Here is a 143226-nt window from a genome sequence, read left to right as displayed (position 1 = left end):
CGCCCCGGGGTCGCTGATTTTTTATGTTGTCATGGAGAGAGTAGCTACAATGCTAGATCTTTCTCAGATACTAATGTTGCAGCTGTTCTTTCCCAAGGGCATGGGTCAACGTGTTTCAAGCCCCTAATTGTTCCAGGGGTTCTCCTCAGGACCTGGAGTCGGTCATATCTCTAGTCGTGTCAGAATGGAATCCTCCATTGTTGAATCTCGTCACAGAGGATAATTGTGCGAAAGCAAATTCCTTTAGATTAACAAGCATTTACAATGCAACGGTTTCGCCCTTGGAAAAGTTTGAGCTATTGGCATTGTGAATGACAAACTTTTTATTTATGTGTTGGTTTTGAAAACGGATAAATAATTGGCATTGTCATTTACAAGGGCAATAGCTTAATCTCTCGCGAATGCGATTTGTATTGCAACTATTTCAGTTAGCATTTTGCACTACGATAAAAACTGGCTTGTGCATTTACTCCTGCAGAAGAGTATCAAGAGGAGAGTCAGCAGGCGTCCCTGTAGGAGGTAGTGTATTCAAGACTGTGCAATACAATACATGCTCCCTTCCCAACTCACTTGGTCTCGAACGCCCAGTCATACACTGCACCACCATACATTGCGACACAAATCTGGACATACATTAAAACGCAGAATGACCAAACGAAACGGACTAAAAAAAAAAAAACCCCGCCCACGGCCTTAATGACGATCGGAGAGGGAAGAAATAGCGGGAACGCCCACGAATCTGGTCCGGCCATGACGGACAGATCCGGCTCCCAATGGCTAGCCTCCATTTATGGAGCTAGCCAATGGGAGCCGGGGGACGTTCCTAAAGCCAATATTGTAAACAATAGCTTTCGCCTGCGCGAACTGCTTGCGCAGATCGCCATGTCGAAACCTAAAAAGGAAGCACCTTCACTAAGGAAGGACAAAAAGAAACAACAAACACATTTTTCAAAGGGCTATGACAATTCGTGTAGCTACCGAATTATCACTGGCTTGTTGCAGGTCAGAAAAGCTAACAGCGAAGCACAAAGCTATAAGAGCACAACACAGACCTGGATAATCTGGTCGGGTATTTAAGGGGATCAATATCAATTTTCCTTCTTAACAGCTTCATCATGGGGCAGTTAAAGGCAGGATTTCACTGGAGGCACTGATAACTTCAATTCTAATACGAAGGGGAAGGAACAAATGCCTGCAGGCAACACAATATACAAGTCGATCTTACCGCTGATACACACAAGACCATATATGAATGTATGAATTCTTTGAAACATAAATGTTACCTTTGTGTACTTGTCTGCGCTAGGAGAAAAACGACCTGAAGCACACTTGGAGAGCACCAGCCATGGAATAAGCTTCACATGGCTCTCGTGTTCCTCCAACAGGAAAGCGGGCTGGGGGGGCTGAAGGGGTTGAGAAGCCAAGGAAAGTGAGAGGGTGGTTTAAGGAGAGGGGGAGGTTAGGGGAGTGTGTTTTAAATGAACGGCAAGCGGATGGGTTTTAAAAATACCAGGGTAGGAGGGGGAACGAAGGAGAGGGCCCCCAAAAAAGCAAGATGCGAAACTAAGTCAACTCATAACACCGACTATGAACTGGGTGCCATATTCAGGTTGGTTTTATTTCAAATCAGATGTTTGTTCACTTGCACACAAGTCCTGCACCTCTTGCACTAACTTTTATACCTGTGTCATTATTTAGCTATTTGAATGCAATCACGCTTGTCCAAGTCTTTAAAATGAGGCAAGCCACAGGTTTGATTAGACAGTCCTATCACAGACGTAAAAGTACAGATATATTTTTCAATTTTGTAAAAGGTTGAAGTGAAGCCCATGCGCAGTTCAAGCCCAACTCTGCGAGAGATGCCTTTGTCCTATTGCAGTGCTTTTCAGCAGTTTCACTGCACTCTCTTATCTAAAATAAGCCATGTTCCTCATCCAAGGCTGCTATTTCCCCATCCTGTATCTTTGAATTTCAGTCTGAAATAGCGCCAGTCACCCGGCAGAGGGCGCAGGGTTGCAAGCAGGCCTCGGATCACTGGGCTGTAGTAGTACCAGCTCTGGCAGGCGTCATCCCTTACTAGGCCATGCAACCACGGACACAGCTGTAGGCGGGCACACTGACAGCGGGGGGGGGTGCGGGCAGGCACACGGACAGCGGGGGGGTCGGGCAGGCACACGGACAGCGGGGGGGGTCGGGCAGGCACACTGATAGCGGGGGGGTCGGGCAGGCACACGGACAGCGGGAGGGGGTGAGGACGTGCATACGGACAGCGGGAGGGGGCGGGCAGGCAACATAACACGGGATACACAATACGAGCTGGAAAAGGCACGGACAGCGGGAGGGGGAGGCAGGCAGGCAACATAAGACGGGAAACATACAAAGTGAAAACACATTTATAAACAAAATGCTCCTTACCTGATCGCTTCGTGGGAACTCAAATCTTGCAGCCAACTCCAACAACAAACACTTGTAAAAAGAAGAAAACAGGCCGACTCGAAAAAAAAAAATACCACACACCCACCGCCGCGATGACGATCAGAAGTGGGTGGAGAGGGAAAAAATCGCGGGAACGCCCCGAATCTCGTCCGGCCTTGACGGACAGATCCGGCTCCCAATGGCTAGCCTCCATTTATGGAGCTAGCCAATGGGAGCCGGGGGACGTTCCTGAAGCCAATATTGTAAACAATAGATTTCGCATGCGCGAACTGCTTGCGCAGATCGCCAGGTCGAAACCTAAAAAGCACTGCTCATCTGCCTTTGCTTTTATCCTTCCAATCTTGTGGATTGAAGCCAACTTGCAGATGGAATGAAAGGAACTTCAAGGACTATTGAAGGCAAAACTTTGAAAGCAGGAAGGCTAAAGGCAAAGGCAGACGAACAGTGCTTTTTAATATAATAATAAAAAGCAAATATAAAAATATCCAGCAACCACGACGACGCTGCTTGCACCGCGACCTGCGAGCACTGCGACAAGCACCGCATTCACTTCGCACCGCGACCCTGGTCTCACCGACGACACCATCTGATGACGCCACTGAGCCGCTGCTGACACCGCGACCTGAGGGCACCGCACGCTGCACCGCTGCACTGCGCACCGCAGCACCCGATGCCTGCCGACGGTAGCGCCCCTGACTTCAACAGAGAGGAGTTTGATCGGCAACCTGTGTGACTTCGAGGACCCCGACGACTCCTGCACCGACCTCTGGAACCGACGCCTGCGGACTCCGTGCATTCAGAAGCTCAACAAGAGGTTGCCGACGCCCTGCATTTCTAAAAGGTGCTGTTTGCGGGTCTTCCCGACACTGTAGCTGGCCCGCGACTCCGCAGTCAGCTAGAACTGTTTGGATTTGTTTGTTCACTACGCCGTGATAGCCCCGGATGGAGCTATTGACTTCAAGGAACTGTTTTTCAAGGTTATTTTGATAACTAAAGATTTCGAAGTACTGTATTGTGGATTTTTTATCGTTTTTGGTCTTGCCTTAATAAAACTATTGGATAGTTTTTCTAAACTGGTGTGGTGTCCTTTTGTAGTGCTTACACTGTATTACTGTTGGTTATGTGCAAATGCTTTACACACTGCCTCTAAGATAAGCCTGACTGCTCATGCCGAGCTACCAAGGGGGTGATCAGGGGTTATTTTAGGAGTGTAACTCCCTTATCCTGACTGGAGGGTCGTTTCTGCCTGGCTTTGGCACATGCCCTAGCCTACCAAAAATCCAATTTCTAATAGGGTACAATATAGAATTCATAGGTACACCAATAAAAAGGAAAGTTCCTTTGGAAATGATCTTCTCACAGGAAGATTCAACCCTAGTTTAACAAGAGGTAAAGGACCTGTTGACCAAAGGGGCAATTTGAGAGCCGACAGAGCTAGGCTTCATCAGCAACATATTTTTTGTGGAAAAGAAAGACAAAGGGATGAGACCACTAATAAATCTAAAGAGCTGAACAAATGGGTGGCCTACCACCATTTCAAAATAGAATGAGTACATCTCCTAAGAGATATATTACGAATGGGGACTGGCTAACACAACTATATCTAAAGGACACATACTTGACTATACCAATTTGGAAACCCATCAAAAATACCTCATATTTACCTGGAAGGACAAACTGTGGCAATTTTGCATCCTCCCCTTCGGACTCTCCTCGGCCCCTCTGGTGCTTCACCAAGGTACTTCGCCCTGTAGCGGGTTGGCTCAGAGCAAGAGGTGTGAGACTAATCCTATATCTAGATAATATTCTAATTATGCCCCAAACAAGGAAGATGGTTTCATGTCACACAGAATTTATCACAAACATCTTAGAACACCTGGGTTTTGTCATAAACAAGAAAACATCTTGAGTAATACCATGTCAGGAAATGCAATGCTTGGTATTTATGGTAAACACTATATAGACAGGATTGAAATTACCAGGGGAGAAGCAATGAAAAATTGCAAGGATTTGAAAAAAAATCCTAGGGAGAAAGGAATTCCGTCTGAGGGCTTTAGCATGGATCCTAGGTCTGCTGTCTTCAACAACTCAAGCAATCTACCCAGGTCTCCTACACTACCGAGCACTACTGAGTGCTACAGAGACTCAAAGCAAAAGCTTTGAGAACAAACCAATCCTATTCTCAAACAGTGTGTCTAGAACCAGACTGCAAGAGGGAACTAGTATGGTGGCTGAAGAATGCAGAAGCATGGAATGGGAGAACCATTTTTGGAGAAGAACCAGAAATAGTGATAAAATGGAATGCGAGTTTAGAAGGATGGGCTGTGAGATGTGGCGACTCATCAAACGGAGGGCGCTGGACAGATCAGGAGAAGGAATTGCACATCAACTGTTTAGAATTACTAGCAGGTTCTTTTGCAATTTGTTGCTTCACCAAGAACACAGTGAAATGTTCTGTGATGTTATGCATGGACGTCTTTGCGGTCCGATATGTCAACAAGATCGGGGGACCTCACTCCAAGGGACTCGAAGACTTGACCAAGACCTTTCGGGGGTACTGCCTAAGCAAGGGGATTTCAGTAATGGCAAAACATATCCCGGGGTTAAACAATGGTGTTTTTCCTGAAACTTCAAGAACTCCAGTAATTGGAGATTGAACAGGGGAATCTTCCTCGAGATCTAAATGAGATGGTGGCCCTTTGGGGTGGACCTCTTCGCAGAAAGATTCTACATCCAACTACCAAACTTTTTCAGCTGGAGGCCAGACCCTCAATCCCAAGGAGTGGATGCCTTCCTTCAGGATTGGAAGGGGTTAGCACCCTATACCTTCCCTCCATTTGTCATGCTACCAAGACTCCTTCACGCACACAGGAGCAAGGAAAACCTGGTAATGATAACTCCTCTCTGGATGTCACAAGCCTGGTTCCCAATCCTTTTGGAAGTGAGCATAGATCTAACAATCCTAATCTTAACCTTCAGGCAGGGAGATAATTATAGAGACCCAGAAGGAGAACCATACCCTCTTGTAGAGCAGGGCCTTCTAACAATGATGGCCTGGAGGATTTCAGGCGACAGTGGCAAATCCCAGGCCTTTCGGCAGACGCTTTCAGACTTGTATTGGAGTCATGGCCCCTGACACAAGGAAAGCATATACACTGGCCTGGGAGAAATGGGTTCGCTGGTGTCTTCAACAAGATTACAATTCTGTTTCAACTGATCTAGTACATGTAATGAATTACTTATCCAAACTATTCACATCAGGACTCTCTTTTAGAACAGTTAATGTCTATAGATCGGCTATTGCAGCAGGCCACGACCTTATAGACGGAATTTCCGAAGGACAAAATCTATTGACTAAAAAAACTTATGAGAAGTATGCAGGTACTAAACCGACCTTGTGCAAAATACACAGCCTTCTGGGACGTTAGAGATGTTCTACAGGTCATATTGAGTTGGGCAGAGAATTCTGGCTTACCCCTAAAACGTATTTCCTCTAAATTAACTGTCCTAATGTGTCTAGTATCACTTAGATGGACCTCAAATGTGAAAGCCCTAGACATCACCAATGGAGCATACCAACCCCAAGGGGTTTGCTTCTATCTAAAAAGACGCACAAAGACCATGCTAACTTCCATTTTCTACCCTTTCTTTGCACAGAATTAAATAGTGAAGTGCCTGATGGAGTATGAGAGGAGGACTGTGAATTTGAGAGGAAATACGGAGCAACTGCTAATATCTCATAGAACACCTCATTAAGCAGTCTTTACTCCCACCTTAGCACAGTGGGTGATAGAATTAATGAAAGAAGCAGGTGTACATATTTCTATGTTTGAGGCACACTCCCTTAGGGGTTCTTCAGCCTCTAAAGCTTTCTTCCTGGGAGAAGGTTTACAGGCTATGCATAGGGATAGGACCAGTAAAAGTATGTTTAAATCTTGCTATTTTAGACCTGTTACATGTGCAATTGACAATGTATTAAATGCACCTAGCGAGGCAGGTATAGGCGCGGAAACAATGCCGCTGATGCCACTTAATCAGGTGAACGTTATCCCAACTTCAGAGGCTGTGGTCACGCAAAGCATACAGCCATTTCTGCATTTGTTCTGGAGTTGATCATAGAAGTGGATGCCAGCTGATGGGGTTGGAGGGCCTGGTGTGGCCCAGTGGAGATGCGGGGCAGATGGTGCCTGGACGAGCTTTATCTCCACATCAATTTCCTTGAGCTGTTAGCAGGGTGCTTTGCAGTTCACACTCTATCCCCGCGCAAAACAAGTTATTGCATCCTTCTTAGAATGGACAATGTATCAGCTGTAGGATACATCAACCGTCTGGGCAGGACAAGATCCCATCTTTTGGTGGAGATTGCCAAGGATTTCTGGCATTATTGTCTTCAGCATCAAATCTCTGCGACAGCAGAGTATATTCTGGGTCAGTCCAATGTGATAGCGGACTGGAACTCTCACGTCCTACGTGACTCCAGTGATTGGAGACTCCATCCCCAAGTTTTTCATGAGTTGAATCTGCTTTGGGGTCCGTGCATGATCGATCTATTTGCATCCTGCCTGAATGCCCATCTCCCGATCTTTTACAGTTGGAAGCTGGATCCTCTGGTGGCCACTCAGATGCTTTTCTTCAGTCCAGGTCGACGAGTCTTCTATACATGTTTCCCGATTCTCTATGATCCAGGGGGTAGTCTCGCAGTTGAGTCGGCAGACAGCAGAGGTGGTTTTAGTGACTGTCAGGACTGTCAGCAGCGCCAAGTATGATATGCCACTAACCTTTAGTACGGCCAGCGGGAACGATGCCGTGAAGAGTAGTTCCTAACCTCCCTTAAACACTGGTCTTGCCACAATGAAATAACACACTATGGGAAGAGCAGTATCCTGGGGAAAAGGGAAGGGGAGAAAATAACAAAAGATGTCCTGTTTCTGCACAGGATTGGTGAAAATCTCCTTGCACCCTCATGGACCCCTGCAGATGATAGAAAGCAAGAATAGTATGAGAAGCACCACATACACTCAGTACACAGATATTACTGATAGCACTTGCAAAGTACACTTACAGGAGTTATGACTGGAAATTATCTCTTTTCCAAACTAAGCGTTCCCTGGACTAGGATGCGAAGGTAAGTAATTCTCAGCTGGTAATGGATCACGCACACCATATGAAAGCACAACTCAAAAGTATATGAAGCTGTTTACAATATGGCGTGGTTTCCTTTTGAAACAAAGTAAAGAAAAAGTAAAACCGTGCTACGAGAGGAGAGCGCCTTGATGTGCAGTCTCCGACTCTCATGCGTGATATGTCATACCTGAGTATCTCTTCTGCCTGGATCTCTGGATGGTGAAGGAGGCGTGTTGGGGGATAGATGGTATCTTTCGTTAGAGAGGAGAGTGCCGTTATGCGCAGTCTCCGACTCTCTAACTTGCCTCTCCTATTTATTTGTAGATATTTCCCCCAAAGTATGCTCAGGCTCCTCGGCAGTATGGAAGTGAAGAGGTTTGAAGAAACGCGCTTCATGCGCTAGCTCCAATCGTGCAAATGACGTATACGTTTCCAGCGTGTGCTTTTTACCAGCTGCACACGCCGCCGTTGGAATCACAAAAAGCGTTTCACAGACTTTGCTGTGGAAATGAGCCTCCTTGCTCTTTCCTTCCTTCTCACGCTGGTAATGGTGCTCTATCCCCACGGCCAGGCTGCCGTGTATAATTGTTCAAACCAAGTGCCCTGAAGCATCGGGATGGCACACGACGGTGCTCTGCCTTGCAGCTTTTCAATGCAGCTCGCCTTCCTGCTTAATTTTCATGTTCTGACTGCCAACGCGTTTCAGGGTATTCAACCCCTTCTTCCTGGGCTAAGAGTTGATGTTTTTAAACAACACTAAAAAAAAATTTTAAACTCCCGACTGGGAGTTTTTACAAACTGTTTTGCACATATGCACTTTATTTAGGCACAATTAGATTTTTTTTGCACATTAACATGGTAGCCAACCACTAAATAGTAAATAAGCAGCGAGCTGTGCATTTTAAAAAGGACACACTGTCACAGCCAATGTCAACTTTGTCTGATGGAGTTAAATGTATAGAAAATCATTGTCAATATCAATTTTATAGGCTATTTGATATTGTCGTTTCGTTTAAAGCACTGATTTATATGTATTTATATTTTGTATTTTGCTATGTATATACATATTTTATAAGATGTGTTTTCTAAACATGAAAGTACAGCATGTGATGTTTTGCAAGACAAGTTGCGAATAAAGGAGTCTGCCTTTCATACTGTGTACTCCAAGTGTTTATGCCTGCTGTAGTCTGTTGACAGTGTTTATGAAATGGATGGCGACCAGGGATTGGTAGTACTGAGTTTAAAACATAGAGGGGGTGTGAGCACTAACTGACCAGCGAGCAAGGCGACCGGGATCGCCGAAACGCGTTTGGTGGAGGGCACAGCAATGCAATTAAAATGAAATGAAAAATTGCACTTGTATAGTGACTGATTGCTTAACGCGAGCTCAGGGTAGTTCAGCAGGTTTTGGCAAACAGGTGCTATTTCAGAGCTTTTCTAAAAGACATATGGTTGCTGTTTTCTCGAAGAGAGAGAGGGAGGGAATTCCAGAGTCTGGCCGCAGTATGGGAAAAGGAGCGGCCTCCCCAGCGGACTTTATTGACTTTGATGGAAGTAGCCAGCTGAAGGGTGCAAGAGCGAAGGGGGCGGGACGAAACATAAGGCGTGACCATAGGATGTAGAATTGCGGGACCTGTTCGGTGAAAGGATTTGTGTAAAATACACATAGCCTTAAATTGCACTCTTGCCACTGGGAGCAAGTGAAGTTAAAAGAAAGAAAAAACAAATAAAGTTACAGCGGCTGCTGTTAAATTCAAGAGTCCGTCTCTCCATCTTCTTTGGCATGGATATCTATCACATAGAGAGTGGTTATCGGATATATATATATATTACCTACTGGCGGTCGCCAGTAGGTATATATAGTTAGGATTTTTTCTCTATGGGACTTTTGAAAATTTTATGTCTAATAACTTTGGCGTTTGTGGACGGAATCGGCTGAAATTTTCAGGAAAATGGCACATTTTGTTTCTGAGCAGCCCCTGAAAATTTGGGGGGGTTTCGTCAAGGGGGGCCGAGAAAAAAGGGGGGTCCCAAAACGCGTTTTTAACATTGAGTTTTCCGTAGGGCGTTTGGCCTCACTTTTAGCTCGAACGGCTGAATGGATTTGCACGAAACTTGGCAAAATTGTAGGGACTGTTAGCCCGATGTGCCTTTGCTGGGTCTCAATATATGTGCTCCAGTGGATTTTGAGAAATTAACGTTTTAAAAAACAGATATATCTGTGACAGCGTCCCGGGTAGCGCTCCGGTTCGCGAACTTTTCGTGTAACGGAGCTTTGCGAAGCGAAGCTGATTGGCTCTCCGGTGTCTGTCAACATTCTAAACAGTCCGGTGCGGCCGCCATCTTGTCTCTCGGTAGGATCGAGAGACAAGAAGAGGAGAAAAACAAAAGGGGAATTTAATGAAAGGGGGCAAGGTAGACCCTTCTTGACCCCCTAGGAATGATGTTGGGGTTATTGAAGGGTCCCTTGGGGCAAATAAAAAAAATTTGATTTTTTGCGGAAGAAGCGCTTTCCGGTTCGCGAACCGGGTAGCGAATCGGGACGCGAAACGGGAATTCGCCATTTTGTGTTTCGTTTTAATTAAATTACAAGATGGAGGAAAAACAATGTGAGAAATGGGTATAAGGGGGTACGGGAGACGTATCCTGACCCCCTATGTTTTCTGAGGGTGGCTGAGGATGCTCATATATGTTGATACTTGTCTTCCAGCGGCTGCGCGTGAGCGTTTTTTTTTTTTGCTGCGTGACGTCTGTTAACGTTTGATTCGAAGGAAATCAGGAAGTGTTGACCGCCATTTTGACACTGCGAGTAAATATATTGTTAAAAATAATTGTTATAAATTAATCCGTATTGATAAACATTGTCTGCGCCATCTTGCTTTTTTTCCAATGCCACAGTTTTGTCGTGCACGGCAGCCATTTTAGATGCCTTGACCAGACCCACTCTCTGCACGCCGCCGATCCTCAGCATGGCTCCCCACCCTCGCAAGCATCTCCCCCACGCATTGGTCACCCCGCTCTCTCTCTTATGCATGGGCCATAAACCTCCCCCCATCTGCGCTGCTCTTCCCTGAGAATCACACCCTGTGTCCGCCCGACACCTCCCTTTCACCCTATTCACTACCGCACCCTCTGACACTCCTCTTCCTTTGTGTCTGATTGTCCAGGCCGGTCTCAGGCTATCACCTAGCCCTGCGGATGTAGTTTATGGCCTCAACTGTAAAGAATCACCCCTCTTCAAAGGAGTTACAGTAGATCAAGGCCCCCACCCCATGAGATCCGTCACACCACACGCATTCCTACTATCTGATAACGATCCTGTATTGTGATTGGGGAGAGGATTCTCACTGTGAGGGTGTGTGGGACCGAGACTGAAAAGGAAGATTCCAGGGATGCCTTTTTGTACATCAAAGTCTTCATAATTATGTGTCACAATAAAAATATATAGCACTCCAACAAAGTAGTAGGATTATAACACTTTAATAACTTATAAATATATACAAAGCACCAAAAACAGTAAACACGTTAAAAAAAAAAATTAAACACAGCAACAATGGTCAGTAGCGGTCTGTTGTGCGAATAGTCCGAAGGCAGCACAACGCGCCGAGATCTGGACGGCACCCCCTTGCCATTCAGCGGTTTTCCGCTCGCTTTTCCTGCACTGTGTCTTGTCAGTAGCGGTCTGTTGTGCGAATAGTCCGAAGGCAGCACAACGCGCCGAGATCTGGACGGCACCCAGGTGATGTCCTTTACTTGCCGCACTGGTTTTGGCATCCTACAATGCTGCACCGAAAAATGGAGTGGGGCGCCCGGGGGGGTGGGGGGGGGGGAGGCGGCGTGTACGGGCCTCCCCAGGTGGAGGCTCGTCTGCTGTAGTGGGGCGCCCTTTTACCGTTTCAGTCACCAATCAGCAGTTTTCCGCCCGCTTTTGCTGCACTGTGCCTCATCCGCCATTTAGCTGTTTACCGCCCGCTCTTGTGGCTACAGCGTCTCGCTCACCATGTAGTTGGATTGCGTCCACTCTTGCGGTGCAGCGATAGGCGGCTGCCACAGGACTCTTAAAATGGCGGCCGGCTCTTCGGATTTGGGCCTGGTCCACTAAAATGGCCCTGGGACACCTTGGAACTCGGACGCTTGTCTGCTAGGGCTTGGGCCCCATTCTCGAAAGCGTCCCCTCAGCCTTGAAGATTCTACAAAAGTCTTGGGGGCCCCCGACTCCCGCAGGCTTCCGGTGGGGAGCGGCTGCCATGATTGCCTGCGGAATGGCCACGACGGAGCTACGGGATGGTGGTGCTCTCATGCTGACGCCAGCTTCAGTCTGAAACATCCAGAAACACTGTAGACTATCAATTCGATGACTTCCGGTGGAGCCTCAACGTGACCCGGTAGGGAATATATTGCCCTCCCCTTTTTTGAGTGATGGTTCTTGTTGCCTGTCCCTTCTGTTGTCATCTAACAGAACCTTTTTGGATTGCCGAGTGAGAAAAAAAAAGGTGGGGCTTTCATCGTTTGGGAAAAAAAAATGTTTCAATCCAATGAAAAGTGTTATTTTTAGGACATATGACCAAGCCTTTCAACATTAGAATAACAAAAGTAAAATGAACCAATGAAAAGTTTTATTAACAAGTCACATGACCTGTTATGCTTACGTTACGTGCTGCGCGCCGCGCTCTGGATCGTTTCCGGGATGCTGCACCTTGCGCACCAGAGCACTTCCGGGTGCGCTAACGCGGCGCGTCATATGACGCATTACGCGACAACGCAGGTCCAGAATATAGTCAAAATGTCTCCACCAACCAGCGGTCGGAATACAACCCCTTTCAGCAGTCCAAAAAGTTCTGTTAAATGACAAGAGAAGGGACAGGCAACAAGAACAATCAGTCAAAGAGGGGAGGGCAAGTTCTTCTCTACCGGGTCACGTTGGGGCTCCACCGGAACTGATCGAATTGGTAGTCTACAGCAGTGTTTCCCAAACTGTGGTCCGCGGACCCCCAGGGGTCCGTGACACATTACCAGGGGGTCCGTAGGCAACAGTTTTAAAAGCACAAACGGCAGCTTTCCAGCAACAATAAAAGTGTCAAGAGAATGCCAGTGATTAATGCACCTGCTGGAGCTGAGGAGAGTTTTGCTCAGTTGCAGCTTTGATTGAACTAATGTAGCACAGAGGGTTAATGTGCCTACTGCAAAGAACGTGTATCATGCATCTCAAAAAGCAGTATTTTATGTGCATAGGTTCGTGGTTACATCTAGCAGAGGGACCTATAAACTGTCATCAAAGAGCTGCTTGCAAACTGCATGGTACCAGTTAGTAACATATTTTTTCCCAGTTATTCATTATCCTGATGCTGCTAAAAAGATTTATTTGGGTGGAAATACATTTTTAATGTTAAAGTCAGTGCTAGCAACTGTGTTATGTTCTGAATCCTGAGTTTGTGCTTTTCCAGACCGAGCACTCTTTAAACATTTTATATACACACTGATTTACATGTATGATTCAATGTCTCTATGTGTGTGATGTAAAGTGCTCTGACATCCCATAATGGTATGAGAGATGCTATAAAACAAATGAAATACATGTGACAGAGGGGCTACTACTTCAATATAAAATACTAAGCGCCAGAAGTACGAGCTGTTTTTTATATGCGCGAACAGGTTCGCGAACCCGTTTATGCATGCAAAAACCTATTGAGCAATGTACATAGCCTATTTCGCAAGTCACAATTTGTTTGTGATTCACTAAATAGGTTTTGCAACTTGCTATTTGGAAGGGGCATTCCTTTCCAAATAGGGAGTCTCAAAACCATGTACAAATGTTTTGCGGTCGCAAAACAGTCGCAATTACCACCTACTTCAAGTAGATGGTAATGCATTCGCAAATGGGAAGGGGTACCCAGGGGACCCCTTCCCCTTAGAAAATGAAACAAAAACGTTTCATTTTCCTTTTTTTTTTTAAATGCATGGTAAACAGGCTGCATTATTTTTTTTTTAAACTGCTTTATTTAAAATTAGTTTGAGACATGGTGGCCTGCAGAGCCCAGCAGGCCACCATCCCTGGGAGGGCTCACAAATTGCAAGAGGCTCATTAATATTAATGAACCTCACAATTTGCGACCCCAACGGGAATCTCAAACAGTGTTAAACACACTGTTGTACACTTCATATAGCGACTCGCAATTTGCCACTCGCAATGTGTTGCTAATTGACACTTAACTCATACAAATTGCTTGGGGGTCCCCGGCTTCCAGTGGGGACTCAATGGGGGTCCTCAGGAGTCAAAAGTTTGGGAACCACTGGTCTACAGTGTTTCTGGATGTTTCAGATTGAAGCTGGCGTCAGCATGAGAGCACCCCGTGGCTACGTTGTGGCCATTCCGCGAGCAATCATGGCAGTCGCTCGCCACCGGAAGTCTGCGGGAGTCGGGGGCCCCGGTGACTTTTGTAAAATCTTCAAGGCTGAGGGGACGCTTTTGGGAATGGGGTCCATGCCCTAGCAGTCAAGCGTCCGAGTTCCAAGGTGTCCCAGGGCCATTTTAGTGGACTAGGCCTAAATCCGAAGAGCCGGCCGCCATTTTGAGAGTCCTGTTGCAGCCGCCTATCGCTGCACCGCAAGAGTGGGCGCAATTCAAGTGGATGGTGGGCGAGACGCTGTAGCCGCAAGAGCGGGCGCAACTCAGCTGGTTGCGTGAAGCGCTGGGGTGTACCTGAGAAACCTCCACCTGGGGAGGTGGGGGAGGCTCGTTCGCGCCGCCTCTCCCTTCTAGTGTATCCCACGCCGTCTCCTGGCGCAGGAATATGTGATGGTCGGACTAGGGCGCCGCAGGACGTGTCTTCAGGTCAAACGGATTGTGGGACAATGTTCAGAATGGAAGAGTCACCAAAAGGCAAAAAGTTCCGCTTGACCCCGGGAGCCGGCCGCCTATGTCGGGGGCGATCTCAGGCCACACCAGGGCAACAAGACTTGGGGAGGGGGTCGGCGCCATCACACCGCTCCTTGGGGGCCTCCGTCAAGCGGTTCAGGGAGGCACCGCATCACATTGATTTCCAATGCAGTCAGGTCCACAAACAGCCCCCACTTACTTTGAGAATAGTGAAGCTGCAGCAGGTGCAAATAAACTTCAGACAGTGTTACAAGCGCTGCTCGGAACCCTCAACTATGGCACCCAACATCCAGGACTTATGCCATTTGTGCAAGGCCGTGACATCGAAGTAACTCAGGGACCAAGGAACATACCATATCCAGAGTCCTTCCCACAGCGTCTGCCTTCCTTGTTACCTAGTTATGGTTCTTTCACTCCCACTCCAGGCTTTTAGTCTGTGGATGGAAAACCATGAACCTACACTCACGTATGAAAATGTTACTATTGATGCTTGACTGAGGCCAAGGAGATCAGAGTGCATGAGTCTCATGCTCAATCGATTGAGCTAGCCGGATCAGGCAACAAAAAGGTGGTGGTGGGGGTGACGGCATCAGCAAGGCATCCTCACACACAACTTGTCGGACATTAGCATTGGATGTACTGGGGGCGAGTCTTGGCGCATGGTGTCGTACCCGGCAATTTGCACAACGGTTCTCCACCCCTAGGCCGCCAGCTATGCTACCTCGACAGGAATAGTGATGGATGTTGCAGCAGGCTGCCATGTAAATAGTTATTTAATAAAACGTTTTACCCTGTTACTTTGCTGGTGTGTTGTACATATTTATAATATTTGCATAGGGTTTGTCGTTATTTTGGGCAGGGTGGGTGGCGGAGCCGAGCTGTCTTGCCGCCATCATGGTGTCGAGCTCAGTTCATGTCACTAGTTTCGTATTTCTCATGAGGGGTTGTTCCTAATGTTTCTATTTTAGCGAGGTCAAAAAGAGATCCTATTAGTGGCCTACTGATTTTGCTTGATTCCTTTTGTTTTTTTAAACTATTTTTCACTATCTGCAAAGACTAAACAGAGTATTGCGACTCTGTGCTTGTTTGTAAATAGAGAATGAACAAAGAGAACCAATTCTAAAACAGTAAATGCTTGGATAATAATCAATGAAATGGAGAGAGAAGCAGGCACGACGGATTACAACGGGGGCAAAGGCCTGCGTTACCTACCCTTCACTATCTGCAAAGAGAGAATACTCCTTAAAGAAAAGAGGAGGGGGGGGCAGCGTTCAAAGCACATCAGCGTGCATAAACACAAAAATGTTTTTATCTTTCACGAACTTGACATTTTAAAGCTTTTCATATTTGCTATTAAAAAAACATTGAAATTCACTGAAAAAACCATAGGTTATAGACCATATATAGTTAGGAATTAGCATTTACAAAACCTTGAAAATTCACTGAAAAAACCATAGGTTATAGACCATATATAGTTAGGGATTAGCATTTACAAAACCTTAATTTACTCGCACAAAACCATTGAAATTCGCATATATAGTTAGTTGCACTAACTATATATCGCGCACCCGCAATCCACTGCTGATGATGTCACATATTACATCATTCATGACATGGTCAGTGACATCACTGATGACATCACTGATGACAACACCCAGTGACTGTATGTTTCTGTAAAGTTAAAATATGTCTTACATATTGAAGAATGAGTGGATGTATAAGTGTCTGGATGAAGGATTTAGTAGGTGCGTGACTGACTGTATGAGTGAGTGATTAAATGTGTCTCACTGAGTGCATGGGTTAGTGACTAAACTGTCTGAATGTGTGCATCAGTATGTCTGTTGTTGTGTAAGCTGTTGCATGTGTTGATCAGTAGCTATATGAGTGGCTATATGGGTTATTGATTGGTTGCCCAAGTATTTGAATGGGAGGCTGAGTGTGTGTGGGTGGCTGGGAGGTGTGTGACTCTGTGCATAGATGTGTAAGCAGTTGATTCACTAGGTGTATGAGTTCAAGAGTGCATGTGGAAACAGCTATATGGACGGTTGACTGTCTGCCTGGGTGTGTTGGTGAGTGAATGGATATCTCAGTGCTACATGTGCAAGTAAGTACATATGTAAAACACAGTACATGTGAGAGTTGACATATATAAATAACTGTGCATAAGAGCCAGTGAATGTGTGAGTGGCTGTATGGATCATTGTGAGCTTGTATCAGGGATTGTATAAGAGAGTAAATAAGTGTTAGTATATGTTTGAATAAGTAAGGTGTGTATAACTGTATAGTTGAGGAAATGGAGGTGTGATTGATTCTTTGCATGACTGACTAGGTGTGTGAGTAACTCCATGGATGAGTGATAGTCTGTGAGTGTCTGTTTACACTGATTGTATCTAAGGTTATATTAGAGTCTGAAGAGGTTCATCGTATTATCACATGAATGATATCATCAGTGATGTGATCAGTAATGTCACATGAGATGTCATCAGTGATGTCATCAGTGATATCATTTGAGATGTCATCAGGGATGTCATTTGAGATGTCATAAGTGATGTCATCAGTGATGTCACTGACCATGTCATGAATGATGTAATATGTGACATCATCAACAGTGGATTGCGGGTGCGCGACATATAGTTAGTGCAACTAACTATATATGCGAATTTCAATGGTTTTGTGCGAGTAAATTAAGGTTTTGTAAATGCTAATCCCTAACTATATATGGTCTATAACCTATGGTTTTTTCAGTGAAAATATATATACACACATCCTTTGTGTGATGCTCCTACTGGAGCCCATGGACCCGTTGGGAGTGGCGCGTATGCTGGCAGAGCATACCAGCTGTAACTTCTTAAAGAAAAGTTCCAAAGACAACACATGTGTGCTGATCCCTGAGAGCACGTTGACTTTGAAAGTTTGCTTTAAGAATATATATATATATATATTCACTGAAAAAACCATAGGTTTCAGGAACGTTATAGTTAGTTGGACATTTCACTCGTACAAAACCAGAGAAATTCCGCCATTATAATTATTTCAGCTAACTATAACTCGCGCCCCCGCAATGCACTGCTGATGACGTCACATATTATATCATTCATGACGTGGTCAGTGACATCACTGATGACATCACTGATAACATCATCCAGTGACTGTAGGTTTCTATAAAGTTTAAATATGTTTATATATATATGCCAAATTGTATTGAAGAATGAGTGTGTGTATAAGTTGCTGGATGAAGGATTTAGTAGGTGCGTGACTGACTCTATAAGTGAGTAATTAAATGTGTCTTACTGAATGCATGGATTAGTGACTAAACTGTGTGAATGTCTGTATCAGTCTGCCAGTTTGTGTGTAAGCGGCTGCATGGGTTGGTGAGTAGCTACATGAGTGTCTGTATGGCTTATTCATTGGTTGCCTGAGTATTTGTATGGGTGCCTGAGTGAGTGAGTGTGTGTTTGTGTGTGTGTGTGTGTGTGTGTGTGTGTGTATGGGAGGTGTGTGACTCTGTGCATAGATGTGTGAGTGGTTGATTCACTGGGTGTATGGGTTCAAGAGTGCATGTGGAAACAGCTGTATGGGTGGGTAAGTATGTGCATGGGTATGGGTGTGTTGGTGAGTGAATGGATGTCTCAGTGGTACATGTGCGAGTAACTACATATGTAAAAGGCAGTATATGTGAGTGATGGTGTATATAAATAACTATATATAAGAGTGAGTGATTGTGAGAGTGGCTGTATGGATGAGTGTGTACTTGTATCAGTGACTGTAAAAGAGAGTAAGTATGCATTAGCAACTGTATAAATAAGTGAGGTGGTGCGTGTATAACTGTATAGGTGAGTAAATGGAAGTGTGATTGATTCTTTGCATGACTGACTAGGTGTGTGAGTGTCTGTATAGGTGTATGAGTGCATATAATAGTATTTTATTGATGAGAGACTGCATGTATGAGTGACTCTATGGGTGAATGAATGGATGTGTGTGTAGACCTAGGAATCAGTGAGTGCATATGTAGTAACTGGTACTGGTGTGTCTATGGTTTCAAAAATGGCAGTGTGTATTTTAGAGTGGGTATGTCAAACGTTATATTAGGATGTGAGGAGGTGCATCAGATTTTCACATGGATGATCCCATCAGTGATATCATTTGAGATGTCATCAGTTATGTCACTGACCATGTCATGAATGCTGTAATATGTGACACATTTTTTGCTTCATTAGAAAGCTCAAATTAAAGAAGTTCTTCACCATCAAAGCCGGAAACTCCATCAGTGATGAGACTGTAAACCAACCACATAGTGATGATAATTCATTACAAGCAGTGCAAGCAGCGGATGCTAGATTACTTGTAACCCTCAATGTATTCGGATCAAATCCAGTGTTGTTCCCAGAAACAAATGTGAGAGATGACATCAGCACTCAGAACAATTTGGCAAGACTTGATATATCCCAAAGAGGAGCAGGTGAGAGTCCTTTCAAAGCTAAAAGTACTTTCGTCCCCATGATGCCAAAAGACGCATTGGACATTTTTCAGGAATGCGTAGTAGAGGATTTAAAGAAACTCAATCGGAAAACAAAGAATCAAAGAATGAAAAAATTGTACAATGAAATACAGTATGCAAACTGCGAAAACCATGAAGTAATAATCAATAAATCCGACAAGGGAGGTAATGTTGTTTTATGGCGAAAAAAAGATTACATAACAGAAGCAATGAAACAATTGGAGAATGTTGATTGCTATACGAAATCGAATGGGATTGAATATAAGAAAGCTAAAGAAGATTTAAACAAGCATTTTCATTGCAATAGGTCTCGCATTCGCGAGAGTTTGAGCTATTGGCATTGTAAATGACAATGTCTTTTATTTATGCTTTAAAAACAAACATAAATAAAAGGCATAATGCCTTTTATTTTTGTTTGTTTTTAAAGCATAAATAAAAGACATTGTCATTTACAATGCCAATAGCTCAAACTCGCGCAAATGCAAGACCTATTGCATTAGAATTGGTTGCAAATTTGTTTGGGCTACAGAGATCGGTATTGTTTCTGTGTTTTCTATTTACGGGATTCCACTGTCCTAGTACTAGCAGCCTTCCCTTTAAATGGAACTGACACAGGCTCGATTTTCTGAACAAATGTGATTAGTCACGAAGCATTTTAAGACTGCATTGTTCATGTGAGGTTTGTTCTTGAGTAAGAAACTGAACAGCATTTATATCCAACTTATATTTACAGGGTACCAAAGTTATGGTAGTAAATGCCTTGCCTGTAAGTGAAAAGTTTTTTAAGTTATAACAAGGGAACCCAATGGATACCTTCGGACCATGGGCGGACAATCTATTATAGGACTGTGACTATTGATTTGAGTGCCTAAACTTGCTTTACTAATTACCCAAGTGCAAGTGACAGGTGCCTCCTACGTCTTTCTTGCCTGATATTGTGTGTTTTCTCTACTTCTATCTTTCTCCTAAACTGTTTGTTTGCTTACTCTTGGATAGGTACAGGCCTGTACCCTATCAAATGTTTGTACTCGACCCTCCTCATGGTCATCTAACTTTTGTTGAATATATTGAATATAATTTCCTGACCCGGCTGGGTACTGGAATAACAGATATAGCACTGATTCAAGTCTATAACTTCATTGTATGTGTAATCAAATTAGCCTTAGGACCTTTGTTTCCTATAATATAATATGTAAGTGAAAAGTGGCACCGTTTCTGAATGTTCTAAAAACGGGATTAACTCCATAGCGTTTAAAGAATGCAAAATAAAAAATGTTGTTTAGAAATTACGCGTATTAGCGGCCCCAGCAGTTTTTTGGGTATACTTTAAGCACTAAGAAGGCGTCTTAAGCCACTTAGCTATTGAATTTATGTGTTATCCCAAAAAATGACAATATGCAGTATGCTATAAAAGTTGTTAAAAATACGCAGTTCTTAGGATGACTGATGTAGCTGAGTTCATAAATACGACAACATTGTCCTTTGTTTTGTAGAAAGTAAGGGAGCCTAAAAGCCTGCAGTCGTGGTAAAAATCTCCATATCCCCTACAGTTGTGAAAGGAATCCAAGATGAGTTAATTGTCTGAGAACAAGCCTCCTGGTTGTAAAGTTCCAAATATTTTCGTTTGCACCATGTGCAAAATGCAGATCAGTAACTTGAGACAAAGAAACAACAGGATGCACAAGTAACGAAACCAAGTGTATGTTACAAGTAAAAGCAAACGGTAAGAAACAGAACACACAGTTACAACTGTTTTAAAGTTTACAAAACAACTTGCCAATGCCACACATGCTGTGAAGTATTCCAGTTTAATATTTCCACACAAAAGCGTGCCTAAATGTTCTTAAAAGCGAGTCTTGATTCGTTGTGGTTTGTGCGCACGTACACTTGGAGTTGGGGAACTATGAAACCAGTTTGCAGCGGCTTGGATCTTACCACTGGGTGCAGTTCTACGCTTGTGGTGGAGTGCGAGCACTGCCTCTGGGGCCACCCAGTCCTGGACGTTTGTATTGATGGATTTCATGACATTTATCGCACTGGGGGCGAGTGGACCAGAAATCGGAGTGGACCTGCTTGGGCACTTTTATTTATTTATTTATGTATACGTTTTTATATAGCGTGGACTTTACCCAAAGGTGTCAGAGCGCTTCACAATAGGAACGTGATACTTTGTGTTGTGCCACAGACTGGGACAGCTTGTTTTCACTCTCCTCCTCGTTTGCCACAGTGGTTTTCGTGGCGCTGCAAGACAGGGGTGTAGATCAGCTGGAATTCTAGGAGACTGCTCTGGAAAACGAGCCCCAGGGTCAATAAAATGCATGGTGGCATGCCGGGGATTCACAGTGAAGGGGAGGGTAGGGGGGTAGAGGGGGAGGATTGCACGGAATGGTCATGGGCGAGGGAACTGATGTGTTGGGTGGGCGTCGCGAACACCGGTCAGGTAGGGGCAAGTGCTGGTTGTGGCGTGGCGGCAATTTGGTCGACATACGGAGAAGATGAATGTTTTGCCTTGCCGGGCTCCGCCCACTAGCATCGGGTTATTTGTGAAGATTTCAGTGGGCTACAGAGGGTGTAATGAGCTAGGTTAGCGGGAGATTCTTTCCCAGACTGCGGAGGTTGTGGATTGCAAGGGGGGGAGGGAGGTGGGGAGGATTGGGAGGGCGATGTTAAGCTGGTGTTGGTGGGCGGTGTAGGAGTCCCTGGGAGTTGTGCGGGCGTTGTGGGCAAGGCGGTCGAATTTGGGGCACCAAGATGGGGTTCCGGTTTCTGGGAGGCTCCGCAGGGCCCTGCAGGGAAGACAAGGGAAACATTGGTTTCTGAAATTACACACATTCCAGGAACACAACTCTAACACAATCTTACAACTGCTTCAAAGTGCCAGAACCCGAGTCCACCAGGTGCCTTCTTTTGCACCACTGGATATTCGGTCTGACCAGGCCAAGCCAGGGTTACCGCTCGCCCATCGGCTGCCGCCGAGCCTTGCACAGTGAGAGGCGGTTCTCCTGACGGGCTGGGAGCCGCAGGGGCATGTGGCTGACCACTCAGTACACTGGGGGCTTACAGAGCAAGATTGCCGAGGGGTACTGGGGCAGCCCATGCCAGTGTGGGCGTAGGAATCCCATTGCGGAGTGTGAATAGAAGGCACCTATTGCTCTTGTGCGAGCACAGGTCTGTCAGTAATAACATTTTGTATTCCGGGACAGTCCCCGCCTCCCATAGGCCTGGCAAATGGTCCTCCATCGGGCTGAATCTCACGCCCAAGCAACCCGACTCTCTAAACCCCTGGGCCGATCCATGCCATATAGTAAGCATGGACTTGAATCACTTGGGGGTAGGGGCATCTACCCCAAAAGACTGTGTAGGGAGGGGCTTGCTGTGGAGGTTGTGGATTGTAGTGGGGGGTCGGTAGGGGGTCGCGCGTTGTTGTGAAGCGGGTGTTGGTGTGCGGTGCAAGGCATCATTGCTCAACTGGAGGCCGCTGTCCGGTTCCTGCCGCTGTCCTCAAGACCTCCATTGCCCAGACTCCCCCCTCACTGTTCTGCAATCGGACCAGGGATGTGATGTCAGCGGGAGAGGCACTCACTGTGCCTCACTAAACAAGAGGCTTCCTTTCAAGTCGGGTGGGGGGCAGGAGAGTGAGCAGTTAGGAGGGAACGAGGGGCGAGCGCTGGAAGGGGGGCTGGGCAAGCATACCAGCATTCACGAGCAGATGGTCCTGTTTATGACCTGCGGAGCGCATGAAGTGGCTGCTGGCAAATGGACTTAAAGCGGCCGGTGGCTTTGATGTTCTTGACTTGTCTTGCTTGGTGGGGGAGCGGATTTCTGTGCACGCGCATTTCTCATGAACTGCATGGAATCCGGGCTTGTTCAAGAGAGTTTGGTCACATGTAATAGGTTCAGAGCAATAAATTGCTCGACCTAAAAAGCTACTATTTAGATACAAGAGGGAAGGTTTGATATCGCTGATGGAATTTTCCTTCCTACATGCAGAACATCCAGTCATCCCAACTCTGTATCTAATCCCAAAAGTACACAAGAGAACGACGCCGGTTCCGGGGAGACCAATCATTTCAGCGATCAACAGTATGAGTGAGCACATCTCCCAATATATTGAATATTTTCTACAAGATTTGGTAAAAAACCTTCCTAGTTACATTAACCCCATCGCTGCGGCGGCTATTCCGCCGCAGCGCTAAGGAGGAGGCGGGGCTGCGCGGCGCTCCCGTGCTCGTGACAGAACCACTCCGTCACAGCCGGCGGGTGAGCTGTGCTTGTGACGGAACGGTTCTGTCACGGCCCTGCCCGATCTTTAGAACATCAGCGCAGGCGCGGCGAGCGGGCCGTGACAGAACCGTTCCGTCACCAGCACAGCCCACCCGAGGCTTGTGACGGAACGGTTCCGTCACAAGCATGGGAGAGGTTAAAGACACTGGTGACTTTTTGAACAAATTAAATAGTGTACAGTGGCAGGAAGGGTGGTGTTTAATAACATTGGACATTGAATCACTGTACACTAGTATTGATCATAAAACAGGGATTAATGCTATCCAGTACTTTCTAGGTAGAAAATGTTGTGAGTATTATAGCCACAATCAAATGCAATGTGACTTGGTGAGCTGGTGCCTTAACAATAACTTTTTCATGTTTGGGAAGGGCATTTGGAGACAAATGAGAGATGTGGCTAAGGGATCCTGTTTCTCCCCCAGCTACGCATGTTTACATGTTGGCTGATAGGAGGAACAGGTCCTGAAAGCAGCTCTAAACTTTAATCACATACGTCATTGGTTACGATTTATTGATGATGTTTTTTGTGTGTGGGAAGGGGATGTAACCAGTGTAAAGGAGTTTGTGAAAGCCCTTAATGTTAACAACTGCAATTTATTTTTTACATCCAATATCAGCCAAGCAAAAGTAGAATTTTTGGATGTTCAGATCACTGTGCAGAACCACACACTAGAGACTACTCTGTTCCGAAAAGCCACTGCTGGTAACAGCATTTTACATGCCAGCAGTCGGCATCCGAAACATTTGATTGAGAGCCTTCCATACATGGAACTACTACGATGAAAGAGAATTTGTAGTTCCTCAATTGAATTTGAAAATTGTGCCAAAGGTATTAATTAATTAATTGCAGGTTTATATAGCGCTAGGATCGACTCCCGGAGGAGTATCTTCGCGCTTCGACCGCTGCGAAACCCTTCCTGGCTTCCCTGAGAGATGGTCCCTTAGTGGGTATCTCCAGGGTGAGACCAGGCATCCCCGGCGGTCTGGTGGGGCCGTTAGTGAAGATGAGGCAAGCTAATGCCCAGAGTTGCCGAGTGTGATCGCTGATCAGAGTGGGCACCGAGGCGAGAGAATTATCGAGTCCGCTGACCCTGGTCCAGAAACCTGCCGCGTCGGGAATCGAACCCTGGTCCCGGGCCGTCCTCTGCTCTCGGGTCTGCTGCCTCTAACCAGTGAGCCACACTACTTCACTATGGTGGGGCGACTGAAATCGAGAGGATATAGTCAGAGAACTTTATCTAGGGCCCTCACCAGGGCACAGGAAAGACCTAGAGCAACCCTGCTCATACCAAAAGACCCCAATGCGATAGATGAGTACAGTACTCCTAGACTCATCACAACATTCAGCAGACAGGAAAGGCAGATTAAGTCAATAATCAAGAAAAATTGGCAAATTGTCCTGACTGATGGGGTTTTGGGCAGCAGATCACCAGTAATGCTCACCATTACATATAGGAAAGCAAGGTCCATGCGCAGTCAACTGGTAAAAGCTAGCCCGGAATTAGGCATAAGCAACTCTTGGTTAAGACCTCTTCAAATGCTCATCCTGTCGAGCGTGTGAGTTCGGAAATAACACAACCCATTTCAGCACTCCATTTTCCACAAATCAGATAGCCATTAAGGGGAACTATGGCTGCAGAACTGAGTTAGCGGCATATGTTCTGACCTGCACCTGTGGCTTACGTTATGTGGGCAGCACGAAGCTGCAGGTGCATGTCAGAATATTGCAGCATCTCATTAGCGATCGTCAATAACCACAATTCATATCCGGTCGCCAGGCATTTTAAAGCAATTCATGATAATGATTTGGGATGCCTTAGACGAGGTGGTAATCGAGAAAAACTGCTTAGGAAACTGGAGACACAATATATTCTGGAATTGGACAGTAAAAGTCCAAATGGGTTGAACACGACAGAAGACTTACATAATTTTTTGTAAATAGTGCTGATGATTAACATATCAGATAAAATGAGGCAAACAGCTTTTATAAATATTTAATCAGAGAAAATGAGCAGCTTCCCCAACGCACTCACTGTCTTTTTAAATTCTTTTTATATTTTACACACACCGTGGGTTTTAGAAATAAGTTTTTATTTTTTAGGGTTTTATATGAGTATAACACAGATTGTTTTTAACAGTCTTACAACATATAGAGGACTGGTAAGCACTTAAAGGACTTTTTCTAGTACAGATCGCATGATTTGCCCATAGATGATGATAGCTGTACTAATGACTGGAAGATAGAGAGAATGGAAAATGGATATCTGCCTATTTTTGCATTTATGCAGTTTGAATATTGTGTTTTTATCTAGAAGCCTAAATCAATATGGCTATTTTATGCCCTTGTACGGCTATAATCAATAATATCCCTATAATGGCATAAGAATCAGATCCATATTTTGTAAATAGCCCTTGCAGTCCAAAGCAAAGCTACTTCCTTAGATTCCTAGAGAGCACAACGAGTTCTTTCGACACACCAAACCTCCAGCAACCTGGGAAATCCCCATTTGCTTTTGTTTTGATTTGACATTGAACTCCTGCGAACACTAAAGGAAGTCAGTTCTTAGTGACATCTTTATTGACGTCTTATGTCCAAACCTTACCTCAAACTCGGCACCTTTCAGGTATAAACATACCAACGTTGCCTTAAGCAAACACACGGTGGTGGTTTTGGAGCCGAGCAGCTATCTACTTGCCCGAGAGCCCAGCTGATGCGAGAGCCCACGGGTGCTGCCCCTCCTCTTTGACGCACTGAGAGAGACGCTGTCTTTTCTCCTGCCGAGAAATCCAGCTCCGGTGTTCTCAGCCGCCTTCGCGGGCTGCTGGGATATCGAGTTCTGAAAGAGAGATACCAGACCACCTGCATTCTATTACCCAGGTATGGAGCTGACTAAACCCTTAAAGAGAATTCTTGAGTCAGATTCTTGGCAAAACCAACTTAACTTAAACTGCTACTTACTTACTCCTTCCCACGTATTAGGCTTAGGTCAGGTACACCGGGGTAGGCGTATTAGAAGCACCAGTTGAGTACGTTAGTCAATGTATATATGTGTGACGGGGCACGGGAGCCGGAACCTCAGACTACTGCAGAATGGTGGACAGCCACACCTCTTTTACCCTGCCCCTTATCCCCACAGAATACCGCGGCCTCATGGAGTGAAGAGGATGACTCAGGCTGGATTCCGATTAATGCTTCGGAAGGTCCCTTTAAAACTTTTGAGCCAGGTAACGAGACTCCACCCCCTATGGGCGTAGCGGGGTCAAAAGACGGAGAAGCAGAAACCTCGTCGGAAGGCGTTTCCCGAGGAGCGGAAGCCCATGTGGAGGACGACAGGAGATCCCAAGACGCGGAACCAACGGAGAACGACAAGCCAGGAGGCCAACGGTTTCACGCGTCGCCCCGCCACGTTCCCACGGGAGGAGCGTGGCTTCAAGAGGTACGGGGTCGGGTAGCGGGTTGGGTCGGGCGTAAGAAACAGTAGTGAACGTTTCTGTAACGAAGCCCTCTATCCTCTGCCTCTGCAACTCCCCTACCTTTGCACGAGCACATCTTTCTTTCCTCCGCAGTTAGGGGTAACAAAGTTTTGCACGGATACACGACGGTTACTCCCTCACTCCCTGACCCTTGAGAACGTGTTACATTATTATTTGGTCCTGATCCTTGTTTCCTTTCCTTTACCGGTACCGGAGCGGAACCAACCGACAAATCCTCGGCGAGGAACGCGACCACCTGACGCCCCGAAGACGACGAGTTTAAAACCGGAGGATTCCTTTCCTTGTTTCTATCCTACAGACTGAGTTTAATGAAAAAGACTTACGTTCCAATAAAGCCTTCTTTGAAACCGTTATTGAAGGCGCCTGTGTTCCTCTTTTCCTCACCCCCATCAGTAGAACCGATAACCCAGAGTGCAAACCCCAACGTCCCAGCACCCTCGGGACAATATGTATGTATATATTTTATCCATTTTAAAGTATCTTATGGCTAAGAAACCATATCAATGCTTTTACAGTATTATTTCATAATACTCCTGTTACTGTACGCACTTTACTTTACATTAAGTATTGCAATTATGGCCATTCATTTCTCTTGCATGAGAAAGAAGACTGCTCAATAAATTACACCTTTTTATTGAAAAACGCCTGTCTTTCTTTTCTCTGCACTCTGGTGAAACTAAGTACGCACAATTGACTGAGTGAAATAGCTGTCTATTGTTTTCACACGACTCTAGAGATACACTCTTATTCTGAGGGAGCAAAGTTGTCATGTTATATGGTTGTCAGAAGCTAATCCCTTCTTGTCTATCCAGGAAGGTTAAACTCCTCCTCGTTTATTCGAGAAAGTTTCTAGTGACCTCTGAGCTAGCTGGCAAACCTTAAGTCTAATATAGTCAGTAGAGACCTAGTCGACCTCAGTCCTACGTCTACACTACTGAATATTTTATTCCAATGCGCAGAGCCTATTGGGAATATAGGAACTACACTACATGGCGCCCAACGTTTGGTAAGGCGATAAATCTAATGCAAGTAACTCAGTCGTGCTTTTTCACACAGACCCTTTTTCCCGTAAATACTCCAAAAGACGTCTGGAGTGGGTAAAAGGTTAAAATCCGCCGGAACTTAGTAGGAAGAGATTCCTATGTATAGCTTTTGGTTTAGTCAACGTTGAAGGATCCAAAATATTGTGCACCTAATCTTTGTTTCCTTGAAACTTGATCTGCAACAAAAACCTGTCTACCAGTAAAATGGGGGAAAGTGAAGACGAGAGGGAGGCAGCTAGAATAGCAGCCCGACTCCTAGAGGAGAACACGAGTCTCCTACAGAATGACCCGAATGTTATACTCATTCCGGTCAACATAAGAAAAACTATAACTATTAAACTTATAGAAAACGGACTGACGTCACGAGGTGGTACAGTCATATTCGTGGTAGAGGCCCATGAATATCGGCAAACAGAGGTATTCTATTCATGGATAAACTTTCCAGCAGCAAACGCTGTAACACACAAATTCCACTATTACAAAACAGAGGAACCTCCGGATGAATACACTCCTTTCGAGGATGTTGAAATCCCAATAAATTACCAAGAGCACCTGCTCTGGTTTAAAGGCGCCCTAAAACTTAATAATCACATAACCAGGCTCAGTCCACTAGGTAGACCAGGAGCAACGTGGCCGGTTCTAGCCAGCTACACACCACATCCAGACATCGAAAAAATGTCAGACTGGGAACTTTTAGCCCAGCTAAAAGTACTAATTAAAATACATAGACAATTAGTCCAATATGTAATGCCGACTTCAACAGTCCAACCAGCTATTAACATTCCACAGCTGACCCCTCATCAGGGAAACACAAACAAAATTACACCACAGAACATACAATCATGTCTTGGTAAAACACCCGCAAAACGTGAACAAATTCCATTCTTGCTAGCACAAAAGATAACTCAAATAGAGGCAGTATTTCCGCATACTACCCCTAGTGAGAAACACAGAATTCTGACTATCTGCCTTCCAATGGGGATCGCACCACATGTGGAGGATTGTGACACTTGGGGCACAGTCTTTGCTTCCATTTACACAAAAACACATGGTGTTCCGTTCTTGGCGGTAATACCAGATGTACTAAGACAGATTCAAAATTAATACGGTCCAGAACCTGCTTTAACTCTGGGTATGAAATTACTGAAAGACTTCAAGCAGGTCTCGGCTATATTATTAGCCAACATAAAAGGAGAAGCAGCATCTGTGGCGATCCGCCAGAAATTGAAAGAAACAGATATAACAACACAACCAATTGAACTTGCCAGAATCATAGAAAAATCCTAGGAAGAACTAGGTAGAGATAGTTTAGGTGGGAAACCGGTAAAACCCCAACTAACTGAAAATCCTGAAAAGATATTTATTAAAAATAATCTAAACACTCCAAAAAAGAGCTGGGATGGAAATAAACAATCCACTCCCAAAGAAAAAAGATTCCAGTCCAGAGGAAGGTCTCCTCGGCGGAGAGAAAGATCGCCGGACCAAGGACACAAGTCTCCCCAGAGGGAGCCTTCTGAGAAATAGGGATAATTTGAAAATGCCTGATAGATATCAAGATATTGATACACGTCCCTCTCAAACTTTTCAGACTTCCTCGCAGAAATCAGAAAGAAGAGGACGTCAGAACACAGGGAAGAGCACGCCAAGTCCAAAGACAAGGAACCTGCTCAAAGTAAAAAATTACAATTTCCAAGAAAGAAGGTAGCCAGTATTAAAATAATCAAACATGCCGAGGATACTGAGGACACAGCTGAAAAACGGAGAGTGGGCCCAGACAATGCTAGACAGCGCAGCAGAAGTGACAATAGCTCGCAAGATCCTGATGAATCATCTGGAGACAGTGGACACGAATGAATACATTCAGGTGGAAACTGCAGATACCAGAGTTGGCAAACCTCATAAAATCTACAAAATAACATTGCGTATAGAGGGAGATAAGACTAGGAAAGTAAGGGGTCTGTTTTGGGATAACCTTTCAAAAGGCTATGACATCCTATTAGCTGCGAAAGACTGGCCACCAGAGTTTGTCAGGGAGTGCCCTCATGGCGAAGAAATGACTATGCCTGCCTTCTCAAATCATATTGCAATTCATAGAAAATACACATATGCAAGAAAATGGGCAGTAGCTCAAGCTCCGCATTATATAAAAATCTTTTAGGATGGGATGAGGACTCCCCTCCTCACAAAATCCATTTAAAATGTCAACCAATTGCACAAAGGCAGTACCCAATTAATCAAGAAGCTAAAAAACAAGTCAGGGAGATCTTAGATCAACTTGAATACCAAGGGGTGATCGAAACATGCACCTCTCAAATGAACAATCCTTTGTTTCCTGTCTCCAAGCCAGACGATTCATATCGTCTAGTCTTGGACTACAGACACCTTAACTCATGTTGCAAGACATTTGCTGTACAAAACTCACACAGTGCAGCACTAATGAATGACATTGTTCGCAAAAAATACAAAACAACATTAGACATCTCTAACGGATTCTTTTGTCAAAACATTGCACCTGAAAGCAGGTATTTAACCGCTTTCTCAATAATGAGGTCACAGAAAAATTTCTGTCGACTCCCACAGGGATTCAAGAATAGCCCAGGATTATTCTCAGCAAGGGTAACAGAGTTACTACAAATATATGATGATGAGGCATTATCTTATGTCGATGACATCTATCTCACAGACGATGACCTGGATACTCACTTGAAAAGAGTAAACACCATAATACTTGGGTTCGCAGCAGAGGGTTACAAATTCAACTTTAAAAAGTCACGAATTGCCCACTTAACTCTCCTGTTTTTAGGATATGAAATATCAAATGAAGGCAAAAGCCTAGCAGACAACTTCTTAGAGAAGTGAGCTGTACTCCAAGCACCAAAAACGCTGAAGAACTTACAATCAATACTAGGTTTCCTGAATTTCGGAAGAACTTACAGTCAAAATTATGCAGAGATTAATTGGACTCAGAAACACAAAGAAATTTTGAGATCATTGCAAACAGACATGTTAGCTAAAACAAAATCACAAACTCGCGACAACACACGCAACCTTGTAATCCGAGTCATCCCAGGAAGATGCAGATTCACGTACCTGACCTCTAATGAGGGAGAAACGGTACCAATAGCTTACAAATCACATTTATACACAAAAGCTGAAATGAAATTCAGTTCAACTGAAAAAATTCTAACTGCGGTTCAGACTGCTGTAGCAAAAGAAAGAGCACAAGGTAAATGAATAATAATCGTTACACCGGTACCAGCCCTAGAAGCGGTAACAAAAGCAAGCATTCCAAATGCTAAAACACTACATCCGAGATGGATCCAATGGGTTAATTCTCTTGCTGCAACAGACGTAGTATACGAATTTGATCCTAATTTAAAAACACAAGAATTTCTACAATATGAATATGAATGTCCTCTTCCAACCGAAATCCTGCCTCTAGAACACTACGGCTGTATAATATATACAGACGGATCAGCACAACCCGCAGTTGGGGGTAAACAAGCTTACAGTGCTGCGTGCGCGATTGTTAAAGGTCGTTGGCACAAAGGAAAATTTAGACCACTGGTCACTAAAACGCAATCTCTAGGAGATTGTACAGCTCAGCGAGCTGAACTACTAGCATTTAAGATGGCGCTTGAAAATACCGATCGCGAATTCCCCACACTAATAGTGTGCGATTCATATTACTGCGTTCAGTCTTATAATGAATACTTGCAGAACTGGGTTCAAAACGGTTTCAAAGATGCAAAAGGTGGCACAATCAAGCATAAAACGCTTTGGGAACAAGTAGTTCTTTTACAGAAAGAACTACAAAAGACTCACGTGATACATACACTGGGTTATCAACGTGATGGCGTTCACATTGCGGGGAATTCATTGGGTGATGAAGCCGCGAAGGCAGCTGTGCAAACGGCTTCCGTAGCTGCTATCACCCGGTCAAAAACAAAAATAGACAGCGATATAATGCAAGCTCTCAGTGCGTCAGTAAAACAGGACAGAAAAACACTCCTGAAAGGCTTTCCAGTAAAGTACTCATACATAAACTGATGCGAATAATGTTCCATTCGCTCGAATCCCTGGAGTGGGGGATAGGGCAATTTCAAACATGGAACACAGGTTAGGACTAATTACAGCGGCACACGAAGGGCTCGCTTCTGCACATGCTGGTGTTTCCGCCACAATATCATTATTAAAACAGAGATATTGGTGGCCGCGCATGAGAATACAAACTAAGAAATATGTTCTAGAATGCGAAATATGCCAAAGAATGAAAGTATCAACAGTGAAGCGACCAGCTCAGACGCCCCTTCTCATTTCAGATAGACCTTTAGCTTGTGTTTACCTGGACCACTGTGGTCCCTTACAAAGGAATGGTAACTATAAATATATCATGGTTGCAGTGGATTCCTGCACGAGATTCATTTGGATGTGGCCCCAGCGCTCGGCTGACGCCAGAACTGTTATAAAAGATTTGCGAGTCTTTATCGGCACATACGCAATTGGCATGCTACATTCTGACCAAGGTCCTGCTTTTAGCTCTTGAGCTTATAAGAAGGCCATGACCAGCATGGGCATTGCATTGTGGTACTCTTGTCCCTTTCATCCTGAGGGAAATGGGATTGTGGAAAGAAAAAACCGGGACATAAAGCAATCTATAACGGCGAGGTATTAGGTTCGGGTGATGGGTGGGTCCATCATTTAACAAGTGTCCAACGTAGACTTAATAATCTGCCAAGAAATTCACTAAAAGGTTTCAGCCCGTACGAACTATTGTTCAATACTAAAATGCATATTCAGGACTTAGATAGTCAGACTTCAGTGGTAGAAAGAAAATGCTTTGATATCAAAGATCGTTTGGCTGTTTTACAGGGCTTAAATGAAACAAGAAAAGCCCTGAGCAACATAAAGTTAAAACAGCAGCCAACAGCCACTGAAGATAAACCACCTGTCCCAGCAAGGCCTGTCTGGATTCCAAAGATTGGGGATCGGGTCAGAGAGAAGATCGCGGTGAAGAAGGAATTTGGGCCTTCTTACAGAAAAGCAGTACCTGTCTTAGCTGTCAGGGGAACAAGATCAGTTGTACTACCACCCCTTGCTGGTAAAAAGGAGAACCGAGTTGTATCCATCGACCTGGTAAAACCACAATCATGTGGCCAATAATAAGTAGTAGGTCCAGTGGACTCCCAAGAAATAGCAGAATACCAAAATTTGCAACAATCCAAGAGGTTCAAACTGAGAGACTAAACACATTTGATACATTTGTGGAGAAGTGTGACTCAGGGGTTAGAGGCGGCAGACGTGGAGCTTGAGTTCGGCCCTGGACCAGGGTTCAGTTCAGTTCAGTTTCAATCTTTATTTCGACCATTTGGTCATAAAAGATACACAATACAGAGAAGAAAAAACACATATTCAAACAACTTTACATTTAAAATGTGACTACGCAGGAAGAGTTCATTACAGGGATAAACATATTTATAGTGAATTTAAAAAAGTTCAGTCACTACCCAACATTCTTTAAAACACGGTTTCGTGTAAACCACACATTGGTTAAAAATTTAGAAAGTGCAAAAACAGTTGGGCCAGTAACATCAGTTTTTAAAACCCTGTACATTGGTGCGTATTCCCTGCCACCCATGTTCCTTATCAACGGAAGCAACCAATACTTTCTAGCTGCCCTATAGGCTGGGCAGAAAAAGACCACATGCAGGTCGTTCTCCTCCCTATTCTCACACACAGGGCAATACTTGCTGGGGGTAGCCGGCGACCATCGACTAGTAAAAGACCGGAGGGGTAGCGTGCCATACCGCCACTGGAGATACAGTTTTCTTGCCAGTAAGGGAAAAATAGGGTCCAGAACCTTTTCAAACTTATAAGTGTCCTTGCTTTGCAGGAACACGGCTGACAAAGACCCGTCTGGTTGGGCAGCTATAGCCCCTGCCAATTTATGTTGGTAGTATAAATTCGACAGAGACTTCTTAGAAATATTGGGTGCTGCCGTGGCCGGGTCTGCCCATAAATCAGGAAGCCCCAAATCCATGCAGATGGCTTGGATATTTTTAACCCAGGGGACACTAAGCACCTTGGGGTGTTTCAGTATTTCTACCAATTCAGCCCTGTAATCTGTGAGGTCGTTACTACTCCATAGCCTGCGCCAGAAGGCTATGGGTCTCAGGCCTATCTCATCCGCTAGAGGCCTTAATCCTAAATCAAGCCTCAGTGGAAGAAGCGGAGTGCTCGGGGGGAGAGCAGCCACCCTTCTTACAAACTTGTTTTCCGTTACAGAAAGGCTATGACAAGGCATATGCCCCCACAGTTCAGCCCCATACATAATTGCTCCCCTCGCCTGAGCCTTATATATCTGCACTAGGGCGCCCAACGGCCGGTACGTCGAGCCGGTCATAATTCGTGCAATGCCCCCAGTAGTTTGCACGAGTTTGAGATTCGCCCTGCTCTGGTGGGATCCCCAGGTCATAGTTTCATTGAGGGTTACACCCAGGTATTCAAAGGTGGCCACTCTCTCGAGCCGCGCAGTTCCCAGTAACGGACTCTGGCGCAATTTGTGACTCGGGTTTAAAACCATAAATTTGGTTTTAGTGGCGTTAATTTCTAACCCTCTATCCAGGCAGAATGCGGAAAAGGAGTCGAGTATCCTTTGAATACCCATAGGGGTTTTGGAAAGCAGCAGGGTGTCGTCCGCAAACATAATTGCGGGCACCCTGCGGCCATTAAGTTTAGGGGCGTCGGTATGCTCAGTGGCGTTGAGATGGGCGATTACCCCGTTGACAAAGAGGCAAAACAGGGTCGGCGCCAGCACACAGCCCTGTCTTACCCCTCGGTCAACGGGGAACCTATCAGTAAGCTCCCCAGACCTCCCGCACCTCACTCGGGCATAGTTCCCATGATGCAGCCTCTGTAAGATTGACAGGATGTCCGGGGGAACGCCCATCTCAGCCAAGACGCTCCATAATTTCCCCCTGGGGACCAGGTCGAAAGCGGCCCGTAAGTCCACAAAAATTGTGTACAAACTGCCGCCATCGAACTTTGCTGTCTTCCAGTATATCAGATTTAGTCTAAAAACCTGGTCCACTGTGGATACCCCCTTCCTAAACCCCGCCTGATAGGGACTAAGGGCATCCACCTCCTCTACCCAGTCCTGGAGCCTATTCAGCAAGACCCTGCCGAACAGCTTCTGCGGTACAGCGATCAGGCTGATTGGCCTGCAGTTGGCTGGGAGAAGAGGGGAACCCTTTTTGAAGATAGGGACCACCTCTGCCCCCAGCCAAGTACCAGGGATTTCCATCCCACCAAGAACGCTGTTAAAAAGGGCCGTGAGATAGGGTGCCCAGACAGTGGGCTCCTGTTTAAACAAGTCCCCCGGTAGGCTATCCAGACCTGGCGCCTTTGCGGAAGCCAGGCCCGAGATAGCGGCAGTGACCTCCCCCAACGTTATTGCCTCCCCTTGGTGGCCCAGCTCCTCCACCTCGATAGATTCAGGGGCTTCACCTGGTTCAGAGCTATAGAGCGATTGGAAATGGTCCTTCCAAACCCCAGGTGCTATATTTGGCTCCAATGCCGATTGTAGATTCCCTGACCCCCCATTCACTATCCTCCAAAATAACCGTTGATTTTGGAGTGCTAGGGCCTTAGTGAGATCTTCCCACTGCTTTTCTTCCCATTCTATTTTGGCCTGCTCCAAAATTCTTATATGGACTTGCCTGCTATGTTTCAGGTGTTCTCCTCCCACCCCCTCCTTTACTACTTTGAGCAGTTCTGATTTAGCCCGTCTACAAGTTTGATTATACCAGCGTGCTTTACCTCGGGGCCTATCTCTGGACTTGCGTGCGCTACTAGTGAAATGTAGTGCAGCAATTTTTGTGAGAGCCTCGTGGGCATTGAATACTCTGGTCTGGGAATCTATGTTATTATTCCTCATGTCTTCTCTCCCCACAGCTTCCAAAATGGGGACAATCTCAGCATACAGCAGGGGAAGTTTTTCCTTGGTTGCAACCATATTTTCCCACCTAATTCTTCTCCTGCTGTTATCTAGGAGGAACGCGGGTTTATTCCCTTCCACTATAGTCTCCAAAACTGTGGGGCCTGGATGCACCAGATCAAGCTCCAGGGCATTGTGATCGCTCTCACTCCTTACCATCACCCTAAAGTCCCGGATTGTGGCCCACCTCGTTAATTGGACCATAACATAGTCCAACCGAGACTCTCTCCCCTGCCTGTTGTAGGTAGTTTTGCTTGGAATATCGGATCCCCACCGCCCATTACATGCTCTAATTCCAAACCTTAGGGTAAGGGCAGTGATTTGTAATGCTAGAGGGGACCAAGCTTTCGCAGGCGGTGCTTCCACCGCGGGGACTGACCACCTTGCGTCTTCTTCCACTGTAAGCCCTTCCAGAAGGCCGGGTAATGGCTCAAATTGAGAGTTGAAATCCCCGCCCACCACATAATATGAATCATTCGACAGTTCAAGTAAAAGGTTCGAAAGTTCATTAATGGTTGGTGATTCCTTTGCCCTTCCCATCGGCCTGGAATACAGGTTAACCAGCACAAGTTTCACATTATTTGGCCAGAGTAATGAGACCACAAGTATGTCTTTAGAATTAAATGGTAGACGGGTGGCCACACAGCCCAAATGAGAAGCTACCCAGGTCGTGAGCCCGCCAGACGGACGACCCTTGCCTCCCCACTGTGCTGGAATGTAGAATGACGCAAAGCCTTGGTGACCATAGTCCTCACGTGCCCATGTTTCCTGAAACATACAAATGTCCCCCGTATTAATGTAATTTTCCCAGTCTGGCTCCCCCAGTTTGTTGGCCAGTCCCGCAATGTTCCAACAAATTAGCTTCAAATGGTCAGGCGCCACAGTGGGTAGGCCGCAGGGATTGGGGGGATGAGATCCGAGTACCCCTTCAAACTGGGGGACTGGGACAGGGACAGCAATACAAGAAGATGGCTCAGTCTGGCCAAGCAAGCCATTGACCAGTACCAGAGAGTCCCGTACACTTCCCTCTAATATATCCTCGTCAACCCCAGGTCGGTGACAAGGGCTACAGATGTCACTTTCAGGAACCCCTTGATTATCCGAAATACCTGTAACTATACCAGTTGTTACAATAGAGGATGACAGTGGTCTACCAGCCCCCTTATCCCCGGTATCTGGCTTATGAGCAATAAGTCAATCAACCCCATCCAGGGCACTCAAGCAATTGAAACGATTAAAATGAGAATACGGTGTCTCTGGCACTTGGGAGTACTGGTGTTGTCTGTGGTCCTTGCGACTGCGTCTATGGTCCACCCTTGTCCAATCCTCATACAGTTGATCCCTATGCATACGAATAGGGGGGAAGAAAAAGGAAACTGGCAGGGTCTGGATAGTAGAATCCAAGGATCTGTTGACGCCTTCACAAATATGCAGCACCGTACCCTGATCTTTAAAGGTTACCAGGACGCAGTCCCCTGTTATTGATTTCCTGGTCTTCCCTAGCCACGGGACCCTCCTCACCATAATAATCTCATTATTTAAATAGGGAGGTAATGGTCGGTTCCAATTGAGCCATTTAATAACCTTTTTCTTGAGGGCTAGGTAATCTTCTTTTTCCCCTGATCGTAGGTAGGGGGCACCTGCTAGGACCACTGTAAGACTATTGGCTTCCGGGGGGAGATCTGGTCTCCTAGGTCTTGGGGGTGGCCCAACCGGGGAGCGTGTGGTACCATTCCCAGATTCCTGGCCTCTATCCTTGCGCTCTATCTGTGGTCTTTGGGGAACATGGTCTAATGCTTGCGATGGCCCATTAGCTTGGTTACTGCGCTGCGGCTGGAATTTAATAGCCATAAGTGGCTGCAAGGGGGGGGCAGAAGGCACACCCTGGGGTAGAACGTTATTAGCTGAGTTTAAGACTCCTGTTTCCAAATGGTCCCCTGCCGGGAGTTGAGGTCCCACTTGCTTACTTACTATGATGTTCAGAGTAGTAAGAGATGCTTCTAGTGAAGTGAGCCTACTCTCCACTTTTTCTAGGCTAGCACTAATGGGCTGCAGGATAGAGCGGAATAGGATTTCAATACTCTCTAAGGATAAAGGTGAGGGATTTTTAGCTGAAGGATTAACCTCTAGGTTCATGCCGGTAGCTTCTAAAGTAGGGCGTGGAACCTTAGCAAATAAGACAGTGGGGACTTTCTCACCCACCTTCCCTGGCAAGAGTGGGTTGGCATGTTTCTTGCCAAAATCGAGATGAGACAACTTAGATTTCCCCCCACCCCCTAATGATTTCCTAGTTCGTTTGCTGGGCGGAGGCCCATGCACCTCAACTGTAACAGTAGGTTTTAACTTCTTCTTAACCATTTGCGGGGGAGAGGGTTGGTCTAGAAGGCTGACTGAAATAACAGGTTGAGTATCAGCTACTAGAACCGGTTGGGTACCAGACGCCGCTCCTGAGGGACAGGGGATTTCCCTTAATAGAAGAGGAAAGTCCTCAAGGGTCAGTGGGTTTGAGGTATCAAGAAGCGTAGCTTCGTCTTGGGAACTTGGGTAGGGGACGATATCTGTCAGGGATCTATTTTTCATAGATTCAATGGAGCGCCTGCGCTCCGCCCTACGTTTCTCTAATGAGATCTCTTTAGCCACCTCTCCCTTAGAAGGTTTAAAATAGTTATCCAGCGTCCCAGTACTTGAAGCCCCCTCCCTTAGTGTGGTTTCGCACGGGGAAGGCGAAGGCATAACCAAAATCAAAGTTTTTACGAAATTTCAGAGCGTTGGCCCAGCCCGGCCTCCTTCGGCCCCTGACGGCCACAGACGGTCCCGCCCTTGTCCCGGGCTTCTCCCGGGCGCTTCCCGCGCGCTCCCGCGCAGCGGGGATGGAGACTCCTTGATGTAGCTATCCAACTAGTTACCGGGAGGGCGGGGCCGGCAGGGAGAGCAGCCCAGCTGGACTAAGGGCGCGCGGGGACTCCTGGTCCTCGGAGTCCTCCGCTATGCTCGCAGCCCTGCCGGTTGCACCACAGCAATGCCCCCTCACGGATCAGCAAAGTGCTTCACGCCGCGAGCGGGACCCGCGCAGCGGGTCCGGCGAGAAGTGGCGGCAGCAGGAGGGTCACAGGCTTCCTCGCTGAGGTGGGAAAGTGCCTTACACAGGGTCAGCGTCCGCAATGGAATCCACGGAGGTCCAGGTGCAGCAGAGTTTTAAGTGGCGATGACAAGGTGAAGGCGGGGCCGGCAGGGAGAGCAGCCCAGCTGGACTAAGGGCGCGCGGGGACTCCTGGTCCTCGGAGTCCTCCGCTATGCTCGCAGCCCTGCCGGTTGCACCACAGCAATGCCCCCTCACGGATCAGCAAAGTGCTTCACGCCGCGAGCGGGACCCGCGCAGCGGGTCCGGCGAGAAGTGGCGGCAGCAGGAGGGTCACAGGCTTCCTCGCTGAGGTGGGAAAGTGCCTTACACAGGGTCAGCGTCCGCAATGGAATCCACGGAGGTCCAGGTGCAGCAGAGTTTTAAGTGGCGATGACAAGGTGAAGGCGGGGCCGGCAGGGAGAGCAGCCCAGCTGGACTAAGGGCGCGCGGGGACTCCTGGTCCTCGGAGTCCTCCGCTATGCTCGCAGCCCTGCCGGTTGCACCACAGCAATGCCCCCTCACGGATCAGCAAAGTGCTTCACGCCGCGAGCGGGACCCGCGCAGCGGGTCCGGCGAGAAGTGGCGGCAGCAGGAGGGTCACAGGCTTCCTCGCTGAGGTGGGAAAGTGCCTTACACAGGGTCAGCGTCCGCAATGGAATCCACGGAGGTCCAGGTGCTGCAGAGTTTTAAGTGGCGATGACAAGGTGAAGGCGGGGCCGGCAGGGAGAGCAGCCCAGCTGGACTAAGGGCGCGCGGGGACTCCTGGTCCTCGGAGTCCTCCGCTATGCTCGCAGCCCTGCCGGTTGCACCACAGCAATGCCCCCTCACGGATCAGCAAAGTGCTTCACGCCGCGAGCGGGACCCGCGCAGCGGGTCCGGCGAGAAGTGGCGGCAGCAGGAGGGTCACAGGCTTCCTCGCTGAGGTGGGAAAGTGCCTTACACAGGGTCAGCGTCCGCAATGGAATCCACGGAGGTCCAGGTGCAGCAGAGTTTTAAGTGGCGATGACAAGGTGAAGGCGGGGCCGGCAGGGAGAGCAGCCCAGCTGGACTAAGGGCGCGCGGGGACTCCTGGTCCTCGGAGTCCTCCGCTATGCTCGCAGCCCTGCCGGTTGCACCACAGCAATGCCCCCTCACGGATCAGCAAAGTGCTTCACGCCGCGAGCGGGACCCGCGCAGCGGGTCCGGCGAGAAGTGGCGGCAGCAGGAGGGTCACAGGCTTCCTCGCTGAGGTGGGAAAGTGCCTTACACAGGGTCAGCGTCCGCAATGGAATCCACGGAGGTCCAGGTGCAGCAGAGTTTTAAGTGGCGATGACAAGGTGAAGGCGGGGCCGGCAGGGAGAGCAGCCCAGCTGGACTAAGGGCGCGCGGGGACTCCTGGTCCTCGGAGTCCTCCGCTATGCTCGCAGCCCTGCCGGTTGCACCACAGCAATGCCCCCTCACGGATCAGCAAAGTGCTTCACGCCGCGAGCGGGACCCGCGCAGCGGGTCCGGCGAGAAGTGGCGGCAGCAGGAGGGTCACAGGCTTCCTCGCTGAGGTGGGAAAGTGCCTTACACAGGGTCAGCGTCCGCAATGGTTCAATTCCCTGCCTCGTGGGTCTTGGGCTCAAAAATTCCACGGACTCGATAATTCTCGCTCCGGTGCCTTCTCGACTCACGGGTTCACACTCTGCGACTCTGGGCAATAGCTTGCTTAATCTCCACAATGGCCCCTCGCGGTGGGATGCCTGGCTTTCACCTTGTGGATACCCTGCCAGGGTTATCTCACAGGGGAATACCAGGACGGGTTCCCTAAGCAAGCGCGGAGATGCCCCAGGGTAAGTCGTGCGCTATATAAGTTTCATTCATTTCATTTCATTTCATAAACCTGCAGTGAATAAAAAAGGACTATGCAACAATGCCATGGAACTTGTGCCTCTTGAAACCCAAATTGAAACAGTTCGTCAAGAAACACCTGTCTACAACGATGTAGCCTCAGACTATGCTAATGAAAGAAAAAATGAAAAGCAAAGGAAAATTCGGAAACAATTCCAACAATTGACAGAACTGCATCTGGCTACTTCATCAATTTCGATAACTTTTCTGAAGATCAAAGCGAACCTGAAGAAATGCCAACAACAAAAACTTTCAAAGACAAAGTAACTAAACTATTTCATCAACTCAAAGAAACCTATCTGATTTCTCCATGGATTGAATTTTGGATTGTGTTAGGTGTACTTTTCCTCCTGCTTTGGCTCATCATGGTACTTTGTTTGGGAAAATTAATTGAGGGAAAATACAGTACAATGGACACAGCAAGTCAGAACATCAACTTGGTCCTAAAGCCACACAAGTCATCTCACATCGAGAAAAGAGAACTATCATCAGTGAATGTCACAGCCACAGCAATGTCTCACGGGGACTTGTTTCTTCTTCCCCCACCATGTGTTCTACTTTAGTCGGCTCCAAGCATCTGAGAAATATCTGGACAGTACGTGGGCTGCCAAAAAAAACGTGCACCTGAATCCAAACCGGATTACAGGTATGTCACAGAGTGCCAATTGATTGTTTCTATCCACTGACAAGAAGCGCTCAATTTTTTCGGCGGCTGTGATCTGACGTGCAGTCGTTTCTGTATCATTTTTCTAAATAGGCTTTCTCATCGAAGCATAGTGCCAGCACCTACAGGATATTTTCTTCACTTTTGAAACATAAAAGAAGGTATGGGATTCATTAAGTTTTGGTTAATACCCGCCTGGTTTGCTATGTTACACGGCTGTGTAACAAGTTCATCATTTTTTCCAAATCAGGTCGATTGATTTAAAGACCACAACCTCCTCTCTTCACAAGGCGTCGGATGATGCGCAGTGAGGTAGGTGGATTAATGGAACTCCTTTTTTTCCCACACTATATCGGCGAAATTAAACGAGTTTAAGCCCTGATACAAATTATGCTTCGTTCTTTTCAGATCGGAAGCTTGCAGCATTGTCCCCCTGATTCATTTAATAAAAACGCAACACTCGATTGATACAGGTATTTTTCAATCGTTTTTACTAATATAGGATGGTACAGATTGAGGCACTCAGTTTTTCAATAACACTTTATTCTTTTTGTGTTTTACACAGACAAACTAACAAAGCCCTGATGAGGGTTCGAAAACTTGCTGTTCGAACCTGAAACGCGTCGGCACATTCACAAGAGCCATTAGTATCATTGAGTGATTTATTGACATCTATATAATTTGTCTTTGCTCTTGGTCGTACTTTGCTTTGTTTTGTCTATAAATATTAATTCACTTTGACAAAATTCATGAACTGTTTGTTTATAATGTGTATGTTCTGTGTTATTGCGGTACTGTTTTAAATTTGTTTTTTTCTTTTTGAAAAGTTTATCAATTGTAGATGAACGTGTTTAATATGCGTGTATCTATTTCTGCCAAAACATAAAAGCTCTTATAAAAATAATCCAAAAATAATGTGAGTAACAGGTATAAATAAAAGTACCTTACCGAGTTTCATAAATTTGCACTTGGTATTCCTTTGATTGGCTCTATACTAATACAAGAGGGTGTGGGCACCTTTTTTCGCTTTTGTCAGTTATATACGGTCCAGCCCCTTCCCTCAGTCCCACCCAAGGACCTAACTCCTTTTCTTTCGCGACATTACTAAATCTGACATCATATTATTTATGCTTTCAAAGTCCCAATCATCAGAGAATGTACTTGGTTTTACAAAGTCACTTAATGAAACATCAGGGAGTCAAGTGGAAACACACAGGGTTTTCTAACTGTAAGACCAAAAACGTTGTATACGTGATAATGTGCCCTTGCCAAAAAATCTATATTGGCAAGACAAACCAACAGGTGAACCTGCGCATTAGCCAGCATAGATCTCGGATCAAGAAGAAAATTCAAACTGAGCCCATGGTAGAGCACTTCATGGAAAAATTCTGAACATGAATTCAAATGGACAGTACTATTTACAATAAATGCAGTACAGCGCCCCACGGATTTTCGACAGGGTGTTACTTCAAAAAGAAGCTTACCTTATTTTGAAATTTAACAGCACATTGACAGGTCTGAATTGGCTAGACTGTGATGGCTGTATTACCTGCTTTGGCATATGGCGGTATAAAGAGATGATTCTTGCTTTCACCACAAAATGATTTCCCCACCTACGCCCCCCTTCTTTTTCAATAATCATAGGTGTATGGCTCCGTTTTTTTCAATGGCACAGCTACACTGATAAACATGGGTTTTCGAGTTATAGAGCCTTTATGTGTCTCGAAATGAGTCAGGACTACGATTCCCATAATGCCAAGAGAGTAGGAATTCTCCACCCCTGCCTTTAATTACCAATTACCAAGATGGTGACCGCCCGCGGTCTTCCATACGAGTGGGAACCTTGAGAAGGAGGATAGCGAGTGACGGCTAAAAAGACACACAGGTCAGTCCTTAGGAACTATGAATTCGGCTCAATGAGCGCTTATATGCACGTAATTCACTCGAAACTCACGGGGACTTTGTAAAACCAAGTACATTCTCTGATGATTGGGACTTTGAAAGCATAAATAATATGATGTCAGATTTAGTAATGTCAGCAAAATTTACAGAACATGGGGGCATATTACCAAGCAATAGCGATAATTATCGCTATTGCTTGGTTAGAGACAAAAATTTACCGCAGCGTTGTGGCGATTTTTACCGCAAATAAACCTTGGTATTACCAAGGTTTAACGCAAATGCGGTAAAAATCGCCGCAAATAATGAATATCGCTGAAAAGTCAGCGATATTCATGCATTAGCGAGCTAATGCTCTTAGCCATGATATCCACCTCCCATTGGATAACATGGCTAAGAACTGCTCAGGGCAGGTGTTAGCTTTTGGAGATATTCCCGCTTAGCGTGAATATCTCCAAAAGTTGGTAGTAGGAGATAGCGATGTTAGCGACTGTTTTCAGTCTCTAACATCTTGGCACGCCCACTTTGCATCTCATTAGTGATAAATATCACTGACATGCAAAGTGGGGCCCAAGATGGTCGCTATCTCCTACTAGCTTTCGGTAACTGGTGTTAGCGGCAGCTAGGTAATAGGGAGATAATTTTATCTCCGTTTTCTTGGCTTTTAAAGCCAAAAAAGCGGAGATAAACCCCCTTGATAATATGCCCCATGATTACTTACAGGGTTCGTCGAATTATGAACAAATGTACTGTTACAATCACTTCGCACATCACTATTTACATAAATCAGCTCAACCTAGAAATGTTTTTATATATAATCAATGGGAACATTGTGCAACTCCACCTAAAAGCAGTTCGAAAACATTTTATGAGAAAGTCCCATACTTCTCAGGGTTTAACACAAGTGATGCAGAAACGTTTTATTTTAAACTGTTAAATAAGACGGGGATAAAAACAATGTTGACAAATACTAAATTGATTTATTCTGAAACATTTTATGAAAAAATGATTACATTTGGTTTTGAATTCTGGAAAAAGAACATTGAAACGAAAACCATCTGGGGTACAAAAAATTGGCAGGTCCAAGGTTTAGAAGCATTATTTAGAGCCTGCATGATCCCAGAACAAATAATATTCTTGAATGACACCATTCAACAGACTACTTGTCTTGGCCTAGCCAAGATTAAAGACTTAAACAAACCGTCTATTCCAAAGCCAATACCTGATAGTAATACCACTACAGATGTTCAGATAGACGTATCCCATATTTTTCACCAAAACAGAACACATCCAGATAGGAAAAAGTGGTTGATCTTGCCAACAGACACAAATAACTGTCAAGATAGATTCCTGAACAAAATACAGGGGTTCAAAATGACCAGACCAGACCCTAGATACTCCCAGAGACAACATCCAGGGATAGTAACAACATACAGTGTAGGGAAACTATGCCTTGAGTGGCTACAAACATCCACACTGGCTGAAATTAAGCAACACTTGACTTTACTTAAAGACGGTGCTGACTTGCGTGATTTCATAATGGGACCACGCAAACAGCGTCAAAAACGTTTCATAGTGGCCGGTATATACGCTGCATACAACGAAGCTTGGAAAGTAACTCAAATTGAGACAGCAGAACAAATACGAGACATTGATCGTATTAATTTGGAAAAATCACTTTCTGTTGTGGACAATGGGTTAATGACTCTGTCCTCCAGAATATATTCACTGGACAGTATTGTATCATCTGCTATCGATATAATAGATCAGGACTTACTAATGTTACAACACAGTCAGTCCCAATTACGTTCTATTGTACAGCTCGGCTGGACGTTGCAAAATCTGCATCGACCAGAATCTCAACCTCATCCCCCACATTAATAATGCCGCCAAAAGTGCCCTTTTCACCCTTCTCCAACTCAAAAAAATCAAACCTTTCATTCCAGCCGATGATTTCAAAATCGTTGTCCAATCGCTAGTCCTCTCCAGGATTGACTATGCTAACGCCACCCTTGTCGGCACCCCTAAAACCCATCTTGCACCGATTAAATCTGTCCTCAATTTAGCTGCCGACTTATCTCTGACTGTAAAAGATTTGACCACATATCGCCCGTCCTCTAAAATCTTAATTGGCTCCCTATTGAAGGAAGATCCTTTTACAAGACTGCATGTATCACCCACAAAGCTCTTCATCAAAACACCCCCGCCTACCTTGCAACCAAACTAAAAAAAGCAGGCTGCACCAGGTCCCTGAGAAGCACCGACTCCCTTCTCCTGATCCCACCCAGATTTAATTGTCAAAAAACCCAATCCCGTGCATTCTCTGGTAATGCTCCTACCATTTGGAACTCACTCCCCAAAAACCTTCGCTGCAACCCCTCCTACTCTCTTTTCAAAAAAGAACTCAAACTACTTCTCCACAACAAATATTGGGGTACCTAACATGTCCACTCTCTCTACTCGTATACCCTCCCCCCACCTTGTCTGAATTCAACATCTTCTCCCCTGTTAACTGTTTCGCCTATTTTTAATTTGTACCTGTCTCTTACTCCCCCCTTATCATATACTTTTTGCAATACTGTTTCCCGTTGCTAAGTCCGCATATATTGCTACTTTATCTTATTGTGTCTAACTCTGTTGTAAAGTGCTCTGATACTCCAGAGTCCAGCAGCGCTATATAAAACCCTTGAAATAAAATAAATGAAAATAATCTGCGTTCAGGCTACGTGCCATGGCGTTTGATAAACACAACGTCATTATTCTCTATCTTTAACCTTACTGATAAACAAATCAGTTTGGCACAAAAAGGAGCAGACTATACGATTCTGAGCATTGAAAAACTTGAGAGATTACCATTGACAATGTCAGAAAGACCTGTCATTGAATGGATAATACACTGAATAATTACAATTCCGATAACGACTTTCCAATGTAAATACTGCCAAGAGTATATACCAGCGGGCCAGTATGAAAGGTTGGGTAAAGGGTACATTAAGTCATCATGGAAATTGCCTTACACACACATGTTATAGTGAAAAGAAACAGAATGTATTTCTTAGTGGTAACAATTGTAAACAATCACTAAGCGGTATACTTCTGTGCCAAGGTATTAATTTGCATGGGGCCTGTGAGGGGACTTCAAATAACCTTTCATGTCACCAGCACGGCACACCTGCAACACAAATAGAGCCATTCTTTAGACGGCTTTCTAACAGGAGCTATATTCTAATAATGGACCACAGCTGTTGTGGCATGGTGCCAGGGAAAGCCTATCTCTTAAGTGTTAGTTCCATGGTCACTTGCTGTATGCAAGTATTGTATCCAAACAGCTCTCCAAATACGGAGGCGACGATTTAGCCTTCTTTGAATATCTTTTCTATTCGAATTGATACTTTAAGCAGAATGAAGTCTGTTCTTTTACAGACAACCGTGCCTTTAAAGTCATCTAAAGAAACGTATGATCTTCTGGTTGCAAGGACAACAGCAGAGATACATGCCCTTTTATCAACAAATTGCCCCGTGCATTTCGTAGAAATGCTAAGCCAAATCCTAAATATGTCTGATATCAGTGGTATCCCACATATATTTAAGACAATTTTTTTCAGGACTGTTAACACCCTTCGAAACTGTTCTGGGCATTTTTCCCAATTTTGTCCATTCTGTCTTTGGCGGCCTACCACTACTTTTGGGACTCGTAGCAGTAATTTTATTTTTGACCCTTCTGCTCCGATATGGCAAGCCAAGTCCCAGACAAGACTCCAGCAACGATGGAAGAAACGATCCTAGCTATACGCTATCGGGACCGCATAACTAAAGTCCTTGGATTAGCCCGGCTAAGAGATCTGAATATGACCTGGTTTCTTTCATTCAGACCAATATGGCAAAATTGCATCCTACCTGTGCTTCGATGTATGCTATGCGGAGAAGAATTCGTGTTGGACGTCTGTCTTACACTACCATCAGTAGTACCATTGGATACAGATACTTTGCTAAGTCCTGTAACAGCTCATGCATCGTGTTGTCCCCAGTGGCTACTCATTCTGATGACGGCATTCGTTGAGACTTCACCACTACGATTAGGTGGCAGTGAAGTACGAGATGAGAGCAGCATCACCCAGGTACGACCTTCTGTGAGCATTGCTGATCCTGACATCGATGATAGCAATCATTCTCACGACTGCACTGTTGCGGCACTTTCAAACTTGGTCGAACTTTCACCTGATGTCGTAGACCAATTTTTTGTGAGTCTGTCTAAAATGCTATTTTCCCCTGAACAGAAAGAATAACTTTTTAAGCAACGAGCACACAGCGTTCCCCTGAACTCTGAATTCGGCCTTCAGCTTTGATAAACAAAAGCTACTAAAAACATTTGGAACTATTTTCTCCCCTGAAAGCGAAATAATTTTTTCAAACTTCCAAAATATTTACCTTTTTCTGGCACATGTCCTCTGCTTAAAGTAGAATTATTCTTAAAGAACAGAGCTTCTATTTTTAGGAACTCTATAGACAATATATTACCTCAGCCTCTAGCACATTTACAGCAACTGTATTTATATGTGATGAAATGGTCTCGCCCTTCTTTTCTGTATTAAGAGCCATTTCATGTGTAATTTTCGCAAATGGTTCAGCTAATATATATAAGCATGTTTAACTGAATGATTACACTGCTTGAAAAGCGTTCAGTACCAATAATCATTTTCGTGTATTTCGCATACACCATTTTGAATGCAAAAAATGTATTTTGGGGTGGGTTGGAATACACATGCACCTTTAAATGTTTACTATTGCTTAGTTTTAGTAATTATGGACATTAGATCGTGGAGTGGGTATTGTGTTTTTATCTAGGAACCTAAATCAATATTGCTATTTTATGCCCTTGTACGGCTATAATCAATAATATCCCTATAATGGCATAAGAATCAGATCCATATTTAGTAAATAGCCCTTACAGTCCAAAGCACGGCAAAGCTACTTCCTTAGATTCCTAGAGAGCACAACGAGTTCTTTCGACACACCAAACCTCCAGCAACCTGGGAAATCCCCATTTGCTTTTGTTTTGATTTGACATTGAACTCCTGCGAGCACTAAAGGAAGTCAGTTCTTAGTGACATCTTTATTGACGTCTTATGTCCAAACCTTACCTCAAACTCGGCACCTTTCAGGTATAAACATACCAACGTTGCCGTAAGCAAACACACGGTGGTGGTTTTGGAGCCGAGCAGCTATCTACTTGCCCGAGAGCCCAGCTGATGCGAGAGCCCACGGACGCTGACCCTCCTCTTTGACGCACTGAGAGAGACGCTGTCTTTTCTCCTGCCGAGAAATCCAGCTCCGGTGTTTTCAGGCGCCTTCGCGGGCTGCTGGGATATCGAGTCCTGAAAGAGAGATACCAGACCTCCTGCATTCTATTACCCAGGTACGGAGCTAACTAAACCCTTAAAGAGAACTCTTGAGTCAGATTCTTGGCAAAACCAACTTAACTTAAACTGCTACTTACTTACTCCTTCCCACGTATTAGGCTTAGGTCAGGTACACCGGGGTAGGCATATTTAGAAACACCAGTTGAGTACGTTAGTCAATGTATATATGTATGTATATATTTTATCCATTTTAAAGTATCTTATGGCTAAGAAACCATATCAATGCTTTTACAGTATTATTTCATAATACTCCTTTTACTGTACGCACTTTACTTTACATTAAGTATTGCAATTATGGCAATTCATTTCTCTTGCATGAGAAAAAAGACTGCTCAATAAATTACACCTTTTTATTGAAAAATGCCTGTCTCTCTTTTCTCTGCACTCTGGTGAAAATAAGTACGCACAATTGACTGAGTGAAATAGCTGTCTATTGTTTTCACACGACTCTAGAGATACACTCTTATTCTGAGGGAGCAAAGTTGTCATGTTATATGGTTGTCAGAAGCTAATCCCTTCTTGTCTATCCAGGGAGGTTAAACTCCTCCTTGTTTATTCGAGAAAGTTTCTAGTGACCTCTGAGCTAGCTGGCAAACCTTAAGTCTAATATAGTTAGTAGAGACCTAGTCGACCTCAGTCCTACGTCTACACTGCTGAATATATTATTCCAATGCGCAGAGCCCATTGGGAATATAGGAACTACACTACAATAAAATCAGTATCATACAGTTTAATTTCCATCTTGCTTCAATGATAGTTTACAGTACTGGTATTTGCACACTGAGCATATTTTTGCACATAATTTGCACAATAGCAGTTTGCACTATAATATTGAATTTTTGTGTATGTTGTCTATGTCTACTCACGCGATCATGTGACCCACAGGGGGGTGTAGCACTAAGCAATTATAAAAAAGAAAGGCTGACGCGTTATCTGCTGTGTGAGCAAGGGCACTTGGTGCTCAAAATGCGTAACAGAGGAAAGGTTCAGTAAAACAACTACCTGCAAAATCCGCTGGGTCTGTGGATTTCATTTTGCTACCTGGGAAGTGATGGGATCATGTTTTCTTGATATATATATATATATATATATATATATATGCAGGCAAAGCACGAAGACTGAAATCTGGAGCCCCAGACCCAGAAAACGACACGAGTCCCAAAGTTAAGGCAAGTTCTTTTTATTTTCTTTAAGGCAGAGGCAGCATACGAGACTATATATATATATATATATATATATATATATCCAAGAGTTCTCCTCAATTACGAAGAAATGTAGGACACCCAAAGCTTCTGTAACGGTATTTTAATCAGGCAGATGAAAAGAGTCTCACGACACGTTTCGCCACTTAAGGCTTGATCACGCTCATCACATTTGTGTTGACAGCCATATTTAAACCCACAACACCCTTGTGCATAGTGAATAATGCGCGAAGCGGCGGACATATTGTAACGGACAAAAACATGCTAAAAATTATCTAAAACACAGTTATTAGCTCAGTATGAAAGTTAAATACATTTCATAACAATTACTTTTGTGATATTCTGTGCAAAAAACATTATCATAATGACTTGGTAAAAACCATACATAATTCATACATATAGTGCTGTAATGTTATTCGAAGCATGATTGTCATAGTAGGATCTATATTTGGCATATTGGTATCCATTACACCCCTGTAAACATTAATTCAATGTCACTCCCGTGGCAAATATTATCTTAATTCCGATTGGCCGCATTTTAGAAAGCGCTGCAGTGATTGGTTATGCAGTCGCTATGGAGAAAATATACATAAACACTGTGGGTTACGTGTCTTTCATTCCCCATATGTTGACACAACCGTCCAAAGAATTGCATAATTGGCGATATTAAAGACGAATGTATGTCGTAATGTCTATGTTGCCCCAATGGGCTAAAACGTAAATAGGCCTCGTAATATGGTCGGCCTTCGTGATAGGACCATCCCCGGCTTAATACACAGTTGCTAAAATACAGTACACAGGGTTACATTATTAAATCTACATAAACCGGTTTCTACAAAAGACATACAGTTTGTAAAGTAACAAGGTTGTCGTGTCAGATTGTCAATTATACCCTAGTTGGCTAGTGCAGCTGTGAAAAATACTTCAAGAAGTGGCATCACTGTCCCGCTCCAGTGGGCGATTGGGACAAGCACCATGTCTGAATTCAAACAGAGTGTCTATCAAGGTGATATGGATTCCGCTGTGTCATCAAAAAGTCTTCCGCTACAACGCATTATGTGAAATCTAAAATAATGAAAAATAATAACATTAAAAACTATAAAGTTGAAGACCACAGACAATATGTACATGGTTCACAATCTCATTCATGTAAATGTATTGCTAATTCTTCACTGTTGTTCAATCCTTTGGGGGATAAACAGTCAAAGTCTACAACATATTTAGACTCCAATTTTAAGAGGGACAGTTCTCGATTGCCACCTCGCACACCAAGATCAACGTTATCAATTACCACCATCTGAACCAACTTTTCATTTTGCATATGTTCTGTAAAAAAGTGTCTTGCTATGGGATATTGTTTGTTGTTATTATGGATTGCACGTAGATGTTCTAATACTCTCTTCTTGGCCTCATGTTTGGTACTGCCAACGTACCATTTGTTACAGGGACAGATTAAAACATAGACACTATATGGTGTGGTGCATGTGAGACGTTTACGTATCACAAATTCTCTATTGGTGTTAGGGACCGTAAGTGATTTACAATCAAAACTATTTTTGCATGCCTTGCATTTACGACAGCATTTAAAGCCTCCCTCTTTGGGGATATTGTCGGTGTCTCCAGAGGTAACATAATTACGGCTCAGTTCATCTCTCAAAGATGGACATCAGTTTGCAAAACATGCCAGTGTTTTTCAAAGATTTTTCGCACCTCATTGGCTTGACCCGAAAAGGTGGTAATGAATCTAACTTTTTCCTGCTCCTGTTCGACTAGTCTCGGATTCAACAGTTCTTTTCTATTCTTTTCTTCAACACGTTTTTTTGCCATAAGGATCATTTTTTTGGTGTATCCCCTGCTCTGAAATCTTTCACACATAACCTTTTCCTCTTCAACATAAGCTTCTTGGGTGCTACAGTTGCGTTTAGCATGAAGAAGTTCTCCATAGGGGATACTATACACCAGATTCCGTGGGTGACAGCTATTGGCATTTAAAATGCTGTTACCCGCCGTTTTTTTATGAAAAAGTCTGGTGTTTAGTTGGCCATTGGAGACTTCTACCATTATATCCAAGAATTCAATTGTCTGTTTGCTGAAATGGTCGGTAAGTGTTAGATTCAGGTTGTTACAGTTCAATTGTACAATAAATGATTTTAGAGATATCTCATCCCCACACCAAATGAAAAAAATATCATCTATGTATCTAAGCCACAGGGCAACGTTGTCAAATTCTGCCATCTCCCAGACGACCTGCTCCTCCCACCATCCCATGTACAGGTTCGCATAACTGGGGGTGAAGCAGGTCCCCATGGCTGTGCCCTGTGACTGTCGATACAAGATGTTGTTAAAGAAAAAGAAATTGTTGTTGAGACAGAAATCGATCATGGAAATGATCATTTTAGAATGTCTCATGCAAGACACAGACCGTGTTCTCAGGAAGTGTTTTACTGCCTGTAGGCCATAATGATGTTGGATACTCGTATACAAGCTACTCACATCTAGTGTAGCCAAGATGTAATTAGTCTCCCAGTGCAATCCATTTATGACAGTGAGGAAATGAGTGGTATCTTTGATATAAGATGGAAGAGCCATCACATAAGGTCTAAGATCGTGATCTATATACTTAGACGTATGCTCTAAAAGAGATCCAATAGAGGATACGATGGGACGGCCAGGGGGTTCAATGGGATTCTTGTGGAGTTTTGGAAGTAGGTATAATATAGATGTTCTAGGATGTGCACAGTATAAATATTGGAATTCTTCACTTTCCAATAGTCCCTTATCACTCCACTCCAACAAAAGATCTCTGAAAGCTATATTCGATCGCGATAGCTCATCACAGTTGACTTTACAATAATATGCAACATCATTTAATTGGCGTTGTCCTTCATTCAAGTATTTGTCCTTATCAAGTACCACAACATTCCCCCCTTTATCACTTTGTCTGAGAACAATACTCTTATCACTTTTTAGATTATCCAAAGCTGTCATTTGTTCAAGAGTGAGGTTTTTCTTAGTCCAGGAGAGTTTATAATTACGTTTTTTCATAAGATCTTTTAAAACGCCTCTCTCAAAAACCTCAATGGCATCACACTGGATCATACGGAGAAAGATTGATTTGGGTCTGAACTTAGAACCTGGATTGACCCCTACATCCGTTCCCCAAGCATCATAGTCTGGGGTATTATTGCAATCACCAGAGTCTGAGTCAATGATTTGTAACAGTTCAAAATCGTTCAAATCAAGATTACTTATGGCTGTTGAGGTACTCACAGTTTTCCCAGACTTCGGCTTGGTCTCGAACCATTTTTTCAATTTAAGTTTTCTTGAGAATAGAAATAGGTCTATTCGGGTGTCTGCAAAATTCATATTCATCGAGGGGCAAAATGAAAGTCCTAACCCCAAGGTGTTCTTCTCTACTTGAGTGAGGGTTCTCTGTGATAGATTTACAACTGTCATATTCATTTTTGGTTCTTGCTCCGTGTTGCCATTCCCATTGGAGCTTTGTTTCCGCCTGGACCTCCTCTTTTTGGCTTGTTTGTTGCGGCGATTCCGCCTCTGTTGCCTCGTCCTCGTCCTCTTTGCGCACTCGCATCCTGATACATCTCTGTGCGGTTCTTGCTGATCATCTGGAATTGTAATAAAAAATGGGGGGTTTTTGTTGGATCTATTGCCACATCTTGGTTGCCTTCTGGATTGGAAGCATCTGAGGCATTCCCATCGGATATGTCACTTTCCACAACTTCTTGTACTGGACTGGATGTTGTTGGTTTTATAGCTTGACCAGTTTTCTTGTCAAATAGATGATCATACTTTTTTGGGAAAGTAAGAGTACGCCCAGATTGATAGTCTTTGTAATTGCGTATGAACTTGCGTTGTTTTTTCGCAGTTATTTCTTCCTCAAGCTTTTCCATTTTCGTGGTCAGTTTCTTTAAAAACTCATCCAAAGCCTCTTTTGTCATCATGGAACTAATTTCTATGGTTAATTGCTCAATTTCAACCAGAAGTTTCGCTCTGTCTTTGAGAGCATATTTAACCAGTATGCGCATCATGGTGATTGAACAGGATGCAGAGTTGTCAGACCATTCCTGAAGCATATCGGTGTCAGGGTCTTCGTAGGTGGGAATGGTGAATATTCGGAGTCCCCTCGGGACTCTTTTCACCTCGATACAACGTTGTAGGGACTCCGCTTACCACCATTTACCAAGTTCTTTCTTATATAATCTTTCAAGTGTATTTAATTTCGTTTGTAAATTCAACTCAGTCCCAATGGTGGAATTGGTAGGTCTTTCATCATTGCTGATACTGGGATTTGTAAAGAATAATTTGTATGCGGTCTTCTTCCGACGAGCATCTAATTCATCTGCCATCCTTAATTACTGAAAATATCCGATAGAAGCTCTGTGCACTTCTCTGATTAGTTTTAATTTACAATTGCAACCAGAAAAATGCTCCCAGCCCCTCTCCAGCGAACTGTGCCGGCAGATTTACTTTCCAGAACACTCAGGTAATCTAGAGTCCCGAGCACCATCCGAAACTAGGGTGCTGCTCCTGGGCTCCTTTTCCCGTTGTTGTGTGCTGTTCGGCAGTCGGCACCAGCAATGCTCGTAGAACATCCGTTTGTTGTTGGAATCGTATCGCAGTGTTTGAATAAACAGTGCGTGCTTCGTTAGATTCCTTTCCCGGTGTTCGCGCCAGTAAGGGGGTCAGCCAGCTCGTTTCACAGTAAATTCTCCACTAATGCCGGTAGACGAGTTCAGCTGTCTATGGGCGGTCCCACTTAGCCACCGGCAGGCTAACGTATTATATCCAAGAGTTCTCCTCAATTACGAAGAAATGTAGGACACCCAAAGCTTCTGTAACGGTATTTTAATCAGGCAGATTAAAAAAGTCTCACAACGCGTTTCGCCACTTAAGGCTTGATCACGCTCGTCACATTTGTGTTGACAGCCATATTTAAACCCACAACACCCTTGTGCATAGTGAATAATGCACGAAGCGGCGGACATATTGTAACAGACAAAAACATGCTAAAAATTATCTAAAACACAGTTATTAGCTCAGTATGAAAGTTAAATACATTTCATAACAATTACTTTCGTGATATTCTGTGCAAAAAACATTATCATAATGACTTGGTAAAAACCATACATAATTCATACATTTAGGGGGTCATTATGATTGCGGATTTTCCGCATCCTCGGGGCCGGCGGAAGCCACCGCCGGCCCCGAGGATGCGGAAAATCCGCAGCGGACTGACCAAAGACCCACCGCCAGATTAGGATGGCTGGTGGGTCCTGGTTTCCGTCCGCAGCTTTTCCGCCGCGGTCGGATTACAACCGCGGCGGAAAAGCTCTAATATGGTGATGTTGTCATCCAGACACCGTCCACCAGATTAGGATGGCCAGTAAATTATGCTTTTCCGCTGCGGGTTTTCCGCCGCGAAAAAGCATACGGGACTTCACTGCGTGGGCCCGTTGCGGGCCCCCTAGGTGAAGGGGGGGTGGGGGGTGCACATGGGGGGTACCTATGGTACCCCCCTGCATTTGCATGCAGAAAGCGGCAGGCACCGCGCGGTGCCTGCCTCTTTCTGCATGCAAATGCAATGCGTGCATTTTTGACATTGCTGCGGGTGCAGCTTGAAGCTGCACCCGCGGCAATGTTAAAAATAGAGGATGTGACCGCCAGGGTGGCGGTCACATCCTAATTGCACAGGAGGGAACTCCGCATGGCATGCGGAGGTTCCCTCCTGCTCTGGGGTCGCGGAAGGACGCAAGTCCGTCCGCGATCCTAATCGACCCCATAGTGCTGTAATGTTACTCGAAGCATGATTGTCGAAGTAGGATCTATATTTGGCATATTGGTATCCATTACACCCCAGTAAACATTAATTCAATGTCACTCCCGTGGCAAATATTATCTTAATTCCGATTGCCCGCATTTTAGAAAGCGCTGCAGTGATTGGTTATGCAGTCGCTATGGAGAAAATATACATAAACACTATATGTGAGTAGCTTGTATACGAGTATCCAACATCATTATGGCCTAGAGGCAGTAAAACACTTCCTGAGAACACGGTCTGTGTCTTACATGAGACATTCTGAAATGATCATTTCCATGATCGATTTCTGTCTCAACAACAATTTCTTTTTCTTTAACGACATCTTGTATCGAAAGTCACAGGGCACAGCCATGGGGACCTGCTTCGCCCCCAGTTATGCGAACCTGTACATGGGATGGTGGGAGGAGCAGGCCGTCCGGGAGATGGCGGAATTTGACAACGTTGCCCTGTGGCTTAGATACATAGATGATATTTTTTTCATTTGGTGTGGGGATGAGATATCTCTAAAATCATTTATTGTACAATTGAACTGTAACAACCTGAATCTAACACTTACCGACCATTTCAGCAAACAGACAATTGAATTCTTGGATATAATGGTAGAAGTCTCCAATGGCCAACTAAACACCAGACTTTTTTGTAAAAAAACGGCGGGTAACAGCATTTTAAATGCCAATAGCTGTCACCCACGGAATCTGGTGTATAGTATCCCCTATGGAGAACTTCTCCGTGCTAAACGCAACTGTAGCACCCAAGAAGCTTATGTTGAAGAGGAAAAGGTTATGTGTGAAAGATTTCAGAGCAGGGGATACACCAAAAAAATGATCCTTATGGCAAAAAAACGTGTGGAAGAAAAGGAATAGAGAAGAACTGTTGAATCCGAGACTAGTCGAACAGGAGCAGGAAAAAGTTAGATTCATTACCACCTTTTCGGGCCAAGCCAATGAGGTACGAAAAATCTTTTAAAAATACTGGCATGTTTTGCAAACCGATGTCCATCTCAAAAAATATTTGAATGACAATCCTCAAATCACTTTCCGCAAAGGAAGATCTTTGAGAGATGAACTGAGCCGTAATTTCGTTACCTCTGGAGACACCGACAATATCCCTAAAGAGGGAGGCTTTAAATGCTGTCGTAGATGCAAGGTGTTCGAACTGGCTATTTCTGGTAGGCTAAGGCTGACGCCAAAGCCAGGCAGAAACCACCATTCTAGTCAGGGCAAGGAAGTCACACGCCAAGATAAACTCTGCTCACCCCCTTGGTAGCTTGGCACAAGCAGTAAGGCTAAACTCTGAGGCAATGTGTAAAGCATTTGCGCCAGCGCACAACAGCAACAACATACTAGGCACATCACAAAAGAGACTCCACACAAGGTTATTATAAAAATAACTTTTGTATTGTAAAAACACATCAGATAAAATCACACATATACATGGTGCAAACTGGCACGGGCAATATTCACAGGGATTATGTACACAAGACAGGGCCACATGGGCGCCTGTCAGAATCAGATATAGCACTTCTAGATAAAATGTAGAATATAAAATCACTTCAAGAATAAATGTAACATAAAATAATAATCAAAGATAACAACCAGTAACCACTGGTAACAGGAACCAGGACCTTACTAGGACCACCTGTACTAAAAAAGAAGAACCACCTAAGTATCACACAGCATTTAGGGGTCTAAGAAAGAATACATTACTCATGATGCAATAAACCTACATTCAGAGGAGTAGAAAAGACAACCACCTAAGTATCACTCAGCGTTTAGGGGTCTAGGAAAAGAACACATTACCCATGATGCAATAACCTACATTCAGAGGAGTAATAAGGGAAAGAAAATACACATGATGCAATAACACATTCAGAGGTGCATAATAAATCAATAGCGCAAAAACTCATATTAGCAATAACTATTAAAAAGCATAGAAATCACATTGCGCCAACACTACATAAGCCACTACCTGTGGCAGTCCCTAGGCCAACTGGCCTTGTGGGGCAAAGATGCCCTGAGTCCAATGTCAGGGCGCGCTGCCATGCAGCGCCAGTCCAAAAGTACCAAAAGCCTAAACGTGGCAGCTGCCCACAAAGTGCTGGGCAGCTGGGATCAAAAAGCGGTGGCAGGGCTCTCAGTAGCCCCTAGAACAAATCTGCGCCACCTGAGCCACACAGGCTCCACAGCAAAACATGCCCCCCAAAGCGTTGGAGCTCTCCGGGCTCTGGAAAGAAGTAGGGGGGGGCGCTGGAGCCATCTGGCTCAGGAATTCACTGTGCCCCCTAGAGCCCTCGTGGCTCTTAACTAAAATAGGCCCCCAAGAGCCTCTCATGGGCTCTCTATCGCGTTGGGGCGGCCCACTGGCAAACGGGGCCGCCCTGACTCTCCATTCACGGTGGAGTCCCCTACGGGGGACTCTAACTTATCAAAATGCCCCCAGAGCCTCCCAGGGCTTTAAATACAAAATGAGGCGGGGAGCTCCGGGCTCCGTGCACGTTGGGGCGACCCACTGCCAACCGGGCGCCCTTGAAGCCTTCATGGCTTCACATTGCCAAGAAGCGCGGGCTCGCGCTACTGGGGGGGGGGGGCGGACACCAACAATGTGTCCCGGCGCCCCTCCCCTTTGTCTGCCCCACTCACCGGCAATCTTCCTCTGGTGTCGGCAGGCTCTTCTTGAGGCAGCACGGGGCTCTCCACGACACCGGAGCCCCGCCTGCCCCTGAAGCTGCCCTCCTCCTCGCACCGCCAGGCTCCTCTCCGGTCTCCCTCCTGCAGCAGGGCTCCCTTGCACAGCCCCTTCTTATACACAGAAAAGTCTTTGAAGTCCTTTGAAGCAGGCAGTGTGAGAACCAGCCAGAACTGGTTACAGGGAAGTTCCTTCAGTATCAGGGACAGAGGTGACAGTCGCCCAGCGGGAAGTGGAGCCAGCTTTGTAGTTAGGCAGGCACAGCCCTTCACTATCAGGTGCCATCTCCTCCCACTTCCCTGGCAGCAGATGCTGCCTTTCATCCATGGGCTGACTTCAAACAACCTCCTGGGCTCTCCAGGCCCTGTCATCCTCAAACCAGACAGTCAATCCACAAGCAGGCCCAGGCACTCTGGGCCAGGCTCACCAGCCAATCACATGCCAGCAACCACTTACACAAATATGCCAACTTCCAAAAGTAGTACTTCTAGACTAGACACAGTCATGCCGCATACATCATTTTGCAGCATTCATTCTCACGAGTTCATACATACCAAACTCGCCCCTGCACTCCCCACACATCAGGAACTACCATGGGCATACATATTCCCCATTCATTCCTATGGGAGGGCAGGTCACTCACCACTCATTCACAGAGAGCTCAAGCACTTTACACTGTACCACAGTGAAAAAGTGAGCAGAGGCCTAAAATCACCAACACCAGGTTCCATAAACAGGCTAGGAAAGAGCAAAAAGTCTAGGGGTGAACCTGCCCAACGGGCCGGGTCCAACACAAGGTATGCAAAAATAGTTTTGATTGTAAATCACTTACGGTCCCTAACACCAATAGAGAATTTGTGATACGTAAACGTCTCACATGCACCACACCATATAGTGTCTATGTTTTAATCTGTCCCTGTAACAAACGGTACGTTGGCAGTACCAAACATGAGGCCAAGAAGAGAGTATTAGAACATCTACATGCAATCCATAATAACAACAAACAATATCCCATAGCAAGACACTTTTTTACAGAACATATGCAAAATGAAAAGTTGGTTCAGATGGTGGTAATTGATACCGTTGATCTTGGTGTGCGAGGTGGCAATCGAGAACTGTCCCTCAGAAAATTGGAGTCTAAATATATTGTGGGCTTTGACTGTTTATCCCCCAAAGGATTGAACAACAGTGAAGAATTAGCAATACATTTACATGAATGAGATTGTGAACCATGTACATATTGTCTGTGGTCTTCAACTTTATAGTTTTTAATGTTATTATTTTTCATTATTTTAGATTTCACATAATGCGTTGTAGCGGAAGACTTTTTGATGACACAGCGGAATCCATATCACCCTGATAGACACTCTGTTTGAATCCAGACATGGTGCTTGTCCCAATCGCCCACTGGGGCGGGACAGTGATGCCACTTCTTGAAGTATTTTTCACAGCTGCACTAGCCTACTAGGGCATAATTGACAATCTGACACGACAACCTTGTTACTTTACAAACTGTATGTCTTTTGTAGAAACCGGTTTATGTAGATTTAATAATGTAACCCTGTGTACTGTATTTTAGCAACTGTGCATTAAGCCGGGGGTGGTCCTATCACGAAGGCTGACCATATTACGAGGCCTATTTACGATTTAGCCCACTGGGGTAACATAGACATTACGACATACATTCGTCTTTAATATCGACAATTATGCGATTCTTTGGAGTGTTGTGTCAACATATGGGGAATGAAAGACACGTAACCCACAGTGTTTATGTATATTTTCTCCATAGCGACTGCATAACCAATCACTGCAGCGCTTTCTAAAATGCGGCCAATCGGAATTAAGATAATATTTGCCACAGGAGTGACATTGAATTAATGTTTACTGGGGTGTAATGGATACCAATATGCCAAATATAGATCCTACTACGACAATCATGCTTCGAATAACATTACAGCACTATATGTATGAATTATGTATGGTTTTTACCAAGTCATTATGATAATGTTTTTTGCACAGAATATCACGAAAGTAATTGTTATGAAATGTATTTAACTTTCATACTGAGCTAATAACTGTGTTTTAGATCATTTTTAGCATGTTTTTGCCGTAACAATATGTCCGCCGCTTCGCGCATTATTCACTATGCACAAGGGTGTTGTGGGTTTAAATATGGCTGTCAACACAAATGTGACAAGCGTGATCAAGCCTTAAGTGGCGAAACGCATCGTGAGACTTTTTTCACCTGCCTGATTAAAATACCGTTACAGAAGCTTTGGGTGTCCTACATTTCTTCGTAATTGAGGAGAACTCTTTGATATAATACGTTAGCCTGCCGGTGGCTAAGTGGGACCGCCCATAGACAGCCGAACTCGTCTACCGGCATTAGTGGAGAATATATATATATATATATATATATATATATATATATTGATATTGAAAAACACCATGCCCTCAGGCGAGACAGCACATGAGCGGCACCGCAGTCCAGCGGGTAGAAGACACATCAGTATGCCGGTGTCACCTCTCAGTCGTTCTTCGCTTGATGCGTTTCTGAGCCGTTTGCTCGTCATCAGAGGCTCGACTGTCCTTGGCGCTCAACACTCCCACTGTTAATTGAAAAAAAACTCAAATGAGTGTGAACACTGCATTGTGGGATTTGTAGTAAGTGTTGATTCCCTAGATGGGGGCGCCACAGCTGAAAAATATACAGCCCTGTATGGGCCCCAGAATACTATGTGTCCATTAATCCCTTGGTACCGCTTCACATCAGGCTTCGGTGATTCAAAGTCCCGTGACCCCCAGCACTTGGGGTGGTGCATGCCTCCGCGGCAGGGCCGCCGCGTATTAATTGAAAAACACCATGCCCTCAGGCGAGACAGCACACGAGCGGCACCGCAATCTAGCGGGTAGAAGACACATCAGTATGCCGGTGTCAGCTCTCAGTCGTTCTTCGCCTGACACGTTTCTGAGCCGTTTGCTCGTCATCAGAGGCTCGACTGTCCTTTGCTGCCTGCCTGCATCCATAAATATCTCCAATGGCTTCCTCGTCCTGTTCTGTCTCGACGTTAACCGGGACAGCAGGGCTGCATCGACTGCAGTGGGGCACCTCCTGCGACCCAGGCAAGGCCGCTAAACATCAACTCACACAGGTTGCCTGCTGTAGGTGGAGCCCACACAAGGAGGTATGTATTGCATCTCTTCGTGCAGTCCTCTGCAGCGCCAAAAGACGTTGGAGAATAAGGAACAGGTTGGTCCATGGAGGATGTTATTAACAGGACAGTCATCTGCCGTCACACCGCAACCCACTGTGGTAATTCGATTTGGGCAGAATCATGCAAAAACACGACTATCCACTGGGAAGAATTGTGGCACTCCAAGATCCAGCAGGCCATGCGAGTGGCCACGCCCACTGGGGCGGGAAAACATACTTTAAGTGAGTGCAATTAGACTGTTGTGTGTTTCATTGCCAAATGCCCGCAGACCCTGAAGAAGTGATTGGCATCACGAAACGCGTAGGCTGGGACATTTTTATTTTGAGCGAGGTATTGCAACTGCCTGAAACTATTTTCCTGCATCCAATAAAGAATGGGAAAATCGAGGCGTCCTTACAGCAGGCAAAACTTGTTGTTATATATATATATATATATATATATATATATATATATATATATATATATATATATATATATATATATATATATCAACAGTCACTCCAAAGAACCACCTCCAATCCAACAGGACCGGCGAAGCAGGAGACAGACCACAGCATTCGGGTGAGTATTTTTATTTTCCAGTTTTTTCCGCTACCAACCAAACATGACGCGTTTCGGGCTATACAGCCCTTGTTCACATATACATACATATATATATATATATATATATATATATATATATATATATATATATATATATATGTATACATACATATATATGCCCTGAAATAAACAATCTCTCCGGTACCTGGTGGTGTGGCTTGTCGTCCTTTTTCCTAATTTGAAGAGGAATCCGTGGATATATATATATATATATATATATATATATATATATATATATATATATATATATATATATATATATATATATATATATATATATATATATATATATATATATATATATATATATATATATATATATATATTGAAAAACACCATGCCCTCAGGCGAGGCAGCACATGAGCGGCACCGCAATCCAGCGGGTAGAAGACACATCAGTATGCCGGTGTCACCTCTCAGTCGTTCTTCGCCTGACCCGTTTCTGAGCCGTTTGCTCGTCATCAGAGGCTCGACTGTCCTTGGTGCTCAACACTCCCACTGTTAATTGAAAAAAACTCAAATGAGTGTGAACGCTGCATTGTGGGATTTGTAGTAAGTGTTGATTCCCTGAATGGGGGCGCCACACCTGAAAAATATACAGCCCTGAATGGGCCCCAGAATACTAAGTGTCCGTTAATCCCTTGGTACCGCTTCACATCAGGCTTCGGTGATTCAAAGTCCTGTGACCCCCAGCACTTGGGGTGGTGCATGCCTCCGCGGCAGGGCCGCCGCGTATTAATTGAAAAACACCATGCCCTCAGGCGAGACAGCACACGAGCGGCACCGCAATCTAGCGGGTAGAAGACACATCAGTATGCCCGTGTCAGCTCTTAGTCGTTCTTCGCCTGACGAGTTTCTGGGCTATTTGCTCGTCATCAGAGGCTCGACTGTCCTTGGTGCTCAACACTCCCACTGTTAATTGAAAATAACTCAAATGAGTGTGAACGCTGCATTGTGGGATTTGTAGTAAGTGTTGATTCCCTGGATGAGGGCGCCACAGCTGAAAAATATGCAGCCTTGTATGGGCCCCAGAATAATATGTGTCCATTAATTCCTTGGTACCGCTTCACATCAGGCTTCGGTGATTCAAAGTCCATGCACCACCCCCAGCACTTGGGGTGGTGCATGCCTCCGCGGCAGGGCCGCTGCCTATTAATTGAAAAACACCATGCCCTCAGGCGAGACAGCACACAAGCGGCACCGCAATCTAGCGGGTAGAAGACAAATCAGTATGCCGGTGTCAGCTCTCAGTCGTTCTTCGCCTGAGGCGTTTCTGAGCCATTTGCTCGTCATCAGAGGCTCGACTGTCCTTGGCGCTCAACACACCCACTGTTAATTGAAAAAAACTCAAATGAGTGTAAACGCTGCATTGTGGAATTTGTAGTAAGTGTTGATTCCCTGGATGGGGGCGCCACAGCTGAAAAATATACAGCCCTGTAAGGGCCCCAGAATACTATGTGTCCATTAATCCCTTGGTACCGCTTCACATCAGGCTTCGGTGATTCAAAGTCCCATGACCCCCAGCAATTGTGGTAGTGCATGCCTCCGCGGCAGGGCCGCCGCGCATTAATTGAAAAACACCATGCCCTCAGGCGAGACAGCACACGAGCGGCACCACAATCCAGCGGGTAGAAGACACATCAGTATGCCGGTGTCAGCTCTCAGTCGTTCTTCGCCTGACGCGTTTCTGAGCCGTTTCCTCATCATCAGAGGCTCGACTGTCCTTGGCGCTCAACATTCCCACTGTTAATTGAAAAAAACTCAAATGAGTGTGAACGCTGCATTGTGGGATTTGTAGTAAGTGTTGATTCCCTGGTTGGGGGCGTCACAGCTGAAAAATATACAGCCCTGTATGGGCCCCAGAATACTATGTGTCCATTAATCCCTTGGTACCGCTTCACATCAGGCTTCGGTGATTCAAAGTCCCGTGACCCCCAGCACTTGGGGTGGTGCATGCCTCCGCAGCAGGGCCGCCGCGTATTATTAGAAAAACACCATACCCTCAAGCGAGACAGCACACGAGCGGCACCGCAATCCAGCGGGTAGAAGACACATCAGTATGCCGGTGTCAGCTCTCAGTCGTTCTTCGCCTGACGCGTTTCTCAGCCGTTTGCTCGTCATCAGAGGCTCGACTGTCATGAATGATGTAATATGTGACGTCATCAGCAGTGCATTGCGGTGGCACGAGTTATAGTTAGCTGAACTAACTATAACGGCGGAATTTCTCTGGTTTTGTATGAGTGAAATGTCCAACTAACTATAACATCCCTGAAACCTATGGTTATTTCAGTGAATTTCAAAGAATTTTTAAATTCTAAATTCTAACTGTAACGTCCCTGAAACCTATGTTTTTTTAGTGAATTTCAAAGGTTTTTTAAATGCTAATTTCTAACTATAACATACTAGTCACTTTTCCAGAGTGGCGGAGAAAGGTGAGCGTGGCCTCCGAAACACCTCTTAACAATCCCACTGTGTGGGATTTACTTGAGGTAACAGAAGGAGTAGTTAGTCCCCAACATCAACTATGGGAGGTAACTACCCCTTTCATTACCACCAGGAAGACCCACACAGCAGAATTGCTAACTTGTTATATAAGGGCGTGCCCCCTCCCTGCAACAGTGTGCAAACACGCCCCCTAGCACGTTGTAATTTGGGGGATTAAGTCCCCTTAAATCCTGTGGGTCCCTGGGGGCCAACTCGCCCACCAGGTACCTCCAGTAAGTGCCACAGAGCTGCTTTGCACAGAGGTGGTCCAAGGCCACGCCCCTTTTTACACCTCTCTGCAACGCAGCTCTTTGGCGCTTTCTGGAGGTACCTGGTGGGCTACTTGGACTGCAGGGATCCTCAGGATTTACGGGGACTTAATCCCCCAACTTACAATGAGCCAGAGGGCCTGTTTGCACAGTGGTGAAGGGAGGGGGTGGAGTCTGATGTGACAGGTGTGCAAACGCGCCCCGTGGCACATTTTAAGTTGGGGGATTAAGTCCCCTTGAATCCTGAGGGTCCCTGGGAGCCAACTAGCCCACCAGGTACCTCCAGTAAGCGCCACAGAGCTGCGTTGCAGAGAGGTGGTCCGAGGCCAATCCTCTTTTTACACCTTGATCAACTGTACCTTCATCAGTAAAAGCCACAAACAATATCTGTGCAATTGTAAAAGGTAAGACTTCGTTCCCACAAATCGGCACAAAGAGTTACCCAAGCCGATAGATCGCGTGTATGAATCCAATGTTAGGCCTACGGATGTGTATACCTTTAGAGAGTGAAAATTTAGTCCGTTCCAACAAATACTTTGTCGCACATGACAGGCTAAAATTCAGAGTTTGCAGAGGATATTCCGCAACTAATGTCCTTTATTTATAATGGATACTTGAAGTTCTGTGTAACGCTCGACGAGCTGGCACACGAAGGGCAGAGTGTGGTAAATGTGAATGCTGCTCAACGATCTTGCCAGAAAATGGATTCAATTATGTAAAGCGGCCTTCAGGCTGGCGTCTCTGGTTAGCGATGTCGATATAATTACGGGATGGTCAAGCTCCAAAGATGTTGAGCTTTTATAACTGGCTCTCGTTTGGAGGACATTATGGCTGCTGCAGATTGGTCTTCTGATTCTACATTTAAAATATTTTATCATAAACAAATTGTTGATGTAGCATCTAATGTGGTTGCAAAACTTTAAACCAGCATAATCAGAAAACTCAGTCTTCTGATATAGAATAAAAAAATTCTAGCTAACGTGTCAAGAATTTTCTATTCTATTCTATTCTATTAAGGACACGGATGCGAGGATTATCCTTCCCTAAGAATCAATGTGTTGTTCTATTGACTGTTATCTTTGATATATGGGTTACTGGTTATTATATTAACACATAACGGTGATTTGTTATGCATTCTCTCCCAGTGCTGTTAACATCTTTCCTAGACATGAGATATTATGGCTTCTGTTTTCTTTTCAGGAACTGGGACCAAGATGACCTGAAGGGTCTTGAAGGACAATGACCGCTGTTTTGGTGCACGACGGGGGAGTTCCTTTTGTTTGTGGAACTAACTGGTGATCAGATGGTTTCGGAGGACCAACGAAGTTCTAGTTCTTTGGGCCCAATGTTCATGGATTTAATTTGACTGTTTGCAAGGAAAGAGGAAGGACTTTCATTACGATTTAATATACCCAGATGGAAGAATGCTGATTGGTGGAGAGAAGGTGGGCTATGCCTTCTGGGTTATGTATTTTAAAGTTGTATTGGCTGCTGTAATTGCTTCAGTAAAGAAAGAGAAGCATAATCCTTGCCTCCCTCTACTTAAAAGAATTGAAAACTCTTGGTGCGTCAGCTAGAACCTTTTTAGGGCTCGCCTATCCCATTCCGCAAGGAATGGATAGGGGAGAATTTTAGTGGGCAAAATAAGTTCGCAAACCATCGGGCGGATTTCTGACAGTTCATGTGAACACAAGCATGCGCTTTTCCCCCACATTGGCTTTCATGCTGGTTTATTTACACTTACTTCAAAGGCATCCGCTCCCCCGCCAATTGCTTCACACTTCACGGCCGCCAGGCCGTGTCTCCCATTTCTCCTCCCCCACCCCCTGCTTCACACTTTTCACAGCGGCCAGGCCGTGTCTCGCATTTCTCCTCCCCCCCCCAACAGCAATGTCAGGAGCTTGTTTATATATTTTATTTGTGAAGGTGGAATAAGATCATCTTTTCTCCTTTCGAACGTCTGACAGAATTAATCTTCTTGAGTGAGTAGGTAAGAAAACGCATTCTTGGGAGTCTGAATTGCCTTCCCCTTGCTTGCAGAGAGAGCTGCATTAAGTGAGCTCACAGCCTGTCTTCCAGATGTTACATTTTCACAGGCCAGTGCTTCCTGCAGCGACCGGACAGCCCTGCGGGCGTCAGGCCCGGACTGGCCGTTGAGGGCACCGGGCAATCCCCCGGTGGGCCGCATGGTTGGGGGCCGGTTTTGGGCCCCTGGGGCCGTTTTTGTTACACGGCCGTTATGCTGCAAAAACGGCCCTGTAACAAAAACTGCCGAAAACCGGCCCTGTCACAGAGCGCGGTCGCACCTCTCCCCCCTCCCCTCTCCTCCCGGAGGGGGGAGAGGGCCGGCCGAGCACTTTGCCAGGGCCGGTTCTGGTTCCCAGTCCGGCCCTGGCGGGCGTCTGCGAGAAATTCATTTTTTCCATCTTAAACGCTGTCCGCTTAACTCTTTAAATGTGTGGTATTTATTTTGAACACAGTGCTAGAAAAGAACGTATTTTCGGGCATAAGCATTAGAGAAAATATGTGTTTCTGAGCTATTCATGGAAGGGGGTCTTTCCCACCCCACCCAGCTCTCAGTGCCCTAGCGCCGCAGCTGGCTTTGATTCCGGGGATGTGGACTCTTGCACCGCTCCTGATGCCGCTACACTCCTGCAGAGGGAAGGGTTAAAAGGCAAGGCTATCAATGACGTTGCTTAACTGCAGCCCTTCCCGCACGTTCATCGAAAGTTTAGTTTTCCAGCGTGGCTTTCTCTGTGAGTGACACGTTTCTGCACCTCAGGTAAGGCCCATGCTCTGTGGTCCTCCTGCCTGCTGTCATTGACGATTCAGGTTTTTTTAGGCCATTTAATCCGTTTCTTTTTGGTGATGCGCTCTGAAGGGCTCCTTTGCTTGTGCAGTGACACATCACACGTTTTTGTTTCAGGTGGTTCTCGGGTAAGCATCACTTTAGGAGGAGAAATATACGCTGTGTTTGAGAGTACAAATGTCAAGTGTCCATTGTGAAGCAAATTTGAGCAATTTCCACCCATGATTGTGTATTCGTCCCAGAAGTATTGAGGCTGCGACCACACAGAGATCTTAATTAAGCATTAGTACAGAGAAACCTGGTGTGTTGGTACCCCCTGCCTATTGTAACAGTGGTTCTCAATGCGCAATTTTCTTAACATAGGCACGTCGTGGAAGGGATCCGTCAGATAGGTAGGGCTTTAAGTGTGCCGGGTCCGTCCGGGTCGTAACTGAAACTGCACATTGGAACGGGTCTCTATCGGACTGCCTATATTCAAGACCTTAACTCTGCTAGTAAAAGCACTGACCGATTTCTGATTAATTAATTACAAATTTTTTGAAGATAATCTATATCAGTGATTTAGTTATGTTTATATTTCACGTTTTTCTTGAATTCCCCAAGAGTCTTATATTGTGTTTTTTTTTTTTTTATTTGTACAGCATATTGTCAGTGCTTTGAAAGGAAATATAGGAGTGCAGGTACTCACTATTTAGAGTACCTGTTTACTGTAGAGAAGTTACCTGTTCACTCCCATTAAATCTACTGCAGGAGTGCTGAGAAGGGTAGGCTCTCTCTCAAGTGATAGAAGTGTGGGTACTTGGTACTGGTCTGTTTCTGCCCATTTAAAGCACTACATATTGCTCTTGTATAGTGCATACGTTGAACAGAGTCACCACCAGGGATTTGTTCTTGAGAGCACTGGACTTGAGGTTGCAGGCAGCGCGGGTTCATCAAAGTGCCTTTCAGGGAGTAAAAAAAAAAAAGATGGTCAGAACACCTGGTCATCCAATCCTTGGCCTCTGCAGAGAACAGAGTAATGATCTCCTACTACAGTTGCATTCGTCATTCTGTGCAAATCTGTATGAAGGAGGTACACAGTTGCCTAAATCTTGTTGTGCCCTTCTGCCCTCTGTTAGACTCGTTTTCCCCTTATTTTTCTGCCCTTATGTCCTCTGTTAGACTCGTTTTTTTGTGCTGTTCTGCCCCCTTTGTTATGCATTCTCTGCCAGTGCTGTTAACATCTTTCCTAGACATGAGATATTATGGCTTCTGTTTTCTTTTCAGGAACTGGGACCAAGATGACCTGAAGGGTCTTGAAGGACAATGACCGCTGTTTTGGTGCACGACGAAGGGAGTTCCTTTTGTTTGTGGAACTAACTGGTGATCAGATGGTGTCGGAGGACCAACGAAGTTCTAGTTCTTTGGGTCCAATGTTCATGGATTTAATTTGACTGTTTGCAAGGAAAGAGGAAGGACTTTCATTACGATTTAATATACCCAGATGGAAGAATGCTGATTGGTGGAGAGAAGGTGGGCTATGCCTTCTGGGTTATGTATTTTAAAGTTGTATTGGCTGCTGTAATTGCTTCAGTAAAGAAAGAGAAGCATAATCCTTGCCTCCCTCTACTTAAAAGAATTGAAAACTCTTGGTGCGTCAGCTAGAACCTTTTTAGGGCTCGCCTATCCCATTCCGCAAGGAATGGATAGGGGAGAATTTTAGTGGGCAAAATAAGTTCTCAAACCATCGGGCGGATTTCTGACAGTTCATGTGAACACAAGCATGCGCTTTTCCCCCACATTGGCTTTCATGCTGGTTTATTTACACTTACTTCAAAGGCATCTGCTCCCCCGCCAACTGCTTCACACTTCACGGCCGCCAGGCCGTGTCTCCCATTTCTCCTCCCCAACCCCCTGCTTCACACTTTTCACGGCGGCCAGGCCGTGTCTCGCATTTCTCCTCCCCCCTCCCCACAGCAATGTCAGGAGCTTGTTTATATATTTTATTTGTGAAGGTGCAATAAGATCATCTTTTCTCCTTTCGAACGTCTGACAGAATTAATCTTCTTGAGTGAGTAGGTAACAAAACGCATTCTTGGGAGTCTGAATTGCCTTCCCCTTGCTTGCAGAGAGAGCTGCATTAAGTGAGCTCACAGCCTGTCTTCCAGATGTTACATTTTCACAGGCCAGTGCTTCCTGCAGCGACCGGACAGCCCTGCGGGCGTCAGGCCCGGACTGGCCGTTGAGGGCACCGGGCAATCCCCCGGTGGGCCGCATGGTTGGGGCCGGTTTTGGGCCCCTGGGGCCGGTTTTGTTACAGGGCCGTTATGCTGCAAAAACGGCCCTGTAACAAAAACGGCCGAAAACCGGCCCTGTCACAGAGCGCGGTCGCACCTCTCCCCCCTCCCCTCTCCTCCCGGAGGGGGGAGGGGGCCGGCCGAGCACTTTGCCAGGGCCGGTTCTGGTTCCCAGTCCGGCCCTGGCGGGCGTCTGCGAGAAATTCATTTTTTCCATCTTTAACGCTGTCCTCTTAACTCTTTAAATGTGTGGTATTTATTTTGAACACAGTGCTAGAAAAGAACGTATTTTCGGGCATAAGCATTAGAGAAAATATGTGTTTCTGAGCTATTCATGGAAGGGGGTCTTTCCCACCCCACCCAGCTCTCAGTGCCCTAGCGCCGCAGCTGGCTTTGATTCCGGGGATGTGGACTCTTGCACCGCTCCTGATGCCGCTACACTCCTGCAGAGGGAAGGGTTAAAAGGCAAGGCTATCAATGACGTTGCTTAACTGCAGCCCTTTCCGCACGTTCATCGAAAGTTTAGTTTTCCAGCGTGGCTTTCTCTGTGAGTGACACGTTTCTGCACCTCAGGTAAGGCCCATGCTCTGTGGTCCTCCTGCCTGTTGTCATTGACGATTCAGGTTTTTTTAGGCCATTTAATCCGTTTCTTTTTGGTGATGCGCTCTGAAGGGCTCCTTTGCTTGTGCAGTGACACATCACACGTTTTTGTTTCAGGTGGTTCTCGGGTAAGCATCACTTTAGGAGGAGAAATATACGCTGTGTTTGAGAGTACAAATGTCAAGTGTCCATTGTGAAGCAGATTTGAGCAATTTCCACCCATGATTGTGTATTCGTCCCAGAAGTATTGAGGCTGCGACCACACAGAGATCTTAATTAAGCATTAGTACAGAAAAACCTGGTGTGTTGGTACCCCCTGCCTATTGTAACAGTGGTTCTCGATGCGCAATTTTCTTAACATAGGCACGTCGTGGAAGGGATCTGTCAGATAGGTAGGGCTTTAAGTGTGCCGGGTCCGTCCGGGTCGTAACTGAAACTGCACATTGGAACGGCTCTCTATCGGTCTGCCTATATTCAAGACCTTAACTCTGCTAGTAAAAGCACTGACCGATTTCTGATTAATTAATTAAAAATTTTTTGAAGATAATCTATATCACTGATTTAGTTATGTTTATATTTCACGTTTTTCTTGAATTCCCCAAGAGACTTATATTGTGTTTTTTTCATTTTATTTGTACAGCATATTGTCAGTGCTTTGAAAGGAAATATAGGAGTGCAGGTACTCACTATTTAGAGTACCTGTTTACTGCAGAGAAGTTATCTGTTCACTCCCATTAAATCTACTGCAGGAGTGCTGAGAAGGGTAGGCTCTCTCTCAAGTGATAGAAGTGTGGGTACTTGGTACTGGTCTGTTTCTGCCCATTTAAAGCACTACATATTGCTCTTTTATAGTGCATACGTTGAACAGAGTCACCACCAGGGATTTGTTCTTGAGAGCACTGGACTTGAGGTTGCAGGCAGCGCGAGTTCCTCAAAGTGCCTTTCAGGGAGTAAAAAAAAAAAAGATGTTCAGAACACCTGGTCATCCAATCCTTGGCCTCTGCAGAGAACAGAGTAATGATCTCCTACTACAGTTGCATTCGTCATTCTGTGCAAATGTGTATGAAGGAGGTACACAGTTGCCTAAATCTTGTTGTGCCCTTCTGCCCTCTGTTAGACTCGTTTTCCCCTTATTTTTCTGCCCTTATGCCCTCTGTTAGACTCGTTTTTTTGTGCTGTTCTGCCCTCTGTTAGACTCATTTTTTGTGCCCTTCTGCCCTCTGTTAGATTCGTTTTCCCCTTGTTTTTCTGCCCTTCTGCCCTCTGTTAGACTCGTTTTTTGTGCCTTTCTGCCCTCTGCATCACCACATCATCACTCAGCGCTACCCCAGCATCACTCAGCACCATCCATTATCACTCAGCACCACATAATTATCACTCAGCACCACATTATCACTCAGCACCACCACAGCACCACCCAGCACTACCACAGCACCACTTAGCACCACCACAACATCACTCAGCAGCACCACCACATTATCACTCAGCACCACCACATTATCACTCAGCACCACCACAGCATCATTCAGCAGCACCACAGCACCACTCAGCACCACCACAGCACCACCACAGCACCACTCAGCACCACCACAGCACCACTCAGGACCACCACATTATCTCTCAGCACTACCACATTATCACTCAGCACCACCACAGCACCACTCAGCACTACCACAGCACCACTCAGCATCACTCAGCACCACCACAGCATCACTCAGCAGCACCACTCAGCACCACCACAGCATCACTCAGCGCAACCACAGAATCACTCTGCGCAACAACAGCATCACTCAGCGCAACCACAGCATCATTCAGCGCAACCACAGCATCACTCAGCGCAACCACAGCATCACTGGTTCAAATATGTTCTCTCAATGTTTCAAGCTTTATTGCAAATGTCACAAAAAGATGTTAATATTTCACTTCTGTTCTTGGATTTTCGTCACAATAAAATACACTGAACATAATCTTCACAAAAGTTATTTACAAAAGTTTAAGCTATTGCCATTATAAATTACAATCACTTTTATTTAATTATTAATTATTAAAAAAATTAAAAGCCATTGTTATTTGTAATATCAATACATCTAAGTCACGTAAATACAAAACATGTTGCATTACAAATGCTATAGGTGTCACATTTGCGAAAGTTATAACTATTGGCATTGTAAATGACAAAGCTATTAATTTAGCTATTTTCAAAAACAACACATAAATAAAAAAATTGTCATTTACAAGACCAATAGCTCAAACTTTCCTTTTGTTGACTCACTATTGTCTTTTTTGCTTCCTTTAATGTAACGTTTGCTTTTGTATTTTGTTCACTTGTAATGTTCTCCTGTATCAGTTCTGCTCCTATTGTGAAGCGCTCTGACACCTTCGGGTAAAGTCCACGCTATATAAAAACGCACAAATAAATAAATAAATAGCTAAATAAATAAATAAATAAATAAATTGCAAATGCTTGTTCAGTCTCCTGCCCGATTAGGGTCTACGGGCATGTATTCTGGTCAGACATGCCAATCGTTATTTATTTGTGTTTATATTTTTTATTGACACTCATGTTGGCCCCTGCTAAATAACTAGCATGAAGGATAAAACATAATGCTCTTTTACTTGTCCTTAATACAATAGGAAATTCTTGTTAAAATGTTTCGATTACCCGAGCAGTCATATTGTCGTGATTGTGGTGTTTTTTTCAATATCTGCTGTTATCACTGCAGAATATATGATCATGTTGCAACCTCAATACAACTATTTACATTGCCAAAAATGTATATCTTTATTACAGTCAAAATGGCCATACTCCCCATGCTAGTTTTCAAATCATCCGTTGTTACCATGGTAGCTTCCACAATTTTTTTTAGTACAAATGATCGTCTTTTGTCTCTCTTCACTGTTTTTCCACTCCCCTTTCTCTGTGACGTAACAGTCGCCTTCCCAGAGTTCGCAGCGGCTTCTTCTTTGTGCCTCGCGCGTTCTTTCCTCCATTTTACCTTCTGATCTCTAAACGGAACAGGCTGGAAATGGCGTCCGACGGCAAAGGCGAGAGCAAAGGGGCCAAGGATGGCATGAAGAGGTGAGGCGACTGAAATGCGGCCAGAGGCTAGGTGGCGGAGGGTAGCGGGGTAAATTTAAAGGCCGGGGTCGTGCGGCGCAGCTGGCCTTATGGTGACGAGGCTTTAACATTTGATGGAGACAGCCGCCTCACAAATATTTATAAGGGAGCGTAGCCGGAGGGACTGTCTGGATCATAGACCGGGTCAAAGGGTGGATCAGGTCTGCGGGATAAATAGTGCCAACGAAGACGGCAGGTCGGGTACAGCTGCAACCAAAATGGTTATGGGGGGCCCTCTACCCGATAAAGGTGTTTCCCGGTTCGAGGGCCGGGACGGGTAGAATAAACGGCGGTATGTTCGGTGTGGCTAAATTCCCGGTGCCGCAGAAGGAACGTTAAGGAGATAATTTATATCCGAATTTGTGTCTGGGCGTCGGCCAGAAGTCCAGACACGGTAGTGTCTGCGGGCCAGCAGAGGTGGGATCCAGTTGAGGGGATTGCATTGAAACGGGTCTTCTTGGTCGAAGCCTTTGGGGAGGAAATTATGAGGCTGTAGGAAAAATCTACCCATTTTCTGGTGTCTGTGTACATGCGTTTTGAATGCGCGTGGATTCGGTGATGTGACCCCGTTGATCGGGGTGGTCCTTTTGAGGTCAGAGTGCGGAAACTTGTACATCTTCAGGTCGATTAGAGCGTGTAATATGATGTGCATCTGCTACCACAACTGATGCGCAGCGTTCACAAACTATCCCAACCACCAACGGCCCTTGAAGGATGTTCTCCCCACACCCTTCATCCAGGAGTAGTTCGGAAATGGCTTACTCTATGTTTAAAGCTATTAAATTGCCCCTGGTTAATGTTTGTAACGGAGTATATTTATTTTAAATCTCCCACTTGTTAAATATTGGCATTTATGTACACGGGCGGCTTGCAAAACGCTCTTGTGACTATCTTTGTCCAGCATTTGGTGACAATTGTCTTTGCTGTTGTAATTTCTGATTTCGCTTCAATTCAGTTGGAAAGTGACATGCTACAGGTCTGTGACTAGCAGATTTTTATTTTTAACCTTAGTTATTTTGTATGCGTTTATGTGAAACAAAGGCATAGTGTAGTAAGCCATTTCGGAGGCTACATTGTAATGTACGGTAATTTTGATCGCCATAACATTAATTTTTGATTGGCTGCTCAATATCATTGGTCTTGTTGGCATTTTTTTCTTATGTTGACCACTTATTTGTATTTTTTGCAGTGAAAATGACCGCTCAAACCAAAATGATAGAAGAAAAGAGAGAAGTGTCAAGAAATTCAACCGCTTTGAACCGTACGGCCAGCCTCGCCAGAGAAACAAGATTTTCATTTCAAACATCCCATTTGACGTAAAATGGCAAGCGCTGAAGGACTTGATAAAAGAACTAGGTAAGGCATCAAGTAGGTTTTACTTTTACCTTTTCAATAGGACACCCATCGGATCTTAACGTCCCACCACCGACGAACTGGTCTGGAATCCCGGTGGATGTCTCAGCTAACGTGGTCGTGGATATCTGCTGCCTGCTCGTCCTGATGGCCTATTAAAGGTCTTTCATAGATTGGTGGTTTTTATGTACATTTTTTTTGTGGGAATTAGGTTTCCTTAACTTTTGTCAAATTACGCCAGTCACACTTGGTGTGCGCGCGTTTTGTTGTCAACGTTTGGCTTATGTATGTGATGGAGTACAGTTTTGTAGTCCTTGTAGATTGTCTTAAAATCACGTTTTTCAATTTCGGGTGGCCCTTATGACAAAATTTTTGAGGAAAAATATAATTTATTTCGTCATCTGAATTGCAACCAATAAGCATCATGCATCACAATTTTGAGATGTTGACCAATCATGGTCTCCAATAAATATAATTTTTTTGTCCCCATTTTTTGTAAAAACGGATTTTGTGGGTAGTAGCCTCTTGTATTACAATAGCAAAACCGTTTGTTTGGGATGGATTTTTCTAAGGTACTTCCTAAAATAGTCTGCCGAGTAGTACTCTTGTACTGGAATGCAAACAAATATAAGTTATCAATTTATTCACGTTTGTTACCAGTTTTTTGTGGTTTCTCTTTAGTGCACATGGATGAACATTTCCAACAAAGGGTTGTTTCCTGACTTCGATAATACCTGCCTTTCTGCAAATGGGCACAATGGAATCTGACTACTCTTCAGTTTGGTTGCAGGGCTCCTTCATATTCAGATTGTTTAGTGGTTGTTTCAAAATCAAAATATTAGTTATGTTTTCTATTTTGAGGGGAAGAGTTCTTTGCATCCAATGTACACATTGCTTTAGTGTATTGTATACCTTCACACAAGGCGCTATTTTCATAACTGGCAATGAAGCCATGAATGCATTGTGGAGGACTTTCGAAATCGTCTGTTTACTTGCATTGTTTGCTTACTGGCATTGGCACATGAATTGTGGCATATCTGACTACATCACAGTTAACCTCTTACATGTGTTAACTGGTTCCTGTGCCATCATACAGCTTGCAGAATATTGATACACACCATCAACGCTTGCTGGCTCTTAGCTGTGGTAACTGTTGCTCATGTAATATGTGATCCATAGTCAGACGTTTGTCATAAAATCTGCAATGGGCTAAAGGTCAATTTAATGGTTTGCAAAAGGTCACGTTAATGGGGCAAGTCAATCCCATTTGTACAGCAAGGGGGCTTGTTTTTAATATATCTCCGCACACTGAGGCTTTGTCAGTATCTAAATCAGTTGACATGTTTTGTATTGACATGGTTTTTGATGGCTAATTTCTGTAAACCTTTAGCTGAATCATTGTTCTAATCAAATTACCATTGTCCACTCATAAAACACCTAGCTTACTTTAAAATAGTCGCACACAAGCTATTGTGCCAAGATTGGCTTCAAACGTTGGTGTCACAGTAGTCCTTAAAGAGGGATGAACAGGGATGATTCACAATTACATGTATCTATACGTAAAATACATTGCTAGTATTTTACGTACTAGCACACACTTCTGTTGAACAGGCCCAACAATAGTAATATGTGAATATTACATCGATATTCATGTACAATTAGGCTAAACAAGTACTGTGATCTTACTGATGGACGTTTTGGGCCAATTCACAAACACAGGTGTGCTGAGGTGGATGTGCCCAAATAACTGGTAATGAACACTGACAACGCTGTCCAAATGTGTGGTTTTGTTGTGAGCTCCAATAGTGAATTATAAAGACCTACATGGTTTTGCATCTGTAGGTAACATACCACGCTACAAGCTAAATAATTATATTTGGAACAGTTGAAATTTCAGTGTCTGGCTGTATGTAGGAACAGACCACCACATCTTACTCTTCCTGGGAACAATCTAGCACATCGCCTAAACCACGCACTGTGCCTTCCATTAAAATTGGCACTGAGGAATCATTTCTATTAAGTGTAAACAGCACAGCATTGTGCTGAAGTTACTCCATATTTTGCAGTGTCCAGAAGAGTGTAATGTAATGTATGTATGCGCGTCTCACGCGTGGAGTTACTTTGGATTAAACTAAATTTACTTATTCAATCAAGCCTCCCGTTCTATTTACAACAAAGAGCCACTAGTCGTAAAAGAATGCTCAGCGGGATTATCAGACCCCTTTGCTAAGATATTTGAGCCCCTGGGGTTTATCTGGCTAGTCGAACGTAAGTTGTCTGTACGCAGAAACGTAAATCGTGCTACTCAATGGTTTCTTTGTCACTGTTTACGTTAAAGGATGCACCTTTAATACTTGTATACTTCTTGTATACCGCCCAAGGTGATTTGAAGAGGCAACAAATGTTGCTTACTCAGTTTATATCTGGTTTATGAGATTTGCCTTCAAAATCCATGTCTCTTATGGTGGTACCCTGTTAGTAGTGGGCTTGTAGATCAGCAGTTTTTTTATCATTCCCTATCATTAGTTTCAATACATGTTCTGTGTAAATGTGAGTGCAATGGATGTAGAGAGAGAGCTCTGAAACAGATTCTATTTCAAATTAAAGTTGGCATGTTGCTCAGAAATGTCTGGTTCACTTATTGTCATTCGGCGTTGATTTTGGATTACAGGTGTGCAGTAGATGACAGCTTTTTTATGTTAACCATGTGAATGCTTACTTTTTAAGATGCTGCCCCCGAATGAGGATGCGCTGTGGGCGGCTTATTTTGGTTGTTTACACTTGGGATGCCAAACCGTATGTGGCAGCACAATTTATAAATTAGTTTTGTAACCAGTGCATATCCTACTGTTGAAAGGTTATATCCATTTGTGTACTCGAGTTCTTGAGGGACAATTCAATTTCCTCATGACTTCATGAGAAGCATCAAGACAATTATCCTGATAATGATGGAAATTCAGGGCTTTCATTGGGCTTAAATCTTAGGTTTTAGCAATGTCGAATTGTAAATTAAGTGCTTTCTTGTCTGCTTGTAGGTAGACATTAGTTTATTCGGCCCAAAGAGTTTTTTTTCTTTTCTAAATGGGACCCCCACATGGTGAAGAAAGAGGCTGGTGTTTACTAAGGCTGGCAGCGAATGCCAACTTAAAGTGGGCTTTGTTGGAATGTTCAGTGGATTACTTTATTGAAGTAAGAATCCCGTTTTTGATATTGTTTTTTTATTTTTTTTATACCGAATGTTTTCACAAGTGCAGGCCAGTGGTTTTTTTTTTTTTTTTTTTTTTTTTTACCCCTTCTGGGGGTTTGGTACTTCCGTGAAGTCACAAGGATTCTGAATTCTTTCTTCGCTGAACTAGTGTGCTTCGTACAATCAGTGGAAGGAAGCACATGGTATGATTATGGCCTTGGGCACTATGGGGGACATGTGGGAATCTGGTATCTTGATTTTTCTCAATGATTGTTGTCCTTGCAGGTTGTGGAAAATTAGCTTGTTGTGCCGACCTATCAAAAGAACTGCAGTTCATTCAACAGATTGTTTTTCTTTTTGCGAATAATGGCTGCTGCTGTTGTCTTGCTTATCTTAAAGATGAACACCGCGTCACTTTTTGTACTATTCGCCTTTAAAATCAGCCTGTGGAGAAGCAGTCATTCAAGAAAAAGGTATCTTTTTGTTGAAAAATTGTTCTCATCCAGAAGCGCACGTCTCCTTTACAGCGCAATTGCAAGGTCATCAAGTGGTCAGATGCCCCTAAAATGAGTTTACCAAAGTCTGGATTCTTCTTTATCAAATACTTAAACTGGTTCTCTCAATGATTTCTATGCTTCTGAACCAGTGTCAGTCCATTTTCTCAGATGCTGGGCTTATTTTTGGAAGTTCTCTGCATTTCACTTAAATCCAATTTCAATTCTGTCTACACAATGCCTTATTGCAGGAAAGCATTGGTATTTTTTATTCATTAGTTAGATAATATATGGTGCTTTCATTGTCTTTGATAAGTTGGAATGTTTAAGCTGATAGACCTCTTACCAGTAAAGCACCACATTAATTACATGTCAGTACATTTATAACAACTTAACTATGTGCTCTCCAATTTAAGTGAGCCAACATTGTACATGATTGTACCTTTTCCACATTTTTATAGCATAACACTTAGTGAGTGCTAGTTGGCTATATGAAAACTCTCCATTCTACATAAAGGCACGACGGTGGTTGATCATGTTTTGGAACATAGCATACCAGTTTATGTATCAAAAGATGCCAGCAAGAAGCAACTCGTAGTCATTCGCACTTGACGTGGTAGGACACCCCACTTTTTTTTTTAATTCCAGGATTGAGGGTCTTACTTGGTGTTAATTTTGGTGACCAGGGATCCATCTTCACCTATAACATCTTGCCACCAGCTTGCAACACAGCAGCCATATTTGCTTTTGATTGTACAAACTTTCGCTGGTTCTGATTGATTAACCTATCAATAGTGGATGGTTGTTATGGACTTGCCAGTAGCTTGTTTTTTGTTTTTGAATTTGGAGGACATGTTGCCATGTTCGTGAGTTTACTGCACACCTGTAATGTCCAACGTGGTAGATCAGGGTTCTTGGAGTGTACTAGGCTGTTATTGGCCCAGCCTCCTAACAAGGAAAGTTGTTGATGATTGTTCTAAATTCCCATTATTTTCTTGGCTTTTCTCCCTTGGTATATATCGTCTGGAATCTGATTTGTAGTTGGTGAGGTAACATACGTGGAACTCTTAATGGACGCAGAAGGAAAGTCAAGGGTAAGTGTTTGTGAGACCATTTCTTCTGTGGTTATCTACATGAGCGATGTAAATATGGTGCGCCGAATTTGGGAAGGCAGGTTGCTGGGGTTCTAGATTTGATATATACTTCAATATTTTTTTTGGGGAGGGTATGAGCAGGATTTTATGGGAGATCACGCATGGGACTTGAAACCAGCAGCGTTTGTTTTACTGTTGTGTATTTGTCGTAGACTCCTAGGCTTTTTGAAGGTAGGCCACTTTTGAAACTCTCGGTATGACACTTAAGTTTGAGCCATATTTAAAAAATGTATATTGTTTGACGGGTTGAGGCTTCAGGGCTCAGAACTGCAGTGTTGGAGGGTGTAGATATGTGGGTACAGGCAACTACTGGTATTGCTGCTTTCAATGAGTTTCGATACCAAAGAATAATATGCTTAATTCATAAATACCAGCAAATTCCTCCCTGTAGGTAAAAAGCTAGGTCATTTTTCTTTTTTCTTAAATGAGATTTACATGTGTTAACCTTCTGCTTTCTAACACTGGTTTTTTTTTCTCCCCCTCCCCGAAATCTGGTGACCTATCAATCTGCACATCCAGGGATGCGCGTAAGTCCTTTCTTTTGTACAACAAATGGTACTTCAATTGAAGATCCGGAACAATGGTTTGTGTAATGAATTATATTTCTCATCCATAGGGCCGTTGAATTCAAAACAGAAGAAAACTTGAAGAAAGCTGTAAACCTTTTAAACAAGCATGTGCTTAGTGGGCGGCCCTTAAAAGTGAAAGAAGTGAGTTTTCCCTAATCTTCTGCAGCTACGTTTGTTTTATTGGCATGCTTACAATTTTAATATTTCATATAGAGTATCCTTTTAACAAGCATTTGCACTGCCAAGCTCATGTTAATGAAATTAAGCTTTCATGCGGAGATAGAAATCCGTTAACCTCCTTCAAAAATTATTTTGATTTTAACATATGGTATCTACAATAAATGTCTTACTGGTTTTATCATAACCGTTCATAATAAACAGATAACACCTATGGCAGACATTTTTCGCTGTGAACCAATCACGACAAGCAACTGAGGCCTGGTCTTAGTTTCCCAAAAGGCAACATTGAGGCATACAGTAATAAAATCACAATTCTGTTGGCAGAACATAAGGCAATCTCTACTAAGATAGCCTCACATGATCTTGCAGTGCAGAACAGATTTAAAAACCTATCTTTCATTTTTAATTTCCGTGTGCATGTAGCAGATATACCTCCCTGATCAACCTTATTGGCATTTCCTGTCTATATCAATCGAACAGCATAGACACTAACTTCTCATCCATGCAGTGCAATGCTGCCTCCATAGACATACACGTTTGAGTCAATTACCACATTTATTTAACATTTCGCAATGTTCTGGTGTTTGCTACCGCTTGTGTGCACACCCACTCCCTTAATTTCTTCCAGTTAGTGTTTTTCATAGCCAAATATTGAGGGCGTCGGTGTACTTTGTATGGTGGATTCCACCTTGTAACTCAATATTTGAGGCAATTAATGTTTGTCAAGTTAACAAATGTGTTAATCATTTTAAAAGCCCTCAACCTGGATTGAGGTTCTGCCAAATACAATACAGTACTAGGTTATCTGCCTATAAGGAGATAGCCTCTTCCAAACCTGGGTCCCAGTGCAGGCCTCTCACCAGTGCTACACGTCGCACCCATCCTGCCAGTGTTTATCATTGACCTACACTCTGGTCATTTGGTGAGTATAGCTGCTAGACCCATCCCCCAAATTCACTACCAATTTTTTGTCTTTGGTAGGACAGCCATCCAATATGGCCCTTAAAGTGCCTTTTCGTAATCTATCGACAACTGCATCATATGCTTGCATTTTTTGTTTACCTAGTTTTTATTGCTCCTTCCTTTGTCCACCACACCTTTGTGCCAATTGTGCATTTTATTCACGTCTGACTAAGTCCGCGGGCCAGGGGGCTGGTCAGAGGCGTGCAGCTGGCGCTCTGACTGCAAGCCTGGTTATTGTCTCAGTCTGAACTTTTCGCCCCTAAACATCAACATTTAATTTCCTCTGTGATTACAACTCAGATGCGCTAGTCCTCATTAAGACCTGGTTACATGCATGTTCTCTGAGGACAATATTGTTGCAGTACCTGCTAATTATTCTTTAGTTATATACTGCAGAGGTTACGTCTAAATACAGGAATCAAAGTTATGCTCTCTAACTCTGCTTGTGCTACGAACTATATAGGGAAAATAACCCATGCCCAGAATTGTCAGACATTTAAAGTGGTGAAAGAATTATCGAATGCCAGTAATATCTCGCCTATGCCCCTTCTTTCACAGTGCCATTGTAATAAGTTAGTATTTTTTTCACTCAAAGTGGAAAATATTCACTTATAATTATGCGGATATAGATCCCAACCGTACAAAGCATCTTTAGTGGAGGCTAATCACTTGGCAAACAAGGCAAAGTGCACCCCCGACGCCCCCCCCATTAAGTGAAAGATCTCTTATGGATTTGGCATCCTTCCTGGCTGCCTTGCAGTCTATTAAATCGGGATCTTCGATGAATCCTTTCCCACCAGACCAGCTGATTACTGGATACTACCATCTTAACTGATTTTAAAGGGCCTTAATTCATCTTTGATGGAAGGGTATGTGCCTCAGTAGTGTAAGCCTGCTTTTGTCACCCCTCTTCTGAATAAAGCCAATTTGGATCCTTCTTGCTTGTCAAATTTTCCACCTATAACCCTGTTACCAGTCTTTTCCGAAGTTTTAGGAAAACATATCGCCACCCAGCTTGCTTTATTTGTTGATGCCCACTTCTCCACTCCTCCAGTCTGGCTTTTCGGTCGGACACAGTATGGAGTCCACCCTTCTTGGCGTGACGGGACATCTAAGACAACATCTTGATATGGGAGGTACTGCCGTGCTCATTCTGCTCTTAAGCACAGCATTCAACAGTTTCCCACTCGGTCCCTGCAGATAAACTGGGGTCTCTAAGGGTTGGAATTTCAGCCTTGGGGTGGCTGGTTCCTTTCCTAAAAGACTGTATGATTCGGGTCTTCTCGGCTAACTTAAGATCCAAACCACTAGCTCAGACTTGAGTTCCACATGGTTCTATTCCGAGCCCCTTGTTGTTTAGCATCAATGGCGCACCTATGTAATTCTGGTTCTAGTTGTATCCAGATTGGATACCTGGGTCAAAAAATTGTAAATTCTCTGCCCAATGCTCTTAAGAACTGCAAGTAATTGGTCACCTTTCGCAAAAGTCTGAAGACCCGGCTATTTTAAGTCCTTGTTCGGGGACACCCTTTCTGCGTCTGCAAACCCTTCTCGAGAGCTGTGCGCATTTTAAGTCTAAAATTATTACTATTCTCCGCTAACACTGCAAAGTTCTGTGATTGTGGCGGGTAGATCTGTGTGGCATAAAACCTGATTTATCTTTTGTGATTAGTTTTTAATCACTAGTCAATTGGTCTGGATTTTGCCAATATTTTGGCATACATATTGGGCAGTGCCAAATGGGTCTATATGATGAACACTCTGTGAGAAGGTGGCCTGATATGCAGTGGTCACTATTCTAGTGCACACTATGTATCAGTCCAGCAACCCTTATTGATGATTGGTTGTAAGTCAACCTTATAGACCAGCTATCCTAGTAGCATGGATACGAGCAGTCTAAGGCTAAAGACTCGAGAGGGCGTGTTAAGCCAGCTGTTTACCACACATATACCCCTTGAATACCAAGTGAAAGGACACCACACAAGTGTTATGAAAATAAACAGTTATTTATTAAAGATCACAACAGCCCTGTACTCTTTATGAGGACAGGGTACTAAGCACAAACCAAAACTCTTACAAAAATACTTAAGTTAGCACAGTATATACAAATGCCCGAGGGGCACGGAAAACCATATACTCTGAAAGTGGAATGCGAAATTCCTAGCAGGTAAGTACAGTACTAATAGCTTTTGGAATCGCTAGGACTTGACTAGGGAATCGTTAGATTACGACTAGGAGGCCTAGGGGACTCGGGTGCAGTGTGTGCACTCTCACGCGAGATGCGGACAAAAGTCTATGGTAGCTAGGAAATAGAAAGTTAGTGTTCTCGGGCGAACCCGACCTGGTAGGGAGAAAACGAAGATAGATTCTGACCCTTGGATAGTGAGGCTATGCTGGGGCACCGAAATGCCGAAGTTACCTAGCCCAGGGGCTGCAGCTGCATAGGTCTGAAAAGACGTCGGGAATCCTCGTAGACTGACCAGGAGCCGGAAGAAAAGATGCTGGCCGGTGACCAGTGAAGAAAGTTCAGATGGATCCAAGCCTGGATCTCGAAGATAGATGACACCTGAAAGCAGAGGGGACCAAGTTCGAGACTACTAGCCAGTAGTCAGTGGGCACCAGGAGGGCACCGGATGGTAGCCACCTCGACAAGGTGAGTGGGTGACGCTGTAGCTCGAAGATCTCACGGACCAGGAGGCGTTGTCGGCGACCAGGATGGAGGATCGAGCTGTCCCACGAAGATAGAAGCTGTCGGCGTCGCTGGACCCAGGATTGGGCAACAAAGCCTTGGCAAATTCAAGCCCACGCGGTGGACCTAAAATGGCGTCTGGAGTGGACCAGGAGGGTCCGGGGTGCCTCTCTTGAAAAAGGAAGCAAGGGCCAGCCTGGAGCAACCAGACCAGCAGAAGAGTTGTCGTCGGGCGTCGTTCGGAAGGCCACAAGCCAGCCGGCTAGTAGCCAAACAACGCGGTGCACAGCAAACAGCAGAAGGGCCCCACGCAGATCGTGGAGATGCAGGGAGGCTGACCTTGGGTGCTGGAGCTGCGCAGGGTCGGGGCTTCTCGGACCCCAAAGCACTCACCAGTGGAGGACACGGTGGGCTTGCAGTAAAGATGTCGTGCAGTCTTGGCGATCGTCGGTCCCTCGAGGTCTCGTCGCACTCACGGTTCTCAGCTTGGCTGTAGAGGTGAGTAGAGGTCAGAGGTGCCAGGGAAGCCGGGTCTCGTCGAGCTGGGTCGTCGGATTCGTGATGAAGGACTTGCAGCAGACCGCAGTGTTCTTTAGGATGGTGCCCGCTTGATGCAGGGTGACTACTCCTTAGCCACAAGGGAGAATCTTGAAGAAGAAATCGTGAAGTCCTTTCGAAGAAAGTGGTATCTTGATTCCAAAGATGATCTAATCTGAACAGGGGGCCCGCTCCTATCTTTATACTAAAAAAGGGGGCTGACCCGGTGACTAGGTCCTGCCTATGGGTGGGACCAGGAGGGGGGTGGTTACACCCCTCTCCTCTGCCGGACTTCCCCAGGCCAGGGGCTGGTGTGCCCCTGGAACTGGTTCTGACTGGCCTATGCGTAGTGAGCACCGGGGTGCCACTCAGCAGTCACCTTCCTGAAAAGCCCTGCCTACCCAGGATACACAAAACCATGTCTGGGACGGTGCTAGCACCGCCCCGGACAGGAAACCCTTTGTCCAGGCCTCCCTCGCTGGAAGGACTCCCAGCAGCAGGAGGTCAGACTCGTGTCTGTGGTGGCAGCATCCATTTTGTGGAGCTGAGGCTTCAGTTAACTTTAACCGGGGTTCACAGTTACATACATGTCGTGTCCCTCTAGAAGGGTGGAATGCTAACCCCGTCGCCAGAATTGGCGAGGGGTTAGTATTCCAATTCGTATGACACCTTACTCTACATGTTTTGATAAAGCAATACCAAAGATAGCATTTAACCGCGAGGATTATAATGCACTTAAGAGTATATGGTATGCGATATCATGGAACAGCTATTAGGACTTGATTCCGCAAGCTGCAGACAGGCTCAGCTCATGCCAGAGCACCATCTCACACGATTCCAAGCACTCTGCCTTCAGGATTGTCAAGGCCTGCCATAGGAGTGACTGATAGGAATCTGTGTGTCCATTTTAGGGTTAGGTATAGGTATACTACACCTACAGCAAAGGGTGATTACACGACTTTGCCCCAGCTGTCAGGCAGCCAGTTGTGTCAAATTTAGGAGGCCAGCCAGGGGTGGCATAATACATGCTGCAGCCCCTGGCAGCCCTGGGTACACCTATGCCCTGAGTTACAGGGTCTGATAAGGTGGCCCAGTACCAATTGGTAGATGCACCTAGGGTACATGGAATCCATTTTAAAGAGAGAGCAGTAGGCCTGGGGTCCTGATTGGCAGGGTCCCAGGTCGACTATGTCCAAAACCAGCTAAAACACAGGGCAAAAAAGTTGGGGGCAACCATAGTCAGGATGTACCTTCCTACACACTCTTCTACCACTACACCTTTTTTGTGACCTACAACCGGTTACGCTGTCCAGATGAATGTTCCTTGCCAGACACACTTCTCTGCTATCCTTGTACAACAATGAGTAGTTTGCCTAATTTCTACCTCGTCATTTGAAAAATTCAGGGGTGTAGCGCGTTGGGCTAGCTGTTCTACATCTTTGGCAATCTCTTCAGGCCCTGGAGTTATAGCTCCCTATTTTCACCCTTCAGGCTGGTAGTGGGATTGTCCTGTTCAAATATTAAGCTGTTCTTTAGGGCATCTATTTCTGTGTTAATACAGTTAGTTTCTGGTGCAGATTACACCCTCACACCTCTATTCTGCAACATACTCATGCGGACTATAGTAATCTGAATTGCCATGTAATATACCTACCTAAAAGCTTTAGCATATACAAGAGCACTCCACCTCTGAAAACCAGGACAGCTGGAATAATGCAGTGCAGTTTTTGTCATAATTATGGACTGGTATGTAATTTGCCTCATTGCAGATGCTAACGTCATTTGTTGTTTCTAGGTCAAATGGATCAAGTTATAATAGAATAAAAATGTTGCCAGTTTTGCCACACAATGCAAGCCTGCTGCTGCGTAAACAAGCAATCATCAGGCATACATTTATAAAATCATAAATGTTCAACATTACGGTTGCAAAATGATGTACAGCTCCTCTCAATGGGACCCAAGAAGAATCCATGACAGTCTAGTCCCAGGGATTGTCAGTGGGTGACCGCACCAAAACCATGGTAATCTGAGAGATTACTTATAATTGGATAACTTTTTACGGCCCTTATGCTCAATTTACTGCCTCATATCCTAACTTCTGTAACGGTCAGGCCTATAGCCTTTATTATTGACGTGTCTTCTTAACCAACTCACGCAGCATAATCCTTAAAGTACAGATGTATGAAAAATGTCAGTTACCAAGGGCATGGCTTGGACGGCGGTAGCAATGGCTGCTTAACCCGGAGCTCCGTAGTCCAGGAGAGCGACTACAGCTTTAATCCCGGTGATTCCCCGCACAAATTCGAACTGAAATCGGAGAGCACGATGCCTGAAGCCATGAGGTGTCCTCCGGTTTCCTGATCTGCGGCTCCAGACATCTGCTTGCAGACCTTTCTCCAGTTTTCGTTTGCCTGTGCTCCGACTAGCCTCAAAATGGCGGCGCCCGGTCACGGACTCTGCCTGACACCGTAGGCTGTTTCCTTCACTCACGGCCAGCGTCCACCCTCCACACGGCCCGGTGATGTGGTTGTACACCTGAAAATACATACCGACCCCCACCGAGGTGAGAAGACCCTAAGGAAGTGCCTCTAAAGTCTGAAAATCGGCACGCCGTGCCTGACCTCAAGATGGCGGCGCCCTCGGAGCTTCGACATTTCTTTGACTGCTGTTCCTGCTGAAGTGCCTCACATCACGGTGTGGCTATCTACCGCCACAAGATCCCTCCAAGCAGCCCTATAAGGGGAGAGATGCCCTGTGAGCACCAAGAGCGTATTTAAGCACTACAAAGGTGTTCCCCCTCACCCTTGTGCTCACCACACAGTCCTAGGCGCTGACCACGAAGTCCTTGCTGTCTCCACAATGCGAGGAGTGCTGCCCACACGCCACGCTCCCAGCCATCCATGTGATGAGTATTAGTACTACACTTTATGGTCATCATCAAACAGTCAGATGCCTCTGCCCTTCACAAGTCTGTAGCCAAAGGTGAGAAGTCTCTAACAGACACTTCTAGAGAGCGGCTCGAGGCCCTCGCCTCCACTTCGACGTCCAGTTCTACCTGCTTGAATTAACAGCGATTAGGGCCGACATGAACGCCCTGAACATGGGACTGGGGGTGGCCTAACAGCACATTAGCGACGTGGAAGATCTATCAAGACAATCGACGAAGAAAATCCAACGCCTAGAGGATACAACTGACGCACTTAGACGTCACAATGCTGAGTTGGAAGATCGGAACAGAAGGGGGACAATTTGAATTTTTGGCATACCAGAGAATTCTGAAAAGGACGCAGACTCTTGCGTTGCCTTCCTGGAATCCTGGATAACCATGATCACCAAAATGGACTTCCCTCATGGCCTCGAATTGGACAGGGCACACAGGATTCCCACCTTCGCAAGCAAACACTCCAAAGGCCATAGGCCACTGATCTGTAAGCTGCTTAGGTTCCAACATGTTGAGATCCTCCAATACGCAAGGAAAAACCACTCCATACAATGGAAGGGCCAGAGAATCATCTTCACACAGGACTATTCAAAGGACACGGAAGTGCGCATGGGTTTTCTAGACCTGCGCGACAAGCTCCGATCCAAAAACATCACCTTCTCCTTCGCAGGCACGCTAAATTTAAGATCATGATAGACGGCCACCCTAGATTCTTCACGGATCCCAAGGTCCTTGCACGCCTATTCTAAGACCACACTGCACAAGAAATGGATCAATCAACCGGACTCTCCAGTAAAAGAAAAACGGCAGCTCTAACCCCTCAGGATGCAGCCCTTCTGATTCACTAACTCCCTGCTCTGACAGGGTTAAGGTTTTGCTACCGGCAAGCTCAAGATGTGCTCGACAATATGGACCTATATACAGATGCGACTAACCCTTCAATCAAGAAGTGCGACACCCTGCCTGTGTGTTCTCTTGCTCCGATCTACCCAGCCTTGTAGCTCTTTTCAAGCCAAGTTATCACCTAGACCTGGGCAACCTATATCCTCACTGTTTGTTTAGTTATTAAATATAGCCAATGTGCTCACACAATAGGTTCCCAACCCTAGCCCCTCCTGCCGATCTTAAAAATGGCTTGGATGGTTTAATATTTATTACTCCGGCTCTTACAGCGGGATTGTATTCTCCCAACTTACTCCATTACTGGGAATGTTACTATGTTTAAGATTACTCCTGTTCTACCTATGGGAGGCGGGGGGGGGACTTTGGGTGAAAGTGGTTGGGAGGGAACTACAGAGAGTTAAGATGATCCAGAAGTCAAGAGATTCTGCCTATATTTTGTATTGCTTTTTGCTTATGTATGTTCGCAGGTACAGCACTCACTTTTTCTCGACACCGTCACCTTTGACTACACGCTGTAACCCTTACCCTTTATTTAAAATTGCATCTCCATACACTAAACTTTACAGGCTACCTTTTCTGGACACAACAAGTCAAGGTCTACATCCACCACTCGACTCACGCGGGCAACCACGATACCCCGCCCACCGAACTCTTATTCCACCAGATAAATCCTTAGCGAGTAAGGCCCACAGTGATGTCTAGCGCCAAATCATTAGCAGACAACCTTCACATAATCTCCCTGAATGTCAAAGGACTTAACCACCCGGTAAAAAGACGGAAAGTTTCCGATTACCTCGCTAAAACAAAAGGGGACGTCCTCTTACTCCAGGAGTCCAAGTTGTCAGAGGACTTATGTTTCCTGAACATACACTGGGCATCGCATATACTGAGCTCCCCCGCGACACACAAAAAAGGCGGTGTTATCACTTTACTAGCGAAAAAATCCAACTTAACTAGTCTCACATACACATGACACAATGGGAAGACTATCGGTGACACACTTCCTAAGGGAAGATGACCCTATTCATGTGCTACTGCCCCAACTCTGATGGCCTCGAATTCCGGGACTTAGTCTCTCGCTCGATAGAACACATCCCACAAGACGATCTACTAATAGGAGATGGAGATTTAATGAGGAAACCCTATCTGACCCCTCTAGCAAGCTACTCCTAGCTAACTCCATTGAAGAAAATTTGTTACTCAATGATGTTCAAGACACTGCACCTAATACCTTATGGGACTCACTAAAGGCTACGATCCGTGGGGTCATTATCAATATCAGTGCTAAAACTAATAGAGCATTAAATAAGGATCTAGAATTACTGGAACAGATCAGGCTCCTAGAATCCCACCACAAATCTAACACCCTCGATTCCAAATCTCTAGACCTATTGACCCAAAAGAAGTAGGAGTACAATACCATCACTAGTAAGAGAGCGGGTGTATGGGTCAATCGCTTCAACGCCCTGAAATTGTGAGGGAAACAAAGCGGGCAAGCTCCTCGCTTCATATCTCAAACATAAACAGAGACTAACCACCATATCCTCGATAAAGGACTCCACAAACACATACCAGACAATCCAAAATCCTTGAGACATTCAAAACCTTCTACGAAGATCTATACAAAAACGATAAAACATTGGATGCGACAGCCTGCTCGGGCTACCTTGCGTCCCTACAACTCCCCAAATTATCAGAAGTCGATAAATATCAACTAGGGTCCCTCATCACAAGCGCAGAGATTACAGGGACCATCAAAACATTAAAGAGCAATAAGGCCCCCAGGCCTGACTTCTTTTCCGCGGCCTTCTATAAAGCCTTCACTAACCAACTCTACCCCACGCTCCAATCCCTTTTTAACTCCACAGCGACCAGTGGAAGCGTTTCCCCCTCCATGAGCGAAGCCACAATCATAGTAATCCGCAAGGAGGGTAAAGACCCTCTCCTAACCAAGAACTACCGCCCCATCTCTTTGATAAACCTTGACTGCAAGATTTACGCCAAAATCTTAGCGAATAGATTACATTCTTTCCTCCCACAACTGATTGGCCCAGCACTGGTTGGCTTCCTAAAACATCGGATGTCGAAGCTAAGAACTCTACCTCCCCAATGGTGGCGATAACCTTAGACGCAGAAAAGGCCTTCGATAAGGTCTCATGGTCTTTCTTCCAACAATGTATGCATAATTTCAACTTCTGTCAATCCTTTATCAGAATGGTGATGGCCCTTTACTCCGCCAGTCAGCCAGAATAGCAATCGACGGTACTCTCTCCAACCCGTTTCTACTCTATCAGGGCACCAGGCAAGGCTGCCCGCTCTCCCCAGCAATTTTCCTCCTAGCCCTTGAACCCCTCCTAACTGATATTATGCGCAACAAAGAAATAGCCGGAGTCTTTCGGTGACACTCGGGTGAAACTAGCAGCCTAAGCTGACGACATCTTAATCGCTACAGAAGACCCCTAAATCGATCTCTGGACTCCTGTCCTCAATCGGTAAATACTCAGCCCTATCGGGTTATAAATTAAATAGGGACAAATCCGAAGTCAAGCCTCTAAATGTCCACACCACCAGGGAGGTCCTAGGAGACTCAGGACTAGCATGGCAAACGGATTTTATTAAGTATTTAGGATTGGAATTTACTGACTCCCTTCTGAGCACACTCAGACACAATGAATCCACTACCCTTACCAAAATGAAACGCCTACTTGATGGTTGGTCTCCCTGGTTCATCACCTGGTGGGGTCGGGTGAAGACCATAAAAATGATGGTGTCCCAGTTAGTCAACTATCTCAGCACGATGCTACCCCTCATCCTGTCCAAAGAATTCCATAACTAACTGGACAAACTGATTTCCTCCTTCCTCTGGCAAGGCAATAAAGCCAGGATTAGCCTAAAAAAGCTATGTTTAGATAAAAACCTAGGAGGCATTAATCGGGTAGACTTTAAGCTATACCAAACCGCCTTTCTAGCCAGATAAGGTTCATATTGGTTAACATCAGTCGGACTACACCCCAGTGTGGATGGCTGTGGAAAAATCCCTCCTCCAAGGCCTTGAACCCTCTAATCTTCTCACCATTAAAATTAGACCCAACCTAGGCTCATGCCCCATCTTTAAAAACACCAAAACGGCCTTACTCCAAGTGAGCAAACACCTACCACACCAGTTCCGGAAATCAAGATGGGAATCGCTCTGGCAAAACAATTCCGTAACATATAAGGGGAAACCACTGCACTTCGCCTCATGGATAGCCAAAGGGATACAGTTTCCACATAAACTCTGAGGGCTCGTTACCCCTCCCCTTTAGTGAACTACAAAATGGATATCCGCTCCAACGCATGGACTTCTATAACTTTCTACACATCAAAGTGGCACTCACAAAGGCAGACCGAAGTGATCTCACCCCCTCCCTGACTTTCTCAGTACGCTCAACAGACTTGGCCATCACGTTTCGAGAATCTACAAATTAATCCGCCCACAAAGTTCCACCTTGACTGACTCCCTAAGAGTGTTCTGGAAATCATATTCGTCCACACCAACTTCAGAAATAGAGTGGGTCAGAACTTGGGAATACACCAGAACTTGGGAATCCACCACACGTCACAAAATCAGCCCCACTTTGTCCCAAACTAAGTTCTGGCTTCACAAAGCCTTCTGGACGACTAAGAGGTTATTCCTACACAACATCAGGGAAGACGACACCTGCTGGAATTGCAATGAAGGAAGTGGGGATCCTGAACACCTAATACTTAAATGCCCATGTGTCACCACCTACTGGGACATAATCTTTGATTTCGTCACTAAAGTCTTACATGTCTCGCTTCCGAGAGAATTCTCAACCCTCGTGTTTGATTTACCCAAGCCATCACACTATTTGATAATGACAAAGCCCTTTTTGACCTTTTACTGATGGCGGCGGTTAAGATCATATTAAATAATTGGAAGGACACTACTAAAGCCTTCTTTCCCCACTGGCTTAATTGGGTCTCAAATCTCAGAGGAGCCGATAATTTAGCCCTTGCCTCTACCCCCTGGCGCCCCCCACATAGGAAACTCTGGACCTCCCTGGATGACTACTTTGACTTACACAAACCACCGTGATCGCCTGTTGACCGTATGTTATTATGGCAAGGCTGCTATTACGTTTGTATATATCCTGTAGGCCTGTTGGCTGACTTACCTTCATATCGGTGAACTGTTGCAACGCTGTTGTATCTTATTTCTTTGTATGATTTCTTATATAATTTATGTATGTATAATGTGCACTTTCACCAGTTTCTTTGATTTAACCTCCACCATGTACTCTTTATTATTTCCTTCATGTAATATTTACTTTGCACTTACGATTGTTTTACATTCTGATCATCTCTTAAACTCCCAATAAAAATTTGTGAACTCAAAAAAATCAGTTACCTCGCTAAAAACTGCCTAGCAGGGGTTATTGTAGTGCAAATCTTCTATCCCTGCAGTTTGTTTGGGTGGTTCTTATCTCTGTTTGTGTAATTCCATGTAACAAAATACCTGCCTACACTCTTGGTCTATTGTCTTGAACACATTTGTTTCACAATTGAGTCAGGCCTGCTGGCTTTGTAAAAATGTTAGAATTAACAGATCAAACCTATGAAATCTGGCGTGACTTCCCAAAGAACAAATTAAGCCTTTCTCTACTTGCTTTACACTTTAGGAAATGCCCCATTTAAGTGCACCTAAACTGGCAGCCACTATACATCAAATTACGAATATGTAGAAAAATATAGCTAGCAAAACAAATACCTCCTCTGAACTCAGTCCAACAAGAATAATCGCAGTGGAACACTCAGTTTTCCAGAGTGGTTGGCTAATGCCTAAACCCATCCCTACTACACTCTGACATTGCATGTATCAACTACCTGTCTAAATCCTGTAGCGCAATGTAATTCCATCTGTTAAAAGCTTACTGGCTAAGTAAAGGCTTTTCACAATCAGCCAGACTAACTGCATTTGTTGTTTTTTCAACCAGGCCTGTGGCATAGGACAGAAAGTTTACCGGTACGCGCATCAGAGCCTATAGCTCATAACCATCTCGGGCTTACAGTGTTAACTTCAGCTTTTCCCTAAGGATCTATATCAGTCTAAATTGGAATATGCAAAATTAGTAAGCTAACCAAAATACGAAAAGGGCCTAGCTAAGACTCTCACAAAGCAAGAGTTATGTCCACAATTTGTCACACACTGATAACCAACACCAAAACCATTGCCTCCTACAGTAATGTTGGCTTTCTTTTTCACATGGAATCTCTCTGTAGGCTTTTCTATAGTTAAGAGTAATAACCCAGACGTAAATGCCTATTGACTTTTACCATATACTTTTCATAATAAATGTCGCGTCTAGTAAGGTTAGTATAACATTTCATTATAAACAGATCAGGCCTAATGCCGTGATCATTGGCATGCCACAGCTGTATAGAGTATACACGCAGGTGCAATAAAAGAGGATTTAATGTAAGCACCAACATTTTCCAGGTCAAGTCCTGGGAACAAACATCGGGGCGGAGCTTCAACCACTTTCGTAGTAGTACTGTTGAAGATCTTTTTGTTGGTGGTAGCAACAGCTGTCAAGCCCAGACCTATTGAGCTCTTTTTCCCCGAGATGGAGCTTAACATGGCCTTCATGTTATACTTTTTTAAAATATAGTACCATAGGTAAATATTTGAATGGGTGGCGACAGTAATTAAAACCCTCTACTCTTTTAATGGCACCTTTTTAGTCCTAGCGCCTGGATGCCTGAGGGCAGCTGTAGCGCTTAATAAATTCTATTCACTTCATTTCAAGCAACTTGTTAAATGTAATGTTGCACAGGGCTGACAACAGCGTTTCACTTGCCACAAAGTACAGTTAGAGGTGACTCCTCTTTCTAATTTAGATTATTTAAAAAATATATATATAGAGCATATGTCAAGGTTGTTCATGTGGCAGAAGTATAGGTGACAGTAGTTGGTGCTGCAGTGTTGGTTTCTGAGTGTTGAGGTGTGCTTTCTACTTCTGCATCGAATGGGGAAACAATGTATGGCTTGCTAATAAATGAGTTTCGGAGGCCAGGTGAACTGCTAGCATTGTGGACACGAGCTTTTTGTGAATGTAAAAAATCAATCTTGAGTTTATTTTAGAGTACCGGTTATGTTCTGTTTAATTTTCGAAAATATTTTCTTAAACCGGTACGAGTAGTTATATGTGCAATATATGGTGTTAGTGCAGTAATGCATGGTAATATTTTTCAACTTTTTTTGTGTAGGATCTTGACGGTGAACATGCAAGAAGAGCAATGCAAAAAATGATGGGTGGTCCTGGTGGCATGGGAGGTCCCATGGGCATGGGAGGTCCAATGGGCATGGGCGGCCACATGGGTATGAGTGGGCCAGGGGGCATGTCTGGACATATGGGTATGGCAGGGCCCAATGGTATGGGTGGTCCTTTGGGACCGGGTCCTGCTGGCCCTGGAGTCCACATCCCACCAAGCATACTCAATAACCCAAACATTGCAAATGAAATTATCCATGCATTGCAAGCTGGAAGACTCGGGAGCACAGTGTTTGTGGCAAACGTAAGTCAAATGTTCCTCATTTATTTGGTATAAATGCATAACATTCCCTTGTTTTATTCTATAAATCAAAACCTCGTAAGTAAATCTGTTGTGATATTTTCATATCTTCAATTTGTTTGGCCTAGTTACCATCTAGGTCTCGCCTGCAGAGATTTTTTTAACTGTTTTCAAAGAACAGTCAACAATAAATCAAAGCACTAGTGGGTGCTCTCACCCACTTAATCATAACTGGATGGCTTTTAAGTCTTTCCACTTACTCATAACTGGATGGCTTTTCAGTCTTTCCACTCCCTGTACCGGTTTGTATTACTTCCACTACTAACAAATGGAAATTTTGTGTATCATAATGGCATGAATGTCGTTCCTTGCTCTCACCTTTATCTTCACTTTAATAAAAATTGGCCCCATGCATGGTAGGCAGTGAATGGGTAAAAGCCACTCAAACAAAAGGATATTAATCTGTTTCAGTGAGTGAACAGGCATAAGATGCGGGAGGAATATAGAAAAACATGATCGTGACAGCCAACCAGTGATTAGCAGTGGGCTGACCATAGCCCACTCTGAGCCGAAATGCAGAGCATCACGGATCTGCAGCATGGCGGGAGACTTGGCTGGCCCTATTTTCTCATGTAGTGTCTTAAATAACAAAATTTGTGTGCTGAGCAAGAAGTGGTGGTAGGTGAGGGGCGTAGTGCCAATGGACGAGGGCAGTGTGGAGCGGGTGAGAACTAACTTGGTGGGGAGGAGAAGCACCGGGTGAGAGGGTGAAGTTGTAGGAGGAGAACTACAAAGTGAAGTGCACTGGTGAGAAAGCAATGGGGGTGAAATACACTAGGAAGGGTATAACATGAGGTGGGCATAGGAATATCCGTGACATCTGAGCAACAGGGAGTGGAAAGGGAGAAGTATTCAAGGGAGCTAACAGAAATATGCACTCACGGGGTACATAATCCCAAAAGGGGAAAAAAGCGGTGCTTAAGCAAGTAGTGGAAGCACAGAAGCAAGGCAATCATGATGGTACTGTGTGTTCTGAGACCAACACAATTACTTGAATTGAAAAAAGAATATTGTATGCATTTTACACGTACAAATACAATATTTTGAAGTGGGACACCATCTTTTTATATTCTGATTTGCACCATTTTGGACAGCCTTTCAGTGTTGATGATGAATGCAATTGTTTTCTAGTTGGATTACAGCGTTGGCTGGAAGAAGTTGAAGGAAGTCTTTGGAATGGCTGGCGTTGTGGTTCGAGCCGATATTCTAGAAGACAAGGAAGGAAAAAGCCGCGGCATCGGCACAGTTACTTATGAACAACCTATTGAAGCTGTGCAGGCCATCTGTATCCTTTTCTGGCTCAAAGAATTTAAGAAACCTGAAATGTCTATTTAGAGTTAATACAGCAGCATGACCTGTACTAGACAAACAAGATGTCTTTCTTTTTGCTTTTGTGTGCTGTCTTTTAAAGGTTGTGCAATACTGCAGGGTGTCATTCAAATAAATGTTCATAACTGCTTTGCATTAGTAGGGACCCCCCCCTCCCTCCCCTAGTAATGAAGCAGTTATTAATCGAGGTAGCATGCATATACCACCTGAGACTAAAACACCTATTTCTGTTTCAAAGAGTTGATGAGAATGCTGTGTTCAAGGCATGTGGGCTGCTGAATTCATATCTTGTGCATATATTGAAAGGCCTTCGATTCAACTGTATTCTCGCTCGGTGCCTCTCTACTCGATCCAGCCTTCCATCTTGAAGCGGTCGTCGACGTGGGCCGTTTGGCCTTTTCGACACCACGTGAGTCGACAGTCTATGGATAGAAGCCGGTTTAAAAGGTGCCCACAATGCCACTCCCAAGTTCCCACATACTGATAAGCACTCTGTATGCAACAAGTGCCTTTCCCCAGACCATAAGGAAGAAACCTGTCCAGCCTGCGCCCAGTTTCGATCGAAGGGCCGCTAGGCAAGGAATGCAGCGACAGGCACCGGACCCGGACAACCTTCGATGATGTACATGAAGCTCCGGACTCGGACCTAGAAATTGTTACCGTTGAGGACTACTCGGACTCCGATGACTACATCCCACTGGGGGAAATCGTGAGTACCCTGCCCCCAACACCAACTACCCAGTTACCAAAGGCTTCGGTCAAGGCATCGCCAAAAGGCCTTAGCCAAGATCAGAAAAAAGTTTTGCAAGCTCCGCCATCCGGCTTGGCTCCGAAAAATTCGGAGACGCCGGGGCCCAGTACCATCGTCCCATAGAAGGTTCCAGAGCCAAAGAAGGTGGTCGACCCGAAGGGCGTCAATCCGAAAAAGGCCGTACAGTCAAAAAACGTCGAGCCAAAAAAGACTGTCGACCCCAAGAAGGCCGCCCAGCCCAAAATTGTCGACCCAAGAGGTTGTTGAACCGAACAAAGGCACACAACCAAAGGGCGCCAAACCAAAAAAGCTGAAGTCACCAGTCGATCCGAAAAGAATAGACTCGGAAAAAGACACTCCTCTAAAGAAACCTACGGAGCACAAGAAACTCGTTGAACCGAAAGTTCCGGTCGACCTGAAAAAAGGCCAGAGCCGAAAAAATCTGTTACTAAGCCAAAAGTCGTCAAAAAAATCAATTAACACTCAACCCAGGACTGTAGAGGAAGAACTCTTCCACCCAGATCCCTTTGACGACCAGGCAAAGATATACGTTAACCCAGAGACTGGTAAAGTTACCATCCTGCATAGAAAAAAGTGGCCTTTGGACTTTCAACCTCAGTCCCCTATCCCATTAAAAAAAAAAAGGACTTTGGGACTTCTCCCTCTTGACCCTTCATTCCTTTATAGCCTATCATGCCTACTACACCTTTTATTCCCTACTCTCCTTATTCTCCTCACCACGGGGACCATGAAGGTAACACAGGGGATGAGCCACAGCCTCAATATGACTTCCCACAAGATCCTGAACCACATGAGGAACCATGGGAGGAGCCAACAGACCCTTACCCTCTTATCCTACTAAGCCGTCACCTACTGATGACAGTCTTTAACCAACTTATAGACAGGCTGCACAATTCCACAACGTAGATAATGCATAATGACCCTGTTGAGGAAGACTTCTTGTTTGACACCTTCCCTACATCAGAAAAATGTGTCTAAACACTTCCCAGGTTAAAGGAAGTTCTCAAACATGCACCTGGCATATTTAAGGATACAGCCAGGGCATGGGTAATCCACCTCAGAATAGAAAAAAGTATAGGGCAGCTCCTACAGACCCTACTTACATCAGAGGGCAGTTACCACTAGATTCCCTGGTAGTGGCCAACACGTGGAAAAGAGGCAACTCCCAAACGACTGGGGAAGCACCTCCCCCTGACAAGGAGACAAAAATACTAGAGGCAAAAGGTTAGCAGCACAAGCCTCCATTGCTAATACACAAGCCCTATTGGCTCGTTACGACCGGGCGCATTATGATCAGCCCTACTTGGTCGTCACCTACCCAGTCTGTCTTTAGACAGACTTCTTTTCGTCTCCTCATTCTCGTCCCTAGCTCCTATCCCCTCTTCCCCGAATTCTCTCCCATTTTTTTGTTTTCAAAGGTTTTATATAGCGCTGGCTAGACCCGGAGGTATCGGAGCGCTTTACATGAGCATCAGATAATAGTTACAGGTTACATCATTACAAAGGTTACATAGTTCTTAGAGCATGGCCATATAGTTACTTGTAAGGTAGAGATAAACAACAAGCACATACGTAAGAGGAAAAGCAGGCACAGTGAGAGATTCGGGGGAGGGGGGTTGGAGCAGGGGAAGTAGACAGATAACGAAGGCGGGAAAGAGGAGGGTAGGGTGAGAGACACAGCATGGGAAGAGGAGGGGAAGGGTGACTGGTACACCAACCGGTAGACGAGTGAAGGCAAACGTCTAAAGTCCAGTAAGCTGTGATCCCAGGGGACGTCGTATCACTTCCCTATCTTTGTTGCAAGAGGCTCCCATTTTGCAGTGGACTCTCTGAGGGGTCCTCTGCGCAAAGGGAGCCGCTCGTGTAACAGATAGGGAAGTGATACCACTTTCCCTGGGATCACAGCTTACTAGACTTTAAACATTTGCCATGGCTCTTTACTGGTTTGTGTACCAGTCACCCTTCCCCCCTCCTCTTCCCATGCTGTCTCTCACCCTACCCTCCTCTTTCTCTCCCCTGAAAGGGAGGAGTCGCCTATCTCCTGATACTTCGAAGACTCTTCCAAGACAACCATCACCTGGACCCAACTCTAGGCGGCGATCTATGCAAAAGATATGAATGTCAGCAGCCCTACATGCCAAGAACAGATGCATACTGGTAAGTAGCATATTCCTTATGGGGTTTCCTTATTGGTGGGATGGTGACGCTCCTAGCAATCTGGATGTTGCTATAATCCTGTGCTATGGCAGTGTTGCACAGCGTCATGTCGAATCAGAGACTAAAGTATTCCCCAGAATAAGGGGAATGGTTACCCCAAAGGGGAGTAGTTGAAGGGTTGCTGGCCCAAATCTTTAAGCACCCTCCATTCCTTTCAAGTTGTTGCAGGTTTTTTGTATTTGTATTAAACTTTGGTTAAAGTACTCCTTAAGTGTTGTGAAAATTAACTGAGCATGAGGAGGAGTGGCAAAATCTGGACAACACTTGTAAATGAAACTATATGCATATTGTAAATACAACCCAATTTTTCCTTAATTTAAAATTAGCGATGTTTAACGCTCAGCTGCTTTTCGATAGGCCGATGGTTGTCAAGATGGTAAGTGAAATTGTGTGTATGCTAGCCATGTTGCTGTCAAAATGCAACATAAACTAATGTTTTGTTACATGTGGATACAAGCCATACTGTTTATTTGGTGGGGGTGGTTTATGTATGGTGCTGGGTGCTTATGAAACTGTCTATATATGTTTGATTTTAGTGTTTGCCTGTAGTTCAACGGCTGGATGCTTGCGAAGTCCTGTGAAGCAGGCATAGTTTAAAAATGTTTTATAGGACTGTTGACATGTATTGCTGCCTTGCCTGCAACAGGCTCATCCAGTGTTTTCATCCGTTCATTTTATTGTGCACTTCATATGGGCGAAGTATTGTGAGTTTGTATCCTAGTCCTAGCGGCTATTGCTTACTAGTCTTATAAAGTTTAAAATGAGGGCTTGTCACGACAGTAAATAAGTTTAGTTCAAGGCATGTGAGCTATAGATCACCATCTGGTGTTGAGCCCGGATGTTTGCATTTTGTCTTTGTTCGAAGAAGTCTTTCCAGTCATGAGGTAGGTTCTGCCATTGGGTTCTGACGTAAATTGCTGTGCTCCAGTTTGACGCTGTTCTCGTGTTCCCCTCAGTGGACAATCCACTACCCTCTACAGTATTGTTTCTCGATCGCGTATTCCTGCCTTTGTGTATCTAAGCTATTTCACAACTTAGTTCGGAAAACCTTGTGTGAGGCACTTGGGCCTAGCTGCGTCAACCGAATTTGCAGTAGATGGAACGGACTCATTCCATTTCTGAAGTGCCGCCTCACCGATTTTCACGACTTGTGCAATTTGTGTTTATCGCCTGAACACAAGGAGACCACTGCGAAGCCTGCCGATCAAAGACCGTCTGGCTCGACATCACAAGATATATCAACAGAAGGACTCTGCGTCAGACCTGTACAGAGAAGATGTTGACCAAGAGATCTCGAAGCACATGGAGCTGTGGCGGAGGAGGTACAAGAAATTGGCGTGTCAGAGATACTCCAACGTGGAAGATATCACACCTGGTCAGTGTACCGTGAATAAAGATACCCCTCTCCCCCAAAAAGTACCTTTTAAAATTGCTCCGGGCCTGCATTTGTGCCTAGGTCTGCACCGAGAGAGTTTCTATCGCCCCACAACTAGTAAAGCCATCTGGCTCTGCACAAAGTCTACCTTCGGATCCTGAATCCAAGACTTCGGCACCGAACCATAAGCCAACTGTTCCCTCCAGAACTTCGGCACCCAAACTCGCCATGGAGCCGAAATCCTCTGCACCAAAATCGGCTCAGAAAACGTCGATACCAAAATATTCAACGTCCGATTATAGCCCCAAATGAAGTCAGTTCCACCTTTACTCAAGGAGCTCAGTTTGGATGTTCCACCGGCGCAGCACTCTTGGCAAGATAGGACAGAGCTCGTTAGGATGAGCTAGAGTAACTGATGGCAATATCTGCTTGATGAACATAAATCCAAGGCTCATGACCACATTCAGGAAGAGAAACTTATTTCCAATTTATCAATCTGATGTGCTCTAGATTCAGCAGACACTTTATCACGTGCGATTAACACCAGCATTTTTCTCAGACTCCACGTGTGGCTCGGAGTATCCGGTTTTAAACCAGAAGTTCAAACATTCATTTTAAATGCACCTTTTGATAAAGAGCATTTATTTGGTCCTACAGCGGGCACTTCATTGGAAAAAGAATGGACACTGAAGTAACAATGTATGGTAGCACTGCAGACACCATCCAATCGTGGATCATTTCGCCGATCCCTTTATAAGGGAGATTCAAAGTCCAACTCTACTAAAGGGTCCTCTACCTCATAGAGGCTAGTCAATCACCTACCAGAGGTTATTTTCAAAGTGGATTTTGTGGAGGCAAAGGAAGAGGGAAAGGTAATACACCCTGTACTTCCCCAGCCACGAATATGTAGTGACTTGTTTCCCCTTCCCCATATCATCTCACACCTGTCCGGGGGGCGTCTCCATCTTTCCCAGTCTGGGTAATTTGTAAAACCCATTTGTCCGATGTGATTGAATTCCAATCTGGATACTGCCTGGAGCTTACAAGCAACCCTTCAAACACACTACCTACATAACACTTACACCTACTCTAACAAGAGGTACAGTCTCTTCTGGACAAATGAACTATAAAACCTGTCCCACTACAGTATATGGGAACAGGGGTCTCCTCTTTATTTTCGAACTCCCAAAAAGAACGGTTCTCTGATGCTTATATTAAACCTCCGAGAATTAAACCTCTACATTCAATCAGATAACTTCCATATGGTAGCTCTCCAACAGGCACTTCCTGTTATAACAAGGCGACTTTGTTCACTTATAAAATACCTACAATAGTAGATTTTAGAGCTACACAATCAACTATTGTGTAGATGTGTTAGCCAGACAACAAACTAATGTGGGACAACCCGTATTCTGTAGACTATTTCAAACTAATGCAACAGCTACAGGTTAGCCACCGCTTTGGGAGATTACTGCTATATAGTTGCTGCATCTATAGCTCGCATGCCTCGAACGGAAAATGCTATTCACCCAGTATGCATATGTTCTTGGCATTTAGAACTGAAGTCTCATGCACCCACCCACCTCCCCGGTCACTTGTATCTGTTACAGTACTATCTTAGATAATTATACATGGACATCTCTAGTCTACTCCGAAAAACAATCTAACAATGGAGTCTATGCCCCTGCGTCATCGAAAGGAGGAGTCCCCTACCTTGTGACTGAAAAGACTTCTTCAAACAAAGTTCAAACGTCCGGGCCCAATGCCAAATGGCGATCTATGCTCAGCATCTGACTCTACATGCCAAGAAAAGATGCATACTGGGTAAAGTAGCATTTTCCTTTTGTTAGACACGCCTAGCCTTAATTTCAGTTCTCCCTACAAAATCTGGCACCTTTTTCAGGTCTTCTCACTTTACTGTGAACTGTCCCAGCATAGGGAAAGGGCATGTTGCTATTCCTTCTAGGATCACATCTCATAAGTTCTGCACAGTAGTAAAAAAAAAAAAAAACCCATGCCAGAGAATGAGTATTCTGCCTAAAAACAAACTCCCAGCGAGGTAGTACATGATATGACAAACGGTAATTGATATTGGGTACATGAGGTCAGTGGAAGGTACAATACATGGTTAGGAACCAGATATAAAGACAGTGGGTGCATTGGAAATGTTGTGGTGCATGTTATGGCTATGTGACTGCAGTTAGGCACATCTGAACACTGGAAAGCATCCTTCTGGTTGTTGCTGCTCTTATGCTTTGTGTGGCCGCTTTAAAATGCCTTGTTCAGATCGTGGCGTGGATAGTAATTTTTTTAAACCTTTTTCCTTGGCGCGTCCGGTTGGCCTGTTTTTCCTCAGCCTATTTAAAAATATTTTCTTTTTTAGGATGATAAAGCAATGCCAAAAGGTGACAATTTCCCCCCTGAAAGGCCATCTCAACTCCCACGTAAGTGTTTTGCATAGGAATATTTTCTGGTAGTGTTATTTAGGAATTGGTGTGAAATGAGTAGTCCATTCAGTAGCACAATTGCAAAGGGTAGTCTCCGGCAGTTAATGGCAGAGGCCCCCCTGCCCTCCCAAAAATATGGCAAATGCTGGTCTCCTATGTAACCAACCCATAATAAGACGCCGAGACGTGGTGGTGATGCACGTGCAGTGTATCTTCATATTGATTGTATGTTACTGTGTACCTAATGCGTAAGGCCATTGGTCGATCTGGGTAGTACATATGTGGGGGTGAATGTTTTTCTTGTGTATATTGCTGTTCAGTAGGGTAAATCTAAATATCCAATATTTCATTTTGCAGGTGGACTTGGAGGAATTGGTATGGGCCTAGGACCTGGTGGCCAACCTCTTGATGCTCATTTACTAAATAGAGGTAGTGCTCTAGGCCCTTCAGCAGGAGGTATGTTAATTTTAGCTTGTTCAAAATACTAAATACTATGGCAAATATTTGTATTCTAGTGCCGTAGGTTATTTTAAGACTAAGCACAGTTTCCTTTCCATTTTAGGGATTGATGGCATCGGGTATGGCATTAACAAAATGGCCGGTAAGTTTATATTTTGTTAACCATCTTAAACGCAAGTGTTCCCCGTCTTATTTTTTATTTTTTTGGGGTGGCCTTCAAAGTTCCAGAAACTAGGAAACCTAACTATTGCTATTATGATTGCAATAGTAAAATATGTTAAGGTCTGTGGACAGGTCTTGAAAAACATTGTGTTTTATAGTTGGGTTTGTGTGGTCGGACACATTCGAATTTAACCCGGCTGAGGGTCATATTTTGAGTGGTAATGCGGACTAATTCCCCTGTTTTCACATCCTGGTTCACAACAGGTCTTTAAAAAGAAAGAAGCTCTCTTTACAGGGCCACTGGAATTAAATTGCTAGGGAGGAACCAAGTATTCAGTAGGAAAAAGGAGAATAATGCAGCTTGATGTAATGACTTTCATAAGTAGAAAGCCCCCCCCAGCATTTTGCCCACACCAGTGTGCAGTACCCCCGCGTTGTCAGTTTTGGTGATTCTATCGTATTTTATTTAATGTGTTTTCACCAGTTCTACCTACGTGACCGGAGTGCTTCATTTTAAAGTGGCACATACTCAGTTCAACCACCGCCATCCATTAAGAAAAATGTTAATACCAGTTGGACTCCAGGTTACTGTCCACAACTTTTGATAACTTTTCTATAATCAAAATCTTGGCTTTTGACAGTTATTTGCTGTGCAATGACTTTCCTCAGGCTATTTCAGTCGTGAGAGGCAGTGATTACTTTAAATTTGAGATGCCCAATTCTGGGGTCCTGCCTGGTCACTGCATGCGATAGACAAAATTGTGCTCCCTTACTCCGATCTTATATTTTCTTGGCTGGGTTACTTGAAGTGGTGTGCTCACCAATTACACTGAAAGGGACCTCCTTTACTTTAACATTTCCATTCATAGAAATACAGGGACTGGTGTTCCTGTTATAACTGTTGTATTCTTAGTCTTTGTTTTCATATGGCTCACCTTCTCTTGGTTCTTGCCATAATGTATACTGAAGTGCAAAGACCAGGCTGGCTGACTGAGCCAGTGAGTGGATGAATTCATCCACTCAGTCAGTTTGGCCATTTTAAGCTCTTGTTTGTTTGGGGGTAGATACTTGATTTTTAAATGTACTTGATTTTGGAAGCTGTTGCATTTTATAAGGCAGGGTGGGCCTAGAATACGAGGTGCTTAAAACAATTTATCCATTATTGGATGATACGTATTCGATCATTCTCATATGTTCTTAAATCCTCCTCATACAGCCCTTTCTTTGTGTATCATGACTTCTAGATTGATGTCATTGTTGTAGTTTGTAAATAACAATTGTAACTTATTTCAGGTATGGATGGACCGTATGGTGGTAGCAGTGGGGGTAGCGGCATTGATCGCTTTGCTGCTTCTGGACTTGGTATGGGAAGATTACCTGGTATGAGAATTTACAGAAGCTTTTATAGGGGCATGTAAACCTAAAATGTCACTCTGCAGAAAATCTTCTTTCAGATATTAATTTTGAGTCTTGGTGTAGTTTGCGATTTTTTGCTGTTCTAAAAGTTGTTTTGGTGGAAAGATTGATAGAAGAGAAAGTTATATCAAGCACCCCTTCATCACCCTAGGCCTGTCCGATTTACTTATCGTATTAAAGTTATTGAATTAATCTAAGCTCCAACGTCTGAAATGTAGAACCATAGGAGCCCTGGTAGTTATTGACAGATTTGGATAGGTAGTCTCAGGTGAGCAACCAGTAACCATTCATGGGTAAATTAGGAAATCAATTGAGCTCCATTAACTAAGAGTAATTATCGTAACCATTCAAACTACTGGTTTGTCATGAGATTTACATGATCTTCCTGGAGAAGTCTTGTTTAGATTTTAAAGGCTGGATTTGGTTACTGGATTACATGGATAAAAAACTGTGCGGACTGCAAAAAACAGTAATTAGGGTTGTATTAAGAATTCCTAGTTTTTGTTTGCTTTTTTGGGTAATCGTATGATTTTATAAAAAGCCAATGCTGGAGAGCTGCGATTTCATGCAAAGGCATTAACGGCATTAAGTCCTGATGATCTAGTTCTTAATAAATATCTTCTTGCACACATGTGGCTTCAATGTGAACTTACATGGGGAATTTATGCGGTTACGTGTTCTCTTAGTAGTAAAATGTTAATCTTTTTACATTTTTAGATGTTGAACGTGGAGCTGGTGCAGGATATGAGAGGGAGTTTAGCCGGAGTGGCATGGGAATGTCTGGCGGCTATGGAGACACACTAGACAGAGTGATAAGTAAGTCTATACTACTGAAGTTTCACTTCTCTTTTAATTAAGTGTACAATGTATTCCCTTTATAGCAGAATTATCCCTCGTTCCTGGTCTGCATGTCGATTCATGGTGTGTAGGCTTGCAATACTGGTTTTATCAATTTAAAGTGTATGGTCTTTTAATGCACTGGGCCAGTGGTTCTTTACCTTTTGGCTTCTGTGAACCCACACTTAATCATTACTGGAATCCAGGGATCCCCACTGAGTCATTACTGGAAGCTAAGGGTGATAGGCCTAAGCATTTTTAATGAATTTAACACAGTTGTACAGAAATAAGCATTAATTAAACCTACACAAATTGTGACATTTAGTTAACAATGTACTGGCCTACTCCCATGAATCAAACTAATGATGCAAACTTACATTTTAGCCTCCCTTGTCAAAGTCTCCTGTGCAGAGCATTTAACACTTATCCAAACCTACGTTTTGCTTATTTAGTATTATACTCTTGATCAATCTGTTAATATTTAATTTTCTAAGCATTGGTGAATCCCCGTAGTATAGGTGTCTGGGATCCCCAGACCACAAGCTTAACCTGCTTTAATTGGCATGCGACTGTGCACGGAGTGTTAGCCAGGCAATGAAGAAAATACTTCTTCAGTGATGACTGTTTCCCTCAGATGTGTTAGACAGGCCACTTTCTGCACTCAATCTTTCCTTCCGATTAAGGTCTGCATCAACATGCATAAAAGCAGACCAACCTTCCTGGTCTAGTGCACATTTGCCACCTTTGGGGTAAAAAGGAGGCCTTTGCGTGCAGTACTTTTTGATAATCTTTTACGGTTACAATGCTACTTGCTAATGGATTCTTGTTGGCTTCAGCTTCCATGAGCTACATGCTTAGTGCTAAGACCTAGTGTATGCTTTGAAGCGAAGTTCTGTCCTTAACCCCTTCGAAGCTAATGACGAGCTGGGCTCGTCATGGCGCTTACCTGCCGTGCGCGGATGACAAGGCCAGCTCGTCATGAATAATGGTGATTTTGGAGCTTCAGCGCCGGACGGGAAAACGCCTAGCAGCCATGTGGTTAATGTGGATTACATTTGTGAGTTTTGTATACACTTTTTACTATCCTACAGTGGTAATATCTTGCGCTAAAAAGCACAGTGAACGTAAGAAAAATAAGTGGCCATTCCCACATCCGGTGCAACAACTTTGTACTGGTAGCCGCCTTGCCGCACGCTTTCTCTGGTAGCTTCTTTGTTACCAATCGGCAAGACTTGAGTAATCTTGCGTTGGTGAAGTTTTGACATTTGTTTTTGTCATAGTGCTAAGCAAGTAGGCTGAAAATTAAACCCTATGGGAGAGAACCGATGGAGAGATTGAAATTGGCCGCTAACTTACTTCAGTTAAATATTAACCTATTCATATTGATCAGAAGATCCATCATTTAGGGCATGATTTCAGAGTGCACCTTACTGCTAGTTTATTTTTTTTTTTTAAAGCTTTGGCAAAAGCATAGTGGCATGAACAGTAGGCTTGGGGAGCCAGTTATTCTAAAGGGTAGGCCTAATAAGTAACTCAAGTGCTGATAAGATATCCATGCTGGAGTAGGTCTCCATCTCAAACTGTCTACATTTCAACTTGTGGCAGATTCACTTAAACTTACTGTTTAGGTTTAACTGATCTGAAGAAATAACCGCGGTGCTTAGCCATGACTAATCTGAATGTATGAGGGAGTTTGGCTAGGTGTAGTTAAACTCTCCCAGTATTAGATGGTCATGGAGTTCTGACACGTGTATTGAGTTAGCAATCATATGGCCCTTCTCTTAAGCAACAGTCAGGTGACTACTGTGAGAGCGCATGTGGTAGTATTCCAACTTAAGTTGGAAGACTGGCTGAGGAACAGTGTTCTAGGATTTAACTCAACATCCTGCACTTGAATCGCAAGATTGGTAAGCATTAAATTACTGCAAAGGCTGAATATAAAGTATTCTTTTGCTTATGTTAGTATTTTGTTTTGTGTGTGTAATTTTCAAATATAAAATGAGCTAACATTCACATATTTATAATCTTTATTTTCTATTGCAGGCTCTGGAAGTGGCCTTTCTGGAATAGACCGAATGAGTGCTGGTATCGGGTCTGGGGTAGAGCGGATGGGTTCTGGGATGGGACATGGGTTGGACAGGGTGCCTTCTGATATAGATAGGCTGGGTTTAGTTATAGATCGCTTGGGTTCCAGTGGTGATAGGCTATCAAATTCAGGGATTGACAGACTAGGCTCCCTTGGTATGGATTCTATGGCTCCCAGTGTTGAAAGAATGAGCCACAACCTGGACAGAATGTCTTCTGCAGAGAGAATGGGCCCTGGCATGGGATATGGGATGGAGAGAATGGGTTCTACTTTGGAACGTGTCGCTTCTGCTTTGGATAGAATGGGATCTGTAGATAGGATGGGATCAGCAGCTATGGATAGAATGGGTGTCGGCATGGTTTCTTCATCAATGGATCGTATGGGCTCTGGAATGGACCGTATGGGTCAAGTTATTGATCGAATGTCTGCTCCTGTAGATCGTTTGGCATCAGGGTCCATGGGTAGAATGGGTCTAGATCGTGTCAGTGCAGGTGCTATGGACCGAATGGCAGCTGGTATGGGACAGCCAATGGGGGCAGGAATGGATCGCATGGGACTTGCAATGGGAGTTGGTTTTGACAGAACAATGGAAATGGAGCGTGGAAACTTTAACGCCGGCTTTGGAGGTGGCTATGGAGGAGCTGCTGCTGGAGCTTCAGGAGTTCAAAGAAAAGGATGCCAAATCTTTGTCAGAAATGTAAGTGATTTATAGTTATGCATTTAACTAGGCAATAGGTGGTTGAAAGCAGGAATTTTTATTTGCACGCTACATAGCTTTTTGTGGTATTCGTACATGCATCTAACTAGTGACATCTGGCTCTCCAGGTGGTTTGAATGTTTCTTCAGTTGGGCTTGTTTGGAATCTAGATTGACCGTCACCGGTAACTTCAAGCAGGTTTTATCTGAATAGATTTTATTGTAGTAGGTTAAGGGTCCTTTGAAAACATAAAATTCGCTCGAACTAGCTTCCTATTGCTACAGTCAATATCTGCTTTTAAGTATAGAAAATGTGGTCATTGGAAAGTTAAACCTCGTTGGCTAGTAAAGGGTCTTAAAAATGGACGACTTATCCACTGCAGGAAATTGCTACTGTCAATTCTAACACTGCTTCAAGAAAGTTTTCAATGCCCCTGCACCTTACTCTGCCCTTTTTATGTCTCGACCTCTGCCAATGCACTTGCGCATTGCAGATATTGAGACATATAGAGGGGGGAACAGGAAAGCTGAACCAGGCGGATTACGAGGAGTGCATGTGCCCGTGCACATGCTTGCCGTTTGCTCCCCGAGCCGCCTCCATTATCGCATCAGACTCGCCACAGCAATGCAGAGAGCTTCAAACGTGAAAGGAATGCTCTCCCCCGCCCCATGCCTCTTCAACTCTTTCGCTATCTCCCCTGCCCTTCCCCCTTCAGCCTCTTCCTCTGCAATCTCCGCTGGACCAGCCCTCCCTCGCCATTGGTATGCACAGCGCACTCTCTCCCTCCTCACAGCGCTACACAAAGGTTGGCACCCTGGCTTGTATTTATCTCTCTGCCCTCTCCTGCTTCACCCCATCATGCTCTCTCACAGCTGTTCTTTCCTCCCTCTCCCTGTAGCCCCGCTGCAACCCAACACACACAGCATGGCACACAGCATTTTTAGACCTCCTCGCCTTTCACTTTCAGACTTGGCTATTCTTCTTTTACTTCCGTCCCCACTCTTCCCCTTGCACTCCTCTCTCTCGCAATCCGTTGGCACCAAGGCCCTTTCCCCTCGTGCTCCTTCCTGTTTCTTTCTGCTGCTCTCCTCTGGCTCGCGCCCCTGCTTTATCAGTATTCCACTCTTCCTCTGCCACACTTCCCTTTTCTTCCGTGCTTCTAGGTCATTGTTTGTCCTGTTCGTGTCTTACTCGCTTCTCCTGTAGTTTCCCTGTTCTTTACTCAGTGCTGCTCTACCTCCAAATAACGCTGTCGTCTTCTCTCTTGCTTCCCTCACTATTCCATCCTATCCCATTGCCAGGGCTCCCGCCCAGCGCCTGTCCCTAGCAGTCTTTCTTGCCTCATCTTTCGCTGTATGTCCCCTCTCCCTCTTCTTGCTTTCTTGCTTTGCTGTGTCACTACTTTCAATTACAGCGTCCCGCCCTTGGCTCTGCCATTATAGCCCCCATGCAGTGTGCACATCGAAGCGGAGGCGGCTCAGCCCGTGACTTTATTTCACTCTTCTCCCTCTTTTGCGTCATCTGTCACTCACTCTCTCAAGTCTCCCCCATTGTCTCTCTTCTCACACCCTCTCACTATCTTTTTTTCTGTGGGGTTCTCAGCTCCCCCTTTACTCTCACCCTCTGAGCCCCTCCCCCTTTCTCTCCCCGCAATCATTCACTCCCCCCCCCCCCCCCCTTCCTGTTCTCGCCCCCTCCACCAGTCTTCAGACCCGTGAGTGAGTCCACCCCGTCAGTGGAGTGCGGGAGCCTGTGTCCACCTATGAGCTGTTCTGGGCAGAGGAGAGACTCACGCCTTTCTTTGGACTTCGAGGCACATTACGTCATTCTCCTGCTACAATTGCATCCACGCGCTAAATAGCAAAAAAAATTGAGCTATCGGGCGGCTGCAGATTCTCTAGACGCGCCCGCACCTTATTACTGAACCCACAGAAATGCTATAAATGGAACACATACACACGAGACTTAAGAGTTATTTCCCCGAGCGCCCTGAAATCAGACCGAACCCCTCAAGTGCTTCAATAAAAAAAAGAGCCTGAATGAATGCGATTTTCAAACATTTCTGCTCTTTACTTTACTGGTGCTTTTTTTACGGAAGCCCAATCTTTTAGAGTGTTTTTAAATATTATTATATTTACTTTAGCAATACACAACCCCTACGCTCTAAAACTGTTATTACTCGTACCGCTCTTAGCCCTTACATCCCTTCACTTTAGCCCAGTCACCAATCTAACTTACATACAGCATAGTGTCTGTCTATTTCAACACTGCACTATTTCTATGTATCTACAGCCCCGTTCACTCCACTTAATTATGGACAACACTTTTATCGTGATGCAATTATATGCCCTTAATGTGCATTCTCAATAACAGCATTGCTATCTTAAAACCGTCCATATTATGTTGCATTTGCAAAACTTTTTACTTCTCTACAAGTCCCTTAACAAGTTTCCACAGCTATATACCTATAGTTTATTATGCCATGTTCCCCTTCAAATTACAACTCTGAGCCTCTACCGTCTGCCTCTACTGTTCCCAATTAAATGACAAGTTAATCACCGGGTGCTCTACCCTCCAGTTTACTCTTCCGTTATATAACATTTTTTATGTCTGTCTTCTAACCCTGTTATGCTTCTTATTAAACTACAATTCCGTACCTATGCTTTCTAAAATTACAATAATTCCTCTGCTGCCTTCTTCCATTGACTAGGTTATCTTGCAAACGCGCTCATAAACACGCGCTAGCATCTGCTGTTGTAAAACAGCATGTGTTCATCTTGCGACTGGCGCCATGCCACGTTAATTTGTTTCCTGCTTTGTGGTAAAACTCTTGCAAAAGAACTTTGGAGGCTTCCTCTGTGGCACCATCTCTGCTTCTGCTAGTCACAAAAAATACAAAATCTACAATACCCCATCCCCCCACACCAGTACACTCAACAAACATCCCCATTATATTACTTGTCTGCTCCTCCACTTTATTCCCACAATACCTCACATTTAAAGAACATTTTCTGCCTTTATAGTTTACATGCATTATAAGCCCTCTCAAATTACAAGCCAGCATCACTGATTACTTTTGTAATGTCTCCCATCAAACTACAAGTCTGCTTATTTCCTACCTTTCTTAAGCGTCTCATTTAACTATAGCTACGTGCCCGTCTGCTCTACCTTTGCCACAGCTCCCATTAAATTACATATACGTTCACAGCTGCTCTACTCTCTAATAAGCCTCCTATAAAACTATAATAGCAAGTCTTAGTTTGCCCCTTGTCGTCATTCCTATAAAGCTACCATTTCATATTAAAAATTGTCACAAAAAGATGTTAATATTTCACTTCTGTTCTTGGATTTTCATCACAATAAAATACACTGAACATAATCTTCACAAGTTATTTACAAAAGTTTAAGCTATTGCCATTATAAATTACAACAACTTTTATTTAAGTATTAATTATTAAACAAAAATCAAGCAATTGTTTGTAATTACTACACATTGCATTACCAACGCTATAGGTGTCACATTTTCGAAAGTTAAAACTATTGGCATTATAAGTGACTAAGCTATTAAACATTTTTTGTAAGCTGCACCCATTTCACTTTGTACTCCTGGATTGCACCAATTGCTATCTCTTATATTTTGGTTATGATGGTTGCTCACTAGTGTCACTGTTGGTCCATGTAACTTACTGTTAGCATTTGTCTTTTTCACATGTGTATCACGATAGTTCATCCTCCCATACCCACCTAAACCGCCACCCCAACATGGATCCCATCGGCAAGCACACATATAAAATAAACTACCCATCCACACTCACCAAGAAGGCTGCTAAAAGCTTTAAACACAACTTCCTGAGGTCCCACCCTGAAACCCCCGTTGCCGACACCTACTTCTCTCCGGTCAATGGATCCCTGAACACCGATATCATCGTCCACACCACATGCAGAGCTCAATGGAGAAAAGCGTTCCTCACCTTACTCACCGTCTCCACCACCTGGAAATCCGCACATGGCCTAACTCTCTCCATCATACCATCCCAACTCTTCCCAGGTAGAGCCACCATTACTATCTACAGTATCTGGATTGTCCTATCTCAATCCACAGACAGGAACCTGGAACTATTAGACAACCTGTTCCCCACTTTCAAAGGGCACCTCTCCAATCCGCGGACCAACAATCTCCTCCAGTCCTTCCACCCCGGACCTCACAGCTCCCATCACCCACAACCCTTCTAACCTAGCTCAGCACCAGGTAACTACTACACACTCCTCACTTAGACACACCTACCACCCTTGACTTCTCAGCTCCCACCCACAACCCTTCTATCCCAGTTCAGCACCAGGTAGCTACCACACACGCCTCAAACACAGACACAGATCTCTCCCCCTCATACACCACTCGCACCAACCCACGGACCTCCACGCATACCATTAACACCCCTCTCACCCCTGACATCACAGCTCCCACCCACAACACATCTAACCTAGTTCAGCGCCAGAACGACACGCACAACGACAAATCCCACCCTTTAGCCCCTCCCATTCTTAGTCCCCACTACCCTCTAACTACGCAAAACACATCTTTTAATTTAACTCCCCCCCCCCCCCCCCCTCCCCACAACAGGACCATCTCCAATCCCATCTCTCCCCCTCCCCCCCCACTCTCCGCCCCATTACCCTTCCTGCACCCCCACCACCACTAACATACTCACATCCTCCACTCATACCACCAACCTCCTCCCTACCTCAGCCACACCCCTTCCACCCAAACACTCTCTCCTCCCTAACACCATCCTGTACACTAACACAACGGAGCCCTGCATGAACACCAGCCCACTCCCCCACCTGCACGCTAATTCCCTGGTCAGTCATTCACCTTTGATTTCCACCCTCACCTCCAACACCTACCCCACGCTGGATAAGATTATGGCCTCCCTCATCCAGATCAAAGAAGACATGCACATCAAAGAACTACTCTCCACACACCCATACACCCCTCACCCACCTCCACCTCCCCTCCCAACATGTCCCCTACCCGCTGACTCTATCACTCAACACTCCCCACACCGGATGTCAATCCCTGTTCGCAATCGCAACAACCACCCTTCTGGGTGACTCTCTCTCAACACTCCCCACACTGGACTTCAATCCGTGCTCGCAATCGCAACAACCGTCCTCGTCGCCCTTGCAACCCTCCTTCGGACCTCGAAACACACCCTCCTCCGCTCCTACGACCCATCCCCCCAAAATAACACTTCTACCACACACCTCGCCATCCCCACGATACACTCAAATCCCCTCAGACCCCCCACACTATACAGCAGAATCTCCATCCCCAATAACCTTAGAAAAGTCCCTCTCTCTAGAACCCTCTGCCACCCTCAACACACCCAGTCTCCAATGCACTCTCCTCAACTGCAGATCGACATCATTAGACTAGACAGGTCAGGCAAAATAGGTGGTGGAATCGCATGCATCTACAGGAACAACCTCTGTTCTGAAAGTCAATTCCTCCTCCCAAGCATCCCCTACATCCTGTGAATAAATCTGCCTCGACATTATTAGTGAAGGCAAACCAATATGCTCTCTCCACAGCATTTACCACCCACCCAGGGACAAACTCACCTTTTCCCAACAAATCATGGATATGATCTCAACCAATTCCGGACGGCAGCCCACCCAAATATACCTTGGAGACTTCAACCTCCACTGGAATGATCGCAATGACGCGGTGGTAAATAGTCTTAAAAATTTCCCCAATGCCCTTGACCTCACTCAAATATGCAACAGCCCAACCCACGAGAAAGGCTCTATCCTCGACCTTCTCTCCAAAGAGGACTCAATCCAATTCGAGTCCATCCAACCCTGTGACTGGTCAGATCACCATATTGTCACATTCTTAATCAATGAAAAAGTTAAATTTAACCCGGTTCAACCCTCCAAGCCCAAAGTCTGGAAAAGAGACCTGAAAAAAACTCAGCCCAAGCTCTCTGCCCCCTAACAGCTGCAACCTCCTACTCCCACCGACCGGCGCTACGGACGTTCAATCCCTGACTGACCACTATCTCAACACTATGACCTCAATAATTAATGAGGCTGCACCTATGCAGCTAAAAAGAGTCTCTACTAAAATCTCCAATCCATGGTACGACGGGAGTCTCAATAAGGATAGACGAGACATGCGAATGGCAGAGCGCACCTGGAGATCAGCTCCCTCTGCAGTGCACCTAAAAACTCTGAAGAAAAATAGAAACGCCTATTTCAGGAAAAATTAAACGCACAAAATCAGATTTCTTCAGCCGCCAGCTCGACCAAGCAAAAAACGTCAGAGAAAACTGTTTGAGCTTATCAGAACACAATCCAAGGAACAACCCCAACCACTCAGCACTGTACGCGAAGCACCCTCCTGTGAAGAATTCTCCGCTTTCTTTATCCAAAAAACTGACCACATAAAGAGCGATCTCCTCATTGACTCAAGCCTCTACTCCAAACTCCACTGCATAGCACCCACTGAACCAAAAAACAATGCTACATGGCCAACCTTTAGCACCTACTCTGAGGAAGAAATTGACAAACTGCTCAGCACCTTGAAACCATCCAACCACCTCACGGACCCCCTTCCTGCTAACTCTGTAAAAGACTTTACCCCTTTGCTTCTCCCACTCTGGACTAAAATTATCAACAGCTCTCTTCAACAAGGAACCATACCTGACTCCCTCAAAGTTGGACAGGTCACACCCTTACTAAAGAAACCTACAGCCGACCCTTCTGATCTGAACAATTACCGTCCCATTACCAATATTCCTACTCTCGCCAAACTGCTGGAAAATTGTGCACAACTACAATTGACTAAACACATTGAACATTTCGATCTCCTCAACCCTCATCAATCAGGCTTCCGAGCAGGTCACAGTACAGAAACTGCTATGACTCACATAATTGACGACGCACTTCAAATGCTAGACCAAAATGACACCTCTGCCTCCTCATCCTTCTTGATCTCTTCAGCATTCGACACTGTTAAACATGAGAATCTACTCTAACTACTAAACACAAGAATGGGTTTATCTGGAACTGTTCTCAAGTGGTTCACTTCCTTTCTACACAACAGGTCACATAAATTCAAGAGCAACAACCTGATGTCCTCGCCAGTACCTGTAACGCTAGGCGTCCCCCAAGGATCCTCCCTATCCCCGACTCTGTTCGACCTAGTTATGGAACCTCTCACCACCTTGCTACAAGCATCCAATGTACAATTTCACATGTACGCCGATGACACCCAACTTTATCTCAAAGTACAATCCCCCAAAGACATTCTGCTCCTGAACTCAACGATCAGAAGCACCCAATCCTGGCTTGCCGATAATCATCTCAAACTCAATGCGCTGAAAACAGAGTTCCTTCTGATCTCACCTCCAGCGAAGACCCCCACTACTCAAAGTTGGCTTAAACACCTAACCACACTCAATGTCCAACCCACCATCGTGGACTCAGCAAAATCTTTAGGCATAACACTCGACACCAATCTCAACATGCAGCAACATATCAGCAAGGCAACTAAGAGCGAACTTCCAAATCAATACCCTGAGGAAACTTAAACCCTTCCTCCCTGCCAAATAAATAAAAATAAATAAATTTAGCTATTTTCAAAACCAACACATAAATACAAAATTTGCCATTTACAATGCCAATAGCTCAAACTTTCCTAATGTGAGACCTATTGCATTGCAAATGCTTGTTTTTCCCTCTTAACTTTGTCAAAACGGTTAGGATGTGGAGGATCACCTTGGACTGTCCGGGAGTATTCATCTGCTGGACATGATTTTTCACTCTTAAATACCTCGTGTGATTTGAGAATTATAGATTATGCCTGTATAGGTAGCATATGCAAACTGGAGGGATGCCTTCGGTGAACACAAATTCAGCTTGGCCTCCATTTTACAAATCTGTGCGTCTTTTTTCATCAGATGTTTTTAGAGTGAAATCTACCACCTAGATCAGGCTAGCACTTGAGAGAATTAATCATGGAAAATGAAGTGCTCATTTGACCTCCTTGGGTATGTGTAGATTTAAGGTGTAGACAACTCAAGCTTATTTGTTAAACCACTCCATCTATAGGAAAACTACTATCCTACGCTCAGACTCTCCACCTCTGTTTACCACTGACAATGCTAGTGTTAGCAAGGTTCTAATGTTTGGTTCAGCAGCAAATCTAGTCCTGTCATTAGGCTATTTTTCAAACGAGAGATTTATGCCAGCCTGCTGCTATGACGCCCTCCCCCCCACATACACACAACCTTAGAACTCCCCTCCCCCCTCAGTGGGATTCCCTTAATCAAATCCAGCATAGCCAATCTTCAGATATACCTTTCTTCTGGTTTAGGTTTCACATATTGACATTCTTCACATGCAGTATACATTGCATGGTCAGTAAAGACGCCCTGACGCATCTGTTTATTGAAATTTAGAGTACTGTCCTGCTTTAAAGAATTTTCTTCCACCCTTTACGACCTTTCCCCCTGTATAGAGGGACCATACAGCGGTGTGCAATGCCAAACAAGAGGGGTGTATTCCTAATCTCACCAGGGGCGCAGTAGCTATCTGCAAATGGCTAATAGTGCGGGACTTGGATATCACGATGGTTCACTTTCTAGATTAACAGAATGCAGAGGGAAGTTAATTTTACATTATTAAGTTCTTAGTGGACATATTCAGGTACAGTAACGTTTACTTGTTGCCCCTGATGCTAGTTAGGGTGAGAAGCCATTGACCCCAAACAATGAAGTGTCCTTTATTCCACGTGAGGGAGGACTTGAATGGTTCAAGATAGTTGTCATCAACTCAGGTGTCCCAGCATAGTCAGCAAGAAACAATTATTGGAGAATGGCAATTCCCAAAACTACATCCAGGGATCTGCTAGCCTTTGTGAATCCAGAAATGTAGGTCTTTCATTAGGAGAAACACTGAACAGGTTTAGCTTTAACGGAAGAATAGACAGGCGAGCTCTTCTCTTAAAAAAAAAATAATAATAATCTTAAAGTATGGCTCCAAGAACCATATTTGTTTTGCCACACACTCCCATTGTCATACCATTATGTGGCCTGTAGAGCTATGCCGACTTGTTTTAAATCTGTATAAGCTTGATTTTTGAAGCCTAATGGCCAGCATTCTACCAGCTAAGACACATTTACATGACCCATTTACTTTAATGGTGCACCAGTGTGGCAGTTGCAGAAATACTGAAATATTTGATGCACTTAATTTTTTATAAAGTGTTGGAATCCCAGAAAAGTGAGATTTTCTTTCTTATCTACGGATATGACATGGCGAGTCCTAGATTTACAGATTGCTTAACCTGAAATTTCCAGATGTTAAAAGTATTTACATTCCTGTATTAAATGATATTGAAATGCCTTTTTATAGCGTTTATCTTGCCACCATTAGGTATTTAACACTGCACGGTTCTTTAAATTTGAGGGTGCCATTTAATCGAAGCACTTAACCAGTGAGCAATTTTGGATGCCTTCTATAATGTAGTGCACAACAATGTAATCTAGTTACCATTTCCTTTCTAGCTTCCTTTCGACTTCACATGGAAAATGTTGAAAGACAAATTCAACGAATGTGGTAAGTACTCGTAAAACGTATTAAACGGTTAATGTGGTATGTATGTTGATCAGATATTCAACGTTTATAACTGCTTTTAGTTTTAAGATTACGTGACTTTTTGTTCAGTTCTGTATTAGGGGATCTTTGTGTATAGTCATAATCTAGTGAATAGTCCCGCCCATGTGCGTGGACCCCGGATCAATCAAAAATCTCTTAAGCTGTCTTCAATGCAGTCCTGCATAGTCACTTAAGAGAAAATTAAAGACAATAATGCAGCCTATAAACACCAGGCTACACTGTCCAGTACTAGAAATGCAAAGGATATTCCACCAACCATCACATATAATAGTCTGCTAAGTTTCACCCATAGAGAAACTCCCCTTCACAAGATCCTTGAAATGATAGAGGAAGGGATGGACAGACAAGCCTCATAGGCTGCCATTATCTGTCTAGAAAAGGGATACCGTGCCTTTAAGGAGCACTCCAGAGCCCCTTGGTATCCCATGATGCACAGCAAACTCCTTTTACTTTCAGTTCTTTTTTCCGGCTCCTGCTAACAGGGCCCTGGAGCATTGAGCTCTACCTTTTTTGGGTTTAATTCGATTTTTTTGACACTCTTTAAAGTGTTTGTGTTCACTCGATGACTGCCTCATCCTTCTTTCATTTACTGGGGTTTTTTGCCACTTTTCTTTCAAATGCCTACATTATTTGACAGATGTGCTGAGTGTGCCAGGAAGAAGGCCAGATCAGATGTCCATAGAGTGCGTCCTTTGCCTACCTTCATCTCATGTCCCGGAGGATTGTGAGATCTGCCGGTACTTTTCCAAAAGGACCCTGAGGGACAGAGGATCTGGCTCCAAGGTCTGGAGCAGAGGAGACTTCAGGATGAAGGTGTCTGGGCATGGGAGGACTGGATATGGGTACTCTGCCCATCCTGAGGCCTCTGGGGGGCTCCCCAGTCCAGAGAAGGCCAGAAAACAGCACAGATCTCCGTAGACTTCGATGGCGTCTAAAGGATTGACCTCCGTGTGCTTCCCGTCGATCCAGGGCTCTGGGTCGAAGCGGCATCTATGTTGATGGGGCTGACGTCGAGACCTCAGATGAGGTCGACGTCTAACTTCATCAACGCCTGAGTCATCGTCTACGTCATGATGGGTCCAGGCACCGACGCTCGCCGTCGAGGCAACACCGCCGTTCGCCGTCTGTCTACTCGGCGTTCGACAGAGTAACAGACTATCGACGTCTAGGAATGTCGACGTCCCTCGGCGTCGAGATCTGTCGAGGGAGGTCGACGTCTAGGCATCCGATGTCTGGAAGGGATAAGTCCACCTCCAAGTGGCAGTAAAGGGCAAGGACTGCGTCCCCCTGCTCTGTGGTCAGCCTGTCCTCTGCTTCTTCGAGCCCCCGGTCGCGGCGGCGCGGTGGTTCGTCTGGTAGGTCTGCCGCTAGGACTTCATCGTGAAGACCTAGGAAGAGAGTGGTTAGATCGTCCGACTCAGAGTTCTCAAATCTACTCACCTTCTCGGGCAAGGTCTCCGATGCCTCCTACGTTGCCACGAGTCCCTCTCTTCCACCACCTCTGCTTCCGAACACTCCGCTGCCGCCTCTTCCTCCTCTGCCGAAGACTTCTCCTCCATCGTCCTCTGCTTCTTCCACCGCAGCCTCCTCTGAGTTCCATATCGTGGCTGTGCTTCCCCTCACCACCTAAGGGAACGCCACAGCCGATGGCTCCGGCCCTGCCTCCGCACCGTCCTCCTCGGACCATGCCAGTGTATTGGCCGAGACCTAGGAGGATCAGATCACTATCCAGATCGCGATCTAGGCGAAGACATCGCACTTGGAGTGGCCCTTCGTCCACACGGTCCTAGCGTCGCCACAGAAGAGACAGGTCGAGATCCAGGCTTACGGATTCGCCCAGTCCTAGGGGGGTATTTGCCCACCCTGTCTGATTCCCCCCCCACACGAGAGTACGCCGATATTGTCTTTTCAGGACCCTGACTGTGCCCACAGTCTACATCAGTAATCTTCGAGACACTACATAAGCGACAGCTGTCTCGACCACTCTTGTCATTGGTGCTGGGGTTGGAAGAGCCGGCAATGGAACTTTTTCTGACGCCAGCGTCCACAAGATCTGCTCCCTCCCGGCTGCAGAAAAAATACAGGGCCCCAGACTCCGATCTGGCGTTCCTAAGATCGGACCCGGTGCCGGACTCTGTGATTGTCACTGCGGCGAGGAAATAGCACGCTGCGCCCCCTTCCTCTACGGTGCCTCCAGACAAAGAGCTGTATGATGGACTCGGCGGGGTGTATGGTGTGCGGCACGGCTGCTACTTCAATGAAGGCCCCATGTTCCGCGGCTTTCCTGGGTCGATACGACTGGTCGCTATGGGAGTCCCTGCGACAGTTCCTGGAGCTCCTTCCCAGGGAGAAAAGGGAGGACTTTCACGAGATCATAAACAAGGAAATGATTGTGTCAAACCTAGTGATCAGCGCTGCTGCGGACTTCTCCCTACTGGCGGCTTATGGCTACTGCCACGGAATCAACCTGCGACTGCATGCCTGGTTGCGCCTGACGTCACTAAAGCCAGAAGCAGAAAAGAGGGTCACCAACCTGCCGTTCGCTGGTGCTACACTGTTTGAGAAACACGCGGACGAGGAGGTGGCCCACATGAAGACCGAGACTGAAATCCTGACTCCTTTCCGAAGGCGATTCGGTGCCGAGGGCAGAGGTGTCGGACTGGGAAGCAGCAACAGCAGCAGCAGTACCAGCAGCGCCCATTCCAGAAGAGGCAGAAGGGTAGAGGCTGCCTGCCAGCAGCCCTCCTAGACGCCTGGAGGCCCGGCAGAGTCTCGGCCTTGAGGTGCTACTTCTCCCTTGTCTGTTACCCGCTCTGGTGGGGGGGGGGGGGAAGCATACAAAATCACTTGGCAGACTTAAGAAAAATTACTCAGGAGAAGTGGGGGCTGAATATTGTTTGCAATGGATAGTCTTCGTTTCCTCGGCCCGCCTCCAGCGATTCCACCGGTTGGCTCACAGTACCAGCTGCGTGAGCTCCAAGCGGAGGCCGATACCCTGGTAAGAAAAAGGGTGATGGAAGACGTTCCTTTGTCTCAAACGGGGAAGGGTCTTTACTCGCGGTTCTTACTGGTACGCAAGAAAGACCAGAACTAGTTCAGGCCCATTCTGGATCTGCGGCAAGCAAACAGATGGATTCGCAGAGAAGTTAAGCATGCTGTCATTGCACCAGATCTATCCTTCACTGCAGAGGGGAGACTGGCTTTGGTCAATAGATCTGCAAGATGAGTACTTCCATGTGCCCGTTGCATGGAAACACCAGAAGTTCATGCGGTTCCTGGTCGACACCAATCACTACCAATACACAGTACTACCGTTTGGACTGAAGTCTGCTTCCAGGACCTTCAAAGTGCATGGCGGTGGTGGCAGCGCATCTGAGAGAACAAGGTTTGTCTATCCGTACCTGGGCGACTGGCTGAACAAAGCCTCCACCTTCCAGGAAGCGCAATTGCACTTCAACAGGACGGCCGTCCTGCTGAACCAACGGATTGCACATAAACATGTCCAAGTCTGTTCCGACTCCTGTCCAGTGCCTGCAGTACTTGGGAGCTTCCATTGATACCCTCTCAGCAAGCGTGCCCCCTTCGGAGGAGAGACTCTTATCGATCCTTTGGAAGGCTCAGGCTCTCATGGCTCCCCCATCTTAAGACGGTGAGGATGGTGTCTTCTCTACTGGGGTCGATGGCTTCCTGCATTTTCCTCACGCCGCACGCACGGCTCCACATGAGGCCGCTGCAAGAATGTCTGGAGGACCAGTCTGACCAGAAGCGGGGGAGCTGGGACGACAGGATGATGCGGTCTCTTCACGCCCAACAGTCCTTGAGATGGTGGTGCTCGGCAGAGAACCTCCTCAAAGGGGTTCCATTCCACAAGGACATTCAGAGTCAGACTATCGTCACAGATGCTTCTCTCTATGGCTGTGGAGCGCATTCGGACCATCTAAAGAATCAAGTAACGTGGTCCCCAGCGGAGTCCACGTACCACATCAATTTCCTGGAACTCGGAGTGGTTCACTTGGCACTGGAGACCTTTCATCCGTGCTTCCAGACAAACTCCTTGCTTGTGCAGACGAACAATACGACCACGATGTATTATCTCAACAAGCAGGGGGGTTTGAGATTGCGCACCCTGTCCCTGGAAGCGCAGGCGATCTGGCACTGGCTGATAGCCAGGGGACTGACGATAAGTGCCACACCTGCCAGGTCTACAGAATGCTCAGGCGGACGCTCTCAGCAGACTCTTACAAGAAAACCACAAGTGGGTTCGGAAGACTAAGTACTAGGAGACTTCTTCGAGAGGTGGGGCACTCCAGACGTGGATCTGTTCGCCACTGCCGAAAACAGAAAATGCCGAGACTTCGCCTCCAGGTACTACACACCAGGGACTCTGGGGAACGCGCTATGGATCAGCTGGTCGAACAGCTTTCTTAATGCTTTTCCACTTATTACCCTGATTCCGGCGGTTCAATATGGTCACCTGAATCTGCCTGAGGATTGCATGAACATTCTCAAGGAGGCTAAGCGTCCTTCTACTAGGACGTCTTATGACTACAAGTGGAAGAGATTCTGCATCTGGTGTACTACCAAGAACTATGATCCAACGACTTACAAGGAAGATGTGGTCCTTCCATATCTGTTGCATCTGGCTCAGTCTGGCCTTAATTTTCAATCGATTAAGGTTTACCTCGCAGGGTTGACTGCGTACAGAAAATGTCCTTCACAGACTTCGTTCTTCCAGATCCCTGTGATTTAAGGATTTTTTGGAAGGATTGAAGAAAGTGTTTACTCCTGTTAAGAGTCCTTTGCCTTCCTGGAAGTTGAATGTGGTGCTTTCCAGATTGATGCTGGAGCCTTTCGAACCCATTCATAAGGCTTCACTGCAGCACTTGTGGAAGGCGACTTTCTTTGTAGCCATTACATTGGCCCGAAGGGTGAGTGAGATTCAGGCATTATGTTGTCAAGAACCTTATACTGTTTTTCATGCTGCTAAGGTTGTAATGCGTACCCATCCTAAGTTCCCCATGGTGTTCTCTGATTTATATGTTAATCAGACTATAACTTTACCTACGTTTTTCCAGAATCCTTCAGCGGAAAGTTCTTTCCATTCCCTGGATGTGAGAAGGGTGGAAGGGTGTTTAAGTTCTATCTGGATAAGACCAAGGATATTCGTAGGTCAGACCAACTGTTTACTATGGGTCGGTCGGGACTGGTCTTGCTACCTCTAAACAGTCCATCTCTAGGTGGATTGTGTCCTGTATCCAATTATGTTACCAGAAGGCTAATAAGGCCGTAGGAGGTAAGCCTAAGGCCCATTCCACCAGGGGCAAAGCAGCCACAACTGCTTTGCTACGTAATTTTCCCATTGCAGAGAACTGCCACATGGAAGTCGGTCCATACCTTTGCTAAGCATTACTGTCTTGACTGATGCCCGAGCAGACGCTCCGGTTGGGCAGGCTTCGTTAAGTAATCTGTTTGCACAGTAATGGTGTTTTTCTCCTCCGCTAGTTTGTTGGGATGGGCTTGCCATTCTATTCACTAGATTATGACTATACACAAAGATCCCCTACTACAGAAGGAGTAGTTTATTACCTGTAACTCCAATTTTGTAGTAGGGGTATCTTTGTTAGTCATAAGCGGCCACCCTCCTCCCGGGTGGAGAAAATGGTACTGTAATCATGCTACAGGCCTTGCTTTATACACCTTCAAAAAGAACTGACAGTAAAAGGAGTTTCTTGTGCATCATGGGGTACCAAGGGGCTCTGGAGAGCTCCTTTAACCGCTTCGCCGCGGCGGCTTTTCCCGCTGTGCGCGGCAATTTCAAAATTACCGCGTTACGTGACGAGCTGGCCTTGTCATCCGCGCAGGACAGGTAAGCGCGATGACGAGCCCAGCTCGTCAATAGCCTCGAAGGGGTTAAGGCACGGTATCCCTTTTCCAGACAGATAATGGCAGCCTATGGGGCTTGTCTGTCCATCCCTTCCTCTCCCCTTCACAAGATCCTTGAAATGATAACGTTTTTCTATGGGTGAAACTTTGCAGACTGTATTAAATGTGATGGTTGGTGGAATATCCTTTGTATTTCTAGTTGAAGTACTGGACAGAGTAACCTTGTGTTTATAGGCTGCATTATTGTCTTTAATTCTCTTGAATGTCTATGCAGGACTGCATTGAAGACAGCTTAAGAGATTATTTTTGATTGCTCCGGGGTCCACGCACATGGGTGGGACTATTCACTAGATTATGACTATCAAACATACCCCTACTACAGAACTGGAGTTACAGGTAAAACTACACCTTCAAGTAGTGAATTGCCTTTTCAAAGTTGTCAATGCTTACGTAGAAACTAATGTAAATAAAAATAATTGAGCTACTTTTGCCTAGCAGTGGTTCATGTTCAACCAGTTCACTAACAGGGGCAGGTAGCCATGTGTAACTGGAGAGTATAATCAAGCTTGTGATTGTAAGAATCTGAAAGACACGTTAATGATAGATTCTTTACCTTACAACATCCCCAGGCGTCAGACTGGATCTGGACATTTTTGCGTAGCAGTAACCTTGCGCGTCGTCTGCGGCTCCGCGTCCGTCGTGGGCACCGTGATGCTTCTGAGTACTTAGACGCCGCCTCCTGACGTCGGTTCTTCTTTTTTTCCACGCCAGCAAGCGCAGATCTGGAAAAAAGCAGTAATCCGTAGTCAATTTTTGACTAACTTTTTGGATCACTTTTGATCATTTCTCGAAGTCTTACGACTCCGATCAGTGCTGTAGGGATGCCCCGATTCAAGCACTGCAACGAGTGCGACCGAACGATGTCGGTCACGGATCCTCACCACCTGTGCCTAACATGTCTAGGCTTCGGCCACGACGACAAGGCCTGCTCAGACTGCCGGGCCCTCTCTTCGAAAGCCAGGTGGGAGTGGTCCCGTAGGCGACTCAAACTCCGGCAGTCGGCCCCGCGCCACGAGAGGTCCCAGTCCCACGGGAGGTCAAGGGACAGGTCGCGGGGACGGAGCCACTTCAGCTCCGGGAGTCTGCACCACTCCTCCGGGTCGAAGTCGTCCGGTAAGAAAAGCAAGAAGTCGAAGAGGCGTCATTGCTTTTCTGACTCGACCCCCCCCCCCCCCCCCCCCCCCCCCCCGATGCGGGGTTCGGGTGAGGAACCTCTTCCCCGACTGGCTCGGCGGCGCCTTCGGGCCCAGCGGACCAGTCTGGGGCCCCTAGCGGGTCGGGGGCTTCGACGCCGTAGAGTGCTGATGCCCTGACGCAGCCGGCGCCTTCGAGCCCGGCGTCGCAGGGCCTAGCGGTTCAGACGCCGCCTTCGGGCCCAGCACCGCAGGACACCACTGGACCCGCTTCGGGATCTGGGTCGTCGCTGGTGGACCTTACGACCCCCCCTGGCGTCGGTCGGCCAGGTGTCGCCTCCGGCACCGTCCTTGGGCGGCGTTGTTCCCCGATGCCTCCTTCGTTCCGGTTCCGACAGCGGAACTGCGCCGCTTTCGACGGCGCTTGGGGAGTTTTACTTCAATGAACCGGCCCCATTGCTTAAAAACCCTGAGTATCAGGATATGGGTGAGGAGGAGTATTGGGAGGGGAGGATTGGGAGGGGTCTGAGGACCCTCTGACCCGGGTGTCAGTCTCAGGAGGACTGGGCAGGGGAACTTGGGGAGGCCAGTAGTCTGGACACCTCTCCAGAAACTTTTTTTGTCTCTCCTCCTACCGTGGCTTCGGAGGAGGGGGCAACCTATAGTGTGGTGTTGATGAGGACTACCAAGGCCTTGGGCCTTGAGCTCCCCGTCGCGGCCGTGAGGACTAATCTCCTCACTGAGGTTCTTAAACCGCAGTCCAGCTCGGCCGAGCCTCTGCTGCCCTCTAATGAGGCCTTGACCGACGTTCTTTTGGGCGCTTTGTCCAGGCCCGCTACGTGTTCGCCCGTAGATAGGAACGTGGCCGGACGCCACCGTCCGGCTCCTGGCGACCCATGTTTCCTGTCCACCCACCCCACCCCCAAGAGCCTGGTCATCCAGGCATCCAATTTCCAGACCACATTCCCATCTGCTCCGCCGGACAGGGAATCCAAGAAGTACGAGCAGTACGGAAAAAAGATCTTCTCCCTTAGTCTGGGACTGCGGTCTTCCAACACAGCATGCCTCTTGGGCCGCTACACCCACTCTGTGGGAGATGGTTGCGGAAGTGCTGCCAGAGTGTTCGTTGGAGGTACAGGCCAAACTCGGCCAAGCCCTAGTGGAAGGCCGGGATGCAGTCAAATATTCTATGCGGTGTGGGCTGGATACCACCGACTCACTAGGTAGAGCGATGGCAACGACGGTGGCAGTTAGATGCCACACCTGGTTGAGGTCTGCCAACTTTTCGGCCGATGTTCAAAACACACTGCATGCAGTTATGATGGCCGTCGCCTTTTCGGCGACAAGGCAGACCATGTGCTTGAGGGGCTACAGCCAAGTCCTTGGGCCTCTCGGCCCGCGCCAGCACACAGGTGCCTTACGGTGCCAAGGAAGGGGCACCCCCACACGTGCCGCCAGCAACACGCCGCAGACTACCATCCAGCGCGGTGGCGGGCGTGGAAATCGCCGTGGGGGTGGTCGGGGACAACGGTGAGGCCAGTCCACACCCTCCCCCGCAGCATCCGCCTCTAAACCCTCCTAGTCTGTGCTTTTCGGTCCATCTGAGGCCAGTGGGGGGCAGGGTTCGCCATCACCACTCACTGCCGCGCTGTCAGGTGGGTGCTGCAGATCGTCCGAAGGGGCTACTCCCTCCCCTTCGAGACTACTCCTCAAGCCATGCCTCTGCAGAACCAGTTTATCGGGGGATCATTTGCGGCTTCTTCAGGAGGAAGTTTCGGTCCTCTTGGCAAAGGGGGCCATCGAGCGTGTTCCTGGGTCAGAAGTAGGACGTGGTTGCTACTCCCACTACTTTCTGGTACCCAAGAAGGGCAAAGGGGGCCTACGCCCTATCTTGGATCTACGAACGTCAACGACTTCCTCCGGAAGGAGAAGTTCAAAATGCTGACACTGGCTCAGGTCTTAGCTGACCTGGACCCAGGAGACTAGATGGTAGCATTGGACTTGCAGGACGCCTACTTCCACATCCTACCGGCGCTACCTTCGGTTCACGGTAGGCCATGAGCATTTTCAGTTTACCGTGCTCCCCTTAGGCCTTACGAGCGCCCCCAGGGTGTTCACGAAGTTGATGGCGGTGGTCGCAGCTCATCTGTGCAGGTTAGGGGTTTCAGTCTTCCCCGTACCTCGACGACTGGTTGTTGAAGGCGGGCTCGCCCCAGACAGTCGTCGGCCACCGGCAGACCTCTTGCACCAGCTGGGGTTCTCCATCAATGTACCGAAGTCACACCTGTGCCCCTCTCAGAAGCTCCTTTTCATCGGAGCGGTTCTCGACTCTGCGCAGTTTCGGGTGTACCCACCCGAACAGCGTGTTCAGGATATACAGGCTCTGATTCCAGTATTTCAGCCTTTATCCAGAGTTTCGTTCAGGTTGACGCTGCGGCTTCTGGGGCTGATGACCTCCTGCATCCTTCTGGTGCATCCCGCACGATGGCGGATGTGGGCTCTGCAGTGGGACCAGAAGTTTCAGTGGGCCCATCATCAGGGCAACCTGTCCGACCATGTCCTGATCTCGGAGGGCACTGCGAGACAGCTGCAGTGGTGGCTCAAGGACAGCGATTTGGTCAGCGCCAGAACCCTCTCCCTTCCCCAACCGGAGCACCTAGTTGTGACGGACGCGTCCCTCCAGGCCTGGGGAGGCCACATAGGTGAGGCGGAGATCAAATGCCTCTTCTCCAGCGGAGTCCCGGCTCCATATCAACCTTTTGGTGCTGCGGGCGATTCGTCTAGCACTGAAGGCATTCCTCCCCTCTGTCCGGTGGAGTGTAGTGCAGGTGTTCACAGACCACACCATCGCCATGTGGTACTGCAACAAACAGGGCGGGGTGGGGTCATGGACCCTCTGCCAGGAGGCTCTGCGCCTCTGGCAATGGCTGGAACATCAGGGCATGACCCTGGTGGTTCAACACCTGGCAGGTTCCTTGAACGCCAGGGCGGATGAATTCAGTCTGTGCATGATGGATCACGAATGGCGTCTGAGCTCGGACGTGGCGCAAGGCCTCTTTCAGCAGTGGGGGAGCCTTGGTTAGATCTATTCGCCACCGAAGAGAACGCGTAATGTCGTCAGTTCTGCGCGTTAGAATTTCCATGGCGGCACTCGCTCGGAGACGCTTTTCGTCACGAGTGGAGTTGCGGTCTGTTGTACGCCTTTCCGCCTATACCACTTCTGCCCAGAGTGTTGAAGATCAGGCGCGACTGGGCACAAGTCATCCTTGTGGCTCTGGACTGGGCACGAAGGTACTGGTATCCCGAGCTACTCGGTATGTCAGTCGATCCCCGGTTTGTCTGCCTCTTCAGGAGGATCTTCTGTCGCAGCAGCAGGGGACGGTCCTCCACCCGAACCGGTCTCTCCACCTCCATGCTTGGAGATTGAGCGGCGACATTTGAGGCCATTTGACTTGCCTCCTGGAGTCTGTAACCTCATTCTGGCAGCCAGGCGTCCCTCCACAAAGTCTATATGCGCCTGCAGGTGGAACAGATTTGTGGCATGGTGCACAGCAAAGGCTGTGGATCCTCTCTGCCCCTCTTTCTGAGGTTCATTCTCTTTCCCAGCAGGGCTCTGCTCTGGGCACTATCAAGGCTACCTTTCTGCCCTTTCAGCCTTTCTGAGGCTGCCTGATCAACCTTCTTTGTTCAAGTCCCCTATTAACAGATTCTTGAAAAGCATCACACATACGTTCCCTCCTGTGCCCTCTGTGATGCCTCAGTGGGACTTGAACTTGGTTCTTACTTTTCTGATGTGTGCTCCCTTTGAGCCACTTCACAACTGTCCTTCACCTTTTCACTTTGAATACTGCCTTCCTGGTAGCCATCACCTCTGCCAGGAGAGTGAGTGAGCTCCAGGCTCTATCCTGTAAACCTACTTTCCTTTCGGTCCATCCGGACAAGGTTGTGTTGTAGACACAGTCCTCTTTTCTAACCAAGGTAGTCACGGGCTTTCACATTGGGCAATCTATCACCTTGCCCACCTTCTTTCCGCCTCCGCATCCCTCGAGAGTAAGAGAGGCTCCACCGTCTGGACCCAAAACGTGCACTCTCGTTCTATCTGGATCGCACACGCCAGTTCCGGGTGGATGACCAACTCTTTGTTGGTTACGTGGGCGCTAAGAAGGGGAAAGCGGTGCACAAGCGGACCATCTCGCGGTGGATCATCTTGTGTATCCAGGCGTGTTACTCCTTGGCTAAGAAGGAACCCCCTGTTGGGCTGAGGGCTCATTCCACTCGAGCCATGGCTACTACTGCCTTTGGCCGAGGAGTGCCCTTGCAGGACATTTGCCAGGCGGCTACGTGGGCCTCGCTGCACACGTTTGCAAGACATTATTGCCTGGACAGCTAAGTCCGGAGGGATGGCTTCTTTGGCCTTTCCGTCCTCAAGGAGACCTTCTGGTGTGATTATTGGTTCGCAGACCCACCACCGGGGATGGTATTGCTGGGGTATATATTCTACGGTAAGGAATCTATCACGAAAGTGTCTCTTTCAGATGCACAAGTTACTACTTGTTTAAGATATATCTGTAAGACATTAGTTACTGATAGTTTCCTTACCGACCCACCCAGCCTCCCCGTTCGGCGAACCGATATCTAGGGTTCAGGTCATTCCTTTTCAGGGCCCTAGTTTCATGGCAGCAGTGTTGGTTTTTAGCATAGCTCTGCGTTTCTGGCGTGGAAAAGCTGTGTCTAAGAACTGATGTCAGCACGCGGAGGCGGCGTCTAATTACTCCGACGTCATCACGGCGCCAACGACGACTGATGCGGAGCCGCAGACGACGCCTACCGACGCGCAAGGGTACCGCTACGCAAAAAAATTCCGGATCCAGTCCGACGCCTGGGGATATTCTAAGGTAAGGAGTCGATCACTAACTAATGTCTCTTACAGATATATTGTTACACAAGTAGTAACTTGTGCTACTGCACCCAAGTAGTATTTCAGATAAATGTAATTTTTCTCTTGTCGCTGGCTTTTCTGAAGCTCTAATAAAGCAAAGGGAGTAAATGTGAGGGGACATGTAGCAGTTAAATCTGCTCCTTGGTTTACCAGATTTTTCTTACCTCCCCATAGGTCATGTGGTATATGCTGATATCAAGATGGAGAATGGCAAATCCAAAGGTTGTGGGGTAGTTAAATTTGAGGCTCCGGAAGTTGCTGAGCGAGCATGCAGGCTGATGAACGGAATTAAACTTGCAGGACGAGAAATAGATGTCCGCATGGACCGAAATGCTTAAATTTGTTTTCTTATCAATTTGTACTTTTGTTTTAATTGTTGGCTGGATGTAAAAAATGTGAATGATTTTTTTGAGGACATCTTGTACTTTTTTTAAAGACGTGAAATTTTACTGTTTTGCCTCCAAAAAAATGTGCAGACTGTGTCTCTGTGATAGTCCATTCCCTGTACAAACCGATATTGTTATAAATACTGAAGTATTCACATATGTTAACTTAGAATGTATTAACTTCCAAGATTGTGTAACAGACCATTTCAGTAAAATGTTTTAATCTATCCTGTTTGGAATTGTGTCATATCTTGCTATTGTCATTTAGCTTTCTAAAGGTCTAATGTACTAGAGAATGCTCATGCGGAGGCATTGATTTCTTCCACTTGTGAGACATGACTTTATGCAATGTTTACATAACACTATCATAGACTTACTCAATTCGAACTGTTGAAATATGAAACAAAAGCTGTATTAAATTAGACCTGTCAGAATTGTTTAAAACGTCGAATGGTTCTAAGCCATACATAGTTCTATATAATTAAATTCGAAGGCTGCAGATCCACAAGTTCTGGACCCTGTGGCTCAGTGTGCTTTAAGCAGTATTTCTCATTTTATTCAGCAGTCTGTGGGGGTGGTTTCAACACTGGCTGAATGTGGTTGGCTCCCTTGATTTTGAGAGAAATTCAAGACTAGTAAACGGAGGCTTCCGCAGTAGGGGATCTGTTATAGTCCTAATCTAGTGAATAGTCCAGCCCATGTGCGTGGACCCTGAAGCAATCAAAAATAATCTCTTAAGTTGTCAAAAACATGCAGACCTGCACAGACACAAGAGAATTTAAAGACAGATAATGCAGCCTATATCCACAGGCTACACTGTCCAGTATTTCAACTAGAAATTCCACCAAAACAACCACACAAATGGCACAGCTTGCCAAGTTTCCACACAAAGAACTTGCCTGTACCAGCAAAAGCCTCTGGAATGATAGAGAGGAAGGTATGGACAGACAAGCCCCATAGGCTGCCATTATGTGGCTCAAATAGGATACTGTCTTAAAGAACATTTTCCAGAACTCTCTCAGTATCCCAGAATGCACAGCAGGTCCCTTTACTTTCAGTTCTTTTTGAAGGCGTAACACGCCAGACCTGTAGCATTCCTTACATGAATATCTTACTCCACCGTGGAGAAAGGCGGGCTCTTATGACTATAACAGTGATACCCCTACTACAGAACTGGAGTTACAGGACCAAAACTACTCCTTGGTGAATTGGTAAACAGTTGCAGAAATTGTATCTATGAAAAAATATGTTTCTAGTAGGATCATGGTTATAGTAGTCATCTTGGAACCAGAAGGTGAAATAGTTGTTACTGTATTTGTCTGAATTAGAAATGTACTTGAGTGTAGGAGCAGAAATTAGTTAGTGAAAGATTCCTTACCTTGAAATATCCCCAGGCATCAGACTGGATCCGGAAAGTTTTGTTGTCAGCAGTACCCCCGTGCGTCAGTAGGCGTTGTCTTACGGCTCCGCATACGTCGTAGTCACTGAGAAGACGTAGCTGGAGCTACTTAGACACGCCCACGCGCGTGGATGTTAGTTCTGTACACTACTATCCGCACCAGGAACGCAGAGCCATGCAACATTGTGACCACTGGTGCATTGAAATTAGGGCCCTGAAAGGGATGACCTTAACCCTAGAAATTAGTTCGCAAAACGGGGATGATGGGTGGGGCAGTAAGGAATCTATCACTAACTAATGTCTCTTACAGATATATCGTTACAGTAGAAAGTAACTTTTGCATCTGAAAGAGACACGTTAGTGATAGATTCCCTACCTTAGAATAGATACCCCAGCAATACCAACCCCGGTGGTGGGTCTGCAAACAAAGATCACACCAGAAAGTCATGGAGAACAGAAGTAGTCTCTCCGGACTTGACTGTCAAGGCAATAATGCTTAGTAAGTGTGCAGCGAGGCCCACATGGCTGCCTGACAGATGTCTTGCAGTGGTACACCACTTCCCAATGCAGTAGTAGCTGCAACCCCACCGGAGGTTCCTTTTTAGCCACAGAATAAGACTTTGATGCACAAGATGACCCAGGGGTAGATAGTCCTCTTGTGTACAGCCCAGCCTTTCTTGGTGCCCACGTAGCCAACAAAGAATTGGTCATCCACCCGGAAATGTTTGCAATTTAAGTAAGATGAAAACGCACGTTTTGGGTCCAGACTGTGGAGCCTCTCTTCCTCTCTGGAAGGGTGCAGAGGCGGAAAGAAAGTGGGCAAGGTGATAGTCTACCCAATGTGAAAAGCAGTGACACCTTTTGTCAAGGACGGACGAGTGGGAAGCCCAACCTTGTCCAGATGGCCTGACAGAAAACTAGGCTTAAAAGAAGTAGCCTGGAGCTCACACATGCGCCTAGCGGAGGTAATGGCAACCAGGAAAGCAGTCTTCAAAGTCAAGAAACAAAGAGGACAGTTGTGGAGTGGCACAAAAGGAACGCACATCAAAAAAGTACCAGATTCAAGTCCCACTGCAGCATCACAAACAGAATAGGAGGGAAAAGGTGAGTAATGCCTTTGAGAAATCTATTAACAGGGGACTTGAAAATAGAGGGCTGATAAGGAAGCCTGAGAAAGGCAGAGATTGCAGAAAGGTAGCCTTGATGGTGCCCAGAGCAGAGCCTTGCCAGGCCAAAGAAAGAAGGAACAAATGGACCTCTGATAGAGGGACAGAAAGGGGATCCACAGACTTTGCTGTGCACCATGCCATACATTTTTTCCACCTGCAGGCGTATACCGATTTAATGGAGGGACGCCTGGCTGCCAGAATGACATAAGACTTCACGAGGCAAGTCAAACGGAATCCACTGTCACTGCTCAATCTCCACACATGTAGGTGGAGGCTTTACAGGTTCGGGTGGAGGACCTTCCCCTGCTGCTGTGACAGAAGATCCTCCCGATGAGGCAGTCTGATTGGGGGATCCACGCTCATACTGAGTAGCTCGGGATACCAAACTCTTCGAGCCCAGTCAGGTGCCACAAGAATGACTTGATTTACAAAAAGGGGGTGGTGATGAACAGAGTGTCTGAGTTAAACAGACCACTCTTACCCAGTCCAAAGATCAGGGCTTGATCCATCACCGTTATTTATCTCACTGCCCCATCCCAGCTCAGAACCAGGCTATATGCAATCAGTCTGTCCCTGGCCCAGTGCATCATGGGAACAGGGCAGACTAAACTACCAAGCCAATTCTTCACCAGAAAGGAGACAAGCTACCGGGGACCGGTTTCTGGCATTTCAGCCTCTTCGGCCCGGCTTGCTTGAATCCTGATGGAGCAGTGAGAAAGGGACTCATGTCTGAGTATACCCTGCCACACCTATAGTGGCCAAAAACGATTTACAAAAAGGGGGTGGTGATGAACAGAGTGTCTGAGTTAAACAGACCACTCTCCTTCCCAGTGTAAGAATTGGCTTTTGTAGTTAGGTTTGCCCTGTTCCCATCATGCACTGGGACAGGAACAGACTAATTTGCATACAGCCAGGTTCTGAAACTGGGATGGTGCAGTGAGCTAAAAAACGGTGTTGGATCTAGCCCTGATCTCTTGACTGGGTGAGAGTATTCTGCTTAATTCAGAGACTCTGTCCCTCACCACCCCTTGTAAACAAGAATGACTTGGGCACGATCGCGCCTGGGCAGAAGTGGTATAGGCAGAAAGGCGTACAATAGACCGCAGCTCCACTCGCGACAAAAGGCTTCGCTGAGTGAGTGCCGCCTTGGAAATATCGCGCAGAACAGCTGACATTGCTTTCTCTTCGGTGGTGAATAGATCTAACCAATGCTCTCCCCACTTTGGAAAGAGACCTTGCACCACCTCAGAGTGAAGACTCCATTTGTGATAAATCAGGCACCAGCGGCTAAGTTTGTCCGCCCTTGTGTTCAAAGAACCTTCCAGTTGTTGAATCGTCAATGAAATGCCTTGACGTTCCAGCCACGTCCAGAGGCACAAAGCCTCCTGTCATAGGGTCCACAACTCCACCCCACCTTGTTTGTTGCAGTACCACATGGGATGGTGTTGTCTGTGAACACCTGCACCACCTTCCCCTTGACAGAGGGAAGGAATGCCTTCAGTGCAAGAAGGATCGCCAGAAGCTAGAAGGTTGATATGGAGCCTGGACTCCGCCGGAGACCAGCGGCCTCTGATCTCCGCCTCTTCCTTGTGGCCGTCCATCCCAGGATGGACGCATCTGTCACCACTGTATGCTCCGGTTGGGGAAGGGAGAGGGATATGGCATTGACCCAATGCTGTTTCAAGAGCCACCACTGCAATTGTGCAGTGCTCTTCGAGATCTGGACGTAGTCTGAAAGGTTCCCCTGATGCTGCGCCCACTGGAACTTCAGGTCCCACTGCAGAGCCCGCATATGCCATCTGGCATGCTTGGTGAGCAGGATGCAGTTGGCCATGAGGCCCAGCAGCCTCAAGGTCGTCCTGCCCGAAGCCCGGGACAAGGGCTGAATGATCGGAATCATAGCCCGAATGTCCCGGACTCACTGTTCGGGAGGATAGACCCGAAACTGCTATGTCCAGAACCGCTCCGAAGAAGAGGAGCTTCTGAGAGGTAATCAGGTGCGAGCAAAATGGCCATCCCTCCTAACCTCGGAGTCCAAGCAGTAATGCTTTGCAAAGGTGTGGAGGGAGGCCCAAGTTGCTGCTTCACAGATATCAAGAACAGGAACATCTCTAGCCAAAGCAGAAGTAGATTTAGCTTTAGTGGAATGAGCTGATACCTTCAGGAGGGTCCTTCTTGACCAGGGCGTAGCAAATCTTGAGGCACAAAATAATCCACCTGGAAAGAGTCCTCTTATGCACTGCCTTGCCTTTCTGATAGATACATCTGCCGTGTGGATTCCTCACCTTGTGAATATCCCCTTGCGTCAGCAACATTCGGAAATTCTTTTTGTAGCTTCGCGCCGACGTGGATCCGGACGTCACAGAGGCACGGCACCGCTCGTGACTCTGCTGACGTCACCGACGCCTATAACAGGCCCACGCCGGCGTGATGACATCAGTTCCCTTTTTCCCGCGTCGTCGACGCTAACGGTTTTCAGGGATCGTACTGTAGCTTTACAGTAACTTTGTTACTATTATCCTATTATTGTGTATCTTTTTATTCTTCGAAATGTCGTCGAAGAAAACTGGATTTAAGGCTTGCGGCAAATGTGGCAAGACTATGTCTATCACTCATCCTCATGAATGCTGTGTTTGGTGTTTAAGTTCCGACCATGACGTCGAGGACTGTCCTTGCTGCAAGAAGATGACTCCGAAGGCGTTAAGAGAAAGAGACGAAACTCCTTGTGGCAAAACTTAAAAATAAGAAAGTTAAGTCTTCGAAGTCTCGAACTCGTCGATCGAGGTCGCGCTTCGATGTCTTCGAGGAAGAAGCATAAGAGGAGCCATGAGTCACGTCATCACTCCGGAAAGGACTCTAGTTCAAGACCGAAGTCCCAGTCCCAGGTCAAACTTCTGAGTAAGGAAGTGGTTTCGGAGTCGGAACATAACTCTGTTGGTGAGGCTTCACATCCGGATTCACCCGAATCTCAGAAGCAGGTCCAATCTCCGGTTCAATCCAATCCTTCTGGTAAGGAGGATGAAGGTGAGGAGCAGGGGGCTGGTGAAGTCGAAGGTCCGATGCCTGCGTGTTTGTCGACCCCGGTTCCTGGACTCGGTGAAGTGGAGTCGAAACGACATCGACCTCCTCCTCAGGAACGACCCAGAGATCCATATCCTGAATTTCCAGCTCCAGGTCAGGATCCTTCTCAGTTCCTGAACACCATGTTTGGTGTCTATTCCAGGGCAATGTTCCCGTCTGGTGCACCTGTTGGTCCCACGGGTCCTATGGCATTCAACTTGGGTATTCCCCAGGCTTACGCCCCTGCGCCCTTCATGCCTTTTATGCCGGCTATACCTCCGCATTGGCATTTTCCAACACCTCCGGTGTCGACGCCGAAGCGCACGACGCCGACTCCGTCGACGCCAGTCTCCTCAACGCCGATGCCTACGACTCCAAGGCAGGATTCTGTCCGACCTAGTGTTGGAAAAACCTCATCCAACTTCGGGTTCGACGCCGGCACCGACCCCGTCTGAGTCGATTCCGAATCCGTTGACCTGTGAAGGAAAGATCTCGGAGAAAGGCCCAGAGGCTTCTGGAAGAGGAAAGATATCAATATTCAGATACTGAAGAAGGGGAGTTACAGGATTCTGAGGATCCGTTTGAAGATGTGAGGCCAGTGTGCTTGAACTGTCGCCTGAGTGGGAATTGGCTTCAGTGTCAAATGTACCATCGAAGGATGTGGTGCCTTATCACACCGTTATTAAAAAAGCAGCGAGTTTATTGAATATTACTCTGCCCACTGCTGATTATAAACCTAATATTTTAACTGAGGTTCTTCATTCACCCTCGTCAGTTATTGAACCTGTTACCCTTCAACGAGGCCTTGTCTGAGCCCATCTATGAGGTTTGGAAGAAACCTTTATCTGCTCCTGCAGTTTCTAGAACAGTGGCGAGGAGATAGAGTTGCACCTGAGGACCCTGCATTTTTATCCACTCATCCCTTGCCTGAGAGTTTGGTGGTGCAAGCTGCCTGCTCAAAGAGATCTGCTGGTGCTTTTCCACAGGTTCCTGGGGATAAAGAATCCAGAAAGCATGATCAGAGTGCCAGGAAGGGTTTCTCATCAGCCAGTATGGCGTTAAAGTCAACCAACGCAACGTGTCTGATGGGAAGGTATATCCATGCCTTGATGGATTCTGTCAAGCAGCTGATTCCGAAAATTCCTGAGGATGACAGGAAGAATTTTCAGGAAGTGATATCAGACACTCAAGCAGCTGCGAGACAGGTGATTCAAAGTGGTCTGGACACTGCTGATTCGGTGGCAAGGGTCATGGGCTCCTCCGTGGCCACTAGGAGGGCTGCCTGGCTTAAATCATCGGAGTTCTCTGCGGACGTCCAGTCTGCTTTGTTGGATTTGCCTTTTGATGGCTCAGGATTGTTTGGCAAGAAGGCTGATGCTGCTTTGGAACGTTTTAAGGACAGTAGGGCCACTGCAAAATCTTTGGGGCTTCAGTCCAGAGGTACTACTGGTAGACGCTTCAGGGGGTTTGGAAGATCTTCCTTTCGTTCTTACAGACCATCCCAGCAGCAGCCTCAACAGCAGCAGAATACGCTGTACAAGTCATACAGGGGCAGGCAAAAATCCCACCCTAGAGGTCGTCAACCCTCCTCCTCTCCTTCCCAAACCCCGGCCAACGCAGCAAAGCAGCCCTAGATCCACCATTCCGGATCATGTGGGCCCAGTGGGGGGGTCGGCTTACTCATTTTCTACGAGATTGGGAATTAATAACATCGTTTCTTTGGGTTCTCAATCTTGTAGAGAATGGGTATGCACTTCCTTTCCAGGAATTCCCTCCCAATTACCCTCCTTGCCAGGGTTATTGTTCGGAGGACCACCTGCTTTGCCTGCAGGAAGAAGTCCTGGCTCTGTTCCAAAAAGGTGCGATAGAGGTGGTTCCAGAGCAGGAAAGGGGTCAGGGGTGCTACTCCTGCTATTTCCTGATCCCCAAGAAAGATGGTAGGCTTCGGCCAATCCTGGATCTCAGGATCTTGAACCTGTACCTGAAACAGGAAAAGTTCAAGATGCTCACTCTTGCACAGGTTCTTCAAGCGCTGCTGGAAGAAGACTGGATGGTGTCGATCGACTTGCAAGATGCGTATTTTCATATTCCCATCTTGAAGTCGCACAGAAAGTATCTCCGTTTTACGGTTGGGTCACAACACTACCAGTTTGTGGTCCTTCCGTTTGGTCTTACTACTGCGCCTCGAGTCTTCACCAAGGTGATGGCAGTGGTGGCAGCTCATCTCAGGAGAACGGGGATACATGTGTTTCCGTATCTAGACGACTGGCTGATCAAAGCGGAGTCGCCGGAGAAGGTGCTCCATCATCTGCAAGTGTCAACTCAGTTGTTGCACAGGTTGGGTTTTTCGATAAATGTACCCAAGTCTTACTTGGTGCCCTCACAGCGCAACCTGTTCATAGGTGGGTAACTGGACACTACTGTGTCGTGCATTCCCTCCCCCCCTCAAAGGATTCGCAACATACAGGAGATGATTCCTTTGTTTTACAATGGAGCGGTCGTTCCAGTCCTGAAGGTCCTTCGCCTGCTCGATCTGATGGCTTCATGCATTCTGTTGGTCAACCATGCACGCTGGCATATGAGGGCGCTCCAGTGGTGCCTCCACAGGCAGTGGTATCAACACAACGGAGATCTCAGGGAGTCAGTGAGGATCTCCAGGGAAACTGCAGCGGATCTGACTTGGTGGAGCGTGGAAGGCAATCTGTCTCAAGGGAAGCCTTTTCAGATTCCTCCATCGGTTGCCACAGTAATATCAGATGCGTCCACTCTCGGGTGGGGTGCTCATCTGGGGGACCTGGAGGTCAAAGGTCTTTGGTCTCCGGAGGAAAGGTTGCTTCATATCAACCTTCTAGAAATGCGGGCGATACGTCTGGCGCTCAAGGCCTTCCTCCCTTCCCTTCGCGGTCTGTCTGTTCAGGTCCTGACGGACAACACGACCGCGATGTGGTACATCAACAAGCAGGAAGGAATAGGGTCGCAGTGTCTCTGCAGAGGCTCTGCGTCTCTGGTCCTGGGTTCAGGACCATCAGATTTGTCTGATGGCAAATCATCTGGCCGGGGTTCAGAACGTTCGTGCAGACAGTCTGTTGGCAGTTCTCTGCCGATCACGAGTGGAGGCTCCATCCAGAGGTAGTTCACGACATCTTTCGGATGTGGGGGACTCCTCGGGTTGACCTGTTCGCCACTCACGAGAATGCTCACTGCCTGTCATTCTGCAGTCTCCAGTATCCGATGCAAGGAGCCTTGGGGGACGCGTTTCAGTTGAGTTGGAGCTCGGAACTCCTTTACGCGTTTCCTCCCATACCCTTGATTCCTCGGGTTCTGAGAAATTCGCCAAGACCGGGCCCGAGTCATATTGATTGCCCCGGATTGGCCAAGAAGGGTGTGGTACTCAGACCTACTCCACCTCTCCTCTCACCCGCCGCTCCGTCTACATCACAGGGCAGATCTCTTCTCTCAGATGGAGGGGCAGGTTCTACACCCCCACCTCCAGACATTACACCTTCATGCCTGGAGATTGAACGGGGCAACCTGATTTCTTTTTCTCTCCCTCACGATGTGGTGGATGTCATTTTATCAGCCAGGCGTGACTCCACTAAGTCCATCTATTCTTATAGGTGGTCTAAGTTTGTTGTTTGGTGTAGGGAGAAGTCCATAGACCCTTTGAGGGCCCATTTATCTGATGATCTCCAGTTTACCCTTTCTCTGGCACAGCAGGGGCTTGCTGTTGCCACGGTGAAGGGTTATCTGTCAGCGCTGTCGGCGTTTATCTGTTTGCCTGACCAGCCTTCTCTGTTTAAATCTCCTATAGTTTTGAAGTTTTTGAAGGGCCTCCCTAATAAGTTCCCTCCTATCCCTTTTATTGTGCCTCAGTGGGATTTGAATCTAGTTTTGACATTTGTAATGGGTGCTCCTTTTGAGCCTCTTCACAAATGTCCTATGAGGCTCCTGACTTTCAAAACCGTTTTCCTCGTTGCAATAACCTCGGCAAGGAGGGTAAGTGAGCTTCAAGCTCTTAGTTCCAAGCCCCCATTCCTGTCCATTCATGCTGATCGAATGGTTCTTAGGACCAGGGCTGCTTTTCTGCCAAAGGTGGTGACTCCTTTCCACCTTGGTCAATCCATTACCCTTCCTACTTTTTATCCTCCCCCCCCCCCCCCAACACCCTTCCAAGGAGGAGGAGAGGTTACACCGTCTTGACCCCAAGAGGGCGGTGTCCTTTTACTTGGACAGGACTAAAGACTGTCGCTTGGATGACCAGCTCTTTATTGGCTTTGCTGGCTGCAAGAAAGGAAGAGCGGTCCATAAGAGGACTTTGTCGAGATGGATCGTCCTCTGCATTAAGATCTGCTATTCTTTGGCCGGTAAGGAACCACCAGAGGGTATAAGGGCTCATTCTACCAGAGCTAAGTCTTCGACCTCTGCATTGGCTAGAGGTGTGCCTGTAGAAGATATTTGTAGAGCGGCAACTTGGTCTTCCCTCCACACTTTCGCGAAGCATTACTGCTTGGATTCCGAAGTGAGGAGGGATGGCCATTTTGCGCGCTCTGTCCTTCAAGATTTCTTGGTCTAGGAGAGTGGACACCCTCCTCCGGGAGTGGGGACTGCTGTGGGACTATTCACAAGGTGAGGAATCCACACAGCAGATGTATCTATCAGAAGAACAAGTTACTTGCCTTCGGTAACACTTTTTCTGGTAGATACAATATCTGCCTGTGGATTCCTCACTGACCCACCCGCCTCCCCGTTGTCCACTCTTCTATGCTAGAGTTTCTTTAAGGTATTTTATTGTCAAGGAGTTGTTTATTTCAAATGTTTTATTGCATTTGCTTCACACTGTGTGTGTTAGCTTGATTTCTATACTGCGTATACTGTGTATATGTCTGGTGTCATCGGTCCGTCCGTGTGCCTCGAAGGCATGGAAAAAAAGAACGGAACTGATGTCATCACGCCGGCGTAGGCCTGTTATGGGAGTCGGTGACATCAGCAGAGTCGTGAGCGGTGCCGTGCCTCTGTGACGTCCGGATCCAGCTACAAAAAGAATTTCCGAATGTTGCTGACGCAAGGGTATATTCACAAGGTGAGGAATCCACAGGCAGATATTGTATCTACCAGAAAAAGCGTTACCGAAGGTAAGTAACTTGTTCTTCATCTTCCCAACATTGCCCACAAAGAGCTGATCGTCCAGTCTCCGATCTCTAGCCCGATCTAAATAAAAGCCGACAGCTCTTTTAGGGTCCAAACGATGCAGTCTCTCCTCCTCCTTGGAGGGGGAGGTTAGAAGGTGGGTAAAGTAATGGACTGTCCCATATGAAAAGGGGTAACCACCTTAGGAAGGAAAGCAGCCCTGGTCCTTAGAACCAACTTATCTGCATAAATTGTTAGGAAAGGAGGTTTCGAGCTAAGAGCCTGAAGCTCAATTACCCTCCTAACCGAGGTAATGGCAATCAAGAAAACCGTTTTAAAAGCAAGAAGTCTCAACGGCCAAGAATGAAGAGGCTCAAATGGAGAAACCTTTAAAAAAGTAAGGACTAGATTCAGATCCCACTGAGGCATAATGAAAGGAGTGGAAGGGAACTAATTTATAGGCCCTTAAGGAACCTCATGACAATGGGGGACTTAAATAAAGATGGCTCGTCCGGCAAACATATAAAGGCGGACAAAGCTGATAAATAGCCTTTGACAGTAGCCACAGCACAACCTTGCTGTGCCAAAGAAAGAGAAAACCCTGCTGTCTTTAAAACGTTCTAAAGCTGAGTCTGACTTTGAACCAAAAAGCTTTGACCCATCAAAGGGCAAATCCAGCAAAGTTGCCTGAACATCAGCTGCGAAGCCAGATTATCTAAGCCATGCTTGTTTCCTTGCAGCCACAGAAGACTCCATCACACGAGCCACAGAGTCAGCAGTGTCCATGCCTGATTGAATCACTTGACGTGCTGCAGCCTGCAAATCCGTAAGGACTTCTAGGAAATTGGCACGATCTTCAGGCAATTTCGGGGCCAATTGCACAACTGAGTCCATCAAAGCATGGATATAGAATGTCCAAGAAGGCAAGTTGCATTAGAGGACTTAAGAGCCATACTTGCAGAAGTAAACACCTTCTTTGCAGCTTGCTCCATCTTCTTAGAATCCCTATCACCCAGAATGGTAGGGAAGGAACCAGTAGACTGCTTCGAACAAGAAGCCTGGACAACCAAACTTTCCGGCGTAGGATGCGATGCCAAAAAAAACGGATCACCAGGGGCAGGCCTGTACCTTCTCAAGATGTAACGAGAAACAGC

The 143226-nt window shown here is 45.7% G+C and overlaps 1 protein-coding gene across 2 annotated transcripts; it reads left to right on the top strand.

Annotated features, from left to right (window-relative positions):
- The first annotated feature begins 73642 nt into the window (after nucleotides 1-73642).
- HNRNPM (heterogeneous nuclear ribonucleoprotein M) lies at nucleotides 73643-131544 on the top strand. 2 transcript variants are annotated; one of them, XM_086947310.1, is made up of 16 exons: nucleotides 73643-73790; nucleotides 75019-75185; nucleotides 79905-79957; nucleotides 80537-80544; nucleotides 80634-80727; nucleotides 95070-95378; nucleotides 96567-96720; nucleotides 100080-100129; nucleotides 103512-103572; nucleotides 103933-104031; nucleotides 104138-104176; nucleotides 105490-105576; nucleotides 106330-106428; nucleotides 108493-109232; nucleotides 118805-118856; nucleotides 131106-131544. In XM_086947310.1, the coding sequence occupies exons 1-16, from the start codon at nucleotides 73738-73740 to the stop codon at nucleotides 131267-131269; spliced, it is 2229 nt and encodes a 742-aa protein (XP_086803436.1). In that variant the 5' UTR covers nucleotides 73643-73737; the 3' UTR covers nucleotides 131270-131544. The 2 variants fall into 2 exon arrangements, with proteins under 2 accessions (XP_086803436.1, XP_086803435.1); XM_086947309.1 differs by lacking the exons at nucleotides 73643-73790; nucleotides 75019-75185; nucleotides 79905-79957 and having other exon boundaries at nucleotides 80409-80544; nucleotides 105490-105558.
- The last annotated feature ends 11682 nt before the right edge of the window (nucleotides 131545-143226 follow it).

This window comes from Lissotriton vulgaris, chromosome 12 (assembly GCF_964263255.1).
Source record: "Lissotriton vulgaris chromosome 12, aLisVul1.2, whole genome shotgun sequence".
Classification (NCBI taxonomy): domain Eukaryota; kingdom Metazoa; phylum Chordata; class Amphibia; order Caudata; family Salamandridae; genus Lissotriton; species Lissotriton vulgaris.
The sequence above is the reverse complement of the archived record's forward strand: the minus strand, read 5'-3'. Positions and strand labels throughout refer to the sequence as shown.

Coding starts and splice junctions, on each gene's coding strand:
- HNRNPM (XM_086947310.1), top strand. CDS start 73,738: ATGGCGTCCGACGGCAAAGGCGAGAGCAAAGGGGCCAAGGATGGCATG. Junction 73,791..75,018: donor GCCAAGGATGGCATGAAGAG/GTGAGGCGACTG, acceptor TATTTTTTGCAG/TGAAAATGACCGCTCAAACC. Junction 80,728..95,069: donor GGCCCTTAAAAGTGAAAGAA/GTGAGTTTTCCC, acceptor TTTTTTGTGTAG/GATCTTGACGGTGAACATGC.